At 43.3% G+C, this 121,896-nt stretch overlaps 2 protein-coding genes across 2 annotated transcripts in view; both read right to left on the bottom strand.

Moving 5' to 3' along the window:
- The window catches only part of TRPM7 (transient receptor potential cation channel subfamily M member 7), a 125,283-nt gene extending 107,074 nt beyond the window's left edge, over positions 1–18,209 (bottom strand). Inside the window, exon 1 of the mRNA XM_049781432.1 lies at positions 18,022–18,209. Coding sequence (XP_049637389.1) covers positions 18,022–18,024 — 3 coding nt within the window. The 5' untranslated portion in view covers positions 18,025–18,209. The remainder of the gene's footprint in view (positions 1–18,021) is intronic.
- A 25,325-nt stretch (positions 18,210–43,534) lies between these two features.
- On the bottom strand, positions 43,535–121,466 carry SPPL2A (signal peptide peptidase like 2A). Its single transcript, XM_049781501.1, has 15 exons — positions 121,370–121,466; positions 96,081–96,200; positions 95,601–95,783; positions 93,425–93,514; positions 92,670–92,803; positions 89,173–89,321; positions 84,162–84,258; positions 83,339–83,440; positions 80,856–80,937; positions 78,028–78,102; positions 65,191–65,247; positions 64,435–64,537; positions 58,357–58,431; positions 55,442–55,602; positions 43,535–43,819 (listed from the first exon to the last, which is right to left on the bottom strand). Exons 1-15 carry the CDS (start codon positions 121,424–121,426, stop codon positions 43,754–43,756), a joined length of 1,551 nt encoding a protein of 516 aa, XP_049637458.1. The 5' UTR covers positions 121,427–121,466; the 3' UTR covers positions 43,535–43,753.
- Between the last annotated feature and the right edge of the window lie 430 nt (positions 121,467–121,896).

A 121,896-nucleotide genomic window follows, 5' to 3' on the forward strand; every position in this document is an offset into this window, starting at 1 on the left:
ACCCTGTCTCATATTTTCACAACATGAAAGAAAACAAAAATAACTTAAAAATACAGCTAAACAAAAAAAAATATTTTTAAAAAATACAGCTAAACTTAGAAGAACATGGTCTTCTATTGTGCCCTCTACTTACAACAAAATCTTTTCTTTTTTTTCTTTTTTTTTTTTGGTTTTTGGGCCACACCGGCGATGCTCAGGGGTGACTCCTGGCTGTCTACTCAGAAATAGCTCCTGGCAGGCACAGGGGACCATATGAAACACCGGGATTCGAACCAACCACCTTAGGTCCTGGATCGGCTGATTGCAAGGCAAACACCGATGTGCTATCTCTCCAGGCCCAACAAAATCTACTTTCTAGAAGACAGTGATTGTTTATAAACTGCTTCTTACAACTAAGAATATCAAAGTGCACAAGGGGGCTCTTAGGCTGTCATAATATTAGGGAGGTCACACCTGAGATTTGCTGCTTCTACAAATATCCTCAGGATCACAGACTGCGCATGGGGCAGGTAGTACCAGCTAACACAGGAATACACCACTTTCGGCAGCATGCACAGCATTCAAGGCAAAGGCCCTACCCACAGTACTATCCTGCTGTGTAATCACTCTGGCACCCAACACTGAATTTATAGTTTCCCATTCCACAATACATTTTACTAAAAGGTCACTTTTTTTTTTTTTTTTTTTTTTTTTGGTTTTTCAGACCACTCTCATTTGATGCTCAGGGGTTACTCCTGGCTAAGTGCTCAGAAATTGCCCCGGGCTTGGGGGGACCATATGGGATGCGGGGGGGGGGGGGGATCGAAATTCGGTCCTTCCTTGGCTAGCACTTGCAAGGCAGACACCTTACCTCTAGCGCCACCTCGCCGGCCCCTAAAGGTCACATTTTTTAAGAGTTGTCCAAAAACAGCAGACATGGTATTCTTTGCAAATCTTTTGCCCAAAGTACACATAAAAGCAACTTTAAGTAGTAAAGGATGTGTATGTCAGGTAATGCTCTAAACATTTAAAATGCATTAACTCATGCTATGCTGATAGCAATCCTAATCACAGGAATTCTATAAACTGACAACATTTGCACACTAGACACAGAAGTTATGAACAGCTAAAGTTGCACAGCTAATTGCATGCCCTGACTCCAAAGCCTCTACTGACTTTTAAGAGATATTTAAAACAGGGGCCGGGCGGTGGCGCTAAAGGTAAGGTGCCTGCCTTGCCTGCGCTAACCTTGGACGGACCGCGGTTCGATCCCCCGGTGTCCCATATGGTCCCCCAAGCCAGGAGCAACTTCTGAGCACATAGCCAGGAGTAACCCCTGAGCGTTACTGGGTGTGGCCCAAAAACCAAAAAAAAAAAAAAAAAAAAAAAAAAAAAAAAAAAAAAAAAAAAAAAGAGATATTTAAAACAAACATTTCAGGCCAGAGAGATACTGGAGTACATGCATTGCATACTAAAGGTCTGGATTGGATCCTCCACACCACATGGCCTGAGTAGCACCAGGAGTGCCTCTTGAGCATAGAACAGGAGCTGTCCCTTGAGCACCATTAAGTGTGGGTCAAACCCCTCCATTCCTGCCAATAATAAGCATTTCAAAGTCACTGCATTTCTCTCTCTCTCTCTCTCTCTCTCTCTCTCTCTCTCTCTCTCTCTCTCTCTCTCTCTCTCTCTCTCTCTCTCTCCCTCCACACGGTAAGAACTGAGTCCAGACACACACACACACACACACACACACACACACTGAGCCCAGAGACACAAACACACACACACACACACACACATTGAGCCCAGAACCACACATGCACACACAAAAGCATGCGCACGCCCAGAGGTAAGAAATTGAGCCCTTACACACACACACACACACACACACACACACACACACACACACACACACACACGCATGCGCACGCCCAGAGGTAAGAAATTGAGCCCATAGCCTCAAACATGCAAAAAAAAGCATGGATTCTACCACAATGTATCCAGCCCCCCCCCCCCCCCCCCCGATGATAACCTTTCTCCCACTTTCTTTTCATTGGGGGGAGGGGTTGGGCCACACCCGGTGACACTCAGGGGTTACACCTGGCTATGCACTCAGAAATGGATCCTGGTTTGGAGAACCATATAGGATGCCAGGGGATTGAACCACAGTCCATCCTGGGTCAGCCGCGTGCAAGGCAAACGCCCTACCACTGCTCTGGAGCTCTCTGCTCCAGCCTCCCTCCCACTTTCATTCACTGTTGGTGCTGATGCTGCACTAATGGTTGTCAAACAAGGCTTGACTGGGGGTTTCCCATCTATTTAGCCATAGTACTTGCTGGGAGATGACGTGGGTTCCAGGTTGCAGTGCTCATCAAGGTTGGTAATCCTTTTAGTTGTACCTGTACATGTACTCATCATGGGTAGCTGTTAGCTGCAGAAAGCGAGTTCTGATTGTAGTCACTATCATGCCCGTATACATGCTTCCAAGAGTCACAATTCCTTGTAGTGATGCTCATACAACTTCTAGTGCCTGCTAGGGTTTATACACTTTTGCTGTGATGACCACACACATGCATGACTATAGACAGCCACAACGTGAAGCACCAAAGATCGTGACTAGCAGAGATAGCAGCTCTTCAAAAAGGAAACCCGCCAGAGCTGAAGTGAGGCACTGTCTTGCACCAGATGTCCTGGGTTCGATCCAACATCCCATATAGCCCAACAGGAGTGATTCTTTTTGTCTGTTTTGTTTTTTGTTTTTAGGTCACACCCAGTGGCCTTCAGGGGTCACTCCTGGCTGAGTTCAAAAATTGGCCCTGGCAGGCACGGGGGACCATATGGGATGGCGGGATTTGAACCACCATCTGTCCTGGATGGGCTGAGTGCAAGGCAAACGCCCTACTGTGCTATCTTAGGAGTGATTCTTGAGTGCAAAGCAAGGAGGAAGCCCTGGGCACAGCCAGGAGTGGCTCAAAAAATATGCTGATATTTTTTCCTGAAATGAGGGTAAGGCTAATACTCTGGGAAACTCTACCTTTAATTGATGCGACCATCAATTTCCCAATGTCCATAAAAAAAAATGCAATGTTTCACTATATAATCAACATATCTTACTTTAATGTAATACAGGCATTTAAGAAGTTTCATGAAATGGTTATATCTCACTTTCTTCCAAGAAAATTAGGCATAAAGTTTATGACGATTCTGCAGTGAACTGTAGAATAGAGTTATACTCTGCAAGAGAAATATGCAAAAAAAATTTTTTAGGTTTTTTGTGGGGGATATATCCTAAAGTGCTCAGGGCTTACTCATGGCACTCCTGCACTCAGGGATCACTCCTGGTGGAATTGGGGTACCATATGGGATTCTGTGAATTAAACCCAGGAGAGAGCACGCAAGGCAAGCTCCCTACTCACTGTACTACTGCTCTGGCCAACACAATTATTATTATTTTTTTTTTTTTTAGTTTTGAGGTAGCAAAGCAAACAAAAGTTAGGTTTTTTTTTTTTTGCTTTTTTTTTTTTTTTTTTTTTTGGTAAAAGGTTGGACTTGGGAAAACGGGAGTGGGCAAAGTGACAGTGGAGCTGGTAGGGTTCTTGTACATGGCTAATATAAATTCTATCCCTGATATCCTGGCATCCAGGATTCACCAGGAGTCATTCCTGAGCCCAGAGTCAGGAGTAAGCCCTGAGTACTACCAGATGGGACCCCAAAACCAAAAATAAACATTATTTTTAGGGCCAGAGCAGTGACACCTTGCATGCACTGACCTAAGACAGATTTCTGAGCGCATAGCCAGGGGTAACCCCTGACCATTACTGAGTGTGGCCCAAAAACCAAAAATAAATTAAATTTTTTTTATGGTTTCTGGACCACACCGGGCGGTGCTCAGGGGTTACTCCTGGCTATCTGCTCAGAAATAGCTCCTGGCAGGCACGGGGACCATATGGGACACCGGGATTCGAACCAACCACTTTAGGTCCTGAGTTGGCTGCTTGCACAGCAAACGCTGCTGTGCTATCTCTCCGGCCCAATAAATAAAATTTTTTAAAGAATGTAACAACAAAAACCTAAAGAAATCCTAGCGAGAGAACATGTGCCTAGCTTTTGTTTAAAACAATCTTTTCTATAAACTTGAAATATGCTTTAGATGCATTTAGTAACCACTTTCATATTTTGAGAATATAAAACTAATCAGAACAGTGGGTAGGGTGCTTGCCTTGCATGTGATAAACATAGCTTCATTATCTGACATTCTATGTGGTCCTTAGGGCACTGCCTGGAGCAATTGCTAAATAGAGTCAGGAGTAGGGTTACTCTTGGCACTTCCCCCAAAAAACCAACATAAAACAAAACCATACTCAAAATAGAAATGTTCTTGAAAAAAAAGAAACTCTGAGCTTATTAAAAATCTATTCACAAATTTCATTTTATCTTTGTTGTTAAAAAAAAAAGTTCAGGGGCCAGAGCAGTGGTGCAAGCAGTAGGGCATTTGCCTTGAACGCGCTAACCTAGGGCGAACCACCGTTCAAGTCCTCAGGATCCCATATGGTCCTCCAAGGCAGGAGCGATTTCTAACCTCAGAGCCAGGAGTAAATAAATAGGTTCAAGCAACATGGATTTCTTTGTGGTCATTTCTCACCATTATCAGGAGAAATTTCTCAAGCAGGAAATTTTAATTTGAAGTTATTTACCACTGTATAATTTTATATTTCAAAATTATCTTTTTTTTTTTTTTTTTTTTGGTTTTTGGGCCACACCCGGTAACGCTCAGGGGTTACTCCTGGCTATGCGCTCAGAAGTTGCTCCTGGCTTGGGGGACCATATGGGACACCGGGGGATCGAACCGCGGTCCGTCCAAGGATAGCGCAGGCAAGGCAGGCACCTTACCTTTAGCGCCACCGCCCGGCCCAAAAATTATCTTTTGATTAAAGAAAAATAATGAGGAGGCCGGAGAGATAGCATAGAGGTAAGGCATTTGCCTTGCATGCAGAAGATTCGAATCCCAGCATCCCATGTGGTCCCCCGAGCCAGCCAGGAGCGATTTCTGAGCATGGAACCAGGAGTAACCCCTGAGCGCTGCCGGGTGTGATCGAAAAATTAAAAAAAAAAAAAAAAAAAAAAGAGGTTTGGTATGGGGCTGGAGCAGTGGCGCTAGAGGTAAAGCCTATGCCTTGCACATGCTAGCCTAGGTCGGACTGTGGTTCAATCCCCCAGCATCCCATATGGTCCCCCCCAAGCCAGGAGCGATTTCTAAGCACATAGCCAGGAGTAACCCCCGAGTGTCAGCAGCTGTAGTCCAAGTAAGACAAACAAAAGGTTTGGTGGGTCCAGAGTAATATCACAGCAGTAGGACATTTGCTTTGTATTCAGCCTACCTAGGACAGACCCAGGTTTGATCCCTGGAATCCCATATGGTCCCCAGAGCCTGCCAGGAGCAATTTCTGAGGGCAGAGTCAGGAGTAACCCTTGAGCACTGCCGAATGTGGCTCCAAAACAAAACAAAACAAAACAAAACAAAACAAAAAAAAGGAAAGAAAATAAAAGAAAAAAGATAAAGGTTTGGAGAAATAACAGGCTAAGGAATTTATTTGCCTTGCATGCAGCTGACATCTAGCTCAGTTCCCATTTACTTCTCTGAGCACCTCAAGGAGTGCCAGTTGTGGCCCCCAAGAAAAAGAGTTGTACCAGTTATTCCATAATAACCTCAAATCTTTCACTGTAGTTTTTTTTTTTTGGGGGGGGGTCACACCCGGCAACGCTCAGGGGGTACTCCTGGCTCCATGCTTAGAAATCGCTCCTGGCAGACTCGGCGGACCATATGGGATGCCGGGATTCAAACCAATGACCTTCTGCATGAAAGGCAAATTCTCCAGCCCCTCACTGTAGTTTTTAATTCCCAAATAGGTCCTAAACTGTAACAAAAGTTTTGCCGAGGGGCCAGGAAGGTGGCGCTAGAGGTAAGGTGTCTGCCTTGCAAGCGCAGTTATATCCCCCAGCGTCCCATATGGTCCCCCCAAGCCAGGGGCGATTTCTGAGCGCATAGCCAGGAGTAACCCCTGAGCGTCAAACGGGTGTGGCCCAAAAAAAAAAAAAAAAGTTTTGCCGAAATTCTAACTCCAAAAAATAGATTTGTGAGTACAGGGCCAAAGCAATGCTATAGAAAGTGGGGCATAAGCCTTGCACGAGGCTAACCCAGGTTAGATCCCCTGCATTCCACACAGTCCCCTGAGCCAGGAGTTAGCCCTGAGCACAGTTCCAGGAGTATGCCCTGAGTACCACTGGGTATGGTCCTGAGAATAAAAACAACCAAGAAGGGGCCGGGCGGTGGCCCTGGAGGTAAGGTGCCTGCCTTGCCTGTGCTAGCCTAGGACGGACCGCGGTTCGATCCCCCGGCATCCCATATGGTCCCCCAAGCCAGGAGCGACTTCTGAGCGCATAGCCAGGAGTAACCCCTGAGTGTCACCGGGTGTGGCCCAAAAACCAAAAAAAAAAACAAAACAAAAACAACCAAGAAAATTTTGTGACTACAGATATGCAAAAGTACTATAATGTTTTAAGACTATCTCTTGGGGTCAGAGAGACAGCATGGAGGAAAAGCGTTTGCCTTGCATGCAGAAGGTCAGTGGTTCAAATCCCAGCATCCCATATGGTCCCGAGCCTGCCAGCAGCCATTTCTAAGCATAGAGCCAGGAGTAACCCGAGTGCTGCCGGGTGTGACCCAAAAACCAAAAAATAAAAATAAAAAGACTATCTATCTCTCTTTTTTTAATAGCTCCTGGCAGGCACGGGGGACCATATGGGACACCGGGATTCGAACCAACCACCTTTGGTCCTGGATCGGCTGCTTGCAAGGCAAACGCCACTGTGCTATCTCTCTGGGCCCAAAAGACTATCTCTTATGGCATCTACTTAAGCTGCTCACAATCATTCCTGACTGCAAGGATTCTTTCTCACTGTATCACAGAAAGTATAAATATGTTCCAAACTCCAGCATTTTTGTATATGCCCTTCATTTTTTCTAATATTAATATTAATAAATCACATGTCCAGGCTCATAAGTCTAGGGTGAGGAGACAGTTCAATAGGCTGAACACATACTTTGTAGACAGGAAGCCCAGATTCAATCCCCAGCACTGCATGGTCCCTCAGTATTTCTAGAAGACATACTCAAACAGAAATGGGAGTAGCTCCTTGGCAAAGGCATGGCCCCAAAACAAACAAAAATCACAAATTCTTCAAAACATTTAAAAAAAAAAAAAAAAGGAAAACTCAGTTTCTGCTGTCACCAGGTACCCTATCAAAGGTGGACACATACATATAAATTCCAAATGGTAGTTGTCTCGTTCGCTAAAGCTGCTTTACCAAAATTCTGCCAAGAGGTGGCACCCTATACACATAAATCTGAAAAGTTCTAATTGCCATAGCTCAACGTTGAAACTATAATTAAAGAATGTTAGTGGGCCGGGCTGTGGAACTAGAGGTAAGGTGCCTGCCTTGCCTGCGCTAGCCTTGGACGGACCGTGGTTCGATCCCCCGGCATCCCATATGGTCCCCCAATCCAGAGCAACTTCTGAGCGCATGGCCAGGAGTAACCCCTGAGCATCACCGGGTGTGGCCCAAAAACAAAACAAAAAACAAACGAACAAACAAAAAAAGCACAGATTGAGACTGAGAACTCAATGATAGAATGCATTTATTGCATATATGAGGTCCAGAGTTTTATCTTGGAAGGAAGAAATGGAAGAGTGAGAGAGGGAGAAAAGAGAGGAGAGAGAGGAGGGGAAGGAGGGGAAGGAGGTGAAGGGAGGAGGGAAAGAGAGATGCTTTTGTGATTGCTTTTGGTTATTGAGCCACACCTGGAAGTGCTCAGAGGTTACTCCTGGCTATGATCAAATATCATTCCCAATGGACACAAGAGAACCATATGGGATACCTGGTATCTAACCTGGGTTGGCTGCATGCAAGACAATCACCCTCCTGCTCACTGTACTATCTTTCAGACTAGGATTCTAGGGGCCAGGAGATAGCTCAGATGACTACTGTGGAGCTTTCTCTGCATGCTGGAGACATAGCTCACCTCCACACCACCAATTGGTCCTCCTAAAAACTGCCAGGAAGGACCCCCCCCAAATAGCATGCCCAGAGTAGCCCCAAAACAAATAGAAAAGATCCAGTTCAGTTGATTATCTAGGAAACTTAAAAGTCAGTTTCTGTACCTTAGCTTCTTTACCTATAAAATAGGGTAACAGCCCATTTCTAAAAAGCTCTGAAAGTGAGGCTCAGGGTGTTAAGGGCTTGTCTTGCATGTGGCTAAATCCCTGTTCAAGTACAGCAGCTGAGTGCGCCCCAAACCCTCATCTCCCTTCCCTCACTCACTCAAATAATTCAGCATTTTAGGCACAATGCTTGACAAACATATCCCAGCAATGTAACAAAATTGCAGGGATAGCAGCCAGTGGTAAATAATGCTCCTTTAAATGATATAAACCTGCCAACCACATCCTAGTCTAAAGAAACACTGGGATATCTTCTTGGCTAGATGCTGATGGGTCAGTATCCATGAAAAACTTAAAAATACTGCTGATAATGGGGCTGGAGAGATAGCATGGGGTAGGTCATTTGCCTTGCATGCAGGACAGTGGTTCGAATCCTGGCATCCCATATGATCCCCCGAGCCTTCCAGGAGTGATTTCTGAGCGTAGAGCCAGGAGTAATCTGAGTGCTGCCGGGTGTGATCCAAAAAACCAAAGAACAAAAAAAAAAACAAAAAAAAAAAAAACTGCTGATAAAATACTTCAAATAACATATATGGAAATATTGATTTTTACAGCTGAGTATACTGTACTGCTCTCTATATAACAGAAATATATTAACTGGAGGAGGGCACACCTGGTAGCGCTCAGGATTTACTCCTGGCTCTGTACTTAGATATTACTCCTTGTAGGCTCAGGGGACCATGTGGGATGCCGGGGACTGAATCCAGGACAGCTACATGCAAGGCAAATACCCTACCCACTGTGTTATCACTCTGGCCTCAAAATATATTAACTTTAAAAAGGAATTTCTAGCTAAGAAAGTTTGGATAAATAACACTACCAAGGAACAATCATTTATCTTCAGAACAAAACAAAAAGGAGAATTACAACTTAGCACAGAGGCAGGCAAAAATTGGACATAGTGGGGCCAAAGAGATAGCATGGAGTTAAGGCTTTGCCTTGCATGCAGAAGGACCACAGTTAGATCCCATAGCTGGTCTCCCGAGCCTGCCAGGAGCGATTTCTGAGCGTAGAGCCAGGAGTAACCCCTGAGCACTCCCAAGTATGACCCCCCAAAAAAAAAAACTAAGTAAATAAATAAAAGTTGGATGTAGTCTATACTTAAAAGAAACAGCAAAAAAAATTTTTGAAAGGTTTTCTAGGTTTTTAAGGTTTCACAACTACAAACAGCTAAAATTCCAATAAAAATTCTAGTCTTGGGGCCCGCGAGGTGGCACTAGAGGTAAGGTGTCTGCCTTGCAAGGTTTGATCCCCCGACATCCCACATGGTCCCCCCCAAGCCAGGAGCAATTTCTGAGCCCCTGGCCAGGAGTAACCCCTGAGCATTAAACGAGTGTGGCCAAAAAAAAAAAAAAATTCTAGTTTTAACCATGATGCAAGAACTTAAAATACTAAATTCAAGATAAGAGTAAACATAGAACAATGAAAAAATTCTAAAAACAAAAGTTATAAAAAGGAGTTCTACATATTAGATATTACTGTATTTTTCATACCATATGACACACTTCCCCTCCCCCCAAATGTGGTCCACACATTTCCCTCCCCCAAAAAAATACCACCTGTTGCAGAAGCCTGAGTATAGAAGAAGAGAGCATCTAAAAACTATGTGCTGGTCAGGTGTGACTTATAGAGCAAAAAATATGGTAATTGCTCAAACCCTCTGGCACCAAGGTATGGGATTCAACTGAATTCAAAAGCTGGTTTAGGGCCCGGAGAGATAGCACAGCAGTGTATACCTTGCAAGCAGCCCATCCAGGACCAAAGGTGGTTGGTTCGAATCCCGGTGTCCCATATGGTCCCCTGTGCCTGCCAGGAGCTATTTCTGAGCAGACAGCCAAGAGTAACCCCTGAGCACCGCTGGGTGTGGCCCAAAAACCAAAAAAAAAAAAAAAAGCCGGTTTAAAAAAAAAAAATTACGGGGAGGGGGGCAGGGAGGTGGCGCTAGAGGTAAGGTGTGTGCCTTGCAAGCACTAGCCAAGGAAGGACCGCGGTTCGATCCCCCCGCATCCAATATGGTCCCCCCAAGCCAGGGGCAATTTCTGAGCGCTTAGCCAGGAGTAACCCCTGAGCATCAAACAGGTGTGGCCCGAAAAACCAAAAAATAAATAAATAAAATAAAATAAAATAAAATAAAATAAAATAAAATAAAATAAAATACCAGGGCCGGAGAGATAGCATGGAGGTAAGGTATTTACCTTGCATGCAGAAGGATGTTGATTCGAATCCCAGCATCCCATAGGGTCCCCCAAGTCTGCCAGTAGTGATTTCTGAGCATAGAGCCAGAAGTAAGCCATGAGCACTGCCGGGTGTGACCCAAAAACAAAAAAAATAAAATAAATAAATAAATAATAATAAAATAATAAAATGAAATAAATAATAATAAAAATAATTAATTAATTAATTATTAAAATAAAATAAATAAAAATAAAATACCTGGACAGGTACTTTTTCCTGTGCACTAAAGACTGAATTTGGAATTTATTAGCTACACAGACTGTCGTAACAAATATCAACTAAGTGGCCCAAACAACCATTAATTTATTTATAATAGTTGTAGAAATTGAACTCAAGAGCATAGTATTGGTATTTGCGAGCACCCTCACCTCAGATTGCAGGTATGCTTCCTGGCATGGTGGAAAAAGGGCTGATTCTTAGAAATTTATTCTATTAAGGGCAATGACCTTATCACTTCAGAGTCCTATACTGATAACCCCAGTGGATCCTAATTATCCCCCAAAACCCCATTTTTCAGAGGGGACAGAAATAAGTTAGATATTTAATATGGTTGGACAAAAACACTCAGTCCTTAACTTTTTTTTTTGTTTGTTTTTGTTTTGGGGCCACACCCAGAGGTGCTCAGGGGTTACTCCTGGCTGTCTGCTCAGAAATAGCTCCTGGCAGGCAGGGGGACCATATGGGACACCGGGATTCGAACCAACCACCTTTGGTCCTGGATCGGCTGCTTGCAAGGCAAACGCCGCTGTGCTACCTCTCCGGGCCCAGTCCTTAACTATTTTAACAAAAGGGCAGGAGAGAGTACAGCAGGTAAGGCCTTGCCTTGCACATAGTCGACCAGGGTTCAATCTCTGACACCCCATATTGTCCCCTGAGGCCACCAGGACTGATTCCTGAGTGAGGGAGAGGCCCCTAAACACTGCCAGGTATGCATCCTCCTCCCCAAGTAGTGGTATTACTCTGAATTCAGAGGACAGGAACAGAACTCATAGTCACTATAAGATAATATACAAAATACCTAGGACAGTTTCTTAGCTGTTTTCTGAGTGTGCTTCCTTCCTGTGGCGCCTCTTCCTACCACTTGACCTTCTAGTCTCATTCTATGCCCCATCCCACTTACACAATTCTCACCTGTGGCCCCTTGGACTATCCTAAGGGTCCATATGGTCCCCCACTGAGAATGCTGATCTAGGATACAACACTGGGAGTTCAACCAAAGGGCTGGAGCATATGTTCTGCATGCGGGAAGCTGGGCCATATCCAGCACCACATGGTTCTCTCCTTTCCTAGCCTCCCCCAGAATCACTGAGTGATTCCTACCCCAGAAAGAAACTAGGATGCAATCGAAAATTCTAAGACAAAGAAACAACTGTACTTAAGATTCAAAAGAAGACCACCAAACAGACGATTGTACAGAAAGATAGTACAGGGGTTAAGGTGTGTGCCTTGCATGTAGCAGATTTCAACTTGGTCTCTGGCACCACATAGTGCCATCTAGGCAGGATGTAGCCCTGGAGGCCCCACTTCTCACCCGCTCTGGTCCCCCAGCACTGCTTGGGTGGCTGAGTAGTAAAGTAAAATGCATGTGCTTCCCAGATCTCTCTCTCGTAAAAAAAGACACATTCTTAAGAAAATAAGGGGGAAAATTGCACAACTTTATTGACTATGATGGTCAATATTTAGGCTCTTCTGTCATGCTGAAGATGCCCCTACCTGGACACCTGCATCTCTACTCCCAGATATCCATGTAAGATTATACATGTAAAAATGCTGACTCACTGTACGAAAGATAGAGGTCAGAGAGATGACTCAAAAGGATGAGAATGAATGCAGAAGGCCCAGGCTCAATCCCTGACACTGGTGAGGTTCCCCTACTCCCCCATCAAGCACTATCTGGAGTGATACCTAAGCACTGAAACAGGACTAGGTTCACTCTAATTTTTTTTTAACCTTAACTGTCAACTTAGATCTCATTCATAAATACACATGCATCCCAAATACAATTATTCTTCTCTAAGCTTCTATTTGGCAAATCAATACCACTCTACCATTTATGATAGTAATCGGATTTGCTTAAATTATGAATAGTTACCAAAACTATTCTTTTACTTAGTCAATAAAACTATTTGGGTATAGTTAGAGGGGCATGGTAAGGGGCCACACTTTGAAGTGCTCAGGGGATGGCATCCATTACTAGGGGTGAAATTGAGATCAGCTACATGCAAAGCAAGCACCTTAGCCCCTATACTATTTTTCTGACCCCATAAATCACACTCAAAGATAAGGAAGATATTGAATCACATACCAAAAGGCCATTTACAGGTCTATCTTTTTATTCTGGTTCTTGTTTCTCCAGTCTCTTTTATTAAGTATTAGTCTGCAGCTCAGGAAACTTCCCTTCTATCATTCCCAACTTACTATATATCATCAGAGGAAGCAGAAAACACAGCCTACTAAATCTCACTTTGCACATATTTTTCAGTGAACTATGGGCTCAGTGTTGCAGTATTCCTGATGAGACTCTGACTCCACAGGTTTTTATTTTTTTCTTTCCATGAGAAACTCGGTATTTTAAAGGTTGTGTTTTCTATACAACTGATAGTTGGACAGTTTAGGTATCACACTTAGTATTAAAATGACCTCACGTTGTGTGGGGAAGATGTCAAATAGTTATGTCCCAAACTTTTTTTTTTTTTTGGGCCACACCCATTTGACACTCAGGGGTTTCTCCTGGCTATGTGCTCAGAAATCGCCCCTGGCTTGGGGGGACCATATGGGACGCCGGGGGATCGAACCGCAGTCCTTCCTTGGCTAGCGCTTGCAAGGCAGACACCTTACCTCCAGCGCCACCTACCCGGCCCCATGTCCCAAACTTTAATTCTAGCATTGTTATTGTTTTGTTGAACTACACCTGACACTGCTCAGGGCTTACTCTTGGTTCTACTCAGGAACCACTCCTGACAAGACTCCATCGGTGGTACCGGACATCAAGCTCTGGGTCAGTAGAACTGCCCATTGTACTATCTCTCCAATCCATTCCTAGTATTGTTCTTGAGGTGACATATAGAAAAGATTATCATCTGCTTTTTACAGAGGAGAGGATACAGTGATAGTCATTGAAGAGGGTAAGGTGGCAAAGATATTTAGGTGAGAATCATATCTGCCAACTTTAAAGTTAATCTGCTTACCTCCAGATCAAAAGGCCAATAAACTTTTTTTGTTGTTGTTTTTGTTTTGGGTCACACCTGGCAGTGCTCAGGGGTTACTCCTGGCTCTATGCTCAGAAATCGCTCCTGGCAGGTTCGGGACCATATGGGACACCGGGATTCGAACTACTGACCTTCTGCATGAGAGGCAAATGCCTTACCTCCGTGCTATATCTCCCCTTACCTCCGTGCTATATCTCCGGCCCCCAATAAACTTCTAAATAATCTAAATGGTTAAGTAAATTAAGGTCCAAAGACAGAATTTACAATACTAAGCACATGCTTTGTAAGCAGGAGATTGATCTCTAATACCACTATGTATGGTCTAAAAACAAGCAAACAAACAAACCTAATACAAATCCCCCCCCCCCATAAGTTAAAGGTCAGAGTAATTTTCTGGCTACCTAGAATCATTTTCCAAGTCCAAAATGAACAGAATTAGTCTCATTAAAATACCCAAAAATACTAATTCAGGGGGCAGAGTGATAGTACACTGGCTAAGCACTTGCCTTGTGCATAGCCTACTTAGGTTCAGTCTCCAGCATCCCATACGGTCCGCCATGGAATGTCATAAGAGTTCACTACTGGCAGTGCTCAGAGGAACAGGCAGTACTGGATATCTAACATGAGCCTCTAGCTTTTAAGAATCAGTTCACGTAAGTGATTCTGTTTTAATCCCCAAAAATAGTGAAAGGATGCTCCCATTCTAAATTTACCTTAATCACACAGAATTTTGTCTCCAAGTACCAAACTTAAAAGGAGGGGGATAGGGACAGTTAAAAGGGCTACAGAACATGCCACATGTGAAAAGCCCTGTTTTCATCCTCTCAGCCTCCGAGTCTGCCTGCCTGTCTGTCTGTCTGTCTGCTTCTCTCTCTCCCCTCTCTCCCCCTCAAATTTAAGCCTTATAAACAACACCAGGTGTGACCCCCCCCAAACAAAAATAAAACGAATACTTGCTATCAACTCTTCTTTTTTTTTTTTTTTTTTTTTTTGTGGTTTTTGGGTCACACCCGGCAGTGCTCAGGGGTTATTTCTGGCTCCAGGCTCAGAAATTGCTCCTGGCAGGCACAGGGGACCATATGGGGCGCCGGGATTCGAACTGATGACCTCCTGCATGAAAGGCAAACGCCTTACCTCCACGCTATCTCTCCGGCCCCCACTTGCTATCAACTCTTTTTATAACTCTCTTTTCAGCTTAAATACTCACCAAGTCATCCTCCATATTTTTTTCTTATGTGAATTCCCCAAAATCTCCAAAATAAGATCCAAATTCATCTATTCCTCTGCATGCTGTACTCAAAATACTGGCCCTAGGACCAGAGAGAGTATAGAAGTAAAGGTGCCTGTTAGTTCAAATCCCATGCACCACATACAGTCCCTGAACTCTACCAGGAGTAATCTCTGAGCAGAGCCAAGAGTAAGCCCTAAGTCCCCTGGTACTGGCCCAAAAATCAAAACCCAAAGAAAACAAACCAAAAGATTGACCTTTCCTACCAACTGCACCATGTACAGTTGTACCATCACCTTATTTTATCCCATAATCCCTACTCGTTTAAAACTATGTATGGGGGAGGGGCAGTTTTTTGAAAAAACCCAAGAGCTGGAGTACATGCTATGTGTGTGAGTCCTGGCTTTAATACCCATCACTGCAAGGCCCCCCTAAGAACCTCCAATAGCAACCCTCTCCCACCATCCTAATACCACAGAGTGCTGTTCAAAATCCCTAACATTAAATTTAAAACTATGTACACTAAGTATTTGCACAACCATTCCCAAAATAAACCAAGATGTTTTTCTTTTCTAAAGTTCAGTTCTCTAGTCTAAAAGCAAACTACTGGGGCTGGAGAGACAGCACAGCGCTCACTTTGCCTGGCTTCGGTTTGATACTCCGCAACCCATATGGTCCCCTGAGCACCACCAGAGGTAATTCCTGAATGCAGAGGCAGGAATACACTCTGAGCATCTCTGATGTGACCCAAAAAACTGGAGAAAAAATCAACACATAAGCTACATAATTCACATAATTCAACACCCTACTTGTAGGCTAATTCTAATCCCGACTGACTTTAACAAGATCCACATTTCCTTTTTTTTTGTTTTGTTTTTTATTTTGAGAAATGCTCAGGATACCATGAAGCTTGAATCCCAGTGTCCTGCATGCAAAGTATTACATAATTCAGCTTACTGAGTCACCTCTGCTGACCAAAAATCATCGTTCCTCACTCTCAGCTTCTTTGCAAACCTATCTAAGTCTTTCTCCCTTGAAAATCACCATTATTATTCCAGTTATCTATGCAACAGTATCCTTTTATTTTTTGTCTATGCTAGTAAATATCAGTATCTGCAACAAAGTAGACACCAAATGCTTTATAAAGTAAAAATGTCTCCCATTGATAACTGAAAGGAAATCTCTTACAAATAACTAACTAGAATGTGAACTATTTTAATGTGGGAAAGCTGTCTAACACATCTTGCCCACTCCTGACCCTGGAAATATATTCAACAGTGAGCAACTTCCAAATAAATTAAATAAATATTTCCAGTAGCTTCAGTAAGGTCATTTTGAGACAAAATTGTATTTTATTCTAGTTTTTAAATTCTCATTTCTTGTTATTTTGTTTTATATTACCTTTTGATTGATTGGTTTTAAAGTTTTCTGAAAGGTGAACTTTTCAGTGTTTATCTGGAAGTTGAGGAGACTCAACAAATTCATACTATAGAAAAGAGTCTTTTTAGGGTAACCGTAAGGTTGCAATGTAACTGAATTGAAAATCTTGAAAAACTTCCATACCAGCTAGAAGCAATGAAAAAAAAAATTGCGCCTCATTTTTTTTTTCTTTTTCTTTCCACCTCTGCTGCAGATACTTACTAGCTAGCGCCTTACGCATGGTAAGACAAGTGTTCTTACATCCCGAACTACAGAGCTACCTTCCTGCCTTAGTTTCAAATTTTTCAAGTGAGAATTTCTCTGGTAGGATCAACATATTTAAAGCATAAAGCAATAGTGAGTTCAGACTCTATGCTAAGAATAAGTGGGCCAGGAGAGAGAGCACAGCAGCGTTTGCCTTGCAAGCAGCAGATCAAGGACCAAAGGTGGTTGCTTTGAATCCCGGTGTCTCATATGGTCCCCTGTGCCTGCCAGGAGCTATTTCTGAGCAGACAGCCAGGAGTAACTCCTTAGCATCGCGGGGTGTGACCCAACCCCCCCCCCAAAAAAAAGTGACAGCTTGTGTACACAAACCAGAGTTCGGGGAGTACATCTACCATTTTAAAATCGGGCATGAATGAAAAGCAACAGAAACAAGAGAAATTTAGATTCCACTCAAACTACTGAAAGTTCCAAAAGATAAGAAGACATTAAGATAACCAGTGGAGGGGCCGGAGAGATAGCCTGGAGGTAAGGCGTTTGCCTTGCATGCAAAAGGACGGTGGTTCGAATCCCAGCATCCCATAGGGTTCCCCGAGCCTGCCAGGAGCGATTTCTGAGCGTAGAGCCAGGAGTAAGACTGAGTGCTGCCGGGTGTGACCCAAAAACCAAGAGAAAAAAAAGATAACCGGTTGAACTTAAATACAACACCTGGGGCTAAAGACTTCCAGGACAGACTTAAAGACTGGCAACTACCTCGAGCACAGTCAATGGCAGCGAATTGTACTACCTATAAAGGAAAAGTCTGCAGAGGAGTGAAGTGAGCTGATTCAAAGCGTCTCTCCAAATAAAATACGTTCGATTCAGACGCCCCACAACCAACGGCGAGGAGACGGGAGAACGAGGGAGACTCGCAAAACACGTCTCGTACTGAGACGTGAAAGTTCAGCGGGGCCGCTGGAGGGACTTAAACCGTTTGCGGAGTGAGAAACTGCGGCGCGCCATCGCCGCACGTCGGTCCCCACGGGCGCGCGTGAGAGCCGCGGGACCTGCGCGCAGCCTCCGCGGAGACCCGCTCGGCGCCGCGGCGGGGTTGTGCGCGACGCTCGCGACCGTCTTCCCACGCGAGCCGAGTCGTGTTCGGGAGACGCTTGGCTTTCGGAAGGGCGCAGAAGCCGGCAGCCCCGGCAAAGCCCCGCGCGCGTCCGTCCCCGCCGGGCTCCTTCCCGGGGCTCGGCAGGGCGAACGGGCGGGAGCGGGAGCGCGGCCACGGCGTCGTGCGGCACGGGTCCGAGCCAGGCCCCCGCCCTCCGCCGGGCCGCCGGCCCCCGGGACGCACGGAGGACGCGGGGCCTCGGCCGCCGAGCCGGCGCAGCCGCGCCCGGGAGCGACCCGGGCGGCCCGAGGCCCTTCCCCGGCGGAGCCCGCGACGCCGCCCGCCGCCCGCGCCTACCATCCTCGTCACGCGGCGGGCTCCTCCGCAAGGGCAGCGGCTCCACCTCCTCGCCCGCCGCGGCCCGCAGCCATCGATCGGGGCGCGTCTCGGGAGGCGGCGGCGGCGGCCGCCGGAGCGGGGCAGCCCGGGGGGACGCGCTCGCAGGCGACTCGGCTCCGGCGCTAGCAGCAGCGGCAGCAGCAGAAGCCGAGTCTTTCATAATTGTGCGACCAGCGCCGCCGGGGGACTGGCCTCAGGGACGCGCGCGCCCGCCCGCCGCGCCGCTCCGCCCCCGCCGCCGCCTCCGCCTCCGCCGCCCGCGACGCCGCTCAGGGCCGGCCACGTGACCGCGGGCGCGCCGTGTGCGTCGCGTCCCGTCCCGTCGCGTCGGGTCACGTGAGGGCGCGCGCTCCCGAGGCGCGCGGCCGGGCGCGAGTCGGCGTTCCCCGCCCCACCCCCCGAGCCCCGCCCTCGCCCGCCCCCGCCCGCCCCGGCCTCGCCGCCACCTCCGGGCTCTGGGAAAGGCGGGGCTGGAGACGAGCCGCGTGGAGGGTCACGTGACGTGTGACGGACACACGCGCGCGCCCCGCCTCGCGCACGCGCCGGCCACGAGCGCCCCGCCCCCGCCCGCCCCGAAGCCGAGACGAGGCGGAGCTGGGGCGGACCACGTGACGGGCGCGTGCGCGAGGAGGCGGGGCGGCGGGCGAAAGCCTTTCCCTCAGGGCTCCCCGGGAAGCCCAGGCCGCTCCCTGCCGCGCTGGCCTGGAGCCCTTTCTCGAAAGGAGAGCGGGGCGTCCTAAACGACGGCGTCCTAAACGCAGGGCAAAGCGGAGAGCCTCGAGGAACCCCTGAGTGCTGCCGGGTGCCACCCACCCCCCAAAAAAAGAATTCTGACTGTCGGGGCCCGAATCGAGTTCTTCCCGCGGCTCTCGGGCCTTCCCGCAGCCCCTCCTGCCTTCCCCTTCCCGGTGCGCCCGGCCCTGCCCCGCCCTCCCTCCGGAGGCGTCCGCGCAGACTCGCTCACGCGCCACCTTGATCAGGTTGATTCCTGGCTGGCCCGCCCTGAGCTCCGTCTGGCCTCGCACTCGGTCACACTAGGCTCGCCTCGACCACAAGCCTCGCAGTCACAGCAGCCCAGGTGGGCTCTTAACGACAGTTGGCCAACTTTGCTTTTCCAAGGCCGCCTTCCTCCTTCCGAAAGACATTAAGCTCTTCCCTCTGCTCCTCTGATCTGTCCTTTCCTTTAAAACATAAAAGGAAAAAGTCAGGGCCCGGAGAGATAGCACAGTGGTGTTTGCCTTGCAAGCAGCCGATCCAGGACCAAAGGTGGTTGGTTCGAATCCCGGCGTCCCATATGGTCCCCCGTGCCTGCCAGGAGCTATTTCTGAGCAGACAGCCAGGAGTAACCCCTGAGCACAGCCGGGTGTGGCCCAAAAACCAAAAACCAACAAAAAAAAAAGGAAAAAGTCAACATCATTAGGATCCCGACACAGCGGTAGAGGTGGCACAGCGTGTTTGTCTTGCCTATGGCAGACCTGGGTTTGATCCCTGGCATCCCAGAGGGTTCCCCAAGTCTGGCAGAGCCAGAAGGAATCCCTGAGCACAGCCCCGCGTGGCCCAGAACCAATAAATAAGTGAAAGGAGTCAGTACAGTATAACCTTAATATACTCAGCTGTACAATTTGGCAAGTGTTCACATTTTCTTTGAGTATTTTTTGGGGTTTGGTTTTGGGGTCACATCCGGCAGCGCTCAGGGGTTCCTCCTGGCTCTGTGCTCAGAAATCGCTCCTGGCAGGCTCGGGGGACCCTATGGGATCCCGGGATTCCAACCACCGTCCTGCATGCAAGGCAAACGCCTTACCTCCGTGCTATCTCTCCGGCCCATTGTTCACATTTTCATGTACCCAAGAAATCTGCTCCACTAGCGATTACGCAGATCTTCACCACCTTTATCACCTCCAGTTCTGCGTTTGTAATTTCTCCATCTTCTTTCTCCTCATGGCCATGCTTGGCAATAAGCATCAGGTATTGAGTGTGCATTCTAGAGTTATCTGGCAGGATTTACAAGACTAAAGGAAAATATGTGTTAAAATATGTTTTAAAATATGTGTCATACCTTTCCTATTAAATTATCGATCTCTTGGGACAAGGATCTTGTCTGATTTCTGCATGCATTAAATAAATCTTTATTTTCCAGATGAGTGCTGGGCGTAAAGTGGCAACAAATCAGAAAATCCAAATATAATGAGATCAAAGTATACTTCACTCATTCCTCTGCCACACTGTCCCTGGCCTGTTCACATTTTTGTTTGGGGGCCACACGCAGCAGTGCCCCACGCCTTACTCCATGTGCTGCCAGGAATGAAATCTAGGCCCTCACACATGCAAGTCATATGCTCTACCTTTGAGCCACATCCCTCACAAATGCAGCTATTATTTTTCTAAAACAGACTATAAGTATTTTGTCCTTTGTTTATTAAAGGAAACAAGAATTATACCATGACATTTGGTCTCCAGAATTCTTTGGTATTTTAAACTAGAGCACTTCATTTAGGAATGGGGTAGAGTTGATTCCTCAGTTTAACTAATGGAAATAAATTTCTAAATTGGGAAGAGTGGCTTAGAGGCCACACCTGGTGGTGCTGGTTCTATGCTCAGAGAAGCATCTGAAGTGCTGGGGGATCAAACAGGGTCAGCCTCATGCAAAGCAAGCACCTTAACCACTTTTTCTAATCCCTAGATTCCTTAATTTATAGTTGATCAGATAGCACTGAGATCTGCATGTTTTGATTTTCAGAAATTAATTTTTGAGATAAAATAAATATTGAGGGGCCGGCACAGTGACACTAGAGGTAAGGCATCTGACCGCGGTTCGATCCCCTGGTGTCCCATATGGTCCCCCCCAACCCAGGAACAATTTCTGAGTGCATAGCCAGGAGTAACCTCTGCGCATCAATGGGTGTGCCTCCCCCCCCCAAAAGAACAAAAAAAAAAAAAAGAAAATGAATAAAAATATGGGGCCGAAGAGATAGCATGGAGGTAAGGCGTTTGCCTTACATGCAGAAGGACGGTGGTTCGAATCCCGGCATCCCATATGGTCGCCAGGGCGACTTCTGAGCATAGAGCCAGGAGTATCCCCTGAGCACTGCCGGGTGTGACCCCAAAACCAAAATAAATATTGAGCGGCCAGAGGATAGTACAGTAGGTAGGACATTTACCTTGCACTCAGTTGACTGGAGTTCTATCTCTGGCATCCCACCTAATCTCCTGAGCCAGCCAGGAGTAGTTTCTGACTGCAGAGCCAGGAGTAACCTCTGAGTACCACTGGGTATGGCTCCAAACCCAATATAATAATAATAATAATAATAATAATAATAATATTTTTAAAGAATATTTCTGCATTGGGCCAGAGCGTTGGTGCAAGCGGTAAGGCATCTGCCTTGCACGTGCTAACCTAGAACACACCGCAGTTCAATCCCCCGGTGTCCTATATGGTTCCCCAAGCAGGGATAATTTCTGAGTGCAGAGCCAAAAGTTACCCCTGAGCATCACCGGGTGTGCCCCCCCCCAAAAAAAAGAATATTTGAGGATCAGTTATTTTATTTTATTGAAACCATTGTGATTTACAAAGTCCTTCATAGTTGGGTTTCGGACATATAATGAATCAATCCCACCAGGAGTGTCAACCTCCCTCCAACAATGTTCCCTCTACCCCCCAGCCTGCCAGTTATAAAAAAACATACTTAAAGTTTAGATCAGGGGTCTCAAACTCAATGTACCTGGGGGCCGCAAGAGGCAAAGTCAGGGTAAGGCAGGGCCGCATAAGGGATTTCACAAAAAAAAAAAAAAAGTGGGGCCGGGCGGTGGCGCTGGAGGTAAGGTGCCTGCCTTACCTGCGCTAGCCTAGGAGACGGACCGCGGTTCTATCCCCCGGCGTCCCATATGGTCCCACAAGCCAGGAGCGACTTCTGAGCGCATATAGCCAGGAGTAACCCCTGAGCGTCACCGGGTGTGGCCCAAAAACCCAAAAAAAAAAAAAAAAAAAAAGTCCTCAAACGTCATTATTAACAGTTTTAATTATTTCTTCTGAACATGAAAAAACATTGAGTGAAGATCATGAACATGGCATCTTTTGCCTATTCCTTGCTGCCAGAGACTTGACAGCACTTCTCACAAATCTGAACCACATTTGGCTTTAGAGAGGAAGCAGTTGAGACCCTCAGTATGGCTTGAAAATGATCATCATTAAGCCTAGACCTGTAGGGGCCAGCGAGGTGGCGCTAGAGGTAAGGTGTCTGCCTTGCAAGCGCTAGCCAAGGAAAGACCGCTTTTCGATCCCCCGGCATCCCATATGGTCCCCCCAAGCCAGGGGCAATTTCTGAGTGCTTAGCCAGGAGTAACCCCTGAGCATCAAACGGGTGTGGCCCGAAAAACCAAAAAAAAAAAGTCTAGACCTGTACTTTGACTTATTGAAGTTCAATGTGGAGAATAACTTTTCACACAAATATGTGCTCCCAAAAAGGCACATGGTGCACTTGAACATTCGGAAAAGCTCAGGAAAGCTGGGGGGCAATTCTTTCAAAAATTGCCCATACATGTCTGCTTTTCCACTAATCTCCCTGAACTTGGCTTTGAGATCAAAGTTGCATTGCAGGTCAATGAGCTTCATTTGAAGCACAGGAGGGGCATCTTGCACATCAAAGGAAAAGGGGTCCACAAAAATTTGGAAAGTGGCTCTGTGCTTTTGGAAGTCTGTAAATCTGTGACCAAATTCCTTCTCTAGCTTAAAAATAGCATCAACATATTTCTCACCACTGAATGGTATGCCTGCATCCACAAGTTCCTTGCATGCTGGGAAATGGCAAAGGTTTGTCTGAGAGAGCTGGGATTTCCATAACACAAGTTTTGTGGAGAATGCTCTCATGTTGTCATAGGCAGCACTGATAAGCTGCCCCGGGCCTTGTAACATCTTGTTTAGTACATTCAGTTTATGTGTGATGTCAACAAGAAAAGCTAAGTCCATGAGCCATTTGTGCTCAGTCAACTCAGAAACAACATTCCCATCCTTCTCCATGAAGGCTTTCACTTCTTCTCTCAACTCAAAAAAATCTTTTCAGGACATTTCCCCTGCTGAACCAACGTACCTTGGTGAAATAGAGCACATCTCCATATTCTTTTTTTTTTTTTTTTTTTTTTTTTTTTGGTTTTTGGGCCACACCCTGTGACGCTCAGGGGTTACTCCTGGCTATGCGCTCAGAAGTTGCTCCTGGCTTCTTGGGGGACCATATGGGACGCCGGGGGATTGAACCGCAGTTCGTCCTAGGCTAGCACAGGCAAGGCAGGCACCTTACGTCCAGCGCCACCGCCCGGCCCCACATCTCCATATTCTGACTCCATTTTCTCTAAAAAAAAAAAGCACGGAACCTCCTGTATTTTAAGCCCCTGGATCTGATTTGGTTGGTGCATTTCACAACAACAGACATCACATTGTCACATGGCAGGCAGGCATTTACTGCAAAGAGCCTGCTGATGGATAATGCAGTGAAGAGCAATGGCCTTCTCTACACCCTCCTCTTCAAGGTTTTTTTGAACAAGTGCCACCAGTCCATTTTTCTTCCCTGTCATCGATGGCGCTCCATCTGTTATCATTCCAACAAACCTCTTCCATGGCAAACCTGCATTCTCAATGGCATCACACAGATGCCGAAATATCTCATTAGTGGTGGTCTGGCCATGCATTGGAATTATTGTGAACAGCTCCTCTGTCAATTCAAAATTGCAACCAACACCACGGACATAAATTGTTTGCTGTGCAGTGTCTGTTATAGCTGTGCCCTCAAGAGCAACTGAGTATGCATCAAAACATTTGGCTTTCTCACACAGTTGATGATAAATGTCACTTGACATATCAGAAATGCGCTCTGGGCCCAGAAAGATAGCACAGCGGCGTTTGCCTTGCAAGCAGCCTATCCAGGATCAAAGGTGGTTGGTTCGAATCCTGGTGTCCCATATGGTCCCCCATGCCTGCCAGGAGCTATTTCTGAGCAGAAAGCCAGGAGTGACCCCTGAACACCGCCGGATGTGGCCCAAAAACCAAAGCCCAAAAAAAGAAATGCGCTCTGCCACAGTGTTGGCAGAAAGGCTGATTTTGCTAAACTGACCTTTCTTTTCTGGACAGAAAATACTTGCAGCCTATAACATGCATTTTTTTAACAAACTCTCCTTCTGTGAATGGTTTCCCTGCCTTAGCAATCATCTCACTAACCATGTAACTAGCTTCGACTGATGCAACATTCACTTTGGTTGCTTTCTTGAAGAAATCTTGTTGAGCCCGGAGAGATAGCTGCAAGCAGCAGATCCAGGACCTAAGGTGGTTGGTTCAAATCCCGCTGTCCCGTATGGTCCCCCGTGCCTGCCAGGAGCTATTACTGAGCAGATAGCCAGGAGTAACCCCTGAGCAGGAGCCGGGTGTGACCCAAAAACTTAAAAAAAAATATCTTGTTGCATCATTAGACATGCTTTAAGACTGGCAACCCGCTTGGCTCTCTCATTTCCTTGATATTTTGCACATTCCTCAGCATGTTTAGTTGAATAATGACATTTCAAGTTGTATTCCTTGGGCCTGGAGACCTAGCACAGCAGCGTTTGCCTTGCAAGCAGCCGATCCAAGACCAAAGGTGGTTGGTTCGAATCCCGGTGTCCCATATGGTCCCCCATGCCTGCCAGGAGCTATTTCTGAGCAGACAGCCAGGAGTAACCCCTGAGCACCGCCGGGTGTGGCCCAAAATACAAACAAACAAAAAAAGTTGTATTCGTTGTGCACTGCAACTTTCTCTGAGCAAATAAGACATGTGGGGATGCCCCTGTGCTCAACAAAGAAATACTGCGTCTCCCACTTTTTCTGAAATTGTCTGTGCTCGTCATCAATCTTTCTCTTCACTGCAGGCTTTGATGAAGTCATGATGAATGTATGACAAAATCTAATTCTGTAATAAACTTCTCTCCCTTCTCTCCCTTAGGCTTCCGATAGGGCAGGAGCAGTGGAAATGATGTCTGCGCTAGGCACAAAATATTCGCGATTATTCGCTTACCGAATATTCGTAATAAAAAATCGCATTAGTAAGAAAAAATCGCAAAAAATCGCATTAAATATTTGCATACCCCGAACGGAACTGCTCGGAGTATGCGAATGTTTAATGCGTTTTTTTCTACTAATGCAATTTTTATTGTGATTATTCGGTATGCGATTGTGAATACTGCGATATTTGAAGGCTGGCCAAATGTTGTAGGGAGAGCTGCAAACAGCCCGCGGGCCTTGAGTTTGAGACCCCTGGTTTAGATTGTCAGGATTTGAGTCTCTTGATCCCATTGTTGTTGCCTTTGGCTTGAATATTTAGATCTGTTCTTTTTAACACTACCAATGCACCTGAGACCGCTTGTCCCCTGGCCCCAATCCTTTCATGTTTGTATTTCTCCTCCTCCTCCACTCAGTTTCTTTCCTTCTTCTTGCTAAACTCTGGGGCCAAGGGTATTCAAGACAACTTTCCTTTACCAGTGGTCGGCAATCTGCATGTGGCTCTTTACACTTTTAATTTGGCAAACGCCGGGCAACCTCCAGGAGTCAGAACTCTGTGTGGCTCTCAAAATACATTTCAATTGTGGTTTTGGCGAGAGTTGGCTCAGTTGAAATAAAAGGTTGCCGACCACTGCTGTAGACCATTACAGGATCAGTTCTTTTCATTGTTCTCTTCAAACAAGATAGACAAATTTGACATTTCAGAAAAATGTTTATTAAAACTACATCAGGGCCAGAGTGATAATATAGCAAATATGGGAGCTTACCTTACATACAGCCAACCTGGATTCAATCCCCAGAACCCCATATGGTTTTCCAAGAACCTACCTGGAGTCACCCTTGAGTATAGAGCAGGGTGAGGCTCCAAAAATATTTTTAAATTCAATTACAATAGTCTAAATATTTTTGCTCTGCATTTTGTATGAAGTCCATATTTGATACTATGTGCTGCGAAGAATAAAATGTGGTAATACTGTACCATGGGCCTCTTCTTTAAACTGAATTTTGGTGGTGATGTTTTTTTGTTTGTTTGTTTCAACTGGAGAGCCACTTGATGGTGCTCAGAGCCTACTCCTGGGTCTGTGCTCAGTAATCATTCCTGGAAGTCCTCAGGGGACCAAGAATCAAAGGTTGAGCCTAAGACAATGAAAGTGCCCCAATCCTTGTTCTGTTTCTTCAGTCCCCAAGTCTTGAGTTTTGGTGACTGCATTCCTTTTAAGCCTCAAAGGAAGTGGTATTATCCTCTATGAAACCTGATCATTGATCATTTTAGGAGTGAAAAAGACTATATATATAATCATGTGTACATGCATTATATTTAAGTATATTGTATATACATAATATTTAATACATAAATACATAAAATTTCATGGATAGGGTGTGCAACTCGGAAACATATGCCTAGAAAAGTCTCATCTGGCCTGGAGGGATAACTCAAAGGATCACATACTGAAGAAGGCTCAGGTTAAATTATTTTTTTGTTTTTGTTTTTTTTGGGGGGGTCACACCGGGCAGCACTCAGGGGTTACTCCTGGCTCTACGCTCAGAAATTGCTCCTGGCAGGCTTGGGGGACCATATGTGATGCCATATTCAAATCACCATCCTTTTGCATGCAAGGCAAACGCCCTACCTCCATGCTATCTCTCTGGACCCTAAGGTTGAATTCTTTTTTTTTTTTTTGAATTCTTGACACTAAATGATCCCCCTAGCATTACCAGGAGCAACCTCTGAATATAGGGCTTGAAGGTGCCCCAGCACTGCTGGGTATTTCTCCATAAAAGTTTGAAGTAGGAGCTGGAGAGATAGCACAGCGGTAAGGTGTTTGCCTTGGATGCAGAAAGACGGTGGTTTGAATCCTGGCATCCTATGTGGTCCCCCGAGCTTGCCAGGAGCGATTTCTGAGCATAGAGCCAGGAGTTAATCCTTGAGTGCTGCCAGGTGTGAGCCAAAAACCAAAAAAAAATAAACTTTTTTTTAAAGCAGATTATTATTTTTTGTTTGTTTTTGGACTACATCCAGCAGCACTCAGGGGTTACTCTTGGTTCTGCACTTAGAAATTACTCCTGGGGGGCCGGGCGGTGGCGCTAAAGGTAAGGTGCCTGCCTTACCTGCGCTACCCTAGGACGGACCACGGTTCGATCCCCCGGCGTCCCATATGGTCCCCCAAGCCAGGAGCGACTTCTGAGCGCATAGCCAGGAGTAACCCCTGAGCGTCACCGGGTGTGGCCCAAAAACCAAAAAAAAAAAAAAAAAAAGAAATTACTCCTGGCAGATTCAGGGGACCATATGGGATGGCAGGGATTGAATCCAAGTTGGCTGTGTGCAAGGCAAATGTCCTATCCGCTGTGTTATCTATTGCCTCAGCCACAAGGATCAATTTTCTTAAAGAAAATTATGAGATATAAGTATTAAAAAAGAAAAATTAACCAGAGTGATATAGTACAGTAGGTACAGGCACTTGCCTTGCACAAAACTGATCTGGATTTGATTTTCAGCATGTGATATGGGTGCAGTGAGCACACCAGGGGTAATCTCTGACTGTTCAGGTGAGGCCCATAAACCACAAAAGAAAAGAAAACAAAAGGGGCCGTAGAGATAGCACAGGAGTAGGGTGTTTGCTTGCACACAGCCGATCCAGGATTGACAGTGGTTCGAATCCTGGTATCCCATATGGTGCTCCATGTCTGCCAGGAGCGATTTCTGAGTGCAGAGCCAGGAGGAATCCCTGAGCGCTGCCCGATGTGACCCAAAAACCAAAAAAAAAAAAGAAAAAGAAAAAAGAAAAAATCTTTCATTTTGGTTGCTAAGGAGAGTGTTCAATGAATTGGAGTGTGTGATTTGCCTGCAGAAACTCTGTAATTTGGTTCCCTAAGCATCATAAGCAAACTTCAGCAATGAGTAGTAGCCCGGAGCACTACTGGGTGTGACTCAAAACAAGCAAATAGGGCCAGAGAGATAGCACAGCATTTTTGCTTTGCAAATGACCAACCCAGTACTGACAGTGGTTCAATTCCATATGATCCCCTGAGCCTTCCAGGGGCAATTTCTGAGTGCAGAGCCAGGAATAACCACTGAGTGCTGCCAGGCATAACCAAATATAAACAAACAAACAAACAAACAAATAAATAAAATACAAACAATCTTTTAGTTTTTAAATCTTTCTACTTTTTAGAGTGCTTCCTGATTTGTTTAATAAGTACAGAAATTCTGCTGGGAGAGACTCCCAAGCACAAAGAAAGACAAAAGTAGCCCTTAAAGCACACTATGTTACTTAAATGTTTAGTAGTCAAAATGATATAATATTTAAATAAAAATAATCTAGTGGGGAAAAAAATCCAGTGAAGTATAACTGAGAACCCAGAAATAAGCCCACCCATATGTGAGCAGTTAATTTTTTTTTTTTTTTGGTTTTTGGGTCACACCCAGTGGTGCTCAGGGGTTACTCCTGGCTGTCTGCTCAGAAATAGCTCCTGGCAGGCACGGGGGACCATATGGGACACCGGGATTCGAACCAACCACCTTTGGTCCTGGATCGGCTGCTTGCAAGGCAAATGCCGCTGTGCTATCTCTCCGGGCCCAGAGCAGTTAATTTTTTGTTTATTTGTTTTTGGGTCAAACCTGCAGCACTCAGGGGTTACTTCTAGCTCTACGCTTAGTAATCACTCCTGGCAGGCTCAGGGGACCATATTGGATGCCGTGATTCGAACCACTGTCCTTCTGCATGCAAGGCAAACGCTCTACTTCTATGCTATCTCTCTGTCACAAGATGTATGATTTCTGAGTGCAGAACCAGTAGCAGTAAGGCCTGAGCACAGCCAAATATGGTCCAAAATTAAAAAAAAAATTTTTTTAAAGAAAGGAGGAAAAGGTCCAAAGAGACAGCATGGAGGTAGGGCATTTGCCTTGCATGCAGAAGGATGGTGGTTCCAATCCCGGCATCCCATAATACCATATGGTCCCCTGAGCCTGCCAGGATCGATTTCTGAGCGTAGAGCCAGGAGTAACCCCTGAGCTCTACCGGGTGTGACCCCCCCAAAAAAAAAAAAAAAAAAAAGAAAGAGGAAGAGGGTCCAATGAATTGTGGTAAAGAGCTATTGGTACTTTGATAGTATGTATCAACTCTCTCAAATAGATAAACTGAGGCACAGAGCAGCACTAGGCCTTCAACGAAGGCAACACAATTCCAGATATATTCCCTTAGCCCTTATGCTACATAACTTCCTGTGAAATTAAACAACAACAGATAAGTCTTTCACTAATCACAAAAAACTCTTTGTTATAATAGAAAACTCTTTCATCAAATCTTGTCCTCATACTAGTTAATAAATTCATCAAGAATTTTAGTTTACATTTCCATATTCAAAGAGTTGGCTTGTGTGATTGTTTCCACATTAATCATGTTCTAACTTTACCCTGAAAGTATTTGCCATGGGTGTGAGTCCTCAGGCAATTAAAAAATAACAGTGTCTCTCAAAATGACAGAAAAGCAACTCAAAATGCTGGCATTATTTATTTTTTTTTTTTTTTGGTTTTTGGGTCACACCCGGCGGTGCTCAGGGATTACTCCTGGCTGTCTGCTCAGAAATAGCTCCTGGCAGGCACGGGGACCATATGGAACACTGGGAATCGAACCAACCACCTTTGGTCCTGGATCGGCTGCTTGCAAGGCAAACGCCGCTGTGCTATCTCTCTGGGCAAAATGCTGGCATTATTAAACAATTAAAATCATTTAAATATGTACCTAAAATATTATTGTCAACAATATGTAAGCCACTATGATCAAAATAAAAATTATATTAAAAAAAGAGAGATAATATGATAAAACGACTATTTTTACGCAATCTTCTCCTGTCATTTAAAATTACACACTCCAAAAAAAAAAAAAAAAAGAAAAAGGGGCCGGAGAGATAGCATGGAGGTAAGGCATTTGCCTTTCATGCAGGAGGTCATCGGTTCGAATCCTGGCACCCCATATGGTCCCTCGTGCCTGCCAGGAGCAATTTCTGAGCCTGGAGCCAGGAATAACCCCTGAGCACTGCCGGGTGTGACCCAAAAACCACAAAAAAAAAAAATAAATAAAAATAAAATTACACACTCACAAGTGTTTGGCTTATAAGCACTCTGATTATATAAGCAGAATAATTAAACAATATTTTTAGTTACTTTGAATAGAGGATTAGTGGATTTTTTTTCTTAGGCATTCCTTCAAATGAATTAAGCAGATTTGCACAGAAAAAGGGAAAAATGAGACATGCTTATAAAGTGGCAAACCAAACTACCTGGAATGTTTCATATACTAATCTTTAATCCAAGTAGTTTAGTATTAGTGCCTGGCATATCATATCTAGATGATAAATACATATTCTTAAATCACTGAGAACAAAAATAAAGCTTTTCAATTTGGGGGGGGGGTTTTGGGCCACTCTCGGCGGTGCTCAGGGGTCACTCGTGGCTATCTGCTCAGAAATCGCTCCTGGCAGGCACGGGGGACCATATGGGACACCGGGATTCGAACCAACCACCTTAGGTCCTGGATCGGCTGCTTGCAAGGCTCTCCGGGCCCAAGCTTTTCAATTTTATTGTATATGAATGTGGTGATTAGTAATAAAGAAGTAATTTTTTGTTTGTTTTTGGGGCCACACCCGGTGACGCTCAGGGGTTACTCCTAGCTATGCACTCAGAAATCGCCTCTGGCTTTGGGGGGACCATATGGGATGCCGGGTATCAAACCGACGTCTGTCCTAGCTCAGCCACATGCAAGGCAAATGCACTACCTCTGTGCTCCAGGAAGTAATTTTTTGACTTTGTTTTGACTTTGTTATTTTATTATGTGCTTTCCAAGTAATGTGCAGGAGGCTGGGGAGGACTGTTACCTGTCAGTTAACCAGGCTCAATGAAGGGGCCCAGGTACACGTGCTCTCTGGGCCTGTGGATTGGTGCTATGCACATGATTCTCACACACATGTCACCGTATGGGATGCTGGGGACCAAACCTGGGTCAGATTCATGCAAGGAAATGTCCTACCAGCTCTGGTATTGCTCTGGCCCCGCCAACCTTTTTTTTTTAATGCCCTACCCTTTCTCCTTCCCTTCACTACTATTTCCGATGATGTTATGGTAGTCACGTCGTGTGGATGTCATTTACAAGTTTGGTTGAAGTACTCACACATTTAGTTGTAGTGCTCACTGTGCTTGCTGCAGTGTTCACATCCTGCCTGCCAGGAGTTACACTTCCTGCTTGCTTGTGGTGCTCAACCTTCTTTTCAGTTAACTGCTTGCTTTCGTGGTGTTCAAACCCTTCTGGCTGCCAGTGCTGGAAATTGCTGGTGAAGCTAAAGATCATAGCACAGAGGCCAGATTAAAAAACAGAGTGAAGTTGCCTGGACCCTTCTCGGCACTTCTGGGGTCCTGGGGATTTAAACTTACGATCAAGTGCTTGGAAGGCAGGAATTTTAAATTACTGCACTATTTCTTGGAACCCTCTAGAATCTAAAGTCTAAATTATGTCTCTTCATTAAAAAAAATCAAGAACACTTCATAACACTTTCTTTCTTCCTTCCTTCCTTCCTTTTCCTTCCTTCCCCCTTCCTTCCTTCCTTCCTTCCTTCCTTCCTTCCTTCCTTCCTTCCTTCCTTCCTTCCTTCCTTCCTTCCTTCCTTCCTTCCTTCCTTCCTTCCTTCCTTCCTTCCTTCCTTTTTTATTTTTGGTTTTTGGCCACACCCGGCGGTGCTCAGGGGTTACTCCTGGCTGTCTGTTCAGAAATAGCTCCTGGCAGGCACGGGGGAACCATATGGGACACCGGAATTCGAACCAACCACCTTAGGTCCTGAATCAGCTGCTTGCAAGGCAAACGCCGCTGTGCTATCTCTCTAGACCCTCTTAGTCCTGTTTTCAGTAAGGGTAACATTTTAAAATGTTTCAAATGCTGACAACATGAGCTGGACTTTTCATCGAATGTTTCAGACATTGACAATGATCGCCTAAACAAATGATTTCATTTCAGGGGCCAGAGCAATAGTACAGTGAGTAGGGCTGACTTTCATATAACTTACCCAGGCACCCCATATGGTTCCCTGAACCCACCAGGAGTGATTCCTGAGTGCAGAGCCAGAGTAAGCTCTGAGCACCCCCAGGTGAGGGCCAACCAGGCTGAGGTTTAATGTGAAATTCTGAAGGGCAGAAGTGATAGTACAGCATATAAGGCATTTACCTTGCATGTGGCAGACGGCCCTCATACTCCATCAGGAATGATCTCTGAGCATAGAGCTAGGAGTAAGCCCTGGGCACTGTCAAGTGTGCCCTGCACCCCTAACCCCCTACAAAGTGAATCTAAGATTCACCCAGGACACTCTGGCCAGACTTGGGACCACACATGTTGCCTGAGACTGAGTCAGGGTCAGCCACATGCAAGACAAGTGCCTTATTCTGTTTTGATTCTCTGGTGTTTGTTGGTCTTTTTTTTGTTTTTGGGTCGTACCCGGCAGCACTTAGGGGTTACTCCTGGCTCCATGCTCAGAAGTCGCTCCTGGCAGGCTCAGGGGACCATATAGGATGCTGGAATTTGAACCAATGACCTTCTGCATGAAAGGCAAACGCCTTACCTCCGTGCTATCTCTCTGGCCCCTGGTGTTTGTTTTTTATTTTAAAAATCTTATCGTTCATGAAGCTACAGATCCCTGCTTCCTATGATTTTTCTTTCTTTCTTTCTTTCTTTTTTTGTTTGGTTTTTGGGCTACACCCAAATGTCCTTTACTGTTTGTTTTTGGCAGAAAACTAGAGGGTTATTTTCTGGAGAGGGAGCGAGTAAAACAGGGGTTCAGTTATAATTAAGGGCACACAAGGATAACACCATAACACCTTGAAAGTAGTGTTCAGAATGAATGTTTTTGTTGTTGTTGTTGTTGTTTTCTTTTTTTCTTTTTGTTTTTGGGCCACACCCAGCAGTTCTCAGGGTTTACTCCTGGCTGTCTGCTCAGAAATAGCTCCTGGCAGGCACGGGGGACCATATGGACACCGGGATTCGAACCAACCACCTTTGGTCCTGGATCGGCTGCTTGCAAGGCAAATGCTGCTGCGCTATCTCTCCGGGCCCCAGAACGAATGTTTGAGAACAGATAGCTGAGACTATCAACATTTTCCACAGGACTCTAAGAGATTTGAGTTTTTAAAGGAGTCTGATCAGTTTGTGAGGAAACTCTTTTTTTTTTTTTTTTTCTTTTTTTTTTTTTTTGGGTTTTTGGGCCACACCCGGTGACGCTCAGGGGTTACTCCTGGCTATATGCGCTCAGAGGTCGCTCCTGGCTTGGGGGACCATATGGGACGCCGGGGGATCGAACCGCGGTCCGTCTCCTAGGCTAGCGCAGGTAAGGCAGGCACCTTACCTCCAGCGCCACCGCCCGGCCCCCTGTGAGGAAACTCTTAAAGCTATTGACACGGAATTTGCAGCAGCAGCAGCAGAATCAGAAAATACTTCAACGTATCTCACTTTCATTTTTTTTTTTTTTGGGTTTGTGGGTCACACCTGACAGCGCTCAGGGGCCACTCCTGGCTCTACACTCAGAAATCGCTCCTGGCAGGCTTGGGGGACCATATGGGATGCCAGATTCGAACCACCGTCCTTCTGCATGCAAGGCAAATGCCCTACCTCCATACTATCTCTCTGGCCCCAATGTATCTAACTTTTTTTTTTTTTAGGTTTTTGGGCCACACCCTGTGACGCTCAGGGGTTACTCCTGGCTATGCACTCAGAAGTTGCTCCTGGCTTCTTGGGGGACCATATGGGACGCCGGGGGATCGAACCGAGGTCCGTCCTAGGCTAGCGCAGGCAAGGCAGGCACCTTACCTCCAGCGCCACCGCCCAGCCCCTAACTTTTAACAACTCTACTTAAGTGCTCAGCATGTCCAATTATATGTTCAGTTTCTCACTCTCAACTATGAGCTGAAAACTAATGATTACTTTCATTCACAGAAAAATAAACTTCTAAGATGGATCAGAGATAGTACAGTAAGGCATTTGCTTTGATCTCAGCTGACCTGGGGAGGACCCGGGTTTAATTCTGGCATCCCATATTGTCCTGAGCCTACCAGGGGCAATTTCTGAGCACAGAGCCAGGAGTAACCCCTGAGCGCTGCCGGGGGTGGCCCAAGCCTCCCCCCAACTCCCTCCAAAAAAAAAAAAAAAAACCTTCTAAAAAAAACTTCTAAGATGTAACAAAAAATAGGATTGTCAGAAAACAATGATTATATGCAGAAAACTTTCAAAACCAGATGGATATATATTATCATTCATATATTCAAAAAGTTAAAAGAATATATGGCATCAATGCAATAGAAACTAAAAGAATAAAGTGACAGCAAATAAGATGTCTGAGAAATTAAACACATGTCAAAAGAAATAAAAAAGGGGGGGTTGGAAAAAATGTTCAAGAAATTTTTCACATATCACAAAGACAAGTAGTAGAATATTTGAGAGGAAAGAAAAGGACAAGGCAGGATTAGTTCAAGAGGTACATTAAAATCTTATGAATTTTAGAAAGAACAAATGCAAGTAAGAAAATTATAGTTTCCTAAATTTGAGATTACCAGACTTTATTGAGTGATCAGTAAAATGGGTAAAAACTGATACTGAGAAAACAGATACACATCTATACTATAGATACAAACAGAAGAGAGAGAAGAGAATATCTTAAGTACACAAATATGTTTTGGGACATGTTTATTCTAAAAATAATGGTTTATCACAAACTCAAATTTAATTTGACATTTCATTTTTTTTTTTTGTTTTTGGGTAACACCCAGCAGTGTTCAGGGGTTCCTCCTGGCTCTATGCTCAGAAATCGCTCCTGGCAGGTTCAGGAGACCATATGGGATGCCGGGATTCAAACCACCAACCTTCTGCATGAAAGGCAAATGCCTCACCTCTATGCTATCTCTTTGCCCCGACATCCCATATTTTATCTGGGAACCTTACATTGGCCTTATCACAAGTAATGTTGATTCCTCCTAATTCAATATCTAACAATATACTTGGACTATCAGTGCCAATCAATCCAACTTCTTTTCTCCTTTCTCATTCTCCTCCTCCTCTTCCTTTTTCTTTCTTAGTTTTTTTTTTTGTTGTTGTTGTTTATTTTGGGGTCACACCCAGTAGTGCTCAGAAATTATTTCTGGTAGGACTTGGAGAATTATATGTTGTGCTGGATCAAACGTGGCCCAACGGTGTGCAAGGCAAGTGCTCTACTCACTGTACTATCTCTTGGCCTACAATCCAACTTCTTTTAATATGCCAGATCCAACCATCATTCAACATGGCAGGAGTCTAGAATGCATTTATACCAAGAACTTTCACTATGACCCCTCTCAAATCCTCATGTACTTTCTTACCCATAAAATTCATGGTTAACAATTCTATTAACTTCTCCTATACAACCTAAACTCCCTTGTTCCTATTTTACTTTCTTGAACTTGCTTGACTAAATCATAGTCCTGGCTCAACTCAATAAATCACCTGTATAACTGAATGTGATTGGATAACCAATACACAAACATAGAAGTCATTTAAGATTTGAGGGGCTGGAGTGATAGTCCAGCAGGTACTATCTGCTGTAGAAAGTGTTTGCCTTTCATACACTCAACTTAGATTCAGTCCCTCATTACTGGCTGTACTCCAGTCCCCAAAACACTATTTTTACTTTTGTTTTATTTTTTTATTTTTTTATTTTTGTTTTTTTGGGCCACACCCGGCGGTGCTCAGGGGTTACTCCTGGTTATCTGCTTAGAATTAGGTCCTGGCAGGCACGGGGGACCACATGGGATGCCGGGATTCGAATCAACCACCTTAGGTCCTGGATCGGCTGTTTGCAAGGCAAACACCACTGTGCTATCTCTCTGACCCTGTATTTTCTTTTCTTTTCTTTTTCTTTTTCTTTTTTTTTTGTTTTTGCTTTTATTTTTGATAAAATTTGCTGTGGATCATTTGGTAAGACCAAAATAAAGTACTGATCTCAACTCTAGACACCTCATCAGATTATAGAAATGGAAATGATCTTAGTCCTCCTCCCATTTTATAGTAAAACAATGAATTTCAAGCTAAAAATATGGTATTATTATTTGAGTGGGGTGGGTGGGGTCATACCTGGCAGAGCTCAGGAGGTGACTCTTGGATTAACACCTGTGGGTTATTCTTGGTGGTACTTATAAATTATGCTGGGGAGTAAATCCAACTCATTTATCATACAAAGCATCCATTTGGCCTGTGAGGACATATTTTGTCATCCCCCACCTCCCAGCACTGAGAATTGAACCCAGAGATTCATACATGTATGGCAAGTGCTCTATTGCTGAGTTATTTACTTGACACCCATAAGTTAATTTTAGGAGAAGAAAACTTCACAGATGATAAAATATTTTTCTTTATTCCACTATATACATTAGATTGTTTAAGAGGCTTACTAGCAGGGCTGTAGAGATAGCACAGCGGTGTTTGCCTTGCAAGCAGCCGATCCAGGACCTAAGGTGGTTGGTTCGAATCCCAGCATCCAATATGGTCCCCCGTGCCTGCCAGGAGGTATTTCTGAGCATATAGCCAGGAGTAACCCCTGAGCACTGCCGGGTGTGGCCCAAAAAAAAAAAAAAAGGGGGGGGCGGAGAGATAACATGGAGGTAAGGCACTTGCCTTGGATGCAGAAGGTCGGTGGTTCAAATCCCGGCATCCCATATGGTCTCCCTAGCCTGCCAGGGGAGATTTGTGAACGTAGAGCCAGGAGTAACCCCTGAGCACTGCTGGGTGTGACCCCCCCCCCCAAAAAAAAAGAGGCTTACTAGCCAAAGAAAATGACATGAATAATTTGTTCTTTAAACAAATATGTGAATATGAATACCTGCAAAAGGAAAATATTTCATATTTGTATCTATTTGGAATCTAATAAAAACATATAGTAGCAAATCCTAAATGTATGAGTGTATAGTGAAAAATAAGTAACCCCTCAGACTAGGTGTCTTAACAGAGATAGCAATTCTTCCAGCATCTTTTGGGATATATATTTTGTTTTGTTTTTGGGCCACACCCAGCAATACTTAGGGGTTACGCCTGGCTCTGCACTCAGAAGTCACTTCTGGCAGGTTCAGGGGACCATATGGGATACTGGGAATCAAACCTTGGTCTGTTACTGGTCATCCGTGCAAGGCAAACGTTCTACCGCTGTGCTATTTCTTCGGCCCCCTTTTGGGATATATGTGCCTGTGGAATCTTTTTTTTTATTATTATTATTTTTTTTTTTGGTTTTTGGGCCACACCCGGTGACGCTCAGGGGTTACTCCTGGCTATGCGCTCAGAAGTTGCTCCTGGCTTGGGGGACCATATGGGACGCCGGGGGATCGAACCTCGGTCCGTCCTAGGCTAGCGCAGGCAAGGCAGGCACCTTACCTCTTGCGCCACCGCCCGGCCCCGCCTGTGGAATCTTAACAAGGATCCTTTGTAGTAGGGCATGGAAGGATGAAGATGAACACTACAGATCCGAATCTAGATTAACCATCACTTACTTATAGGTCATAAAGATAGGATAGATCTTAAGACACAGACAGGTCTTGCATGTGGCTGACTCCAGTTCAATCCCTGACACCAAGCATCATCCTCCTAAGCCAAAGAAATTCACAATGGCAGGAGAGATCTCAGTCATTTGTGGACAAACATCACGAATGTTCATCATATGAACACATAACTTCTCAGTAAACAGAATAATAAATGAGGGTCAGAAAGATAGTACAGAGGGTAAGACACTTGTCTTTCATGAGTTTGACCAAGATTTGGTCCCTGGCACATCTTTAGAGGTAATGCCTGAGTGCAGAACCAGGAGTGAAACCTGAGCATCACTGGGTAAGGCCCAGAAATTATTTTTTTCCTCTATAATACTTATTTTAAAAAATAATTTATTTAAATGAATCACTGTGAGATACACATTTACTTTTTTCCCCATTGAAAATTGTCTTTTTTGTTTTTAGAGAACATATGTACCTGATTTTTACATGAAAAATTTCAAATATAAATACAAAGTAGAAATAACAACAATAAGCTATACTCATGAGTTTTTTTCTTTTGATCTTTTTAAAAATAAAATAAATTTTATTTTTTATATTACTTTAAAAAATCTTTATTTAAGCACCACGTTAACTACAAACATGTTTGTAGTTTGCTAAGGTCCAGAATTAAAAAAATAAAGGGTGTGTGTTAATAAATGAACACATTAGTCATTAATTTAATTCAATAAATTTTCTTGGGGCCGGGCGGTGGCGCTAAAGGTAAGGTGCCTGCCTTGCCTGCGCTAGCCTTGGACGGACCGCGGTTCGATCCCCCGGTGTCCCATATGGTCCCCCAAGCCAGGAGCAACTTCTGAGCACATAGCCAGGAGTAACCCCTGAGCGTTACCGGGTGTGGCCCAAAAACCAAAAAAAAAAAAAATTTTTTTTCTTTGTTTTGGGTCACGATCAGTAGTGCTCAGGACTTACTCCTGGCTCTGCATGCAAGGATTACTCCTGGTGGGCACAGGGGACCATATGGGATGTTGAAAATCAAACCAGGTTGGCTATTTGCAAGGCAAAAGCCCTACCAGCTGTACTACCACTCCAACCCATAATTTAGTGAATATTAATAAGGGCTATTTCCCGGCCCCTCCTAATCACACCCAAAGCCTACATATACAAGGCACATGCTCTACCACGGAGACACATTCCCAGCTCAAATTTACATCAACCTTAAATATTTGTTAAGATCAATATAATTTTTTTTTTTTTTTAGTTTTTGGGCCACGCTAGGTGACACTCAGGGGTTATTCCTGGCTATGCGCTCAGAAATCGTTTCTGGCTTGGGGGACCATATGGGACGACGGGGAATTGAACTGTGGTCCGTCCTAGGTTAACATGTGCAAGGCAAATGCCTTACCGCTTGTGCCACCATTCCGGTCCCAGGTCAATATAAATTTCTAGTAAGTGATACTGAAGAATAGAGTTTTATGATTACACAGAGATTATATTGTTCTTATACTTTATGTTGATGTGATTTAGTATATCTTGTTCATTATAAGTATTTTCACCATCCCAAACAAGACAGATGCAAATTTTACTTTAAAATAGAATTTATTAAATGCCATTGTGAATTCAATACATTAAAAATGTTTTGTTTGTCAGTATTGGTACATAATGAAAAGTTCTTAAAGCACTTCTAATACTTCGCTTTTAAATGCTGTTCATAGAAAAATAAAAACTAGTAGTGTTACAAAAGTATTAATTTACACTAACTTATCAAAGTGCTACAATTACAAATTTAAACCAATCACCTAACAAGTAAAAATTTGATCATATTATTTTAAAGATTCTCCTTTGAACAAAGTATGAGAGGAGGCATAAAACAGACAAAAATAATTTTATTTACACTGATTTGTCCTTTTTGGGAACTGAAGGCTACCTAGATAATTTTAGATATTGAAAAAAAATAGTCCCGGGCCTGGAGAGACAGCACAGTGGCGTTTGCCTTGCAAGCAGCTGATCCAGGACCTAAGGTGGTTGGTTTGAATCCCCGTGCCTGCCAGGAGCTGTTTCTGAGCAGACAGCCAGGAGTAACCCCTGAGCACCGCCGGGTGTGGCCCAAAAACCAAAAAAAAAAAAAAAAAAAGTCCCTAACTTAGTCCTATTCTAGTGCCTCCTTGACAAGGGAGTCTTTTCAATCTATCTTAAAAAACAAAACCAGGGGCCCGGAGAGATAGCACAGCGGTGTTTGCCTTGCAAGCAGCTGATCCAGGACCAAAGGTGGTTGGTTCGAATCCCGGTGTCCCATATGGTCCCCCGTGCCTGCCAGGAGCTATTTCTGAGCAGACAGCCAGGAGTAATCCCTGAGCACAGCCGGGTGTGACCCAAAAACCAAAAAACAAAACAAAACAAAACAAAACAAAACAAAACCAGGGGCCGGAGAGATAGCATGGAGGTAAGGCATTTGCCTTTCATGCAGAAGATCATTGGTTCAAATCCCGGCGTCCCACATGGTCCCCCGTGCCTGCCAGGAGCAATTTCTGAGCATAGAGCCAGGAATAACCCCTGAGCACTGCCGATTGTGACCCAAAACCCACAAAAAACCAACCAACCAAAAAAAAAAAAAACCAAAACCAATTCTCGCAGCTCTGGAGAGTTAGATCAAGCACCAAGCACACAGAAAGCATCTGAGAGGGGTTTGATCCTGGCAACACACGGTTCCCAATACTGGCAGAATCAATCCTCAGACACAAGATATCCCTGTCCCGACACACCAAAAACAAACAAACAAACAAAAACCTAAGATCTTTTAATTGTAAACTTTTTTTTGTTTTGTTTTGTTTTGGCCACAACCGGTGACGCTCATGGGTTATTCCTGGCTATGCGCTCAGAAATCGCTCCTGGCTTGGGGGACCATCTGGGACGTCAGGGGATCAAACTGTGGTCCGTCCTAGGTGAGCACGTGCAAGGCAGACACCCTACTGCTTGCGCCACTGCTCCGGCCCCAGTTGCAAACTTTTTAATGTTGTTCACAAAATATGGATGAGACTTGTGGTTATCATAAAGGAAGGATTAAAGTAATGATAATTTCACTAAAAAAAGTTGTATTTCAGTGAACATATTTATTGGTATTATAAATAAAGATACTGTTTGAGTTTTAAAATGGCACTTTAATCTGTTCTCTCCATGAGAATCTGCCAAATAACTTCTTTGGAAAAAAATCAAACTTGATATTATAGAAGTAAAATTAAGATGGCTCCTTATCAGGCATATATTATGATTTATAACACATCAAAGGGCTTATTAAAAAGATGAACTCTGAAGAGATCTTTTTTGTTGTTGTTTGTTTTTGGGTCACACCCGGCAGCACTCAGGGGTTACTCCTGGCTCAGCGCTCAGAAATCACTCCTTGCAGGCATGGGAGACCATATGGGATGCCAGGATTTGAACCACGTCCATCCTGGATTGGCTGCTTGCAAGGCAAAGCCCTACCTTAGTGCTATCTCTCTGGCCCCTGAAGAGATCTTTATCTGTTAACTCAGCAAGTTAATAGAGCAATCAATTTCCTCAAAAGCTGAATTTTGAGTTGAAACACTAAAGGTCTGGTCTACTTTGTTTGTTCCACAGTCAGTGGAGCTCAGAGGTTACTTCTGACTCTGTACTCAGAAATTACTGTTGGCAGGTTCAGGGGACTATTTGGGATGCTGAAGATTGAACCCTGGTTGGCCGTGTGCAAGGCAAACACCACCATACCCACTATTGCTCTAGACCCAGTCCTAGTCTACTTTAAAGGTATCAGCTTTATTCACATTTTTTTTTTTTGGTTGTTGTTGTTCACAGCCAGTGATTGCTCGGCACTTACTTCTGATTGCAATCAGGAATGACTTCTGATGATGCTTAGTAGACCACGTGGGATGCCTGGAATTAACCCGGATCATGTTTGTGCAAGGCAAGCACCCTTACTACTGTTCTATCACTCTGGCCCTTAAGTTTTATCGTTTAATCAGCTGAATTAGTCTTGGAATGGAAGAACATAGTGTTGTTCAAGTATTTTATACATTATTTACAGAGAAATGTAAAATCTCTCTTTTTTTCTTTTTGGGCCACACCTGGCAATGCTCAAGCTGGCTTTCCACTCAGGAATTACTGTTGGCAGGGGGTCGGGGGCCAACCATATGGGATATTGGGAATGGAATCTGGGTTGGGTGTGTACAAAGGCAAGAATCCTACCCACTGTGCTATATCGCACTAGCCCGAAATGTAGTATTTCTTGCAGATAAGAAAACAAAAACAATTAGACTCCCAGAAAAATTATCAAGGCAACACTTGAGAATTTAGCACAAAAAGAGATAGTTAAAGTTGGTAGGTACCAGTGTGCTAACTTTGTAGGTTGAAACCAATTCATTTTGCAGATAAAACTGATACAAGTGTCTTAAGCTACTCACATTCTTGTACTACTTTCCTCTGTTTTGTCTCAGGTTCTTTCCTTTGAAGCACACTGCATATCTGCAGTCATTCTCCATCAAAATTAAAAGGTTAAGTGGGTTTCTTTAAAGGTGAAGGAGTATGAGTAAGGAGGGAGTGTTAGATATAATACAATAAATTGAGTATTAACAGATGATTTTACAAGAAACATGCTTTAGAAAACCAACAAGAACTTTTAAGATATCATATATATAATAATGAAACTGAACATAACATAGAAGTTTAAGCTGTATCTTTATGAAAATAGATCACCAGAAACTATGGATTTCAGGTTAGAATACCCGAAACCACATCTGTTTCTTGGAGTATTTCTTGAAGTCATTCCTCAGCAAAAGAGTCAGGAATGGCTTCTGAGTACCACTGGATCTAGTCCAAAACAAACACTGATTTCATTTCTTGTGTTTTTCTAATGACTCATTTTTATATATCAGGTTTCAGGATACCTGAAAAATATATTCTGATACATATGCAGAACAGAAGTATTTTATGCTATCAAAGTTTATTTATGAATTTTGGGAAATACCTGGTGATGTTAAGGGGGGCTAACTCTTGGTTGTTTTCTCAGGGGTCTCTCTTGGTGGTACTTGGGGAATAATATGTGGTGCCAGGGATTACATTGGGGCTGGCATAACAGGCAAGTGTTCTATCCCCTGTAATAGCACTGTGGACTCTATCAAATTTTTAAAAAGGATTTGGACTTTTTAAAATTTAGTCTACAAAAATGCATACTTATACATATTTTCAAGTTATATTTGGGGGTGGGGTTCTGGGGCCTCACCTGGTGGCGCTCAGGAGTTACTCCTGGCTCTGCGCTCAGAAATTGCTCCAGGCAGGCTTGGGGTCCACACGGGACGTCAGGGATTGAACCCGGGTCCATCTCAGGTCATCTACATGAAAGGTAAATGCCCTACCACTGTGCTCTGGCCTCTCAAGTTTTATTTCTTTTTTTTTTTTTGGTTTTTGGGCCACACCCGGTAACGCTCAGGGGTTACTCCTGGCTATGTGCTCAGAAGTTGCTCCTGGCTTGGGGGACCATATGGGACACCGGGGGATCGAACCGCAGTCCGTCCAAGGCTAGCGCAGGCAAGGCAGACACCTTACCTTTAGCGCCACCGCCCGGCCCCTCAAGTTTTATTTCTAACCGTTACATCAGTAAGAGTCAAAATTTTATTGCTGAACAGCCTTCTTAATAGATCTTGTTTCTCATCGCTTCTCGGCCTTTTAGCTAAGATCAAATGTAATAGATCTTGTTTCTGTAGAATTTACATAATTGCATACTTTGTTATAATCTAAGGCCTATCTAGAAATTAATTGATCCACAAATATTTCTTTGGAAGCCTCCCAAGCAAGGCTACTCCCATGGGCTGCTGGAGGAATGAACCCAAGTCTCACATCCACAAGGCATGCTTTACCACTGAGATATATCTACAGCCCACAGCTATTACATATAGTAAATTTAAACATTTTACAGGCCATATGCTTTTATTTAATGTGAAGGCACAGCTTTAACATAGCTACAGAAAATATTTTATTTATAATTGTCAATACCAGTTCATAAAAAAATATATTTGCAAGCATATGAAGGAAGATTCTCTCAGATTGTCAATTCAGAATTTAAACAGTCATACTGGAGAAAGTCAGGTGGCACATTATGACAGGTCTGAACAATGTCAGTGTTGGACTGTCTGTTCATCAGCTGTTATAGGATTTTCTTCGGTTACTGTGTTGTTCATGATCTAGGCATAAATATAAGATGTGATAAATATTTGGCAAAAGGATTTTCAGAATTTTTTCATAATTATTTTTCAGTGCGGGGGATCTAACCCAGAGATCCATACACAAGGAACACACACTCTACTTTTTTTTTTTTTTTTGGTTTTTGGGTCATACTCGGCAGCACTTCAGGGGCCACTCCTGGATCTATGCTCAGAAATCGCCCCTGGCAGGCTTGGGGGACCATATGGGATGCTGGGATTCGAACTACCATCTTTCTACATGCAAGGATTGCCTTACCTCCATACTCTCTCTCTGGTTCCCTTCTTTTCTTTCTTTCTTTTTTTTTTTATTTTTTATTTTTTTTATTTTTGGGTCACACCCAGCAGTGCTCAGGGTTACTCCTGGCTCTATGCTCAGAAATTGCTCCTGGCAGGCTCAGGGGACCATATGAAATGCTGGGATTTGAACCAACTTTCTGCATGCAAGGCAAATACCTTACCACAGGCCCCACACACTCTACTTCTAAGGAACAATGCTGGCTCTCGGTTCTCAGTTTTTTCAAACAAAGTGCTCCATGGAGTTGACAGTATCCCAGAAGAGTTAGTGTCCATGCTCATGAAACATTCATCTGGATGACATGGATGCCACCAGTATGCTGAATCATTCAACTCTAGGCAAATTTGATAAATCTTTCCTCTGGATCTCCCACTATTTCCATTTCTCAATCTGAATACTGCCCTTCGTGGCAGTGGAAATCCTGAGGATTCCAGGACACTGATACATGCAATGTCTACTCTTGCAAGTGAAAAAACTAAAAATGGTCCCACAAATCAATGTAAAACTATCTGCTAATTTGGGGACAGTATAACTTGACTGACATCCTGAAGTGACTTTAGATTATTTAATAACACATGAAAATTTGAAAACATTACATAACAAAACTTTCTACTAAAAAGAAATAAATTCAGAGTACTTAACTGAAGGTCAAATGGAATTTGAAAACAAAATAAAAAATATAGCTATAGACTATATTTTAAAGTTTTGTTTTGGGGCCATATCTGGCAGTGCTCATAACTGACTCCTGACTTTGTGCTCAGGGATCATGCCTGGCAGATTTGGGGGAGCATATGTAGTGCTGGGGATTGAATATAGGTCAGCTGCATGCAGGGCAAATAGTACTCACTGTATTATCTTTCTGTTCCCAACTACAGACCATTTTAAAGTAATAACCAATTAGACCGTTTTCAAATGACCATTTTAGCTCTGCCCATATACCCTAAAATTTTTTTAGACATGTTTGAGTTATATCTTTTTTCAGGGAGGGGTCACTCCTGGCAGTGCTCAAGAGACCATGTGGAACTGTGCATCAAACTGAAGTTAGCTGCAAGCAAGTGTCTTATCCCCTATACTGTCTCACTAGCCCTCTTTTCTCTTCTTCATATTTGGGAATTAAGGAAGAGCTGCTTAAATGTTTACAGCATTTTTAACCCTCAGATAAAATGACTTAAAAATAGAAAAAAGTACTTAAGATCTCAAAACTGTTAGATTTTAGATTAGATTAAATGTCAACATTATGGTGTACTCTTTTCCTTCTCCTTTATCAAGAATTGGAAGGAGGAAAGATAAGCAAGATAAATATTCCTATTTTTATAAATGGATTCTAAAAGCTGTAGTATCTTTTGGAAGAAGAAGCAGAAAGCTTCAAAATGGACTCTCCAGTCTCGTCAAAAAAGAATGCACTGCGAGTTAAGACAGGGACTTTCTCAAGTAGCAGACCTGGCTTAAAAAACCCAAATTTCTAACTATCTCTACTTGGTGTCTTCTTAAGTCCCCGATCAGTTTTGAGGCCCTCTGTTTGCCTAAGATACCCTTTCCATGAAGACACTATATTAACAGCACTTTTGGGGAGGTGGAGTAATAGCTAAAACAACACTGATAACAGCTTCTAAGCACTGCACTATATAAAACTTAAGGTGAAGATGTTGAAACTTCAGTGGCTTAAATGAGCCAGGGAAAGGTCGGGATATTTTTAGGCCCATTTCTTCTAGCAACTCAGAAACTGTGTGTAAGGAGGAGGAGTTGTAGTGAGAGAACTGATGCAACCTCAGCAGCCTGGACATGGGGGACTTTTCTAAGCTACGACCATTCTCTTGATCATTGTTACCTTCTAAGAAAACAACCTAAAAGCACAGAATTGTAGCATGCTTTTTCTTTCCTAATCCTTAAATTCCTAACTGACACTGTAATCTGACCCCTAAATATGGAAATATGTTTCAAAAACTTTCCAAATCAATTTAAAAGAGAAGCAAATCTTGATATTTACTTTTGTTTCTTTGTTGAGGGGAGGTGACCTGACGGGGTAGGCCACAGCCTATGGGCTCAGTGCTTGAAGAACCCTGTGAGGCACTAGGATCTGAACCAAGTTCGAAGCCACAATCACATGCCAGGCAAGTGCCTTATTAACCTTTGTACTATTTCTCAGAATCCTTGATATTTACTTTTCTTTACTGGCTTTTCAATAAAAACTACAGAAACAAAGAAAACTTAAAAAACAGGTTTTAAAAAACCTAACAAAAATGAACACAGATGAAAAATTAACTGGCAAACGAATGAAAATTGTTCTGTATTTTAGATAAGTAAGTTTAGTTGGGAAAAACGGCCTCGGACTGGGTTAGCTAACCTCACATTCACTCTTAACTTTGCTTCTTTGAAAGTGAACCAGTCTCCAGAAACAGTCTCATAAAACTCTCAGGAAAGCAGAGTACTGGAAAGTTGTTGATACGACAGCAGATACTAGAGCTGTCCTAAGTGTCTCTGTAGTCTGACTTGTCACTTACAGCTGTGACTTCTAAAAATAATTAGAAGCACTAGTGACATTTAACAGAGGTAGATCCACTGCTTACAGGATATCAACAGACAGAAAATGTCCTACCTACTCAAAGCAAAACAAACCACTGGAGTTTGCTGCATAAATCTAACTCCATGCAATCAAGATTAGAAAATAGTCTCAGGGGCCGGGCGGTGGCGCTGGAGGTAAGGTGCCTGCCTTGCCTGCGCTAGCCTAGGACGGACCGCGGTTCGATCCCCCGGCTCCCATATGGTCCCCCAAGAAGCCAGGAGCAACTTCTGAGCACATAGCCAGGAGTAACCCCTGAGCGTCACAGGGTGTGGCCCAAAAACCAAAAAAAAAAAAAAAAAAAAAAAAAAAAAAAAAAAAAAGAAAATAGTCTCAAATAAATTTTTCCAAATTGTTCAATATGTCAATGTTGTAAAGTCACTACTTTGTATTTCCTGGGGGGGGGGGAGATCTTATTCTTAGTACAACTAACACTTTGAGAAAAATTAGATAAACAAAACTGAATACTATAGCCTTTGAAATTTCCCATAAAAAATATTTTTTTGGGGCCCGGAGAGATAGCACAGTGGCGTTTGCCTTGCAAGCAGCCGATCCAGGACCAAAGGTGGTTGGTTCGAATCCCGGTGTCCCATATGGTCCCCCGTGCCTGCCAGGAGCTATTTCTGAGCAGACAGCCAGGAGTAACCCCTGAGCACTACCAGGTGTGGCCCCCCAAAAAAAAAACACCAAAAAAAAATATATATATATATATATATTTTTTTTTTTTTGGTTTTGGTTTTTGGCCCACACCAGGGAGTGCTCGGGGATTACTCCTGGCTCTAGGCTCAGAAATTGCTCCTGGAAGGCACCAGGGACCATATGGGATGCTAGGATTCGAACCACCATTGGTCCTGTGTCAGCTGCTTGCAAGGCAAACACCCTACCGCTACGCTATCTCTCTGGCCCCATAAAAATATATTTTAGAAAATTGCAATAAAAAAATGCAAGCTGCCAGAGAGTAGCTCAAAGGGGCTGCAGCATACGGTCTGCATACAGGAAACCACGGTTCAACCCTGAGATTGCATTGGTTTCCATAAGCACTGCCATTAGAACTAACACTAAAACGAAAAATAAAAAATAGTCTCCTGGGGCTGGCATGGTGGCGCTAGAGGTAAGGTGCCTACCTTGCCTGTGCTAGCCTAGGATGGACCTAGGTTCGATCCCCCGGCGTCCCATATGGTCCCCCAAGCCAGGCGCGATTTCTGAGCTCATAGCCAGGAGTAACCGAGTGTCACTGGGTGTGACCCAAAAACCAAAAACCAAAAAAAAAAAAAGTCTCCTAAGCACTTCCAGGAATGAACCCTGAGCAGAGTCAGGAGTCAGCCCTGAATACAGAAAGGTGTGGCCCAAAAAAACAAATGAAGAAAAAGAAAGAGACAGCAAAAGAGTGCATAATAAGAGTTCCAGGGATAGCAGAGATAGCTCAAAAGGTATAGTGCACATGCTTTGCAAGCAGGAGGCGTTACTTGGACACCTGGTACCAAATGGTTCCCTAAATACTAAGCCTGGGATTGTTCAACCAAACAACCTAAACTAACCAAGCAGTAAGAGTTCAAAATCAGTTATTATTTGGCAGACGGTTAGAGGGAAGTGGTTTGGGTGTCACTCAGAGTGCTCAGGGGTGACCCCTCATTGTGCTCAAGTGACCATCTGTGTTTCCAGGGATCCAATCAGGGACCAGGGATAGCCAAAGAGACCACATGAAGGCAAGTACCTAACCTCCTCTACTATTTCTCTTGTTCAAAATTTAGTATAGTTTAATGAAATCCTAGAAACAATCTGTAAATTTGTTTTATCTTTATGATTTAGGTACTGTAATTTACCATACTGTTAATGATGGTTTCGTGTGTATGCAATTTTAACACAAGAAATCTTACTTTTTTTTTTTTCCTTCAGGTTTTTGGGTTAGACCCTGCAATGCTCAGATGTTTCTCCTGGCTCTGCTCAAGAGTTACTCTTGGTGTTTCTTGGTGGACCATATGGTATGCTAGAGATAGACTTGCCAGCCAGGTGCAAGGCAAGTGCTCTATTTGCAGTTCTATAGTTCTGGCCCCAAACATTACTTCTTTTGATTAGAGAAATTCACAGAAAAGTTTAAAAGACTCAAATAAAAAACAAAGGTACTCGGCCCAAAGAGATAGCACAGCAGCGTTTGCCTTGCAAGCAGCCGATCCAGGACCAAAGGTGGTTGGTTCGAATCCCGGTGTCCCATATGGTTCTCCGTGCCTGCCAGGAGCTATTTCTGAGCAGACAGCCAGGAGTAACCCCTGAGCACCGCCGGGTGTGGCCCAAAAACCAAAATAAAACAAAGGTATTTATTTGCTTTTGTTTGTATGTTTGTTTTGGGGTCATACCTGGCAGCTCTCAGGGGTTACTCCAGGCTCTGCACTCAGAAATTGTTCCTTGCAGGCTTGGGGGACTATATGGGATGTCAGGGATTGAACCCTGGTCCGTCCTGGGTCAGCCGTGTGAAAGGCAAACGCCCAACTCTGCGCTATTGTCTAGCCCACAAAGGTGTTTCTAATTGAGCCAGTGATGTAGTTCAGTGATAGTGTATATTTATGCAATCCCAGCACTGAATAAGATAAAACACAAAAAAAGCTCAAAAGATTGGGAATGGAGGGGGCCGGAGAGATAGCATGGAGGTAAGGCATTTGCCTTTCATGCAGGAGGTCATCAGTTCGAATCCCGGTGCCCCATATGGTCCCCCGTGCCTGCCAAGAGCAATTTCTGAGCCTGGAGCCAGGAATAACCCCTGAGCACTGCTGCGTGTGACCCAAAAACCATAAAAAAAAAAAAAAAAAAAAAAAGATTGGGAATGGAGCAATAGCACAGAGATTAGGGTGTTTGCCTTGCATGAAGCCAACCCAGGTTCAATTCCAGGCATCCCATATGACTCCTTGAATCTGCCAGGAGTAATTTCTGAGTACAGAGCCAGGAGTAAACCTGAGTACCACAGGGTGTGGCCCAACCCCCAAAAAACCCCAAACAAACAGAAAATTTCAGAAGATGAAGCCTGTTATACCAACAAATAAGGTATAATTTGCCCATGAAAAAAATTTTTTTTCTTTTTCTTTTATTTTGGGGGGGGGTGGTCACACCCGGCAGCGCTCAGGGGTTACTCCTGGCTCTGGCTCTATGCTCAGAAATCGCTCCTGGCAGGCTCAGGAGGACCATATAGGAGGCTGGGATTCGAACCACCGACCTTCTGCATGCAAGGTAAATGCCTTACCTCCATGCTCTCTCTCTCCGGCTCCCTTCTGGTCCCAATTTTTTTGTTTGTTTGTTTTTGGGTCACACCTGGTAGCACTAGCACTCAGGGATTACTCCTGGCTCTACTTTCTGCATGCAAGGCAAACACCCTACCTCCATGCTATCTCTCCAGCACCTCTTTTTCTTTTCTTTCTATTTTTTTTTTTTTTTTTTGGTTTTTGGGCCACACCCGTTTGACACTCAGGGGTTACTTCTGGCTATGTGCTCAGAAATCACTCCTGGCTTGGGGGGACCATATGGGGCGCTGGGGGAATCGAACCGCGGTCCGTCCTACGCTAGCAAGGCAGACACCTTACCTCTAGCGCCACCTCTCCAGCCCCTCTTTTTCTTTCTTAACATCCTCATCCAAGTGATCTTTTTTCTTCTTTTCTCTTTGTTCAAAGTTCTGACTTTATTCCTATTTTTGCTGTTGTTAGTGATGAGGCTTCAATTTAAGGACAGGGACACTCCTGAAGGCCTGAGTGGTCACCAATGTCATATATAAAACTCTTCTTTACCATTGGAGCCATATCACTGACATTCAAAAGCTAACAGGAGAGGGGCAAGAGTGAGAGTATAGTGATAGTGTGTTAGTCTTTAACACAGTTGTTCCGGGTTCAAACCCCAGCACCTACATGGTGTACCACTAGGAGTGATCCCTGAGCTCTTCTAGGTGTGGCCCCTAACAAAAAAAAAAAAAAAAAAAAAGCTACTAGGAAAAAGGAATGTAGTTCAGTGTTAAAGTGCTGGTTTTGTAAGTGTGAGCTGTGGGTTTGATTCTCAGCATCAAAACCAAATAAAAAGGGGCGGGGTAAAAACCCAAACAAACAAATTAATAAACTTAAAAAATAATCATTGTTACCAGACATTTAAAAAGTCTGCAGTGGCGGGCCCGGAGAAATAGCACAGCGGTGTTTGCCTTGCAAGCAGCCGATCCAAGACCAAAGGTGGTTGGTTCGAATCCCGGTGTCCCATATGGTCCCCCGTGCCTGCTAGGAGCTATTTCTGAGCAGACAGCCAGGAGTAACCACTGAGCACTGCCGGGTGTGGCCCAAAAACCAAAAAAAAAAAAAAAAAAAAAAAAAAAGTCTGCAGTGGGAAGTCTTAATATTTTTGCTATCAATTCTAATACTAAACATTACGAAGAACCAAAAGATTTTTTGTTGTTTTTTTTGGTTTTTGGGTCATATCCAGCAGCGCTCAGGGGTTACTCCTGGCTCCACACTCAGAAATCACCCCCGGCAGGCTTGAGGGAGCATAAGGGATGCCGGGATTTGAACCACAGTCCTTCTCCATGCAAGACAAATGCATTATCGCTGTGCTATCTCTCCAGCCCCGAACCAAAAGATTAATAGCATAATCAAATGTACTGTCATCTTAGATTCTGATTTTATATTATTTTATTTTTGATTAAATTAAAACAGTAAAGACTGTTGGCACTTGCAAAAATGATTAGTGTAAAGACTGTATGATTCAAGCCTGTATGATTCAATACTGGGTCTCACTTTTGTGGCTAAAGAGATGATATAAGGGTTATGGTGCTTGCCTTACATGAGTGGACTTTGATTTAATCCTTGGCACAAAATATGAGCACTGCTAGGAGTGACCTCTGAGCAGAGCTGGAAGTATTCTCTAAGCCCTGGCACCTCCAGTAGTGGTCCCCAAACAAAAATAGTGGCTCACTTTTATAATACTGCTTAATAATTTTGGTAATTTTATGAGGGTTAAAATATAACCAGGATGTTTATAAACTTACTACAGTGATTAAAGGTCAGTGGATTAAGGATTGAGCATTATAATTGGTCTGCAGGGCCAGAGAAATAGCATGGAGGTAGGGTTTTTGTCTCGCATGCAAAAGTACTGTGGTTCGAATCCCGGCATCCCATATGGTCCCGAGCCTGCTGAGGGCTATTTCTGAGCATAGAGCCAGGAGTAACCCCTGAGCGCCGCTGGGTTCGACTCCAAAACAAACAAAAAAACCCAAAAACAAATATAATTGATCTGCATGAAGAATTTCTGTAACATTAGCTGAGAATTCACAATGTGGAAACACTTGAAACTGGGATTGTAACACCCAGAAGCCATCAAGTTAGGAGGATATACACAAAAGTCTATGCTAAAGGCAGATGTTAGTATTTAATATTGTTAAAGGTATTTATTATTCATAAAGGTTTTTTCTTTTTTTTTTTCTTTTGGTTTTTGGGCCACACCCGGCGGTGCTCAGGGGTTACTCCTGGCTGTCTGCTCAGAAATAGCTCCTGGCAGGCACGGGGGACCATATGGGACACCGGGATTCGAACCAACCACCTTTGATCCTGGATCGGCTTTTTGCAAGGCAAACGCTGCTGTGCTATCTCTCCGGGCCCCATAAAGGTTTTTTCAAATGGAAAAGTTGAACCCTGACTTCAATAAGAAACTCTTGGTATTCCCCTTGGCAAAGGCCAATTTGAATGGGTCATTACATATGGTGTGTTTCAGAGACAGAGACTGTCTGACCATGTGAGCTCCTGTACTGGAGGGAACAGAGTCTGAACGGAGTCTACTGTTCACTTCAAAGAACCAGTAACTTGCTAAGGACTATTTCCAGCTGCCTCTGGTCACTCCTAGTTTGCTCCAAGCCCACACTCCCTCCATTGACCAGGTATGCTAAGGTTCCCTGTTCTCCTTTTAAAGTCTCTACCAAATTTCTTGGATGTCAAATGTAATTAAATTGTCACATCTTGGGATGGCCCACAACTATAAATTGTAGGTTCTTCTACCTATCTGGACATTCAACCTTATTTTACAGAGGGGGAAATTATTGGTAGATTAAGTAACTTGTTGGATGTGATGCCCAAACTGCCAGTACATTATGTCCCAGTTAAGTTAAAATTTGATTTTAGAAACAGGAAAAAACCAACAAGACATTTTCTCTTTCACATTAATGGGAGAATGATTTTGTGAAGGTACAAATCTCCATGGGTTTCGAAATCAGTAGTTTTCAGGGAAGCCATAGTCTTCTGACTAGTTTATTATATATACAATTAGCTGGTTTAAAGTTTCTGCAAATGTCAGCATGTAGGATATTAGCCATGCATGAAGCCAATTGGGTTCGATCCCGTGAATCCCATATAATCCCCAAGGCTGCCAGGAGTAATTTCTGATAGCAGAGCTATGAGCAACCCTTGAATGCCACTGGGTGTGGCCCCAAAACAAAAAAGTTTCTTTGTATTTTAAAATGTATTGCACAGTAGGAAAATGTCTGCATTTAAATATCTCCCCTACAAGCTTGGCCTATGAAAGCTATCAAATAGTTATTTAGGCGTTGAGCTACATTCAGCTGTATTCATCAGAGGCTACTCCCAGACCAGTGCTCAAAGTTGTTCCCAATGGTGCTTGGGGCACAACATGACACCAGGAGCATTCAAAACATATGCTTAGGTCCTTTAAGCCATCCATCTCCTTGGCATGGCTATCAAAGACCTTGACAATTTAAAGTAGCCAGATTAAAAAAGAGAGCGCAAGTTTTAATATCTGAGCAAGGATAATGGATACCTAGTTAATTGTATTGAAAAATAACAGGGCTGGAGAGATAGCACAGCAGTAGGGTGTTTGCCTTGCAATAGGCCGACCCAGGACAGATGGTGGTTCAAATCCCGGCATCCCATATGTCCCCTGTGCCTGCCAGGAGCGATTTCTGAGCATAGAGCCAGGAGTAATCCCTGAGTGCTGCCGGGAGTGGCTCAAAAACCAAAAACCAAACAAACAAACAAAAACCAACCAACAAATAAACCAAACCAAAAAAGTAAATTCCTACCATTGTATCACTTACAGTGCTTATGATAAATTACATACTACATTAGTAAGTAATCTGTATATATTACAACCCTCGTTTTTTTTTTTTTTTTTTTTTTCTGTTTTTTTGGGCCACACCCGGCGGTGCTCAGGGGTTATTCCTGGCTGTCTGCTCAGAAATAGCTCCTGGCAGGCATGGGGGACCATATGGGACACCGGGATTCGAACCAACCACCTTTGGTCCTGGATCTGCTGCTTGCAAGGCAAACGCCACTGTGCTATCTCTCCAGGCCCTATTACAACCCTCTTAACTATAGTTATTGTATTTTACAATGAAGAAAAATAAAGCAATAAGAACTAAGTAACTTACCTAAAGTCACAAGGCTAATAATTAATAAAAATAACAATTCAAATATAGGCAATATAGCAACAGACTCCATTTTTTTATTATTATGTGTTATTTTACATTTTGGTATTTGTTTTTTTGGTTTTTGGGCCACACCTGGTGATACTCAGGGATTATTCCTGGCTATGTGCTCAGAAATCGCTCCTGGCTTGGGGGACCATATGGGACACAGGGGGATCGAATCACGATCTGTCCTTGGTTAGCGTGTGCAAGGCAAATGCCCTACAGCTTGTGCTACGGCTCTGGCCCCTATTTTACATTCTTTTTGTTTGTTTTAGAATTTTTGGTTTTTCGGGCCACACCCATTTGATGCTCAGGGGTTACTCCTGCTAGGTGCTCAGAAATTACCCCTGGCTTGGGGGGACCATATGGGATGCCAGGATTCAAACCACCGTCCTTCTGCATGCAAGGCATGCATGTTATCTCTCTGGCCCCCTTTTACAATATTCTTTTTTTGGGGGGCCATACCTGTTTGATGCTCAGGGGTTACTCTTGACTAAGCGCTCAGAAATTGCCCCTGGCTTGGGGGGACCATATGGGATGCCAGGGGATCGAACCGCGGTCCTTCCTTGGCTAGCGCTTGCAAGGCAGACACCTGACCTCTAGTGCCACCTCACCGGCCCCACCCCTATATTACATTCTGAGTGACTTTACTCACAAAGTGAAAACATCACACCACAAAAGTGAGAAATGTAGAATCAATACTGTACCACCGTCCCACATTTTTCATTTGGGCTTTCCTACAATCAGTTGCTTACTGTGTCTTGATGTCTGTTCTTGCTTTGTGTAAAACTGCAATAATTTTTCCTTTTGTAAGAGGCTGCTTTGAAGCAGAATCTACTTTCTTTTTCCCCTCAACATAGCCATTTTGGGAGTGGACTAGGGAGAAGTCGGTTAAGTAATGCTCAGGGGGCCCAGACTCTTACTATAAACATCCAATTTCTGTCTCCATATTCAGTACTATTTTAAGTAGAGAGTTATCTTTTGTGAAGTCAACTTTTTTGGTGGGTACTTTGAGAAACAGTGCTAAAAGGCTGTTTTGATTTTTCCCTGATGACTTTCTACTGCTTTGCGGTGATTTTACCTTGAGTCACACACCAGGTTTTGGCTTTGATAGACGAATGGGGATGGAAACTGATGAGGAAGCAGATGGACAGTTAAGGGAATTAGCAGTGGAAAAAAACTTCGGATTTGCACAGTTCCAAGGTACCTTTCTGGCCTATAAAGTTTTGCTATATATAGGTAGTTCCCAGATGAGGTTAGTCACCGAACTATGTCAGAAAATAACCCAGCAACTGAAGTAAAAGCACATACCTGATAGCTGCTACCTTTCCAGAACATTTTCATTTCCTTACGTATCCAAGCAACAACTGCGACAGTGATGAGTGTGCAAGGTACTAAATAGAGGAGGGCAGGTTGTCCCTTTTCCATCAGCACCAAAGCAACAAATGTGACTATCATTCCAACAGCATAGGCTACAAGGAGAATACCATGCATCAGTCATTTCCATATGTAAACAAAGATGGATTTTTTTTGTTTTTGGGTCACACCTGGCAGCGCTCAGGGGTTCCTCCTTGCTCTACGCTCAGAAATTGCTCCTGGCAGGCTCGGGGGACCATATGGGATGCCAGGATTCGAACCATCATGTTTCTGCATGCAAGGCAAACACCCTTCCTCCATGATATCTCTCTGGCCCCCAAAGATGGATTGTTTTTTGTTTTGTTTAACTTTGTTTTGGGGCCATATCTGGCAATGCTCAGAGGTTACTTGTGGCTCTGCACTCAGGAATCACTCTTGGTGACATACTATATTTCTGGCCCCAAAGATAAATTTTTTTTTTTTTTTTTTTTTTTTTTGTGGTTTTTGGGTCACACCCGGCAGTGCTCAGGGGTTATTCCTGGCTCCAGGCTCAGAAATTGCTCCTGGCAGGCACGGGAGGACCATATATGGGACGCCGGGATTCGAACCGATGACCTCCTGCATGAGAGGCAAACGCCTTACCTCCATGCTATCTCTCCGGCCCCCCAAAGATAAATTTTTAACTCTCACACTAAAGTATTGGTTTTCAACTATTTCTGAAGACAGTTTTACCCTAATGACTTTGTTTTATAGTTTCCTTGCTTTCCTGGACAAGTAATTAGGAAAGACATTTTACAAATTGTCTTAAAAAAGTTGGAAACCAGCTAGTATTTCAATAATGATAATGATTCAAGAAAACCCAATTACAACACTAAAAAGGATGCTGAATTGGGGCCAGAGAGATACTACAGGTGTTAAGGTACTTATGCTTCTTTGAATCTAAGAGGAGTGATGCCTCAGCACACTGCTAGGTGTGCCCACCCCAACCTCGTCAACCACTCCCCTCCAAAAATATGGATGTTGAGCTGTTCCATGTCTTTTTTGTTTGTTTTTGGGTCACACCTGGCAGCACTCAGGAGTTACTACTGGCTCTGTGCTCAGAAGTCACTTCTGGCAGGCACGGGGGACCATATGAGATGCCAGGATTCGAACCAGGGTCTTCCCTGTGTAGGCTGAGTGCAAGGCCTTACCGCTGTGCTATCGCTCTGGCCCCTGTTCCATGTCTTCGATAACTAAAACCTGTGCTTACAAAGACTTTTTAAAAAAATTATTATTTGGGCCCGGAGAGATAGCACAGCGGTGTTTGCCTTGCAAGCAGCTGATCCAGGACCAAAGGTGGTTGGTTCGAATCCCAGTGTCCCATATGGTCCCCATGCCTGCCAGGAGCTATTTCTGAGCAGAGAGCCAGGAGTAACCCCTGAGCATCACCCGGTGTGGCCCAAAAACCAAAAAAAAAAAAAGATTTTCCCATTTTAATGTGCCTATGTAAAAAGGAACAATGCCACATGATACTACTGATGCACATTGGGGTAAAAATAACAAGCCAAACAACCCCTATGACCTGGTTCTAACATGAACTCAGAACCCAAAAGAAATTTACCTACTAGAATTTCTTACTAAACAAATCCATAAAAGAGATGGGAAAACTAAATCTACATAAGGAAATACACAATACAAATCATACCTATTAAGGAAATATATCTAAGAAAATATACGAAGAAATGTACATATCCCCTTTAAGTTTTTTGAAATAGTCTGGGTAGGGGATAAAATCCAGAGCACAGTTTCAGCCTGTGACATAGAGTCTGAAAAACGGCTTGCAGCAGTCATGGACAAAGACTTGTTTTAGAAAGTTTTTCTAATATAAAGTATAGATTTCCTGGGCTTCTTGAGTAAGATTATACCAAATATATATGATCATTTCTCTTCCTTTTTTTTTTTTTTGGTCACACCCAGCAGTGCTCAGGGGTTACTCCTGGCTCTACACTCAGAAATTGGGGCCCGGAGAGAGCACAGCGGCGTTTACCTTGCAAGCAGCCGATCCAGGACCAAAGGTGGTTGGTTCGAATCCCGGTGTCCCATAAGGTTCCCCGTGCCTGCCAGGAGCTATTTCTGAGCAGATAGCCAGGAATAACCCCTGAGCGCCGCAGGGTGTGGCCCAAAAACCAAAAAAAAAAAAAAAAAAAAAAAAGAAAGAAATCGCCCCTGGCAGGCACAGGGGACCATATGGGATGCCGGGATTCGAACCACCATCCTTCTGCGCGTCCTTCTGCATGGAAGGCAAACACCTTACCTCCATGCTATCTCGCCGGCTCCCATTTTTCTTCCTTTTTAAAAATAGAATTTTTTTTTAACCACAACCAGCTGTACTCAGGCCACTCAGGGATCACTTGTGGTGGGTTTGGGGGACCATATGAACCCAGGTCAGCCATGTGCAAGGTAAACAGGTAGGGCACTTGCACTGCATGTGGATGACCCATATGATCCAATATCCCATATGGCCCCCACTAGGAGTAATTCCTGAGGGCAGAGCCAGGAGTACCCTCTACACATTACTGGGATTCCCCCTCCCCCGCCAGCAAACACACAAAACCTCTAAAAAATCCTATGAAATAATAGGAAATGTAATTACAACCCCCTCGCTGTGTGTGAGGGGTAAACTCCCACCAATGCACAGAGGACCCAAGGACTGAACCCAGGGCTCCCACACAGAAAACACTTGCTTTGAGTCATTTCCATAGCCCCAATTACACCTCTTTAATAGAGAAATACTTGTCTTATTAACACAGCTGAATTATAATCCAGACCATCTTGTCGTTATTTTCATATCTCTACCTTTTCAAATATAATACAACATAATAAAAAATTACCAATTGTGGAAGAAATGTAGTATACAGAAGAACCATTGTGAACATCAAATCTTCTACAGTATGCAACCAACAAACCTAAAACAAAGCATTTTGTGTTATTTTTAAAATATATCAACACAAATTCAACTGTTAATTATGACATCAATGTATTTTATATTGTATTTAACCTTTACTTATCATAAAACATTAAAATATCTCAAATCAGGGATGGGAATGACAGTACAGTGGTTAGGGAGCTAGCTTTACACATGGCTGACCTTGGTTTAATGCCCAGCATCCCATATGGACTCTGGGAGCAGAACCAGGAGTATTACAGAGTATGACCCAAATCCCCTAGCCCCCAAAAAGTACCCCAAATTATGGGAAAATTTTTGTGATTTTTAAAAAATCTTTTAATATTTAGACATTTTCCAAAGCCATTATCTTGCATATGGCTATCCGGGGTTCAATCCCAAAAAACCCAGTAGTGATTTCTGAATATAGAACCAGGAGTGGAGTCCCCAAACCAATCCAAAACAAAATCCTTAACTTTTATTAGATATCTAATAGTCCATGTCATGAAAAATTGTTAAATTTGTTTCTTGGTTTTTGGGCCACTCCTTGCAGTGCTTAAGGACTAATCTTTACTTCTGGCTCTGTGATGAGGAATCACTTCTGGAAGAGTTCAGGAAATCGACAGTGTTGCCAGGGATAGAATGGGATTGGGCAAATGCAAAGCAAGCATCTTATAATGCCCCAGAAAAAACTTGTCAATATTTCTATGGTATCAGTTATAGTATCACCTCTTATAAATATTTATAGCTTTATTGATTTGGGTCCCATCTTTTTTCTTCATTAGTTCAGCTAAAGATTTGTCAGCTAAATTTATCTTTTCAAAGAACCAACTCTGGGGCCAGAGCGATAGCACAGCGGTAGGGTGTTTGCCTTGCACATGGCTGACCTGGTTCAATTCCTGGCATCCCATATGGTTCCCTGAGCCTTCCAGGAGCAATTTCTGAGCTCAGAGCCAGGAGTAACTTCTGATGTGACCCGAAAACAAACAAACCCAAAAATCAAAGAACCAACTCTTAAAAAAAGTTTTGCTAATTTTAAAAATTATTTTCCTGTTCAGTTTTTGTTCTAAATTTTATTATTTCCTTCTTTTTGCTAACTTTAGACTAACTTTAGACTTTCTCTTTGGTTTCTAACTCTTGTAGATATACAGCTATATTGAGAGAGTTCTAATTTTTGTTTTGTTTTGTTTTGTTTTGTTTTTGGGCCACACCCGTTTGACGCTCAGGGGTTACTCCTGGCTATGTGCTCAGAAATCACCCCTGGCTTGGGGGGACCATATGGGACGCCGGGGGATCGAACCGCGGTCAGTTCCTTGGCTAGTGCTTGTAAGGCAGACACCTTACCTCTAGCGCCACCTTCCCGGCCCCGAATTCTAATTTTTTTTTTTTTTTTTTTTTTTGGTTTTTGGGCCACACCCTGTGACGCTCAGGGGTTACTCCTGGCTATGCGCTCAGAAGTTGCTCCTGGCTTCTTGGGGGACCATATGGGACACCGGGGGATCGAACCGAGGTCCGTCCTAGGCTAGCGCAGGCAAGGCAGGCACCTTACCTCCAGCGCCACCGCCCGGCCCCGAATTCTAATTTTTTTTTTTATTTTTTTTTTTTTTGGGTCACACCCGGCAGTGCTCAGGGGTTACTCCTGGCTCCATGCTCAGAAATTGCTCCTGGCAGGCACAGGGGACCATATGGGACGCTGGGATTCGAACCGATGACCTCTTGCATGAAAGGCAAACGCCTTACCTCCATGCTATCTCTCCAGCCCCGAATTCTAATTTTTTAATGTTTGTGCTTGTAACTGTACACTTTGCTCTAACAAATGCTTCTTCATGTTGTAAGTTTTGAAATGCTGTACTCTGTTTTCTGTCTGTTTGAAGACATTTGTTATTTCCTCCCTTTCCTTTGTTATTGTTGCAGAGATGGGGAGGTGGTTACATATTTTGGGTGTACTGCTTGGTAAGTGTTGCATATTTAGTTATTGAGTTTACTGGGGAGGGGGACATTTAGTTACTATAGCACACACACACTCTCTCTCTCTCTCTGTCTGTCTGCCTGCTTGTCTGTCTCTCTCACAAACACACGTAGTTGCAGCATGTATCAGCATTGCATACTTTATTGTGGTGCTGTGGATGCCAAAAGATATAAAATTTGACATGTGGCACTGTGCCAGGGACTCAATACTCAACCTCTGTAAGAAGTGTCCCACCAAAGAGCTATGCCAAGGGATTTCTTGTTAATACTTTCCTTTTCTTTTTTTGGTTTTTGGGTCACACCTGACAGCACTCAGGAGTTACTTCTGGCTCTACGCTCAGAAATCATTCCTGGCAGGCTCGGGGAACCATATGGGATGCCAGGATTTGAACCACTGTCCTTCAGCATGCAAGGCAAACACCTTACTTCCATGCTATCTCTCCTGCCCCTTCTTTATTTTATTATTTTTTATTTTTTTGTGTGTCACACCCTGCAGCACTCAGGAGTTACTCCTGGCTCTAGGCTCAGAAATCGCTCTTGGCAGGCTTGGGAGACCATATGGGATTCCAGGATTTGAACCACTATCCTTCTGCATGCAAGGCAAATGCCTTACATCCATGCTATCTCTTTGCTCCCCCTGGCCCCTTCTTGTTAATATTTAATTGGTTCAATGGTTGTTCTGGAATGTGTTGTTTAATGTCCATGTCTATTAACTTCCTAGTTCTCTCCTATTAATATTTTCTAGTTTCATACCACTATGATCAGAAAATATTCCTAATATGATCCAACCTTCTTAAATCTGCTTAGGGCACTGGGTGACACCCAACAGTACTTCGGGGCTACTCCTAGCTGGTTACTTGGGTGCTGATCCTAGAGGTGCCTGGGACCACTGGTGCCAGCAAGAGAATCTAAGGCTCCATCCGCTGCATGCAGTGCAGAACAACCATTTCAGTACCTATTTCTGTTGAATTGCTCAAAAAAGTCTCAGGTCCTACTCATTAAACACTGACATGAAACAGCAAGAATGAAAGTTAATGATTTCAAATCACAAAATGATTCTCCTATCTTTAGTGCTTGTTTAAATTAATTTATTTGGTCTTTACAGTATTCATCAAATAAGTTTCTTGATAGTTCCTTTCTATTTTTACTATACTTGCTTCAGAACCACATTTTTGGCCTTGAAAAAAATTATTTTTGGTTTTTTGTTTTGTTTTGGGGCCACACCCAGTGGTGCTCAGGGGTTATTCTTGGCTCTTCACTCAGGAATTACACTTGTTGGACCATATGGGATGCCAGGCATCAAATTCCTGTCAGTAGCATGTAAAGCAAGCACCCTACTGGTTAGGCTATCACTCTGGCACCTTTTTTCCTCACTACAAAAAACATTTTTAATATAGTCTTTCAGGGGGGCAGAGTGATAGCACAGTGGTTTGCCTTGCATGCAGCTGACCCAGGATGGACTGGGCATCCCATATGGTTCCCCAAGCCAGGAGCGATTTCTGAGTACATAACCAAGAGTAACCCCTGAAGTCACTGGGTATGGCCCCAAAACCAAAAAATAAATAAATAAAAATATAGTTTTCAGGGCCAGAGAAATACTTCAAGGATTAAGGTACTTATTTTGAATATAGATGACCTGGGTATGATCCCTGGTATCACATATGGTTCCCTAAACATCATTAGGAGTGACTCATGAGTAGAGTCAGAAATAAGGCCTGAGCACTGCTAGGTGTGGCACACATCCACCTCTGCATTTTGCCTTACTCCTGCCTGCCCAATTTAGCTTAGAATTAAGACACATACTGTCAAAAACTGCTCTTCAAGGAATTTATTTCTGTCAGGTACCTTCAACATTTATTTCAAGGATGTAATATTTAGGGGCCGGAGCAGTGGCACAAGCGGTAAGGCATCTGCCTTGCCTGCACTAGCCTAGGACGGACTGTGGTTCAATTCCCTGGCATCCCATATGGTCCCCCAAGCCAGGAGCAATTTCTGAGCACATAGCCAGGAGTAACACCTGAGCGTCACTGGGTGTGCCCCCACAAAAAGAACATAATATTTAGGGATGTATAATTTCTTTTACTTCATAGTATTTTCTTTTACTTTTTCTCCTCTGTAAAAAAAACCCTATTGCATTCTCTCTTAAATTTATTTTTATGGGCTCAGAGAGATAGCACAGCAGCGTTTGCCTTGTAAGCAGCTGATCCAGAATCAAAGGTGGTTGGTTCGAATCCCGGTGTCCCATATGGTCCCCTGTGCCTGCCAGGAGCTATTTCTGAGCAGACAGCCAGGAGTAACCCCTGAGCACTGCCGGGTGTGACCCAAAAACAAAAACAAAACAAAACAAAATTATTTTTATTTCTCTCTCCCTCTATCTTTCCTCGTTTTTCCTAAATAAAATTATTTTATTTTACACATACACAGGAATGTAATATTTGGGAGCTGATAGATAGCTCAATAAAAGGGGTAAAGTAATGCCTTGCAAACATGAGGATCCAAATTTCATCTGGCACCACATGGATGCCCATGCACTGTTGGGTATGGCCCTGGTTGTCCTTCAGCACTACTAGATCCTAACAGTACCTCAACGCAAGATACAAGTACCAAACCATATTACACATTGGGCGAATTATCTCCTGGAGTGGCCCATCAGGTGCAGAGGAATCCCCAAACCACACTCAGCAGACTTAAGGACTACACCTGACTTGAGGCAGTTCTGGGGGAAACACACAGTGCCAGGGCTCAAATCCAGGACTCTGGCACACACTTCTGGTCTTTTGAACTGCCTTCCTGGAAATCTAGCATTTTATCAGTTCTTTGCTAAGTGCAACATGCATGATTTTATATTTAGTATCTGGCATAGAGCTGGTGAATCAGGATTTAGTTTAAAAGGTATTTAGGAAACATTAAGGTTACTCAATAAAGTGCTTTCTCTATCAATTACAAGAGAGGAAATTCATTGAACTACAGTTGCTACAATGGACTTTGCTATGCCAACTCACAAAGCAACACTGTTAGCTTATCGTTGTCTATTCAACTTTACTAAATAAACGAAGAGACATTTTTCAGAAGAGCCAATTCTCTTGTCTTATCAAGCAGTTAATATACAGGGAAACTAAGAAAAGCTAGAGTGGATAAATTTGTCTTAGTCATGATTCCCAAAAATCTTGTAAGTGGGCTGGTGGTTGAATTCATCTACAGAGCCCAGAGAAGAAGTACAGGAACAAAGTCATGCTGGGAGCTAAGAATTCCACCATATGCTCTTATTTTTCTACAATGTAGAGTCCTACAAGCTGACTTCCAACTATTTCTCCTCTTGATTATGACCAGCTTAGTGTGTCTCAGGACAGTGTGCTGGGAATCAAACCAAGGTTGACCATGTGCAAGATAAACCTTACCAGCTGTACTATCGTCTCTGGCCCTTGATAAAATATTTTGAGATACAAATATAGACTTTCTTGGGGAAGGTCAAACTGATCCTATATTTTTTTTTCCAAGACATGCTTTTTGTCTTTGGCCATTAGAGACGCACTTTGGTAATTTTCATTATTAGGATTATCTTTGACCCCTTCTTTTGGGAGGGGTAAAGGAGTGAAGCACCATACTGGCTCTGTGCTCATGGATCACTCCTGGTGGGGCTCAGGGTTTGGAATTCAGGTAGGTTGCATGCAAGTGCCTGACCCAGTGCACTATTTTTTTCATCCCTTAAATGACTTTCTGTCTTTGCTACTAATGTCAATTTTAACTATAGCCAGAAATATTTAATAAAGAATAGATCACTTTTGGGCCCGGAGAGATAGCACAGCGGCGTTTGCCTTGCAAGCAGCCGATCCAGGACCAAAGGTGGTTGGTTCGAATCCCGGTGTCCCATATGGTCCCCCGTGCCTGTCAGGAGCTATTTCTGAGCAGACAGCCTGGAGTAACCCCTGAGCACTGCCAGGAGTGGCCCAAAAAACCAAAAAAAAAAAAAAAAGAATAGATCACTTTTAACAGAACTACACTTATGATATGCTTAAACCATCAGCATGTTTTTGCTGAAGTAACTACAATTACTTACCTGGCACAACTATGTCTCCAAAACCCACCAATGAAAATGGCAGGGAGCACGTACTCATTACTGAGAAAAAGGCCGGCTTAGGAATCTTGATGAGTATCGGTATCTGTAATACATTTTTTTTTTCAAAAGCAGCCATAAGCCTTATTTGGACTCTGCTATTATCTTTTAGAAAGAGAAGAATTGATGTTAGAGTAACTATTTTAACATTAAAAAGACTGGCATTGTAGAAGGACTTGAAACCAGAGAACACTAACTTATACATACATTTATTCTGAACATTTAGAAAGTCTGACAGATACTGTAGTCTTGAAAAAATAAAATCCAACACACATGTAGGGGTAACAGTATTACCCATTATCCCCACACCTAAACTTTCCCCCCGTTTTTACCAACTATGGGACTTAATATAGATTTTTTAAAATAATGTAATTTTCTTTTCTCCCAAAGAAGAGTCCTGTCTCAAAGGGCATGATATAAAGTCCAATGAACATATCTGAAATACAATCCTTACTTTCTCATGGGGAGCTGAGGGCTGAGCAGTGGCATCCACCAAGTTTCCATCATTCTAGGATGAAACCCAAGTCAACAGGTATTTAAAGATTGAGAATAACTAAGGAAAGGGCCATATTTTTGTGAAGAAAAATGTTTTACAATACCTTAATGTGCACTATGACCAACACACTACAGAGGAAGGCCGACTATTCATGGCTGTAACACAGACATTGGCAGGCATTCAAAACTGAATTCTATTCCTACCTTTTCGTTACTCCCAAAAGGTCCATCTGCAACTTCAACCAAGACACTCTCGCCATTCTAAAGTCAAGGAAAAAGATGAAAGAATTTGTCAACTACAGAGCAAAAACTGCAAGTACTTGAGGCCAACTGGTTTACATCCACTGTAAAATAGTGTACAAAACTCAGTGATTAGCTGGGCAGTGTATGAACACCGCTACTTGGTGTGTGAGCCCCGGGAAGCAGCACAGCTGTGATATGAGAACCTCCCAGCCCCCATTCCATTATAATGATATCAGCAATGATGACCATGGCAAGCATGCATGGGTGGGGAACAGGAATAAAAAAAATTTTTGGAGGGCCACACCCAGCTGTGTTCAGGGGTTACTCCTGACAGCCTCGGGGGAACAAATGGGATGCCAGGGATCAATAGGATGTAGGCCACATGTAAGGCAAACACCCTACCTGCTGTGCTATCACTCTGACCCCAAACCTTTTTTAATTTGTTTTTCAGCTGCACCAGTGGTGCTCAGGGCTGATTTTTGGCTCTATACTTAGAGATCACTCCTGGTGGGCTGAGGGAGGGAAATCATATTTGATGCCAGGAATTAAATCCACGTTGGCTACATGCAAGGCAAGTGCCTAACTCACTCTCTCAGGCCCCTAAATACATTATTTTCATGAAAAATAAAAACAGGGAGAGAACATAGCACAATGATAGAATACTTGCCTTGCCTTGGAGGTCCTTGATTCTTTTTTTTTTTGTTTTTGGGCCACACCCCGTAACGCTCAGGGGTTACTCCTGGCTATGTGCTCAGAAGTTGCTCCTGGCTTGGGGGACCATATGGGACACCGGGGGATCGAACCGCGGTCCGTCCAAGGCTAGCGCACGCAAGGCAGGCACCTTACCTTTAGCGCCACCGCCCGGCCCTGGTCCTTGATTCTTGGCACAGCAAAAATAAAAGTAAACAAATAAATTTGCCTTGCATACTACTCCACTTAAGAAACCAACAATGGGGGCCGGAGAGATAGCATGGAGGTAAGGCGTTTGTTTGCCTTTCATGCAGGAGATCATCGATTCGAATCCCGGCATCCCATATGGTCCCCCGTGCCTGCCAGGAGCAATTTCTGAGCCTGGAGCCAGGAATAACCCCTGAGCACTGCCGGGTGTGACCCAAAAAAACCACAAAAAAAAAAAAAAAAAGAAACCAACAATGATCAGAAACTGACAGATAAAAGCACACACATTATTTCAGTGAAGCTCTGAGCACTTAATTCTATGCATACCTGGGAGCAAAACTGGACTTTCTGATTGCAAAGTATGTGTTCTGTGTGATAAAAAAAAAATTGGGAAGCCATTGTTGTACTCAGTTGTACTCAGTACTTACACCTGGTTTGTGCTCAGGGATCACTCCTGGTGGAGGAACAGTAAGCAGTGTGGGGATCAAATCCAAGTCAGCGCTTACAAGCCCTACCCACTGTGTTATCACGCTGACCCCCAGTACTATAAATTTTAAGTATTTAATTCATTCTTACTCAGTTTTAGCAGTAACGATTAATAAAATCACAAATACTTAAGTTGATATGTAGATTTAAAAGTATTGATATCGGTGCATCTGGGGGCCGAGGGAACAAGTCCAACATTCCCTGTAACTTGTTTCTAACTAGAATCTTTAACTATAGGAACCTGACATCAACAACAGCTAATGTGCGAAAAAGTTTCACCGGGGCCCAGAGAGATAGCACAGAGGCATTTGCCTTGCAAGCAGCCAATCCAGAACCAAAGGTGGTTGGTTCGAATCCCGGTGTCCCATATGGTCCCCCGTGCCTGCCAGGAGCCATTTCTGAGCAGACAGCCAGGAGTAACCCCTGAGCAACACTGGGTGTGGCCCAAAAACCAAAAACCAAAAAAAAAAAAAGAAAAAGTTTCACCGGGCCACGGAGAATCTCAGGGGTTGAGGAGCCTGGTAAGCCTGGAGCCCAGAGTTGGTCTTATGCCAGAAAACTTCAGGGATGAGGCCTCCTTGTAATTAGGCCAAGGTTTTTTTTTTTTTTTTTCCCATTTTCTTCATATTTTGCTGGATCTATGCAAACAATGATGATTGCCACTCTCACACTATTTCTACTGTATTTTTCTTTAACACTTATCCTTTAAGAAGAAAAGAAAAAAAACCCAGCTTACTAAACTTTTTGTTTTGTTTTGTTTTTCGGGCCACACCTGTTTGATGCTCAGGGGTTATTCCTGGCTAAGTGCTCAGAAATTGCCCCTGGCTTGGGGGGACCATATGGGACGCAGGGGGATTGAACCGCAGTTGTGATCTTTCCTTGGCTAGCGCTTGCAAGGCAGACCTCGCCTGCCCACAGCTTACTAAACTTAAAAAAAAAATAAACTGTAGTAAAATGCCTCTCTTGAATACAGGCAGGAGATGGGAAGGAGGGGCGGGCATTGGTGGTGGGAATGTTGCACTGGTGAAGGGGGTCTTCTATTTATGACTGAAGCCCAACTACAATCATATTTTTAATCATGGTGCTTAAATAAAAATTAAATTAAAAAGTACTGATAACTTTATTTCAATATACATTTGACCTTCTGCCTACTCACCATGATAAAAAAAAACCAACAACAATGGAGCCAAATTCCCAAAGACCAGCCCTAAAGAATTTGAGATGTTTCTCTGGCTTGATTTCTGTCCAATGTCAGCCCTTCCTGCTTTTAATGTCTCAATCAAAACATTAATCTTAGATGAGTTTCCCTCCACTGTGTCTAGCTTTAGTCTTTTTTAATATGTACTATGTGGAAATTTCATTTAAAAATTATTTATTTTTTATTTATATTTTGTTTTTTGGGGGCCACACCCAGTGACACTCAAGGGTTACTCCTGGCTCTGTGCTCAGAAATCGATCCTGGCCAGCATGGGGGACCATATGGGATGCTGGGATTCAACCGTCAGTCCTGGGTTGGCCGCTTGCAAGGCAAACGCCCTACCGCTGTGCTCTCTCTCCAGGCCTAAAAAATTATTTCTTAAAACAAAACAAAACCAAAAAAAATACTTCTTAATACCCAAGTCCTTTGTAGAAAGGGGAAATTTTTTTTGGTTTAGCTTTTAGGCCACACCCAGTTGTGTTCAATGTTCCTCCTGGCTCTGTGCTCAGAAATTACTTCTGGCAGGCTTGGGAGAACATATAAGATGTTGGGAATGAAACCCAGGTTGGCTGTATACAAGGCAAATTCCCTACTTGCTGTGCTATCAGTCTAGGGGTCTCAAACTCAATTTACCTAGGGGCCACAGGAGGCAAAGTCGGGGTGATCCTTGAGTGCAAAGTCAGTAGTAAGCCTTGAACATTGGGGGGTGTGACCCAAACAACTAAAACAAAACAAAAAAAGATTCCTCTAGGGCAGGGCCACAAAATGTTGTACGGAGGGCCACAAATGGCGCATGGGCCTCGAGTTTGAGACCCTTGCGTCTAAACTGTAGAGGGAAAATATTTTGAGGTAGCCAGCTAACACTCTTACACTTCACATTTTGATAAATATTTTTTTAATGATCATTGATTTCTATTGAGAATTTTGATCATTCCAAATGATCTCACATACAATCTCAAAACACACAAAACATAAAAGTAGAACATATTAAAAGCAGAAATAATTTAAATACACTCTGTATAGTTTCCAAAGAAATCTTTTTGTTTTACCACTCTCACTACTTGTGGGTACATTTTGATAAATATTATATAACTGAATGGGTAGAGAGAATATAAAGAATTGTTGAATTTGGGGCGGAGTGGTGGCACGAGCCGTAAGGCGTCTGCCTTGTGCACGCTAGCCTAAGACGAACCCACAGTTCGAACCCAGGGTTTCCCATATGGCCCCCAAGCCAGGAGCAATTTCTGAGCGAATTGCCAGGAGTAACCCAGGAGTGTCACCAGGTGTGGCCAAAAAACATAAACAAAAACAAAAAGAATTGTTGAATTTTAGGAAAACGTGATTAATTTTTTCCGTGAGGGTTTACTGCATAGGAGAAATCACTTGAGGGCTTTTAAAAGACCTTCAATGCTACGTGAACTGAGTGGAAAGGATAGAAATCCCTAGATATAGAAATCTTTTCCTTGTGTTATGGTTCAAGTTACAGAAGGGTTAAATCACAGAAATTTAGGAATATAAACCAAGATTAAATACAGTTCCATGTTACAAAATTTCCAGAATATGATTAAAGTCCCAGTTAAAAAATTCATATGGAGGGCCCGGAGAGATAGTACAGTGGTGTTTGCCTTGCAAGCAGCCGATCCAGGACCAAAGGTGGTTGGTTCGAATCCCGGTGTCCCATATGGTCCCCCATGCCTGCCAGGAGCTATTTCTGAGCAGACAGCCAGGAGTAACCCCTGAGCACTGCCGGGTGTGGCCCCCCCCAAAAAACAAACAAACAAAAAATTTCATATGGATTAGCAGCTGGGTAGGTTATTTACCTTGCACAGGGCCAACCTGAGTTCTATCCCCAGCACAACATATAGTTTCCCCATATCACTACTAGGAGTGATCTCTTGAGTGCAGGGCAGGAGTAAGCCCTAAGCACTGCTGGGTATAGCTCCCAAACAAAATTATTCATGTGGTTCATAAACTAATAAGTAAAACGTTGGGCCCGGAGAGATAGCACAGCAGCGTTTGCCTTGCAAGCAGCCAATCCAGGACCAAAGGTGGTTGGTTCAAATCCCGGTGTCCCATATGGTCCCCCAGTGCCTGCCAGGAGCTATTTCTGAGCAGACAGCCAGGAGTAACACTTTAGCACCGCCAGGTGTGGCCCAAAAACCAAAAAAAAAAAAAAAAAAAAAAAAAGTAAAATGTTTAGTTGAGCACCATTACTTTCATCCTCTCACATGCAAATGTATGATGAGAACATGTACTATTTGCAAGATAGACCAAGTATGGTGGTGGGAGAGAGAAGAGGAAAGAGAGGGAGGGGCAGGGAATGAGGGAAAGAAAGGGAGAAATGGAGGTGAAGGGGAGGGAGGGAGAGAGGGAGAGAGAGAGAAAGAGTGCACACATGGGAAGGTGATTAGGGGAATTAGGGGAACAGAAAATATACTTAAGGGTAGGTCAGATTCCCTGTTCTGCGGGCGTTTGCCTCGCAAGCAGCTGATTCAAACAGACAGTGGTTCGAATCCCAGCATCCTATATGGTTCCCCGTGCCTGCCAGGAGCGACTTCTGAGCACAGAACCAGGAGTAACTCCTGTACATCGAAGGGGCTGGGTGTGACCCAAAACAAACAAACAAACAAATAAAAGATTACAAATTCAGAGTCAGCCACTAATATGTTCTTAAAAGTTGCACTATTGCAAAATGGGTGCGTTATCCAGGTACCAGAAACATTTTCTTTTAATATTAATTGCTCTTTTTAGTTTAGTTTTGTTTGTTGGGGGTTACATCTGGCAGCGTTCAAGAGTTACTCCTGGCTCTGCTCTCAGAAGTCACTCCTGGCAGGCTCAGGGGACCATATAGGATGCCAAGATTTTTGAACCATTGTAGGTTCTGGGTTGGCTGTGTGCAAGGCAAATGCCCTACCACTGTGCTATCTCTCCGGCCCCTATTGTTACTTGCTTTTTTTTTTTTTTTTTGGTTTTTGGGCCACACCCGTTTGACACTCAGGGGTTACTCCTGGCTATGTGCTCAGAAATCGCCCCTGGCTTGGGTGGACCATATGGGACGCCGGGAGATCGAACCGCGGTCCTTCCTTGGCTAGCGCTTGCAAGGCAGACACCTTACCTCCAGCGCCACCTACCCGGCCCCTTGTTACTTGCTTTTTAAACTTTGTTTTAGCCACTTAAAATCTGCTTATGGCACAATTTGTCCCATACATTCCAAGTTGTATATTTGTTTTTCAATAAAAAAAGAACAAACTGGGGCCCGGAGAGATAGCACAGCGGTGTTTGCCTTGCAAGCAGCCGATCCAGGACCTAAGGTGGTTGGTTTGAATCCCGGTGTCCCATATGGTCCCCCGTGCCTGCCAGGAGCTATTTCTGAGCAGACAGCCAGGAGTAACCCCTGAGCAACACTGGGTGTGTCCCAAAAACCAAAAAAACAAAAAAAAACAAAACAAACAAACAAAAAAAAAAACTGGTTCCCCTGAGCCTGCCAGGAGCGACTTCTGAGTACAGAACCAGGAGGAACCTCTGAACACAGATGCGTGTGAACCCTAAACAAAACAAAACAAAACAAAAAAAAAACCCTGCCGGGGCAATAGCACAGCTGTAGGGCATTTGCCTTGCATGCGGCTGATCCAGAACAGACCTTGGTTTGATCCCCCAGCATTCCATACAATCCCCCAAGCCAGGAGCAATTTCTGAGCTCATAGCCAGGAGTGTCACCGGGTGTGGCCCAAAAAACAAAAAGCAAAAAAAAAAAAAAAAAAACCAAACCCAAGGGCCCGGAGAGATAGCACAGCAGAGTTTTCTTTTTTCTTTTCTTTTTTTTTTTTTTTTTGGGGGGGGCACACCCAGAGGTGCTCAGGGGTTACTCCTGGCTGTCTGCTCAGAAATAGCTCCTGGCAGGCACGGGGGACCATATGGGACACCGGGATTCGAACCAACCACCTTTGGTCCTGGATCGGCTGCTTGCAAGGCAAACACTGCTGTGCTATCTCTCCAGCGTTTTTGGGTGTGGCCCAAAAACCAAAAACCAAAAAAAAAACAAAAACAAACAAACAAAAAAAAAACAAAACCTACAATTTATGCTCTCCCAAAGAATTTCAGGGTCAAAATCATGTTTTAGAATGTCTAATACGTAATCCTGGAAAATTTCAGTGAGAAATGTAAAAAAAAAAAAAATAGAAATGACATATTTGGGGCCCGGAGAGATAGCACAGCAGCGTTTGCCTTGCAAGCAGCTGATCCAGGACCAAAGGTGGTTGGTTCGAATCCCGGTGTCCCATAAGGTCCCCTGTGCCTGCCAGGAGCTATTTCTGAGCAGACAGCCAGGAGTAACCCCTGAGCACTGCCGGGTGTGTCCCAAAAACAAAAACAAAAACAAACAAAAAAAAAAGAAATGGCATTTTATTTTATTTATTTTAGTGAATTAAAGTAGTTTTGTTTAGAAAATCTGAAAAGAGTAAAGGGAGAGAGGAAGGAACCTCTTTTTTTTTTTTTTTTTTTTTTTTCCGTTTTTGGGCCACACCCAGTGTTGCTCAGGGGTTACTCCTGGCTGTCTGCTCAGAAATAGCTCCTGGCAGGCACGGGGGACCATATAGGACACCCGAGATTCGAACCAACCACCTTTGGTCCTGGATTGGCTGCTTGCAAGGCAAACGCCTCTGTGCTATCTCTCCTGGCCCGGAAGGAATCTCTTAAAGTAAAAGAAAGGAATTAGGGGGCCGGAGAGATAGCATGGAGGTAAGGCGTTTGCCTTTCATGCAGGAGGTCATCGGTTTGAATCCCGGCGCCCCATATGGTCCCCCGTGCCTGCCAGGAGCAATTTCTGAGCCTGGAGCCAGGAATAATCCCTGAGCACTGCCGGGTGTGACCCAAAAAACACACACAAAAAAAAAAAAAAAAAAAGAAAAAGAAAGGAATTACTGCTCAGAGTTGGACTGCAGTTGATTCTCCAGCAGAATTCACCTAGCTATCTTTTTTTCATTCTGAGGTAGCTTTCTTAATAAGTGAGGTCTACAGCCAGAGTGATAGCACAGCAGTAGGGCATTTGCCTTGTATGTGGCCGACCCGAGACAGACCAGGGTCAATCGCCGGATTCCATATGGTCCTCCAAACCTGGCAGGAAAGATTTCAGAGCACAGAGCCAGGAGTAACATGAGTGCCACCGGGTTTGCCCCCCGCCCCCCGAACTCCCCCATATAAAAGTGAGGACTGAATAAAAACAGATATAATTGAGAAGGTGTTAAATGCACCTATTACAGTGAATTCCAGAGCACTGCCATCTTTTCTACTATATCAGATTACTAGAATTCACATTGCTAGTCAAAGGGAAATGAGATTAAAACAAAAGAACAAAGATAACAATTCCCAAGCACGGCAGAAAATTAAACTTTCTCAAAGACATTTTTATTCTTATTCTAAAACTTTGACATTTTGAAACTGTTTATGTGTAGGAAATGAAATAATTTACTGGAAGACACACTTGGCATTTGTAAAGTGATATTAGTGTTAAAACAGAACAGAAAATTATTATTATTATTTTTTTGTTTTGTTTTGTTTTTGGGCCACACCCGGCAGTGCTCAGGGGTTACTCCTGGCTGTCTGCTCAGAAATAGCTCCTGGCAGGCACCGGGGACCATATGGGACAACGGGATATGAACCAACCACCTTTGGTCCTGGATCAACTGCTTGCAAGGCAAACGCCGCTGTGCTATCTCTCTGGGCTCCAGAAAATTATTTTTAAAAGCTCTTACTTATGGCTGAAGATAGTTTACAGGGACAATGCATGTACGTTGCATGTAAGAATTCTAGGTTTATTTACTTGGGGGGAGTGGGGCCCACACCCAGCAATGCTCAGCAGACCACCTGGTAAGCTAGGAATCAAATTTTGGGTCAGGTGAATGCGAGGCAAGAGCCTGACCTGCTGGGGCCGAAGAGATAGGACTGTGGTGTTTGCCTTGCAAGCAGCCAACGCAGGACCTAAGGTGGTAGGTTTGAATCCCGGTGTCCCATATGGTCCCCTGTGCCTGCCAGGAGCTATTTCTGAGCAGATAGCCAGGAGTAACCCCTGAGCACTGCCGGGTGTGGCTCCCCCCCCAAAAAAAAAACAACAAAAAAAACAAAACAAAACAAAACAAAAAAAGAGCCTGACCTGCTGCTGTGCTATCTCTGCAGCCCCAGGAGTTGTGGGTTTAATCCTGGGCATAACAGGATCTCAGGGCACCACAGAAGCCAGACCTGAACAATGGGTAAGGAGCAGCCCCCAACCGTTGATGGGTGTGGTCTAAAATCAAAAGACTAACTAAAATAAAACCAAAACCGGATCTTGTTATAGTTTAAAGTTATGTTCGGGGCCTGGAGAGATAGCACAGCGGCATTTGCCTTGCAAGCAGCCGACCCAGGACCTAAGGTGGTTGGTTTGAAACCCGGTGTCCCATATGGCCCCCCGTGCCTGCCAGGAGCTATTTCTGAGCAGATAACCAGGAGTAACCCCTGAGTACCGCCGGGTGTGGCCCAAAAACCAAAAACCAAAAAAAATAAAGTTCTTTTCGAATAAGTCAGAGGGAAAGAGATAGAATAGTCTCACTCCTCTATGGGTTTTAAAAAAAATAAAAGGCATTATTGTAATAACACAGAGACTATAGAGATGAGGGCTGGAAGGTCCAGCCCACTATATTAAGCTTACCATAAAGTTATATTTACTATGTAACTAAGGTATCAAGGATATAACTGTCTGCTGAATTAAGGGAACTACTTTTTTACTTTGATTACAAATAAAATATTCTCTGATAGAATGACGAACAGAAAACATTTTGCAACCTAATAAATGGACGGCAGGTAGAAGAGCATTGGGAACCCAGCTTTAGGTAAATGAACTTTTCTATAATAATTCTATATAATTTTAAGTTTTATATTTTTAAAGTTCTATTGTTTAGTGAAGTCAAAAATGAAGCCAATAAGTCAAAATACCTTAATAAGTTTTGGAAAGGTACAGTAAAATGGTCAGGCTAAAATTTGACAATCAATTAGATTAGTTAACTATATAGAAATTAAAAAAAATTTTTTATAGCATTTGTATTTTAGAGAGTTAGGACAAATACACTTCCCCCCTGTACATATAAGAGGAAAATTAGTTTTTTTTTGGTACATGGGATGCCAAGATTCGAACCACCGTCCTGCATGTAAGGCAAATGCCCTTACCTTCATGCTATCTCTCCAGCCCCTGGAAAATTAGTTCTTAAAAGGTTCAAAACAGATCAATTTTTTTAAATATAAATTATACTGATTTTTAGGATTGAACAGCTGAAACAACTTTTTCTGGTTCTACTGGAGGCAGAATTAAACAAAACATTAAGTAGATACATTAGTATTTATAAGAAACCTGTTATCAGCATAACAACTACAAAACCTTGTTAAATGATCTCTAGTTACTATTTATTTGATGGGGGGGGGAGTATTTTGGGGTCACACCTAACAATGCTCAAAGATTACTCCTGGCTCTGCATTCAGGAAGTACTCCTAGCTGTAGTTGTGGGACTATATGGGATATGGTAATTGACAACTGAGGAACTGACAGTGACTCTGATTCTAACCTCAGAGAGAATCCAGTCTAAAAGGATGAGCCCAAATAGAAACACATTCAACGAGCATCCCTTAGCAGTGTAATTCATTCATTCTCATTCTCTCTTTTCTCTCTCTCCTCCCTCCCTCCCTCCCTCTCTCTCTTCTCTCTCACTTTCCCTCTCTCCTCTCTCTCTCTCACAGTTCTAGAATGCTCCCTCACAGCAATGGAGTAGAAAACTAAAGCACAAAGCAAAATTACAGAAAGAACTATAGTTTGGGTCTTTTTTTTTTTTTTTTTTTGGTTTTTGGGCCACACCCAGTATGCTCAGGGGTTACTCCTGGCTATGAGCTCAGAAGTTGCTCCTGGCTTGGGGGACCATATGGGACGCTGGGGGATCGAACCGTGGTCCGTCCAAGGCTAGCGCATGCAAGGCAGGCACCTTACCTCTAGTGCCACCGCCCGGCCCCATGGGGGTCTTATATTTCTTGGTTTTGGAACAGACCTGGACATGCTAAGGGGTTACATCCAGTAAGACTCAGAGGAACATACGCTATGTGAGGATTAAATCCTGTCAGCTGTGTGCAAGGTAAGTGCCTTACCCCTTTATTACTTAGGTCTTACAGTTTTTTGTTTTGTTTTTGTTTTTGGGCCATACCCGGCGTTGCTCAGGGGTTACTCCTGGCTGTCTGCTCAGAAATAGCTCCTGGCAGGCAACGGGGAACCATACTAACCACCTTTGGTCCTGGATCGGCTGCTTGCAAGGCAAACGCCGCTGTGCTATCTCTTTGGGCCCAGGTCTTAGTTTTTATGTGGTACTCTTAATCTAAAGGAATAAATACAGGGAGCCAGAGAGTGTACAGCAGGTAAGGCATACAGCTGAAAAAGGAAGGAGAAAGACTATGGGAGAGCTTAAGGGCTAGAGCAAAAGCTCTGCATTTCAAAGCCCCAGTCCAGTTCCCATCTCTGCACTGTATGATCTCTCACCCCCAAAGCAGTGAAGGCAATGACCACTAAGCAACTGGCCAAAGGTAGTCTCCCCACCCACAGTATTGCTAGGTGTGGGGCTGGGAAGGTGGCGCTAGAGGTAAGGTGTCTGCCTTGCAAGCACTAGCCAAGGAAAGATCACGACCGCGGTTTGATCCCCCGGCATCCCATATGGTCCCCCCAAGCCAGGGGTGATTTCTGAGTGCTTAGCCAGGAGTAGCCCCTGAGCATCAAACAGGTGTGGCCCGAAAAACAAAACAAAACAAAAAAAATAAAAAGGAAATTTAAAGATATTATCATCACAATTATATTAACCAAGGAACTTTTTTTGGGGGGGGGCGTGTGGGTGGGGCACACTGGTGGCACTCAGGGGTTACTCCTGACTCTGCGCTCAGAAATTGCACCTAAAAAAAAAAATCACTCCTGACAGGCTCGGGGGACCATTTGGGATGCCGGGAATTGAACCGGGGTCCATCCAGGGTTGCTCTTGGGCAAGGCAAATGCCCTACTGCTATGCAATCACTCAGGCCCCAACCAAGGGACCTTTTATTTTTTTTTATTTTTTTATTTTTTGGTTTTTGGGCCACACCCTGTGACGCTCAGGGGTTACTCCTGGCTATGCGCTCAGAAGTTGCTCCTGGCTTCTTGGGGGACCATATGGGATGCCGGGGGATCGAACCGCGGTCCGTCCTAGGCTAGCGCAGGCAAGGCAGGCACCTTACCTCCAGCGCCACCGCCCGGCCCCGGGACCTTTTATTTTTAATCTAGCAAAAGGTTTTAGAGGGGCCGGAGAGATAGCACAGCAGTAAGGTATATACCTTGTATGCGACTGACCTGTGATGGACCTGGTTCAATTCCTGGCATCCTATATGGTCCCCAGAGCTTGCCAGGAGCAATTTCTGAGCACAGAGCCAGGAGTAACCCCTGAGCATCGCTGAGTGTTGCCCACAAATCAATCAATCAATAAGTCTTTAAAAAAAGTCTTTAAAAAAAGACTTTAGAGTCTGGAAAATAACTTTTATTAAAAGTCAATTTCAGCAACAATTTTCTTAAAATTGAAACTTAAAATTAAAATTAGAACTTAGTGATAAATGTCTGCAAAAATCATTTTCTAGGGGCGGAGGAATAGCACAATGGTAGGGTGTTTGCCTTGGATAGTGCCGACCCAGGACAAACCTAGATTTGATCCCTGGATCCCATATGGTCCTCCCAAGTCTACAGGGCAAGTTCTATTTTTTTTTTTATTTTATTGTTATTCATTTATTTATTCATTTACTTATTTTGGTTTTTGGGTCACACCCGGCAGTGCTCAGGGGTTACTCCTGTCTCTACGCTCAGAAATCGCTCCTGGCAGGCTCTGGGGACCATAGGGGATGCCGGGATTGGGACCATTGTCCTTCTGCATGCAAGGCAAACCTCCTTGCCCTACCTCCATGCTATCTCTCCGGCCCCAACCAGGGTGATTTCTGAGCAGAGCCAGGAGTAACCCAAGTGCCACTGGATGCATTACAAAAAAAAACAAAACCAAAAAAAGCCCCAAACAAAAATAATATCATCTTCTAATAAGCTATTATAAATGAGTGATAAACCAATTTAAAAATAAAAACATTTAAAATCAGGCTAAATATCCTCATATTTTAGCATGTTTCTTATAAAGTTAAAAGTATCATACCTTTGTGATGTATGGTGTTAAGAAAACAAAAAATACATCGTAGATGAGAAGAAGGCTCAGAAGCATCACACATGACTGTTAAAGAGAAACAAAGTTAAAGGTCAAACTTCTCACATTTATCTTAAGAGGTAAATTATTTTGCAAGCACAATTGAATATGTGAACAAACATTTGAAAACTATTCTAAGGCAAGAATTTGAACTCAGGACCTCAAACATATTATATAGGTACTCTCTCACTGCGCTATATCCCCTACCCTATTTTTTTTTTTTTTGTTTTTGGGTCACACCCGTTTGACGCTCAGGGGTTACTCCTGGCTATGCGCTCAGAAATCACCCCTGGCTTGGGGGACCATAAGGGACGCCGGGGGATCGAACCGCTGTCCATCCTACACTAGTGCTTGCAAGGCAGACACCTTACCTCTAGCGCCACCTTCCCGCCCCCCCCCCCTATTTTTAAAGAATTTACGAATTATTACTATTTGGAGTTTCTGTCTACAAATCACACTGAAACTTGTATATTCTTTATCCTGTACTTTTTATTTGTTTATTTTTGGACCACACCTGTCGGTGCTCCCGGCTATGCAATCAGGCATTGCTCCTGGTGAGCTTGGTAATATAGGGATGCAGGGAATTGAAGTCAAGTCAGCCTTGTTCGAGGCAAATGCCCTACCTGCTATGCTATTGCTTCAGCTCCATCTTTATCATATTTTCATGAAAAAGAATCACTGATGAAAAGGCTTTTATATATATATATATATAGTCCTGCAGATGTATTAAGCATTTAGTATAACATTTGAGTGATTAATAATTGTTTTTTGTTTGTTTGTTTGTTTGTTTGGTTTTGGGTCATACCTGGCAGTGCTCAGGGGTTAGTCCTGGCTCTGCATTCAGAAATCGCTCCTGGCAGGCACAGAGAACCATATGGGATGTGGGGATTCGAACCACCATCCGTCCTGAATCACCTATGTCAAGACAAAACACCCTACCACTATGCTATCTCTCCAACCCCTGATTATTAACTGTTAAGGAGGGTTGGCGCAATTGTTTCACAGGCTAGAGAGTGATGCATTGCATGTAAGAAGCCCAGGATCAACCCTCAGCACTATGTAGGACTCTAAATCCCACTGTGAGCAATCTCTGATCAGAGAACCAGGAATAGACCCTTTGCATTGCCAAATGTACCCCACTCCTACCAACTGGAAACTATTTTATTTAGGGTGGAGGGGACACCCAGCAGTGTTCAGAGCTAACTCCTGGATCTTCACTCATGGTGTAGCTCAGGGGACCATATGGGGTGCTGGAGATTGCACCCAGTTGGCTACATGCAAGGAAAATACCTTTTTTTTTTTTGGTTTTGATTTTTGGGTCACACCTGGCAGTGCTCAGGGGTTCCTCCTGGCTCTACGCTCAGAAATCGCTCTTGGTGGGCCTGGAGAGATAGCACAGTGGTGTTTGCTTTGCAAGCAGCCGATCCAGGACCTAAGGTGGTTGGTTCGAATCCCAGTGTCCCATATGGTCCCCTGTGCCTGCCAAGAGCTATTTCTGAGCAGACAGCCAGGAGTAACCCCTGAGCACCACCTGGTGTGGCCCAAAACCAGAAATCGCTCTTGGCAGGCTTGGGGGACCATATGGAATGCCGGGATTCAAACCACCATTCTCTGCATGCAAGGCCAACACCCTACCTCCATGCATCTCTCCGGGCCCCAAGAAAAATATCTTAATCATTATCGTATCACTCTGACACTGCTCCTTCACTACACACATATTCCTAGTTAGCATCACTGGTTGCCTGGGGATTAAGATTTATTGCAAAAGGATAGATTAAACAGTCAGTAAACATACACTTAAAATAGGTGCATTTTAGGAGGACATAGGTCAGAGGTACGGTGAAGAATCTGAAAATATGAAGATCTGGATTTGATCCTGTGACCACACACACACACAACTGACACAGTGCCTTTTTCCTCCTGGGTCCAAGCAGCCTGCACTGCCAGGCTCAGGCACTAAATACTCAGGCTCGGAGGGGCTGAGTAGCATTAGGGTGGTGTGAGGTTTCCCTGGGCACTGCTTAAGAAGCCCTCTCTAAATAAATAATATACCTTATGATATAAAATTATGTTAATAAAGCATTTTGGGGGGCATACTCAGGCATTACTCCTGGCTGTGTGCTGAGAAATCACTCTCGGTGGGCTCCAGGGACCATACAGAATGCTGGGGATCGAACACAAGTTGGCTATGTCCAGGGCAATCACCCTACCCACTGTGCTATTACTCTGGCCCCTATTTTAATTATGCTATTGGAGGGGTTGAGGTCATACCCAGTTCTGTGCTGGAGGATGTAGAACTGAATCATAGTTGGGGGCATGCTCAGCAAGCACTTCACTCCTGTACTACCTCTCCAGTCCACTGAAGTTGTTTTATTTTGGGCCACATCCGGCAGCGCTCAGGGCTAACTCCTGGCATTGCACTCAGAAATCGCTCCTGGTAGGAGTGGACCACATTGGATGCCGGGAATTGAACTGAGGTCTGTCCTGTGTTGGCTGTGTGCAAGGTAAATATTTGGCTTACAGCTGTTCTATCACTCTGGTCCTCATTAAACTTGTTTAAAAAAAGAAATTCAGAGGCCTGTGTAATAGTTCAGTGGCCAGGGCACTTGCCTTGGTTCGATGCCTGGCACTATATATTGTCTCCTGAAATCTGCCAGGAGTGATCACTAAGCAATCAGGAATAAGGCCTGAGCTCCACTGGGTATGGTCCAAAGCCCCACCAGCAATACACACACATGCAAGCATGCATGCAGATACACACACACAAAGAAATATTTTACCTTGAAGTTGGTCATCTTCACTGTTTTAATGAAATGCAGACAGAAAGCAATCCCCAAGATATCCTGTAAAATCCAAGCCCACCTAAAATCAAAAAAAGTTACTCTGTGGTTTCTTTTGATTATTTTTAGATGAAACACTTCAAAAGAAATATATCCATTTAGAGAAATAGATCTCTAAAATAATACATTCTCTTCTATGATTTGATTAAACAACAACAATATAATATAACAATAATAATAAAAATAACAATATAATAAAAACTCATATTTTCTATTCTTAGTAATTTACTGTTTTAGTAGAGTACCACACAAGAAAAAGTTGAAAGGCTAACTCAGAAACATATGACACATATGTGTTGATTTATCTTTTTTTTTTTTTTTTTTTGGTTTTTGGGCTACACCCGGCAGTGCTCAGGGGTTACTCCTGGCTATCTGCTCAGAAATAGCTCCTGGCAGTCACGGGGTACCATATGGGACACCGGGATTCGAACCAACCACCTTAGGTCCTGGATTGGCTGCTTGCAAGGCAAATGCCGCTGTGCTATCTCTCCGGGCCTGTTGATTTATCTTTGAGTTTATACTATATGTCTCTTTTCTTTTGGGGGAAGGGATTTGGGCCACACCCAGTGATGCTGAGGACTGCTCCCTGCCAGGTAGTGATGCAGATCCAACTGCAATGGATTCCATGTAAAGCAAATGCCTTAATCCCTTTAAAAATTCTTTGCTTCAGGGCCAGAAATATAGCATGGAGGTAAGGCATTTGCCTTGCATGCAGAAGGTCGGTGGTTCAAAACCCGGCATCCCATATGGTCCCCAAGCCTGCCAGGAGTGATTTTTGAGTATAAAGCCAGGAGTAACCCCTGAGCACTGCCAGGTGTGACCCAAAAACCAAAAACAAAGAAAAAAAAATCGGGGCCAGGCAGTGGCGCTAAAGGTAAGGTGCCTGCCTTGCCTGCGCTAGCCTTGGACGGACCGCGGTTCGATCCCCCGGTGTCCCATATGGTCCCCCAAGCCAGGAGCAACTTCTGAGCACATAGCCAGGAGTAACCCCTGAGCGTTACCGGGTGTGGCCCAAAAACCAAAAAAAAAAAAAAATCTTTGCTTCAATTGTCTCGTTAGAAAAGTAACTTATAGGGCTGGAGAGATAGCATGGAGGTAGGGCATTTGCCTTGCATGCAGAAGGATGGTGGTTCCAATCCCAGTATCCCATATGGTCCCCCGAGCCTGCCAAGAGCAATTTCTGAGTGTAGAGCCAGGAGTAACCCATGCACTGCCGGGTGTGATCCAAAAACAAACAAACAAACAAACAAACAAAAAGAAAAACAAAAAAAAGAAAAGAAAAGAAAAGTAACTTATAATAAAGGACACTGGTATAGATCAGAGCTATAACATAAAGGAAATAAGCTATGCACCATCCATCAACAGAACTTGATAGAGGGCAGGAATGATAGATAGTACAGCAAGAAAGGCATTTGCTTTGCATCCTGTATAGTACCCTAAGTACCACCAGGAGTGATTCCTGACTGCAGAGCCAGGAGTACTCCTTAGCATCAATGACATGGATCCAAAACCAAAAAATTCTCTCCAAACCAGAACCTAATACACATAATTATCAATTAACTTCAAACATAAAACTGCCTTAGAGCTTTGTCCTCAATTTTAGATCTTGAGAGCCTATACTTTTTTTTTTGGTGGATTGGGGGTTGGATGGGAATCATACTCTGATGTGCCCGGGGCTTACTCCTGGTTCTGAGCTCAGGGATTACTCCTGGCAAGGCTCCAGGACTATTTGTAGTGCTAGGAAGGAACTGGATTAGGGTACATGAAAGACAACTGCCATAATCTCTTACTACCTCTCTGGCCCTATTATTCATACTTTTGGTCTTTAATAATTATATTAACCACTAAATAAATTCATATATTTCCCCCTTACCAAAAAATAGTATCAGAGTAAGATATAAAATTATTTGTCTTTGGGGCCAGTGGAATAACTCAAAGGTGAGGTGCATATGTTTCCATGGACCCCACTCCTAGCACAGACAAGGTGGTTTTGGGGGCTCCCAGACCCTCTGGATCAGAGCAGTAGGTCTAGGGTTGAATTATCCTGGCCAGCTTGGCCAAGTTGGCCATACTGCTGGACCATAGCATGGAGTTAACAACCCAAGAATGGCGTTAAGAATTACAGGGAGGGGCCGGGTAGGTGGCGCTGGAGGTAAGGTGTCTGCCTTGCAAGCGCTAGCCAAGGAAGGACCTCGGTTCGATCCCCCGGCGTCCCATATGGTCCCCCCAAGCCAGGGGCGATTTCTGAGCGCATAGCCAGGAGTAACCCCTGAGCGTCAAATGGGTGTGGCCCAAAAACAAAAAAAAAAAAAAAAGAATTACAGGGAGAGACCATGGGGCTTCCTGAGCAATTGTAAAGCCCATCCCCCCCAAATAAAAGAATCTATTATTAATTTAAAAATAAATATACTTAGTATTTATACCTGTCTTTATTCCGAAACACGAACCAAACGACAACTACTGCTATGCATAGAATAGCAAGAAAAATAAGTCTCACTTCAATGGTTTTGCCACGACATGTGAATCTTTAAAATAAAATAAAATAAAATACAAAAGTTAGCTTACTCTCCAGATAAAATACATTATTCACTTATCATAAGATATGACAAACAATCACAGTCACAAGTCATGAAATAACAATTTAAGAGTCTTGATTTAAGTAGTAATAAATGATAAATAATAAAATGTTTTCCATATGAATAAAATGTTTTTATAGGATAGTAGAAATTTGTACCTGTGTATCTCAATATAGGAGTCATTAAATACACGTGATAACTTTTGGTGCCAGAGAGACAGCAGAGGGGTGAAAGTGTTTGCTCTGCAAATGGCAGACCTGGATTCATTCTCCAACATTGAATATGCCACACATCTCAACCTTCCTCCAGCACTACCAGGGGTCACTGAGAACAAAGCCAGGAGTAATCCCTGAGCAACTCACAGTCTGGGCCCCCACCTCCTCCCAATTTTTTCAGGGGGCCATATTCAGTAATGGATGCTCAGGGTTTACTCACGGACCTGCATTAAGGAATAATTTAGTGGTGCTCAGGAAATGAGATGGGATGCTGGGGATCCACCCAGGGTCGGCAACATGTAAAGCAAGTGTCTTACCCGTTGTACTTTTACTCTGGTCCCCTTCCCAATTTTATTTTAATTTTAACTAAATCTAATGAATCACATGAATATTGGAACACTCAGCTCTTTTCTTGTGTTGCGTTAAATGACAAAGGGATTCTTCATGACACTTACTTGCATTGTCCACAAGGTACTTTAGAAATCAATGCAGCCAGACAGTGGTATAGACCAACTGATGATCCCATGCAGAAAATTACTATAATGAGATAAACTAGGGAAAAAAAAAAAGAGATCATATAAGTGATATTTTTGGGGTTTGATTTTGGTTTTTGGGCCACAGCTGGCAATATACTCAGAGATTACTCCTGGCTCTACACTCAAGGATCACTCATTGAGGGTTTGGAAGACTATATAGGATTGAATCTGGGTTGGCCATGTGCACAGTAAATGCTTTACCTGCTATACTCTCTGGTCCCACAATATGAATTCTTTCTCTTTCCTGGGACCAGAGCATTAGCACACTAGAGTGGCCATTTGCCTTGAATGCGGCAGACCTAGGTTTGATCTCTGTCATCCAACCTGGTCCTCAGAGCTTGCCAGGAGTAATTTCTGAGCACAGAGCCAGGAATAAGCTCAGAGCAGCATCGGGTGTGGCCCCAAAACCAAAAACCAAAACAAACAAATACTCAAAACAACTTTATCTTTCCTTTTTTTTTTTGTGGTTTTTGGGTCATATCGGGCAGTGCTCAGGAGTTACTCCTGGCTCCATGCTCAGAAATTGCTCCTGGCTGTCACGGGGACCATGTAGGACACCGGGATTTGAACTGATGACCTTCTGCATGAAAGGCAAATGCCTTACCTCCATGCTATCTCTCCGGCCAACTTTATCTTTCTTGATGTATAATGATAGTTTCAACATAGTGACTGGACTACACTAAGCTGAAATACTTAAGATTTTGAGTTTTCAAGTAGGTATTTTATTGTGTTTTAATTATACATAGATGATTGTGTAAAGGGCTGAAAGAGATTCTACTTTTTTCAGTTTTAAATACTTTTCATAATAAATATAAATAAGGACATATTCATATAAATTCAGTTGAATATGTAACTGAATATATATTGAATATACAAATATACATTCATATAAATAAATATAGTGCTATAGAAAACACATCAATTTAAACTACCATAATATTATCACAGCAAAGAGATTAGTTTAAATGCATGTGTATGGGGGCAGAGCGATAGTACTACAGGAAGGGTGCTTGCCTTGCACACACTTGACACATCTGATCTCTAGAACCCAAATATGGTCCCCCGAACCCCTCATTAGAAATTCCTGAGCAGGGGCCGGAGAGATAGCACAGCAGTGTTTGCCTTGCAGCAACCGATCCAGGACCTAAGGTGGTTGGTTGGAATCCCCACATCCCATATGTTCCCCATCCCATATGTTCCCCCATGCCTGCCAGGAGCTATTTCTGAGCAGATATCCAGAAGTAACCCCTGAGCACAGCCGGGTGTGGCCCAAAAACAAAAACAAAGAAAAAAAAAAAGAAATTCCTGAGCAAAGAGGTAGGAGTAAGAAATTCCCTGAGCACTGCCAGGTGGGGCCCCAAAACAAAAACAAAAAATAAATTCATGTATACAGGTCAGATTATTAAAAATAATTTTTCAAAAAACCCCAACAATCATAGATAATAGTTAATGTTTAAAGTAGATGTCTGTTCTTATCCTTATGTTATCCTTATTCTTATCCTATGTTTTTTGTCAAATTACTAAGATGCATTTTGTGTGTGTGTGTGTGTGTGTGTAGTTTTTGGGTCACACCCGGCAGTGCTCAGGGGTTACTCCTGGCTCCATGCTCAGAAATTGCTCCTGGCAGGCACGGGGGACCATATGGGACATCGGGATTCGAACCAACCACCTTTGGTTCTGGATCGGCTGCTTGCAAGGCAAACGCCGCTGTGCTATCTCTCCGGGCCCTAAGATGTATTTTTAAAGTGTTTATAGTGATTTTTCATTTTCTTGATTCTTTACACTTAAGTAAATACTCATAAAAGTCTGCTATCCACATCAGAGAAATCATTGACAAACACCATTTTGAATCACTGAATGATTAAATAAAAAAAGAACCATAAAGTATTTTACAAATTAGTGCAACCAGACAGCAGCATAGATGAAATGATGACTCCATGCAGAAAATTACTATAATGAAGTAAACTAGAAAAATATAAAACAACGAAGGAGGTGTTAAGAAAAACATTTATACAAGTCTTTTTTTGTTTTTTGTTTTTTGGGTCACACCCAGCGGTGCTCAGGGGTTACTCCTGGCTGTCTGCTCAGAAATAGCTCCTGGCAGGCATGGGGGACCATATGGGACACCGGGATTTGAACCAACCACTCTTGGTCCTGGATCTGCTGCTTGCAAGGCAAACGCCGCCGTGCTATCTCTCCAGGCCCACAAGTCTTTTTTTTTTTAATTTTTTAAACTTTATTTATTTTTTTTTTTTTTGGTAGTTTTTGGGTCACACCCGGCAGTGCTCAGGGGTTACTCCTGGCTTCATGCTCAGAAATTGCTCCTGGCAGGCACGGGGGACCATATGGGACGCTGGGATTCGAACCGATGACCTCCTGCATGAAAGGCAAACGCCTTACCTCCATGCTATCTCTCCAGCCCCAATTTTTTAAACTTTATTAACTGATTGATTGATTGATTGGTTTTTGGGCCAAACCCCGCAGTGCTCAGGAGTTACTCCTGGCTCTATCACCCTTGGCAGGCTGGGGGCCCATACAGGATGCCGGGAATCAAACCGGACCTTCCCGGGCCGCATGTAAGGCAAACATCCTACTGCTGTACTATCACTGTGGCTCCTATACAAGTGATTTTTAAAAAATTTTTGTTTGTTTGTTTTTGGGTCATAACTGTCAGTGTTCATGGGTTACTCCTGGCTCTGTACTTAGGATCACTCCTCAAGGGCTCAGAGGATCATATGGGATTAAATCTGGATTGGCCATGTGCAAAGTAAATGCAGCACTACGAGCAGTTCTAGAGCACTGAGCTTGGAATATACCCTAAGCACTGCTAGATATGGCCCTCAAAACCAAAATAAATAAAATTTTAAAAAGAAGATAAAATTTGAGTGATTCCATGGCTTGATTCCATCCATGGATTACAAAACAACAAACTACACTTGGGGTAAGCATAGACAGCAAATAAAGTAGTGATAAGATAAGCCTTCTATTTTATTAGTAATATGTTAAACCTCTATAAGCTCTCTAATGGCATCGTGTTATTTAAAATATTTAACTTAAATAGAAATTACTTAATATTTTAAAATATATTTTACTAAATATATTTAATAATATTTACAGACATTTTATTTAAATAGAAGTCAAAGGGAGAAGAACAAATATCAGATAGTCTCACCCATCTGTGGTATATTAGAGAAACAAAATGAGGAAGAAGTGGGGAGTAACAGAGAAGAAGAAAAGGGGACTTAAAAACAGTACAGGGTCTTAGGCACTTTCTTTGGTGGTCATGAGATGCAGTAACCATGGACATCAAAATCATAAACAACAACTGTAACCACGTTACTTAAACTACAATAACACTTTTTTTTTAATTGGAGGCTAGAAAGATAGTACGTACAGTGGTCAGGAGCTTTCTTTGCACACAAATGACCTAGGTTTGATCCTGTGAACCTCCCCCAGAACAGCCAGGAGTGAACCCCGAGTACACAGGAGCACACCACGAGCACTGCTGTGTGTGATCCAAAAATCATAAAAACTTTTATATATTTGGGGTAGTAGGTGTTTTACTGTTAGGGATTAAACCAAGGGCCTCAAAAAATAAAACATTCAGTACTCTACTGAGCTACATTCCTGGCCAAGATACATTTATGTATATAAATATATACATATAATATGTATATACATATATGTATATACATACATGTATGTACATAATTTGTATATGTATATAATATGTATATGTATATGTATATAATATACATATATGTATATAATTTGGGTGGGTCACACCCAACTGTGCTCAGAGGTTACTCCTGGCTCTATGCTCAAGAATCACTCCTGACAGGCTCAGAGGACCATATGGAATGCCGAGAACCAAACCTGGGTCCATCCCAAGTCGACTATGTACAAGGCAAATGTCCTACCACCATGCTATCATCCCAGCCCCACATTTTAATATATTTTATAGACATATAAATTATATGATTTTGTTATATATAAAAAACACTAGGCAGTACTCAGGATTTACTCCTGGCTCTGCACTCAGGAATTACTCCTGGCAGGGCATGGAAAACCATATATGGTGCCATGGATTAAATCCAGGTTTGCTAAACACAAGGCAAACACCCTTGTAACAATACTCTTTGGCCCCAAGATACATTTTATATATATATTTTTTGTTTGTTTTTTGTTTTTGAGTCACACCCAGCAGTGCTCAGGGGTTACTCCTGGCTCCATGCTCAGAAATCACTCCTGGCATGCTCGGGGAACCATATGGGATGCCGGGATTAAAACCAATGACCTTCTGCATGAAAGGCAAACGCTTTACCTCCATGCTATCTCTCTGGCCCCATATATATGTATGTATGTATATTTTAATTTTTTGTTGTTGTTATTGTTTTGTGCCATACTCGGTGATGCTCAGGGGTTACTCCTGGCTTTGTGCACAGAAATTGCTCCTGGCTCGGGGGACCATATGGGACACTGGGTATCAAATCCAGATCTGTGTGCAAGGCAAATGCCCTACTGCTGTGCTATCGCAATATATATTAAACAGGTCCCAATATATATTAAACAGTTTTCTTTTTCTTTATTATCCATCCAGAGTAATGGAGACCAACACAACAATTTAAAAAAGTTAATACTTGGGCCTTAAGAAACGACTCAATGGGCTGGAGCACATACTGTGCATTCGGGATGCCTGGAAGTACAAGGTTTATGGTTTTCTCACAGGCACTGCGAGGGCCCCTGAGCTCTGAGTTAGGCGCAGCTTCTGAATAGCATTGGCTATGGGTCAAAAATCAAAACAAATGTCAGTATCTGCCCTAACACCATATAATTATTCACTTAAATGTTCCAAGTAGAAAGCCTATATTTGACAAAGTGAATGAAAAGATTATGTTAAAAGTCGCAAATATAAAAGATGACATCTTACCCAACCATTTGTAGAAGAAATATAGTAAGACCATCATAACACAGCAAAGGACCACAAACATCACAATTGTTAGAGGTGTTAGAGCTGCAGAATCTTTTTTCTGGCTCTTTTCTCTATCTTCAGTGTTTCTCACTGCCTTCATCTGTTCCCTGCATAAACACACATAGGAACTTCAGGACAATGCCAAATTGAGTTTTTTTTTGGTTTTTGGGCCACACCCGGCGATGCTCAGGGATTACTCCTGGCTGTCTGCTCAGAAATAGCTCCTGGCAGGCACGGGGGACCATATGGGACACCGGGATTCAAACCAACCACCTTTGGTCCTGGAATGGCTGCTTGCAAGGCAAACGCCGCTGTGCTATCTCTCCAGGACCAAGTTGAGTTATTTTTAAAACCTATCTTTAATACCAACTTAAATTTGCTCTGATGACAAAGATACTTTAAAAAAAAAAAGAAAAAAAAAAGAATAGTTAATGTTGGAATTAAAAACTTTATTATTCTACCCTCCAGAGATGATCTGTTATTAACCACTTACGAGGCCAGGCTGTCTGTGAAAAGAGCAGATTGAACATTTTAGGAGAGATGAGTGGCAGTGTTGAAACTGTGGTGTTAACGAGAGAGTAACTAATAGGAATCTTAATGAAAACAGTATATGAGTGGAAAACAACACAAAACCTTTGTATCTCGGGGCCGGGCGGTGGCACTGGAGGTAAGGTGCCTGCCTTGCCTGCGCTAGCCTAGGATGGACCGCGGTTTGATCCCCCGGTGTCCCATATGGTCCCCCAAGAAGCCAGGAGCAACTTCTGAGGGCATAGCCAGGAGTAACCCCTGAGCGTCACAGGGTGTGGCCCAAAAACCAAAACAAACAAACAAACAAACAAAAAAAAAACCTTTGTATCTCACTATAGATTAAAGTCATTTTTTAATCAGAGCATGCATATTAAGCCAAAACAATGAAAAATTTATATTCAAAGTACTGAAAAAGCATCAGGCAACTTCCTGAAGGAAAAAACATGTACTTATTTATATCCAATTAAAATATTACTTTATTTTAAGGGCCCAGAGAGATAGCACAGCGGCGTTTGCCTTGCAAGCAGCCGATCCAGGACCAAAGGTGGTTGGTTCGAATCCCGGTGTCCCATATGGTCCCCCATGCCTGCCAGAAGCTATTTCTGAGCAGACAGCCAGGAGTAACCCCTGAGCACCGTGGGTGTAACCCAAAAGCCAAAAAAAAAAAAAAATTACTTTATTTTAAATTTTTTTCTTTTGGTTTTATTGGGCCACACCTGGTGACGTTCAGGGGTTACTCCTGGTTATGCACTCAGAAATCACTCCTGGCTTGGGGTACCATATGGGATGCAGGGGGATCAAACCCCATTATGGGAAGTAGTCTTTGATTCTCAGCGCTGATATGGATGTAAACTCGAACCCTAACATATGGGGGCTCATCCGGGATTGGCTTTCCTTGGTCTGGGGTCCAGCCAGCCCCAATATAAGGAAGGTTAGAACCAAAGACCTGCAGGTCTTGGGCGTCAGGGGTTCTCCTGTGTCTGCACTCAAGAATAACTCCCTGCAGTGCTTGGTGGACAATCTGGGATAAGGGGATCAAACCTGGGTCAGTCATGTGCAAGGAAAGCTATTATCTCAGCCCTTTAACCCCCATTTAATTTTTTTAAATAATGTAATCATGGGGCCGGAGAGATAGCATGGAGGTAAAAGCATTTGCCTTGCATGCAGAAAAACAGTGGTTGAGTCCCAGCATCCCATATGGTTCCCTGAGCCTGCCAGGAGCGATTTCTGAGAGTGGAGCCAGGAGTGACCCCTGAGCGCTGCTGGGTGTGACCCTCCCCAAAATAAACAAAAAAAAATAATGTAATCATAATTTAATAGAGTTGACTACCTTTGTAATCCAACACATAACTGTCTACATTTAAAAACATTATTCTGAGGCAAGAGTAATTTTACAGTAGGTAGGACATGTGCCTTGCATGTGGCTAACCTGGTTAGCCCCCATTTCTTTTTTTTTTTTTTTTTTTTTTTTTTGGTTTTTGGGCCACACCTGGCGGTGCTCAGGGGTTACTCCTGGCTGTCTGCTCAGAAATAGCTCCTGGCAGGCACGGGGGACCATATGGGACACCGGGATTCGAACCAACCACCTTTGGTCCTGGATCAGCTGCTTGCAAGGCAAATGCCGCTGTGCTATCTCTCTGGGCCCAGTCCCCATTTCTTGAGGGGGAAATCTTCCCTGACATGACTGTGCTTATCTTGCATACTCAAAGTGAATCTAGGGGCCGGAGAGGTGGCGCTAGAGGTAAGGCATCTACCTTGCAAGCGCTAGTTTAGGATAGACCATGGTTCAATCCCCAGGCATCCCATATGGTCCCCCACAAGACAGGGGCAATTTAACAGGTGTGGCCCCAAAAAAAAAAAAAAAAGAAAAACTAACAAAAAAAAAAGTGAATCTAAAGGCCAGAAAAACCAATGGCTGGGGGGCAAAGTGCCTTGCACATGGCTGACCAGGGACAAACCTGGACATCCCATATGGTCTCTGAGCCTATCAGGAGCAATTTCTGAGAGCAGAGCTACAAGTAATCCCTGAACACCACTGGATGTGTGTGACCCAAAAACCAAAAAGAAAAAGAAAAAAGAGTTTCTGCAGCTGTGTGGCCCAGAGATCCCAGCTCGCCGAGGACATTGGCTTATCCTCCCCTGAAGATTACCCCATACCCCAATAAAATAAAACACTTTGATCTAAAAAAAAAAAAAGAAAAAAAGAAAAAAGAAAACCATTTGGGAACTTGTTAAAAATGTGAAATCTTAGCTCATATCCTAATCCTACTAAATCTGAATTTTTATGAGCTATAAAGATACTTTATGTGCATATTACATCTGGGTACGTTCTATTCTATAGAGTATTTCTAGAAATAGAAACAAAAATCTATATTAAATAGGTAAAAAATTTCAGTTAACCAGTAATTATGGGAAGTAATTAAAATAAATTCACCAGCCAACTCCAGTTCATTTCAGGCATCACATGTGGTCCCCAAGTACTGCCAAGAGTGATCCCTGAGCAGAGTTGGGTGTGGTCCAAAATATATAAGATGATCATCAACTGACAATTTTATTTTTTGTTTTTGCTTTGGGACCAACTGATACTCAGGAGTCCAAGCAGTGTCAGAAATCAAATCCAGGAGGGTTTGATTGCTGGAGGCCACAGCAATAGCACAGAGCACTGCCAGGAGCGATTCCTGAGTACAGGAATTTGCCTTGCATGCAGCGATTAGGTTAGATTCCCAGGGTCTCCGTCCTATATGGTCCCCAAGTGCTATCAAGAGTGATCCCTGAGTGCAGAGCCAGGAGTAATCCCTGACTCCAAAAACAAAAATCAGGACTTCACACAATGCAAGTCAAATGCTCTACTCCAGCACTCCACTCTCAGTCTTGAGCCATAGTTTTCAACTACTTCAGCCACAAAATTCAAATGCAATCACACTTACCATTCAACTACTCCACTCCAGTATCCTCCTAATGCCACAGTGAATACAGTAATTAATACAACAATCGCAATAGTATAATCAATGTTAGGCCATAATATAGAATACATTTTCACGGTAATGTTATTGCCAAGAGTCTGCAAAGCAAGATAATAAAAACACTGGAATTAGTTTTCTATTTCCTATTCTATATATGGCAGTATTTTTCCAATTTCAATATGACATGAAAACTACACATTGCTAAGAAAGGCTGGAGCTATTTCTGAAAAACCCTCTTCTAAACAGGAGGTGAGAGCTTGCCGAATAGATTTGGTAGGCTCTTATAACAAATATTTATACAGAATAGAATTGTAAAGGATATATGATAGTTTACAGTAATTTATCAGTGGCTTGGGGCCAGTTAATGACCAGATTCCATTCCTGGCACTGTATGACTTCTTGAACACCAGAGAAATCCTGCCAATGGCCCCATTTAAAATAACAAACATGCAAACAAATACATATAAGTGGCAGAAAGTAAAAAGTTGTCCTGTGGGGCCGGCGAGGTGGCGCTAGAGGTAAGGTGTCTGCCTTGCAAGCGCTAGTCAAGGAAGGACCACGGTTCGATCCCCCGGCGTCCCATATGGTCCCCCCAAGCCAGGGGCAATTTCTGAGCGCTTAGTAGGAGTAACCCCTGAGCATCAAACGGGTGTGGCCCAAAAAAAAAAAAGTTGTCCTGTTTATAAATCAGTCCCTGTACAATATGGAATTCTAATTACCTGATACATATCCGCCAGGTCTTTGTTTTTTATAAATGCAAGCAGTATTTTCAGATCATGAAACTCAGATTTGTTCCCTAAGTGGTGAAGCTAAAAGAAAAAGTATAAAAATTTATGGATTATTAGCATATTTACAAATGATACATTGAATTGTTTCATTAAATATATATATATATATATATATATATATTTTATTGTTGTTGTTGTTGGTTTTTGGGCCACACCCAGTGATGCTCAGGGGTTACTTCTGACTACGCACTCGAAATCACTCCTTGCTTGGGGAACCATATGGGACACCATGGAATTGAACCACGGTCCGTTTTACATTAGTGCATGCAAGGCAAATGCCTTACCACTTGTGCCACCACTCCGGTCCCTTTGTTAAATATATTATTTTTAAAGTTTTGTAAACAAAGGTTAAATTTCTTTTAAAACATATTACAAGTGATAGTACATTGTGTAATGTGCTCACATTGCACACAGCTGACCTGGGTTCAATTCCCATAACCCAATGTGGTCCCCCAGCTCTGCTAGGAATAAATCTTGAGTGCAGAGCCAGAAGTAAGCCCCACTGGGTATGGTCAAAAAACAAAAAAAAAAAACAAAAACAAAAAATAGATGCTCTATTTTACAATGTCCTTGGTAAGATAGCTTGATGATATCTTATTATAGGAAGTTCAACTCTGTAAACATATTAACATCTTTTAAATTAGCTTGTCTGTAGTTAATGCTATATTTTTGTTTATTTTGTTGTTTTTGGGCCACACTTGATACACTCAGGTGTTACTCCTGGTTCTGTGCTCAGGAATTATTCCTGGAAGACTCGGAGACCATGTGGGATGTCAGGGATTGAACCAACTTTGGCTGCGTGGAGAGCAAACACCGCCCCCCCCCCCAGCTATGCTATTGCTCCAGGCCCAGATGCTTTGTTGGGTCATATAAATCTTTACTTTAGCTTAAGGCCCAGTGTGTCCTTTCAAAAAAAAAAAAAATTGGGGGGGGGGGTCACACCCGGCAGCGCTCAAGGATTCCTCCTGGCTTTATGCTCAGAAATCGCTCCTGGCAGGTTAGGGGGACCATATGGGATACCAGGATTGGAACCACCATCCTTCTGCATTAGGCAAATGCCTTACCTCCATGCTATCTCTCCGGCCCCTCAAATATATATATATATTTTTTTTCTTTTTTTTTTTTTTTTTTTGGTTTTTGGGCCACACCCAGCGGTGCTCAGGGGTTACTCCTGGCTGTCTGCTCAGAAATAGCTCCTGGCAGGCACAGGGTCCAGAAATAGCATAATGATAATGGGCTGAGCACATAAATTAAAATTTTATTGGGGTAACTTGGATTTATAATACTCTATTAATCTCAAGTGTATAGCATTAACATTTAACAACTATATAGATTATATCGTGACAATCAACTAAAGCCTTCATCACCATATAACTGAAAGCCTATCCCCAATTCACCCATGTACCAGTTGTCCTCCCGTCTAATAACCACTAATTTGTTTTCTGTATCTAAGAACTTGCTCTTGTTTTGTTTCTTTACATTCCACATATAAGTAATATGGTATTTGTTAAAAAAAAAATATATATATATATATATATAGCAAGTTGGACTCCTTTATTTTTTTTAGGCCATACATGGTGGTGCCCAGGGCTTATTCCTGGCTCCACACTCAAGAGGTCACTCCTGAAGGGAGCCTAGGGGATCAAACGTGGTCAGGAATCAAATCCAGTTTGGCTATACATGAAAGGTAAGTGGTCTACCTTCTGTACTATTTCCTCTTAATTATTTTAACAGAAAAGAATCTATAAAATTGTGCAATTAAACATTTATAATCGGGGCCGGGAAGGTGGCGCTAGAGGTAAGGTGTCTGCCTTGCAAGCGCTAGCCAAGGAAGGACCTCGGTTCGATCCCCTGGTGTCCCATATGGTCCCCCCAAGCCAGGGGCGATTTCTGAGCACATAGTCAGAAGTAACCCCTGAGCGTCAAACGGGTGTGGCCCAAAAAACCAAAAAAAACCAAAAACATTTATAATCTCCAAGGTATTTTTTTTATCCAACAACTAACAATATTTAAGACTTGGCCTAAAGCCATGAAGACAAGTCAGCTCAGTTCTTGCATAACTTGATAGTATGAGCTCAAAAGAAGGTGTTAGAACTTGATAACTTACTTGAACACTATTGTTGGCGAGCAACAAAGCTCTAGCGCCACCCTCCTGTGCAATCCTGGCCTTTTCCAGAAAACTGCAGGCACCCAACTGTACTGCAACTGCTTTGTCCATTATTCCTTCAGGAGGAATATCAGAAGGCTTGCACAGTGATGCCTCTGTCAGGTTCACCAAACTTATGGAAGTCTGCAAAGAAGAAATGTCTTTAACATGATAAACACAGGAATTTGCCTCACATACATGTGGCACAGGTATCAATACTGGTTTACTACAAGACTGTCTGAAAATAGACATTTTATGACAATCAAGTTTTGACATATTTAAAATTTCCTTAATTTTTCCCGGCAGAGAGAAAAGTTCTTAAGCAAAACCATTAAAATTGTACATATTAATATCATTTTCCAATTCACACAAAAACAGAAGTATCACCCATTCTCATGGTCTAGTATTTACATCATCAAGCACAGTGAAAGAGGCACTTACTGCATTTTCCAGGGAGCTTGGCAGAGTTGTCAGCTCAGGGTAATAGAGCATGCAGTAGTCCTTAGACTGCGAGGAATTACCATTTCCAGACGCGTGCAAGATTGCTTCCTGAGCAGCTATCTGGAATATGAACAGTAATTTTCATACTGGCAATACTTGGATTTGTTTTGTTTTAGGGGGTTGCTTGGCAGCCTCACTCCTGGCAGTGAGGCTTGGAAAACTATATGGTTCTAATATCAAGCCCATGGTGGACTTGTGCCAGCCATATATCCTTTGAGTTATCTCTTTGACCCCAACACTGAAAATAACTTAATTTGCCAATAACTAAGGATTTTAGTAAAACTAAACAGGCTTGAGTACATGTCTATGAAAGGAACAATGTTTCTATGAACTTATTTCATGTAGTTTATGTGAATATACATTTTTCCATAATATATATACATCAAGGAAGATAACTCATTTTCTTGTGGAATACAAATATAGCTCTTGTTCTGGGCCCAGAGCAATAGAGCAGAGGTGAACATTTGCCTTGCACATGGCTGACCCAGGACAGACCATGGTTCGATCCCTGGCATCCCATATTGTCCCCCATGCCAGGAGTGATTTCTGAGTGCAGAACCAGGAGTAACTCCTGAGCATCACTGGGTGTGACCCAAAAACCCAAAACCAAAAACCAAATATAGCTCTTGTTCTAAGGACCATGTGCCAGACAGGATTCTTACTATGATGTAATAAATTCAATGTTCCCTTCACAATTTGAAACTTTTCTTCCTAATCTGTTAAGAATTTTATTACTTATGACCTATAAAAGATGCCCTTGAAGTCCTTCAACTGGTCTTATGTCCTATATTTTAAAGTTACTGATGTTGAAAATAAAAGCACATACAATATTATTCCTAAGTGGGAAATAGTTGGAAACCAGAAAATCTGGAACTCTCAAATTTTTGAGATTTTGCAACTGGCTATTATAGCCAATATAGACTGCTCATTTACTCATCTATTGGGGTGTTGGGTCATATACAATGATTCAAAGTTATCAGAAAAAATAAGTTAGATGATGTAACTGTTTGCATATGCTAACTCTACAGCAATAATTACTACTATTAATGCATTTTTCACTTTGCCAAGTACTTCTATGATACAGAAGAAATACATGGTTATATCATTAGTGATTGCCTGGGCTATGAATTCAAGAGATTTTTTTTTCTTCTTACTCTTCTTTTCTTTTAATGCTTTATATATCTTTTTAGGTCAGTTTAATGATCATAGACAAACTAAGCAGAAAGTTTAGAAACACTCTCATATATCCCCTTACCACATACCTATACATTCTGCCCCACATGTTCTAATCCATAAATCTAACTGGTACATCAGAATCACTCAAAGTCAATAGTTAACGTTTATCATTTGCTTTTGTTTTTATTCAGGTTGGGGGCACACACAGCAGCACTTTAGGGCTACACCTGCTCTGTGATTGTGGGATTGCGTCTAGTGGTGCTCAAGGGAAAATACCACACCAGGGATAAAATCCAGGCCTCCCACATGTAAAACATGAGCTCAGCCCACTGAAGGTATCTCTTCAGCCTGATGTTTCACACTATTGAATGTTCACTTTTATTTTATTTATTTATTTATTTGTTTATTTATTTATTTATTGTTTATTGGGTCACACCTGGTGACACTTCAGGGGTTACTCCTGGCTATGTGCTCTGAAATCACTCCTGGCTTGGGGGACCATATGGGATACCGGGAGATTGAACCACGGTCCGTCCTAGGCTAGGACGGGCAAGGCAGAAGCCTTACTGCTTGCGCCACCACTCTGGCCATGAATGTTCACTCTTGTTTGTACATTCTTTTTTGTTTGTTTGTTTGGTTTTTTGGGTCATACCCAGCAGGCTCAGGGGTTGCTCCTGGCTCTACACTCAGAAATCGCTCCTGGCAGGCTCAGGGAACCATATGGGATGCCGGGATTCAAACCAATGACCTTCTGCATGGAAGGCAAACACCTTACCTCCATGCTATCTCTCTGGCCCCCTCTTGTTTGTACATTCTATGGGTTTTGATGTATTTATGTTTCCACTATCACAGCATTACACAGAAGGAATATCTTTGTTGCTCTAAAACTTCTCTATATTACTATAATTAGGTTTCTCTTTAAGAAAATAAAAGTGTGGGACCAGAGAGATAGCATGGAGGTAAGGCATTTGCCTTTCATGCAGAAGGTCATTGGTTCAAATCCTGGCATCACATATGGTTCCCTGTGCCTGCCAGGAGCAATTTCTGAGCGTGGAGCCAGGAGTAACCCCTGAGCACTGCCAGGTGTGACCCAAAAACCAAAAAAAAAAAAGTTTAAAACTGAGCATGTTAATAGCTACATATAATCCTGACTATAAAAAACACTGTAGGGGCCAGAGAGATAACACAGTGATAGGGCATTTGCCTTGCTAGCAGCCAACCCAGGACCAAAGATGGTTTGAATCCCGGCATCCCATGTGGTCCCCCGTGCCTGCCAGGAGCGATTTCTGAGCAGACAGGCAGGAGTAACCCCTGAGCGACGCTGGGTGTGGCACCCCCAAAAAAACACTCTATACTTTTCGTTTTTGTTTTTGGGTTATACCAGATAGTGCTCAGGGGTTGCTCCTGGCTCTAGGCTCAGAAATCGCCCCTGGAAGGCACAGGGAACCATATGGGATGCCGGGATTCAAACCACCATCCTTCTGGATGAAAGGCAAATGCCTTACCTCCATGCTATCTCTCCGGCCCCCTACACTGTATACTTTTCTATTGGTTTCAAGCCGTGCGTGGTGATGCTCAAGGGTTACTCCTGGCTCTGCATTCAAGTAGGGCATGAGGTACTATATAGGATGCTGGCTGGCCATAAGCAAGCCAACCACTCTATCTGCTGCACTCTCTCTCCAGCCCCAACTCTGTATGCTTTTTTCTATTTGTTTGATTAGAATCACATCTGGTAATGCTTGGAGGTCATTTCTGGTGGTGCAAGGGAACACGTGACCCCAGGGTCCAAACCTAGATCTTCTGCATGCAATGCCTGTTGAGCTCTCTCTTAGGTCCCATTGTACACTTTAAATAGTTGAACTCCATAGTGTATATGAATTATACCTCAATAAAGAAACATAAATAAGAAATGTCTTGAGGCCTGAGTGATAGCACAGCAGGTAGGGCATTTGCCTTGCATGCAGCTGAATTGGATTCAATCTTTGGCATCCCATTATGGCCCCCTGAGCTTGCCAGGAGTAATTTCTGAGCACAGTGCCAAAAGTAACCCCTGAACTCAGTCAGGTGTGCCTCTCCCAAAAAGAAATAATAGTTTTATTGGGAAGATAAAAACAAACCTTAGTTAACCACAAACAGAATGTGATCAAAGTCAGAGACCCTAATAAAAGCGTTAATAGTTCTTAAGGTGTTAAAAAGTGCAAATTCTTGGGTCCAATTCCAAACCTACTGAATGAGAAAGCACTTGATTATTTACTTTTTAATAAGCCCTTCTGGAAGTTCAGAGACCAGTTAAAATGTGGAATCACTGCTAGAGGAGCCAGACTTCTCAAGACTTATTATGCATGTACATCGGTTAGTGATCACATTAAAAGCAGAAATTGTATTTAGTTATCCTGGGTGGTGTATGAACACACGGGCAATACTGGCACTGTTTATCTCTGATCAACCTTGAATAAGAAGGACTCTGTAAGAGAACTGAGGTGGAGAGGCCACATAACTGTGGGTGAATTGTATTGGGAAGCATGGGGCAGTTTCTCAGCTTGTTTTCAACAATGTGGCCTCTTTCTGACCTTCCCTGCCGTACCCTGTCCTCCTGGTTTGCCTCCTACTCTCCTGCTATTCTCCTCACCCCACCCCACTCATTTATGCGATTTTCACCTGAGATCCTCTTAAAATTTCCTGAGTTCAAGAGGCTAGATGGCCCCTGACTGAGACAGCAGCCTAGAGAAATGAGACTAGAATCAAACACTCTACAGACCAAATTAGGTGAGATTCGGAGTCTACTATGATGCTGGTGTTCCTTATATCAAATGACAAAACTGACACATTGCTAAAGTGAAAAGGGAAATATGTATGACTCAGGGCTTCTCACACATAAGCATGAACACTAGTGTCAAGTAACATCCCTGGCCCAGAATACCATCCTTTTTCATCATTCAAGTTAAAGACATGCTTCAGGGGCCGGGCGGTGGCGCTAAAGGTAAGGTGCCTGCCTTGCCTGCGCGCTAGCCTCGGACGGACCGCGGTTCGATCCCCCGGCGTCCCATATGGTCCCCCAAGCCAGGAGCGACTTCTGAGCGCATAGCCAGGAGTAACCCCTGAGCGTCACCGTGTGTGGCCCAAAAACAAAAACAAAAACAAACAAACAAAAAAAAGACATGCTTCAGAATATTTGCATTTACATTGTCATCAATCCATGGTGGCTGGCCTTTTAGTCAAACCTTGTACATACTTTCTTTATTTGACATTTCAAATAGACCAAAATATCAAAAGGATGTGGTCTCAAGTGGCCAGAGAAGAGTTTTCCAAAACCCACACTAGCAGTCTTTCAACTCTGCAGCTAGATCTCCAAGTACCAATTAGTGCCTGCCACCAACCTCCAGTTTTTTATTTTAATTTTATGGAGACACATGGAGAAGAAAATGTCTGCACTGCTGGGAAGCACTACCAGCTCTGAGCCCAAGGGACCAAATGGTACAGGAGATCCAACCAGAGTTAATTGCATGAAAGGCAAGCACCTTAACTCTTCTACTATCTTTCTAGCCTCAACCTCCAATATTCAAAACAAGTTCAGTGAATCTGTAGATCAATTACTTCCTCTCTTCTATAAAACTGGCCTGGGTCTCCTACCAGTAAATTCATGTAATTCCAAATTAATTCTTCCAACGTGCGAAATATTTCAAACTCACAGTCTTTTCCAAATATTCCCAACTGCAGGACTCTAGAAATTAATAGAATTCCTTTCCTATTAAAATGGATCTGTCATTGATCTTAGAATCAATAATTAATGGTCTTGGGCCCGGAGAGATAGCACAGCAGTGTTTGCCTTGCAAGCAGCCGATCCAGGACCAAAGGTGGTTGGTTCGAATCCCGGTGTCCCATATGGTCCCCCGTGCCTGCCAGGAGTAACCCCTGAGCAACGCCGGGTGTGGCCAAAAAACAAAACAAAACAAAACAAAACAAAACAAAACAAAAATAATAATTAATGGTCTTTTAGGGCCAACAATTATCAAACTTACTAGTGCCTTTATATTCTGTATCTTATGTAAAAGAACAAGTTTAATAGCCTACAGTATGAAGTATTAATTTCCTTTTTTTTCTTCCCAATTTACCTCATAGAATTTAATGGGGTACTTTCTCAATTTATCTTATCCAGAGCACATGACTTTTTTTTTTTTTTAGAGCACATGACTTTAATTATACTTCGTAACAGCTTTTTTTTTTTTTTGGGTTTTTGGGTCACACCCGGCAGCGCTCAGGGGTTACTCTCTCCGGCCCCAACAGCTTCTTTTTAACCAAAGAACATTTACATTTAAGTATATCTTAATATTTCAGATTATTAATGTGGCAGAATTTTGGTGGGCCATGTGCAAGGCAAGCACCTTACCTGCTATGCTATCTCTCTGGCCCCTACTATACTCTTAATCTTGGAGGCGTACTAATTATTTCCCCACTTTCCCAAACCAATCATACTTTAAACGCAGGGCCAGTCTGAGAAGCTTTATTTCATCAGAATAGCTGCAAAGAGTCAATCTTGCACTGACATTTGCATACCTGTCTCTTGAGGCTACATTCATGCTTTAAGCTCTAAGCTCTTAGTACTTCCAACTACAAGCAACTCAAGTCCTGGCCTGTGGCCCAACAGTCTTCTGATGCTGACTCACCAACCCCATTTTACCCACTGGGAACAGGTCTGTTCTTACTCCTAAATGAGCTAATAGCATAGCCTGCAAGCTCTGCTATGACCTTGATTCACAGATCTAGCTTATTTGTTTTCTATCTTACTTTCTCTTTCATAAGGCGCCTTTTAACACGGACATTATTATTTAATGGTGCCAATAATTATTCACATAAGTATATAACAAAACACATAATTCTAATCAATATAAACATTTATTCTTTTTTTTTTTCGAGCCACACCCGTTTGATGCTCAGGGGTTACTCCTGGCTAAAGTGTTCAGAAATTGCCCCTGGCTTGGGGGGACCATATGGGACACCAGGGAATCGAACCGCGGTCCTTCCTTGGCTAGCGCTTGCAAGGCAGACACCTTACCTCTAGCGCCACCTTTCCGCCCCCAAACATTTATTCTTTATGAAAACAACAATTCTTTAGATAAAATGTACCTAACAATATGATACCCCACCAAATACCCATGCCATCCTTCTACCTGAACTCTGTATCTTGGCCCATTTTTACGCCATTAAGATGATATGATGAACAAGACATCGTTAACCTTCACCTGGGTCTTTACTAAATTTTCATATAAAGTTCCAATAGATTACTTTCCTGGTGACTATACTCAGTAACCTGAGGAGTAATTTATTTTTCTTGTATTGTTTTGCCCCCATACACTGGTACTCCTGGTTCCGTACTCAAGGATCACACTTGGTGGGGTTCAGACGATCATTTATGGTGGCAGGAGTAGAACTTGGGACAGTCATATGCTAGACAAGCATCATCCCAGCTGTGCTATGGTTCTATAGCCTGAGAAGTAATTTTTCTTATTTTTTGGTGGTGGTGGTGGTGGGTACACCAGGCAGCACTCAGGGCTTACTCCAGGCTCTGAGCTCAGGAATTGCTCCTGGCAGGGGATAGGATGGCGGGGATAGAACCCAGGTCGGCTGAGTGCAAGGTAAATGCCCTACTTGCTGTGCTATCACTTCAGCCCAGAAGTAACTTAACTATTTAATATAGATCTGTGCTTTGTGTAATTTGATTAAGTTCATGCTAAAATGCAGATTCTAATCCAGCAGATGTAACCTAGATGGGGATATAACTACTTCTAGTAAGTACCCATGAAGTGTTCTGAGGTTTATCTACAAAGGCTACAGACTTCAACATGACGAGCTATGAAACTTGTCAGCCTTAGAAAAATTAATAAGGCCCTCCTTGGAAATTTCTAAAGAGATGAGAGTCACTACAATGTACTGACACTGTTGTGTCTTGGCAGAGATTCTTAATCCACTGTGTTCCTTTAAAACATAATTCACATGCATTACTGGATCCCAGCCTCCCCACCTACATTCCATAGTCTGTCAATCAAGCCTAGTTCCTGTCATTTCTATTGTTATCTACTAGATGAATTTTGCTCTTCACTTGGAAAAGGCAAAGTGTGAATGCAACTTTCACTCCAATTAACATGGATTCTTCACAAAACATAAATACAAATAAAGCTATGCCTCTAATTTTAGTTACCAAGTATGTAGGTTGAGATTTGGGGTATTAAGGAAAAATTGTGTTAATCAACATAATTTATTTATAATGAGAACTAGTAATTTGTGTCATGGTAGTGGTGATGGTGTCTCCTGGGGTTATATGCTTGGTTACCGTGCGCCAAGGTTCTCACTTGTTAGGGCAATGAGCATCACACCTGACACTGCTAGAATAGCACTTGGCTATGTGGCGATCTAACTCAGCCACTCACATGCAGGGCAGGAACTTTACACTGAGTCATGACCCAGGACCAGCCAAAAAAAAAAAAAATAGTCATGCGGTTATGTTTCAAAGCATATAACTTGCCTATTTAAAACCCTAGATTTGAGCCCCAGTGGGGTGGGAGGTAGAAGGAGAAGTCTATGTTTGAAAAGTAGTAACATAATACAATGAAATCACAGCACGGTTAATGCCATAGTGTCCTATTACCCTTGCTTCACAGCAACATAGGATGTGTACACACACACACACACACACACACACACACACACACACACACACACACACACACACACACCATACACAGACTGCAAACCACTTTCTCTTTGCAGAGGTAACTGTTTTTTTTTTTTTGGGGGGGGGTCACACCCTGCGGCGCTCAGGAGTTACTACTCCTGGCTCTGTGCTCAGAAGTTGCTCCAGGCAGGCTCATGGGACCATAATGGGATGCTAGGATTCAAACCCGGGTCTGTCCTGTGTTAGCCTCATGCAAGGCAAACACCTTACCTCTGTGCTATGGCTCCAGCCCCCAGAGATAACAGTTTTAAACCAATGACAGTAAAAGAGGTGAAAGGGTGAAAGAAGGGGCCGGAGAGATAGCATGGAGGTAAGGCGTTTGCCTCTCATGCAGGAGGTCATCGGTTCGAATCCCGGCGTCCCATATATGGTCCTCCCGTGCCTGCCAGGAGCAATTTCTGAGCCTGGAGCCAGGAATAACCCCTGAGCACTGCCGGGTGTGACCCAAAAACCACAAAAAAAAAAAAAAAAAAAAAAAAAAAAAAAAAAGAAAGGGTGAAAGAAGCCTTGGCTAGGAAAGGAAGATATAGACCTGTATCTACATGAAGTCAAAAACCTTCCTGATCATTCACAAGTATATGTTCTTAGCTCAGGCTGCCACAGACCAAGCCTAAATAAACAAAATTTATTGTTTCACATTTAGAAGCTAGGTCAAGGTACCAGCAAGGTTGGCTCCTGCTGAGAGTACTCCTATATTCTCTGTGCCATCATGGCCAGGGAAAGGGAGTGAGACCTCAAACCAATCATGAGGACCTTGCCTTCATTAATTACCTAAGCTGTTTTATCTCCAATTAGGAGATAATTACAATCTATAAATATCAACACATAAGAGATAGTGCTCAAAAAAAGAAGGGGGGGTATTACAATTCAATCTACAGCACTCTGTTCCTGCCCCTACAAAATTCATTTCTTTCTCATATACCACAAACATTCATTCCATCTCAACTACCATCAGTCTTTTTTGGGGAGATGGGTGGGAGGTGCACTCACATGGTGGTTTTCCATACAATGCCAGAGATTGAACTCAGGACCTCCACATGCAAAGCTTGTCTTCAGTCCTTTGAACCATATCCCTGGTCCTCCCCTCAAAGACTCACCAACTCTATTATCCAAAATCATCTAGATATATTCTAAATTAACTATGGGTGAGCCCCGTAATAATCTTGCAGGAGAATTCCTCTCTGTGAAGGCAGGCAAGTAAATGATGTACTTCTGAAATACAAAGGTTGGATAGACTCCTGTTCTAAAGAGGAGAAATTAGAGGAAGAATGGGGTGGCATGAAGCAATGAAGTCCAAGATTTATCAAGACAAATTCCAATAGATCTTTTAGTTTTTTTTTTTTTTTTTTTTTTTTTTTTTTTTTTTAGTCACACCAGGCAGCACTCAGGGGTTGCTCCTGGCTCTATGCTCAGAAATTGCTCCTGGCAGGCTCAGGGGACCATATAGGATGCCGGCCTTCTGCATGCAAGGCAAATGCCTTACCTCCATGCTATCTCTCCAGCCCCCTAATTCCATTAGATTTTAAGGTGAGAGAATAACCTGCTATTCCATGGTCTAACCCATTTGGGGTTAGAGTCACACATGGTTTTGAGATGATGCCCAGACAGAGAGAGTGTGATTTATTGGAACAGAAGAGAATACCACTCCTTGGGGTCATTTCTCCCTTTCAAGAAATTTGCATCAAAATAGTTTTGCTATCCCAGCCTGTCAGATCCAAGTCCAAAGGCCTTTCTCATTTTGTCTCCTGTAGTTCAAACTGGCAGTAACTCTGCTTTGCCAATCCCATAAACTTTTACCAAACAATTGTTCTTTCTTGTGTTCTTCTCAGGTTTCCTTGTTCTTTTTGCAATATGGACACATTTTACAGATCTTTACATTCTGGTTCCTTTTCTCCCCCTTTCAGTTAATTCTCTCCCTTTGCATTACACTAGACGCAGTCAGAAGGCACTATACCGTTTGTTCCATCAACACTTGGCTTAGAAATCGCTTCACAGTGGGCAGAGAGCTCCTCAACAGGATGAACACATACTACATATTCCAAATTCGATCCCTGACATCACATGGTATCCTGTCCAAACCCTCCCACAACAAAAAACAGCTTCAGTTAAATATTCAATTTAGGGCAGCGGTCTCAAACTCGCGGCCCACAGGCCGTTTGCGGCCCTCCGTACAACATTTTGTGGCTCGTGGCTAGCCTTCAAATATTGCAGTATTCACGATTATTCGCTTACTGAATAATAGCAATAAAAATCACATTAGTAAGAAAAAAATCACATTAAACATTCGCATACCCCGAGCAGTTCCGTTCGGGGTATGGAAATGTTTAATGTGATTTTTTGCAATTTTTTTTCTTACTAATGAGATTTTTTATTGTGAATATTCAGTAAGCGAATAATCGCGAATACTTTGTGCCTAGTGCAGACATCATTTCTGCTGCTCCTGCCCGTTGTCCCTTGCATTATCGGAAGCCTAAGGGAGAGAAGGGAGAGAAGTGTTTTTTTTTTTTTTTTTGGTTTTTGGGCCACACCCGTTTGACGCTCAGGGGTTACTCCTGGCTATGTGCTCAGAAATTGCCCCTGGCTTGGGGGGACCATATGGGACGCCGGGGGATCGAACCGCGGTCCGTTCCTTGGCTGGCGCTTGTAAGGCAGACACCTTACCTCTAGCGCCACCTTCCCGGCCCCAGGGAGAGAAGTTTATTACAGAATTAGATTTTGTCATACCTTCATCATGACTTCATCAAAGCCTGCAGTGAAGAGAAAGATTGATGACGAGCACAGACATTTTCAGGAAAAGTGGGAGACGCAGTATTTCTTTGTTGAGCACAGGGGCATCCCCACATGTCTTATTTGCTCAGAGAAAGTTGCAGTGCACAAGGAATACAACTTGGAACGCCATTATTCAACTAAACATGCTGAGGAATGTGCAAATATCAAGGAAATGAGAGAGCCAAGCGGGTTGCCAGTCTTAAAGCATGTCTAATGAAGCAACAAGATTTCTTCAAGAAAGCAACTAAAGAGAATGTTACATCAGTCGAAACTAGTTACATGGTTAGTGAGATGATTGCTAAGGCAGGGAAACCATTCACAGAAGGAGAGTTTGTTATAAAAAAAAAAAAAAAATGCGGGCCCGGAGAGATAGCACAGCGGTGTTTGCCTTGCAAGCAGCCGATCCAGGACCTAAGGTGGTTGGTTCGAATCCCGGTGTCCCATATGGTCCCCCGTGCCTGCCAGGAGCTATTTCTGAGTAGACAGCCAGGAGTAACCCCTGAGCACTGCCGGGTGTGGCCCAAAAAAAAAAATGCATGTTACAGGCTGCCAGTATTATCTGTCCAGAAAAGGTCAGTTTAGCAAAATCAGCCTTTCTTCCAACATTGTGGCAGAGCGCATTTCTGACATGTCAAGTGACATTTATCATCAATTGTGTGAGAAAGCCAAATGTTTTGATGCATACTCAGTTGCTCTTGATGAGGGCACAGATATAACAGACACTGCGCAGCTCACAATTATGTCCGTGGTGTTGATTGCAATTTTGAATTGACAGAGGAGCTGCTCACAATAATTCCAATGCATTGCCAGACCACCGCTAATGAGATATTTCGGCATCTGTGTGATGCCATTGAGAATGCAGGTTTGCCATGGAAGAGGTTTGTTGGAATAACCGATGGAGTGCCATCGATGACAGGGAGGAAAAATGGACTGGTGGCACTTGTTCAAAAAAACCTTGAAGAGGAGGGTGTAGAGAAGGCCATTGCTCTTCACTGCATTATCCATCAGCAGGCCCTTTGCAGTAAATGCCTGCCATGTGACAATGTGATGTCTGTTGTTGTGAAATTCATCAACCAAATCAGATCCAGGGGCTTAAAGCACAGGAGGTTCCATGCTTTTTTAGAGGAAATGGAGTCAGAATATGAAGATGTGCTCTATTTCACCGAGGTACGTTGGCTCAGCAGGGGAAATGTCCTGAAAAGTGAAAGCCTTCATGGAGAAGGATGGGAATGCTGTTTCTGAGTTGAGTGAGCACAAATGGCTCATGGACTTAGCTTTTCTTGTTGACATCACACATAAGCTGAATGTACTAAACAAGATGTTACAAGGCCCGGGGCAGCTTATCAGTGCTGCCTATGACAACGTGAGAGCATTCTCCACAAAACTTGTGTTATGGAAATCCCAGCTCTCTCAGACAAAACTTTGCCATTTCCCAGCATGCAAGGAACTTGTGGATGCAGGCATACCATTCAGTGGTGAGAAATATGTTGATGCTATTTTTAAGCTAGAGAAGGAATTTGATCACAGATTTACAGACTTCCAAAAGCACAGAGCCACTTTCCAAATTTTTGTGGACCCCTTTTCCTTTGATGTGCAAGATGCCCCCTGTGCTTCAAATAGAGCTCACTGACCTGCAATGCAACTCTGATCTCAAAGCCAAGTTCATGGAGATTAGTGGAAAAGTAGACATGCATGGGCAATTTTTTGAGAGACTTGCCCCTCAGCTTCCCCGAGCTTTCCCGAATGTTCAAGCACACCATGTGCCTTTTTGGGAGCACATATGTGTGTGAAAAGTTATTCTCCACATTGAACTTCAATAAGTCAAAGTACAGGTCTAGACTTAATGATGATCATCTTCAAGCCATACTGAGGGTCTCAACTGCTTCCTCTCTAAAGCCAAATGTGATTCAGATTTGTGAGAAGAAGTGCTGTCAAGTCTCTGGCAGCAAGGAATAGGCAAAAGATGCCATGTTCAGAAGAACTGTTCATGATCTTCACTCAATATTCTATTCATGTTCAGAAGAAGTAATTGAAACTGTTAATAATGACGTTTGAGAATTTTGTTTTTTTTTTTTTTTGTTTTGTTTTTTTTTTGTGGTTTTTGGGTCACACCTGGCAGTGCTCAGGGGTTATTCCTGGCTCCAGGCTCAGAAATTGCTCCTGGCAGGCACGGGGGACCATATGGGACACCGGGATTCGAACCAACCACCTTTGGTTCTGGATCGGCTTTTTGCAAGGCAAACACCGCTGTGCTATCTCTCCGGGCCCAAACTAACCATTTTCTTTTTCTTTTTTTTTTTTTTTTTTTTGGGCCACACCCGTTTGATGCTCAGGGGTTACTCCTGGCTATGTGCTCAGAAATTGCCCCTGGTTTGGGGGGACCATATGGGACGCCGGGGGATCGAACCGCGGTCGTTCCTTGGCTAGCGCTTGTAAGGCAGACACCTTACCTCTAACGCCACCTTCCCGGCCCCAAACTAACCATTTTCAAGATGAAAAGGGAACCTACTGAATGGGAAAAGATACCTGGAAATCAAATAAATGAGGGATTAATATCCAAAATATATAATGAAGCTCAGATGCAGCAATAGTGACAAAAAACATCCAGTGACCCTAGATCAATTGCATCCCATATGTGAGTTTCTGGGTTCGATGCCTGGGGTCAAGGGAGAATACAACCTAGTTAAAAAAAAAAATGGGCAGAGGATCTGAATAAATATTCCTGCAAAAACAAAGTAAAGATGGCCAACAGGCACATGAAAAGATGCTAACATAAAAAAGTACTAGGGAATGGCACATAAAAATCTCCATGAGAGCTCCTTCAAGTAGGTCAGAATAGCTATTATCCAAAGACAAGAAGTTTGGGGTTTAAATAAACTTATAGCAGGGAAGGCTTCTAGGGAGTTCACTGAGTTCTATTCCTAGCATCCAATATGGTCCCCTAAGCAGCAGCTGGAGTGGCCCCAAAACAAAAGCAAACAAACAAAAAAGAAGTGACATGTACTGGAGAGGATGTAGTAGCAAAGGAGCCGTCAGAAACAGTTGGTGAGAATCCAAATTGGTAAAGTCACTAGAGTTTAGTGTAAGATGACACCCAGCTATTAACCCAAAACAATTTCCTCTTTCCTTTTCACCTAGTCCTTTGATATGTAAAAGCCCGCCTGGACCGCTTGATCTTCCCCTCCTGGTGAATTGGTATTGGTTTAATAAAAAAAAAAAAAGAGTAGTTTGGCCTGGAGGGAGGGAGAAGCACTGACTCCATGATTCTCCTGACTGGCTTGGTTTATTAATCCTTTGCAGAGACCCTACTTTCATCAGACCCGTCTGCCTGGGGGTAGAAATATGGTGTGTGGGATGACCTCACAATTCATGGGACTGATTTTACAGTTTAGAGGAGAGAAGAGGGATATGAGAGAGAGAGAGAGAGACAGAGAGACAAAGAGAGAGACAGAGAGACAAAGAGAGAGACAGAGAGAGATAGTACAGTTATTTAGGCACTTGCTTTGCATGCAGCTGACCCTAGACCCTAGTTCATTCCTTGACACCACATATGGTCACCATATAGGGTCTCCCACAAGCACTTCTAGGAGTGATCCCCAAGCCTTGTGAAGTATGATCTCCCAATAAACCAAAAAAAATTACCAAGAACTCCCTCATAAATCATCTATTCCATTTCTATCTAAAGAATACTAAAGCACTAATTTGAAAAGGTCTATGCACTCCTATATGCTCAGTGAAATTGAGATACAGAATCAATATAAAGAAATACCAGGTGGATGGGTGATGTGGTAGTTACAATCACACATCTCTTAATGACAGGAGCCATTCTGAAGGATACATTTTGATAAATGGGTCATTAGGCATTTTTACCAGTGTACAAATGTCAGTGTGATTCTATGAATAAGTGGGCAGAGTCTACATGTGGCTAGACAAGCTGGTCCACCTTACTGGGAGCATTGCTCTAGCTGTGGTCCATCACTGACCAACATGGATTTTTGTTTGTTTTGTTTTTTGCCACATCCAATGGTGCACAGGTCTTATTCCTGGCTCTTAGGGTTCACTCCTGGGCTTGGGGGGGGGGCATCTTGGGTGCCAGAGATTGAACCCAAGTCAACCAGATGCAAAGTCTGCAAAGTCAGCACCTTACTCATTGTAGTATCTCTTCAGCCTCTACTGACCAACACACTGAGCACTGTATGACTATAGATGCCCAATAGACTCCTAAGCAATTAGAAAAAAAAAAAATGAAACCTTGCCATTTTGCAACATCCTGAGTAGATGTTGAGATTATTATTCTAAGTAAAATGAGCCAGATAGGAAGGCAAATATCATAGAATTGTGTATGAAATATTAAAAAGCAATGTTAAGCATGCTGAAGCAATATATTGCAGGTAGGGTATTTGCCTTGCACACAGCTAAATGGGGCTTGATTCTAATATCTTATATGGTCCTATATAAAAAATCAGGAGTGATTCTTCAGTACAGAGCCAGGAGTAACTCTTGAGCATTACCAGGTGTGGCCCAAAATCAAAAAGTAAAAAAAGTAAACAGGGCATAAGTGATAGCACAGTGCGTAGGGCCTTGTATGCAGCCTTGTATGTGACTGATACTGGTTCTATTCCTATCACCCCATGTGGTCCTCCAGTCTGCCCAGAGTAATTTCTGAGTGCAGAGCCAAGAAAAAATCCTGAGTGCTACTGGGTATAGTCCCAAAGCAAACAAAAACAAAATATGTAAACACAACAAACTCTTAGGACAGATTGTTGGTTATCAGAGGGATAGTGGGTTGGGGTAGTGGACAAATCAGATAAAAATGATCGATTATAGGAGATAGATGAAAATGGCTTCTAGTGGTGATCATGTTTGGTCATGTATATAGAAGTTGAATTATACTGTACCATGGAACTTATGTAATATACACCAATGTTTAAACTTCAATTAATCTTTTAAATCAATTTTAAAAACACAAAAGAAATTCAGGATTGGGGTTGGAGAGAGAGCATGGAGGTAAGGTGTTTGCCTTGCATGTGGAAGGACAGTAGTTCGAATCCAGGCATCCCATATGGTCCCCCAAGCCTGCCAGGAGTGATTTCTGAGCACAGAGCCAGGAATAACCCCTGAGCACTGCCCGGTGTGAACCCCCCCAAAAAAAAAGAAATTCAGGATTTTTTGAGAAATTTGAATTTTGGGGGGGGGTGGGCCCACATCTATCAGGGCTTACTCCTGGCTCTGTGCTCAGGAACCACTTCTGGTGGGCACAGGGGACCATATGGGATGTTAGGGATCAAATCTAGGTTGACTGCATGCAAAGCAAGTGCCCTATCTACTGTACGCCAGCCCCAAGTTTGAAGGAATTTTAGAAAAAAAAATTCAAGATAAATCTCATTCTTTTCTTTTCTTTTTTTTTTTTTTTTTGGTTTTTGGGCCACACCCGGGGGTGCTCAGGGGTTACTCCTGGCTGTCTGCTCAGAAATAGATCCTGGCAGGCACGGGGGACCATATGGGACACCGGGATTCGAACCAACCACCTTTGGTCCTGGATCAGCTGCTTGCAAGGTAAATGCCGCTGTGCTATCTCTCCGGGTCCTAAATCTTATTCTTTTCTTTAGATTTTTTCTTTCCTTTCTTTTGGGGGGGACTATTCCTGGTGGTGCTTACATGATCATACAGCACCAGGGATGCGAACACAGGATACCCACATGTGTAGAATGTGCTCCAGCCCTTTAAAAAAACTTCCTGATCCTTCATAATTCTGAAATAAAACCATGCAGTATTGGTTCAAATAACATCATAATAAAAGTTTGACAGTTATAGCTAGGGATGCAGTACTGGGAAAGGAGGAGCATAAAATGAAATTATGTCAAGGACTGTAGACTTAAATGTTCAATAGGGGGGCCGGAGAGATAGCACAGCGGTGTTTGCCTTACAAGCAGCCGATTCAGGACCTAAGGTGGTTGGTTTGAATCCCGGCATCCCATATGGTCTCCTGTGCCTGCCAGGAGCTATTTCTGAGCAGATAGCCAGAAGTAACCCCTGAGCACCACCGGGTGTGGCCAAAAAACAAAAAAAAATTTTTTTCTTTTGTTCAATAAGTTTAAAAGCATATAAACAGTCAGACCAGTTGATGAATTGACCTTGAAATAATGGTGAAGGGATCCAGGCAACCTGGCTGTAGGCATGGTGTAAAAGCATGCCTGAATCAGTATGAAACAACATCACTGATTTGATTGGTAAAAAAATTAGTAAAGGGGCTGGAGAGATAGCATAGCATAGAAGTAGGGCATTTGCCTTGCACACAGAAGGACTGTGGTTTGAAGTCCGGCATCCCACATGGTCCCCCGAGCCTGCCAGGAGCAATTTCTAAGCGCAGAGCCAGGAGTAACCCCTGAGTGCTGCCGGGTATGACCCAAAAAAAAAAACAAAACAAAAAAGTAAATATGGGGCTGTGGCAATAGTGCAGTGGCTGACCCAAGATGGACCTGAGTTCGATCCCTGGCATCCACATGGTTCCCCAAGTTAGGAGCAATTACTGAGCACATAGCCAGGAGTAACTCCTAAGCATCACCAGGTGTGGCCCCAAAACAAAACAAACAAAAAAACAGTAAATAGAATTTGAACTATTGAGAGAAAACTGCTGAAAATTGGATAAGCAAACAGAATGATAATACAGTAGGTAGGGTGCTTGCCTTGTATGTAGTCAACCCAGGTTCAATATCTCATACTACATTTGAGCCTCGAGCACTTCCGGTAGCAATCCCTAAGTGTAAAACCAGGAGTAAGCCATGGGCACAGTTCAGTGTGCCCCCCCACCCCCGCCAAAAAAAAAAAGGTAAGAGAAAGAACAGGGGTTGGATCATAGTACAGACAATAAGGTACTTGCCTTGCAGGTGTCCAGGTTTGATTCCCAGCATCCCATATCACAGTGAGACAGAATTCCTAAATGAAGACCTGTAACCCTTCCCCCAACTTCCTGTTTCCCTAACCTCTTCTTTTGGTATGTAAAAGTCCACCCCCCACCATGGTGGGTATTGTTCTGGATAGAAAAGAAAATGCTGGCTTTGGGCTGGAGAGACAGAATTCAGCAGGAAAAACACATGGCTTAGGCAGCATAGGGCTGGGAAAGCTCAGCAAAGAAAGAACATGTCAGAGACTCTGGCAGAGAAAAGTCATGAGGAATAAAGCAAGCTTACTCCAACGAATATCTTTTTTTACTGCTGTGATTATTTCTTTGCCCCTACTACACTACTTTATCAGACCCATCAGCCTGAAGGGTTAGAAACATGGTGCCTGGGGCAGCCTCAGCCAATTCGTGGACTTTATTTTTTTTTAAACATTATTTATTTATTCTACAACTGACACCTTGAATAGTGACACAGGACCCAAGAAGACTGCAACGATGGTGAGTGCCTTGACCCGCTGGTGACTAATCACGGCCTTCTTGAACTGGTCTGAGAGTGCAGAGCCCATCACTAGAAATTGGTGCATGTGATACCAGTCTTAACACGGCAAAGGCCCCTTCAGGTGGGACAGAAGCAGGCAATGAAGCAGAGAAAGATGAAGATTGTGAACAGCCTCCAAGGCCGATGCCCCTGACCTTTCTTCTACCAACGGTGCTTTGTGCAAGGACCTCGGCCCCCTAATCTAAAGCAGTTTATGATGGGGTAGAAATCAAAGAGAAAGCTCCACTGGAGGGGGACCAGGAGCAGGCAGATGAGCGGGTACCCTCACCCAGATTCCGGCTCTGGTTTTTGGGCCACACCAGGTGATGCTCAGGGGTTACTCCTGGCCATGTGCTCAGAAATCGCTCCTGGTTCGGGGGGACCATATGGGATACCAGATATAGAACCCAGGTTCATCCTGGGCAGCTAAGCACAAGGCAAATGCCCTACCGCTATGCTATCGCTCCGGCTCCAGATTCCAGCTCTGGAACTGAAGGCCTTTCCATCCCAGAAGACCTCAGCAGGCTAACACAGAAGAAGGTGGAAATTGATAAAGCAAGCGCCATCTAAGCTCAACTGAGGAGAAGTAGCTTTGAGAACCTCCTGCACCTGGGTTATCTCCAAAATAATCTCTTGATTAATCTCTTGGCCCTATTTGTATAGGTCACTATATTGCTGGTTAAAATGTGTGTTTTTTTTTTGTTTGTTTGTTTGTTTTTTGTGGTTTTTGGGTCACACCCGGCAGTGCTCAGGGGTTACTCCTGGCTTCATGCTCAGAAATTGCTCCTGGCAGGCACGGGGGACCATATGGGACGCCGGGATTCGAACCGATGACCTTCTGCATGAAAGGCACACGCCTTACCTCCATGCTATCTCTCCGGCCCCTAAAATGTGTTTTATCTGTATGAATCTTAGTAGCTACTGTTTTGTTCTAACAGAAAATTTTATATCTAACTTTAGTGGTTTAATATTAGTTTGCACAATTCTGGGGAAATGCATAAGAGTTAATAAATGTTAACATTGGGGCCGGAGAGGTGGCGATAAAGGTAAGGTGTCTGCCTTGTAAGAGCACTAGCCAAGGAAGGTCCGCGGTTCGATCCCCCAGTGTCCCATATGGTTCTCCCAAGCCAGGGACGATTTCTGAGTGCTTAGCCAGGAGTAACCCCTGAGCATCAAACGGGTGTGGCCCCAAAAACAAACAAACAAAAAAAAAAGTTAACATAACGTAAATGTTAAGAGTTTTAAAAGTTCTCAGCTATCCTAGTGAATATTTCTCAATTGCTAAGACGTTTTGTTGTGTATTAATATGTAGCAACTTATTCTCAAATTATGTCTGCAAAGCTTCTAACCTCTGTGTCCACAGAAGTCAATGGAAAAGAAATTTGGATAATATAGACCAGGGGTTGGCAACCCATATATCTGCAGAAATGTTCTTGTAATTTTTGTCTAGAGAAGTCTATGGAAAGAAGTTCTATTATAGGGGCGGGGCGGTGGCGCTAGAGGTAAGGTGCCTGCCTTGCTTGCCCTAGCGTTGGATGGACCGCGGTTCGATTCCCCAGCGTCCCATATGGTCCCCCAAGCCAGGAGCGACTTCTGAGCACATAGCCAGGAGTAACCCTGGTCACCGGGTGTGACCCAAAAAAACCAAAAAAAAAAAAAAGAAGTTCTATTATAGTGCTTGGTGTAAGAATGTTTTTTTCTTCGTTTGTTTTTGTTTTTGTTTTTGGGCCACACTAGATGACACTCAGGAGATACTCCTGGCTATGTGCTCAGAAATTGCTCCTGTCTTGGGGGACCATATGGGACACAGGATCAAACCACAGTCCATCCTACATCAGCTGCATGCAAGGCAAATGCCCTACTGCTGAGCCACCATTCTGGCCCCTGGAGTAAGAATGTTTAAGAACTTTCAAATTAACTATATCTGCAGAAAGGTTCTAATGCTTATGTTCAGAAGTCTAGGAAAAAATGTTGTGATATATGTAAGATATATAAAAGACGGATTGTTTTGAGAATATATACAATTTAAACTTTGATGCTTTGAGTTCTAATCTGAGGTTCCAGCCTGAGGTTTCCAGAAGAGGAAAGTAAAAAAAAAAAGTTTTGTAACTTTTTCTTTTTAATTTGTTTTGTTTAAAACAGAAAAAGTGGGATTGATTTGAAGGTCCAACTCATGGATTTTATATATTTTATATTTTTATATAGCCAGGAGTAACCCCCTAAGAAATGCCAGGTATGGCCCATCCAGGAAAGAAAAGCAAAGAAAAGAAAGTAAAGAAAAGAAGGGCCCGGAGAGATAGCACAGCAGTGTTTGCCTTGCAAGCAGCTGATCTGGACCTAAAGTGGTTGGTTTGAGTCCCGGTGTCCCATATGGTCCCCTGTGCCTGCCAGGAGCTATTTCTGAGCAGACAGCAGGAGTAACCCCTGAGCACCACCTGGTGTGGCCCAAAAACAAACAAAAAAAAAACCAAACAAACAAAGAAAAGGAAGGAAGGAAGGAAGGAAGGAAGGAAGGAAGGAAGGAAGGAAGGAAGGAAGGAAGGAAGGAAGGAAAAAGAGAAAGAAAGAAAAAAGAAAGAGAAAGAAAAAGAAGAGGAAAGAAAGAAAAAGAAAGGAAGGAAGGAAGGAAGGAAGGAAGGAAGGAAGGAAGGAAGGAAGGAAGGAAGGAAGGAAGGAAGGAAGGAAGGAAGGAAGGCAGAAACTGGGACAAGCATAAAGTAGGCTACAGATGCCTTTTTCCAATACTAAATCCTCTACCTCTACAACAAGGATAAGGTGGTAATTTCCAGAGATCAGGTGCTGTGTCTAGACAAAGTTGCTGGCACTGTTCTTAATGAATATGATTTAAAAGGTCCAGCAATGCCAATTTCAGGAGGATAAATGAGATGATCAAACAGACATCATTAATTCAAATCAACTTAGCCACCTGGAGTTGGAAAATTAGGAAAGAGGGGTGCAAGGAGAGATGGTAAGGAAAATATTTTTAGGTTAAAGTAACTGAGTAAATAAGCAGACAGTAAATACACTAAAGATACTGAGTAAATAAGCAGAGGAAGGAGAGAGCGAGTTCTACTAAGAAAAAGAATATTTGATTTGTGTCTCTCAGAAAAAAAATGAAAAGATAATTTCAGGAAATTAAATGGAGAGGAGCAAGGAAAAAATAAACTTCCTGAAAAATTAAGAACAGAAAAAAAATCATTAATAGTAGTTGGCAATGAAAAAGATCTGAATAGGGGCTGGAGAGATAGCATAGAGGTAAGGCATTTGACTAGCATGCAGAAGGACGGTGGTTCAAATCCCAGCATACCATAGGGTCCCCTGAGTCTGCCAGGAGCAATTTCTGAGCAAAGAGCCAGAAGTAACCATGAGTGCTGCCGGTGTGACCCAAAAACCAAAAAGAAAAAAAAAAAAAAGAAAAGAGGGGCCGGACAGATAGCACAGCGGCGTTTGCCTTGCAAGCAGCCGATCCAGGACCTAAGGTGGTTGTTTCGAATCCCAGCGTCCCATACGGTCCCCGTGCCTGCCAGGAGCTATTTCTGAGCAGACAGCCAGGAGTAACCCCTGAGCCCAGCTGGGTGTGGCCCAAAAACAAAAACAAAAAAAAGAAAAGAAAAAGATCTGTATAGGCCAGAGAGAAACAGTTCAACTAGACTGAACACATGTAGAGCAAGCAGGAGGCCCAAATTTAATATCTGGCAACCTATACTGCACTGGGCACTGTTAGATGCAGTACCTCAAACAGCTCTGGGTGTTCTCTCTCCAAGACAAGAAACAAAAATCCGTACACCTAAGAAGAATTGTCAGTTTATGCAATCACCAGCACAGTGCCTGGCACATAATACCTGCACACTTATTATAGCATGACAGAATGTTAGACCACACAACAACTCAGGAATGAGATATATAGAGCCCCAAATTAATCCTCTGGTGTTAAAAGTATCAAATATCACAGGAATAAAAGAATCAAATCTAGAACACAGGGGTGGGGACAGCCTAGCTAAAATTTTTGTAGTTAGTAAGTTTAGGCCACACTCAGTGGTACTTGGAAAGATCAGGGTCATATGTTGGGCCTAAGGGAGGGAGGGCATGGGGTGCCTGGAATTGAAAATGGGCCTACTGAATGTATTCAGTCTCTGACCTTGTACAAATCTGCTCTGTTTCTCTTCCTCACACATGAAAGGCATGTGCTCTAATTTGCGTTATATCCGGAGGCCCAGACTCGCTGGAATTTAGACCAGGAGTGACCTTTAAAATTGTGCAGTCCTGGAAATTCTGTGAAAATGATACTTACATTTCTCTAATAAGAGGGTTCAGAACTTTCTGTGAGAATTTTAGTGAGTTTGTGAGCAAATATTGTTATATTATTCAAAGTGATGATAATAATTAATGGAAGTAACATATATAAATACTCTCTAACAATTAGCTACAGAGATTCAAATAAAGTTAGGTTGTGGCTACATGGTAGAGCACCAGTCCAGCATGTGTTAGACTCTGGGTTTGATCCTCCACACTGGAAAAATTAAAAAGTTCAAATGAAAATTACTATAAAAACACTCGACAAGTTTTAGTTCGAGGTTACAGTTCTCTGTGTATTTACAAACCAAGTTGTTCTCCTTTGTGTTATAATTAACTATATTGCACACCACACATGATGAATAGGGTTGTGATTTCTCTCAAAAATTCTCAGAATTATATATTGTATTCCCAGTCCTCCATCCCAAAGCAATTTTTGAGAAGTCTTTCACGTTCCTAATGCTACCTTGCAACTGGGGAATACAGCAAAGCACTGTGACTATTTTAAGGCTTCAATCCCTATATCCCAATTGGTTCTTTGAGCCCACCAGGAGTGATCCTGAAACAGAGCCAAGAGTAAGCCCTGTGCACCACTGGGTCTGCCCCCAAAGTAAAATGTAAAATAAAAAAATTTTTTAAATGCAAAAGGTCATAAATAGTCGCCATGTTCAAACCAGGCCAGCTCCATAGATTTACACTTTTCTCGAATGAGGTATCAGCTGAGCCATGAAAGAATATGGCTACACCAGCCCACATTGGCCATCTTAGGAGAGAGTGGGCTATGGCCCCATCCTGCCAAAGTCACGTATGTTGCCTTCTTCACCGAGCATCACCATTTTGCCGATGGCCTGCCTCATCACTGTCCCTCTACAATTCCCTGAGGGGATTCTGATTTGACCACACATCAGGTCCACTAGAAGTTAGGCTAATATCACCAGGGCTTTTTTCCGAGTGAATGTGGGCACCCTCCCAATATTTCCCTTCTTCCAGGAAATCCTGGCAGCTGTAACCACTCCCACAAACGCTGTTGCTATATTCAAACAGGACCTTCTTCCAGGATGCCCTGCAGCTGAGTATATACCCCTAAAAATCATAGTATTGTAGCTTTGAATTTGTAGGCAACTTCATTTGTTTGATGCTGTCATCATCAAAGAAATATCTAAATTTAACAGACTGAGCAAGTAACAAGAGCCTACTAAACCTCTGTCATGACTTCAGTGGTGATACAATAAATTTCTTCTTTTTTTTTTTTTTTTTTTGTGGTTTTTGGGTCACACCCGGCAGTGCTCAGGGGTTATTCCTGGCTCCAGGCTCAGAAATTGCTCCTGGCAGGCACGGGGGAACATATGGGGCGCCGGGATTCGAACAGATGACCTCCTGCATGAAAGGCAAACGCCTTACCTCCATGCTATCTCTCCGGCCCCGATACAATAAATTTCAATGAGCTTGCTACTGTACTTTTTCTTTTGCTTCCATCTTTTTTTTTTTCAGTAATTTTTGCTTTCACTTATTTGGAAACAAAAGTATTATGATCAACTATGTCAGCTATATAGTGCATTTTCTTTAAAGAAATTTAAAAAATGTGAAAAGTAGGGCCCGGAGAGATAGCACAGTGGCGTTTGCCTTGCAAGCGGCCGATCCAGGACCAAAGGTGGTTGGTTCGAATCCTGGTGTCCCGTATGGTCCCCCTGCCTGCCAAGAGCTGTTTCTGAGCAGACAGCCAGGAGTGACCCCTGAGCACTGCTGGGTGTGGCCCAAAAACCAAAAAAAAAAAAAAAAAAAAGTGAAAGGTATTTTCCTATTTGACTACATTCACTGGTAGTAAGCCTTTAAGAAGAGAAACAGCTCACAAGTCACTACCCATTCTAAAGCAAAAGAGCAGAAACTTCACACACTCGTATCAATGGCACCACTAGAAAAGTTTCACCCTTGAAATTCCCTGAGGAAACCAAAACAAAAAGTAAATCCAGCACTAGGACTTGCAACCTGCAGAAGAGCACACCCCTACAGGTGAATTTTAAATGGGATCAATTTTCTTTAAGAACTACTTAACCTCCCCACTCTATTTTAGGCCGAGGACTGAAAACCATTTAGAAGCACCACAATTTGGTGTGGTATTTTAAATGTTTTACTATTACACCCCCCCTCCACCCTACCAACCCCAACCCAAAAGGAAATCAAATGAACCCTTCAGGGAGGAAGGACACAACAGGAGAGGGGGAGGATAAAGGGAGAGATAGTTTGGTGAATACTTATAATAACTACAATAAAGCACAGTCCAGGAACTGTTAAGCACCTTAAGGACTTGTGTTATATATATTATTTCCCCCCCTTCCTGGAATATCTTGAGAATATGCATATATCTTGAATATCTTGAGAACATGCATATGCACACATATACACATATATTACATATATACATATGTATATGTACATGTTACATATATCATATTTACATATATATTATAATATGTATATTATTTTTCCCCTTCTTCCTGGGCAAAGAATTTAAGTCTTAAGATGAAAGGCTAACTGTCCAATTCAGGAGTCAATGAAAAACTGCTTACAAAAAAAGAACTAGAGACTAGAGGAGGAAAAAAAAGTTTCGTTTTTCCAGGACAGATCCAGGCCCCGGAAGCACGTGCAGCCAGCTTTCCCGGGAGGAGGGAGCCTGCAGCAGGGAAGGGCGGAAGTGCCCGGAGGCGGGGCACGGCGGGAGCAGAGGCTGCCGGGAGCGCCGAGGGGGATTGTGGGAGGCGGAACGAGCCCCGCCCCGCCGCCCGCCCGCCCGCCCGCCCGCCGCGCCAGTGCGCGCCTCTTACCAGCGGGAGCAGGAAGCCCCAGAGCAGCGCGACGGTGGCGCGGGGCTGCGGTCCCATCGGAGTGTGAGCGCCCAGTGGCGCGACGCGGCGGGGCGGAGCGGGGAAAGTTCGCGAACTCGCGGCGGCGCTGGTGCCACGGCCCCGCGGGACACAGTAGGCGACGGGGTTTACTGAAGAGTCGTCGTCGCCCGGAACGCGCCGCTGCCTGCGACTTCCTCTTCCGGCCGCGCGCGCCGCTCTCGGAAACCCCGCGGCGGGCACGTGGACCCTGGGGCCGCGCGCCCGACTGTTCCGGTGGGCGGGGCTGTGGGCGGGGCGTGGGGCTCGGCCGCCTCCGCGCGAGGCTTTTTGGGCCTCATGTGCTCTGAGCCTTGTTGCATTAGATCTTGGCGCCACTCACTCATGCTGCGACCAGCAGATCCAGGCCACCAGTGTCGCCTCCCAAGCTCGTTAGCATGTCCGCAGCCCATGACTGGGAGGGATCCTTGGACAAAAATGGATCCTCCTGTCCCTGAGGAGAAAGCCAA

The sequence above is a fragment of the Suncus etruscus genome, chromosome 10, assembly GCF_024139225.1.
Source record: "Suncus etruscus isolate mSunEtr1 chromosome 10, mSunEtr1.pri.cur, whole genome shotgun sequence".
NCBI lineage: Eukaryota > Metazoa > Chordata > Mammalia > Eulipotyphla > Soricidae > Suncus > Suncus etruscus.

What these genes read in the sequence shown, in the direction of transcription:
- SPPL2A (XM_049781501.1), bottom strand. Translation starts at nt 121,426, where the DNA reads ATGGGACCGCAGCCCCGCGCCACCGTCGCGCTGCTCTGGGGCTTCCTG. An exon ending in ACCTGGCGGATATGTATCAG is followed by an intron (nt 92,804 to 93,424) that starts GTAATTAGAATT and finishes CTTGCTTTGCAG; the next exon opens with ACTCTTGGCAATAACATTAC. An exon ending in TGAAGATGACCAACTTCAAG is followed by an intron (nt 78,103 to 80,855) that starts GTAAAATATTTC and finishes TCTCTTTAACAG; the next exon opens with TCATGTGTGATGCTTCTGAG.